Source organism: Vulpes lagopus, chromosome 12 (assembly GCF_018345385.1).
Source record: "Vulpes lagopus strain Blue_001 chromosome 12, ASM1834538v1, whole genome shotgun sequence".
NCBI classification, from domain to species: Eukaryota; Metazoa; Chordata; class Mammalia; order Carnivora; family Canidae; genus Vulpes; species Vulpes lagopus.
Window position 1 is genome coordinate 6,632,763 of NC_054835.1, and position 136,797 is coordinate 6,769,559.

A 136,797-nucleotide genomic window follows, 5' to 3' on the forward strand; every position below is an offset into this window, starting at 1 on the left:
ATAATCTCAGCCCTCCTGGCTTCCGGACTATCCAAGCGTGTAAAGGGGACCTGAGGGAATCAGTACGACCAGCCCATTGCACAGGTGCAGAGACTGAGTTCGGAGAAGGGGTCGTGGCGGGTGCATGGTCCTTAGGCCTGGGGCTCAGGCCTCCAAACGCCTGCCAGAGTCACTGCTGAGAAAGGGCAGGGAGGCAGGAGCCCCCTGGTCCTCTCTCCCCTCCTGGGGCGGGAGCCAGGGCAGCAGAGTAACCCTGCCGGTCGAAACGGTGGCCCCTGATACCTCCCCTAAGGCAGCAGGGCTGAGGCCGGCTCAGCCCCGGCCCCCCGCTCCGCTGAGTGCGGCCACTTTGGCCGGCCGCCCCGGGCTCTTCTCTCTTCTGGGCAGAGTAGCAGTAGGGGATGTGGGGAGCTAGGGTGTCCCCGCAGCGGGGAGGGCTCGGCAGCCTCGAGGGCCTTCCCCAGCGCCCCCGGCTCTACTGTAGGGGCGCTCCCGGCCCGCCCCACATCCGGGCTCCGAGAGCCGGCCGCGCGAGGCCCAGGGCGCACGGCCTCACCTGCACCGCCCGGGTGAAGAAGATGCCCGCGTCCGACGCCAGCTTCTTCATGTTGAAGTCCATGGCGCGACGTATGGCCGGCCGCGCTCACCCCGGGCGCAGCCTGGCAGCTCCCAGCCGGTCGCCGCCGCCGGCCCGCACCCCGCCCACCTGCTGCCGGTGCGCCCTCCCTCAGCGCACCCGCCGGCCCGCAGCCGCCACCGCCGAGCAAAGCGGAGCGCGCAGGGCGGGGCGCAGGCCGCAGGGGAGGAGCCAGCAGAGCGCGCAGGGCGGGGCGCGGGCGTCGGGGGAGCAGCGAGGGAGCGCGCAGGGCGGGGCGCAGGCGGCGGGGGAGGAGCCAGCGGAGCGCGCAGGGCGGGGCGCGGGCATAGGGGGAGCAGCGAGGGAGCGCGCAGGGCGGGGCGCAGGCCGCGGGGGAGGAGCCAGCGGAGCGCGCAGGGCGGGGCGTGGACTTCCGGGGCAGAGTCTTAGGGTCTCCGCGGGGCTGGAGGCCTCCGGTCTTGATGCAACTGGGTGCTGCCCCCTATGGCTTCCGCCTGCCACCTGATTGGCCTCACTCCATTCCTTGTTCCACAGCCCTTTGCCAACTTGTGCCTCTTCATGTCCCTTTGACCATTCGCACCCCACTCTTCTACTAGGCCCTCTGTCTTCCTATTCCTTTGCCTCTTTTGTTCTGGGTCTCTGTGCAGCCCACCACCACTCACCACTACCTTGACCTTTCCAGTCCCGGTCTTCTGCCATTGACTTGGTGATGCTGGACATCTGAGACAGGGCACAGGCTGGCTGGGGACTCCTCTGGTTGTTTGTTCCCTGGAAGCCCTCTGTTTCTCCAAAGTTGGGTGAGGGTGTACGTGAAGGAGGGAGGATAAGTGGGGAGGCCAAGATAGTGGAATGGGCTGCCCTTAGAGCAGGGACACTTGCTGATATTGAACTTACCTCCTCATAGCCCTGGACAGACAAGGGAATAGACTGCAGGTACATCCTCCCTTTCATGGACCTTAGAGGGGGCTTATTACCTGTCTCTACCTCTACACTTCACCTTTTAATGCAGTGGAGAGCTCTCTTCCTGAACTGGCACTGTCTCCTCCCTGGCTCCATCCTCTGGATACCTGACTTGTTTATCTCCACATACTAACCTCAGTTCCCCATCATATACCCCAGCCTGTCCCCATCATATTCCCCATCATAAATCCCAGTCATCTGGATTTTGTTCAAAATCCAGACCCCAGATCTATTCCCAGACTGGTTCTCTTAGCAGGGATGAAGCCCAGGCAGGTGGAGTTTGGGAACTTCCAGGTGACTTAATGTGCACCCATTTAAGAGTCTTTGTTTATTAGCTATTTGGAGCCATCATTATATTATGTGCTTGTATTCATCTGTACTGATCATTCATTTATTTACCAAAGTTTGCCTGTGGTGGTCTATTTCATTCATTGAGCATCCAGCCGTATCATCTTCACAGGCATATATCAATATACTTATATGTTCACTCATTCAATAACTCACATCAAGCACTGTTTAAAAAAAAAAAATGTAGGTCGACCCAAGTGGCTCAGTGGTTTAGCGCTGCCTTCAGCCCAGGACCTGACTGAATCCCACATTAGGCTCCCTGCATGGAGCCTGCTTCTCTCTCTGCCTGGGACTCTGCCTCTGTGTTGTGTGTGTGTGTGTGTGTGTGTGTGTGTGTGTGTGTCTCATAAATAAATAAATAAATAAATAAATAAATAAATAAAATCTTTAAAAAATTTTATTTGGGGCGCCTGGGTGTTTCAGTGGGTTCAGTGTCCGACTCTTAGTTTCAGCTCAGGTCTTGAGATTGAGCTGCAACCAAACTTTCATTAACATTTTGAACAGCTATTGAGAAAACCAGTGATTCAGCTCTTACTGAAACTGGTAATTTCTAAACTTAAATTGGGGCAAATGGCTAGAGTGCAGAGCAATGCCATCATTGGGCACTAAGAATTCAAGATTGAAGAATTAACAGCCACCCCTCAGACGGAGAACCAGGTGGAGAGTTGACTCTTTCTGGATGTTGTAATCAGAAAGAGTGCGGCTATCTTCCAGCTGCTTGCCTGCAAAGATGAGCCTCTGCTGGTCAGGCGGGATGCCCTCTTTATCCTGGATCTTGGCCTTCACATTTTCAATGGTGAAATTATCACATTATCACTGGGCTCCACCTCCAGGCTGATGGTCTTGCCGGTCAGGGTCTTCACGAAGATCTGCATTTTGACCTGCTAAGGAACGCAAGGACACCGAAGTCAATCACGTCCAGTCACCCCCACACCCCCACACCGACACCTAACAATGCCAGCCGCCTTTTGTGAGGCTGCGTTGGAAATAACCCACCTCTAGTGCTGTTGGTATGCAAGGCAGCGGTGCTTAAACAATATTTCCTGTGCTCACCAGAGACCAGAGACAAAAATGTACCAATTTCCTGACACCATTCTCTTCCATTTATTTCCAGTGGTTACCTTGAGTCTTGGCTCAAGAAGTGCCCACGACGGGTCTAACCTTGATTAAACAGATCGTGTATTATGATCTCGCTGCAGCGACAGTGCAGCTCCATGTTCAATCTACAGACCAAACCCTTTGCATCTGGCATCACTTACTAACACATGCCCTGCGGCTTTTTCTGCGTCACCTGCAAGGACAGTTGAGAATGTCGGTATACCGGTATAAGAGAAGGAATAGAAAATTGATACTGTTTTAAATAATCTGTAATTTCAGGTTTTTTTTTGCTGAAATACATTATATTGTATGTTTGAGATAATTCTAGTACAAAGTATAATAAAACTAGATGTATAATAAACCCTTTAAATCATTGGTAAGTATACAAGTGGAACTGAAGCATTTACTGGACAAAGTCATGTTACTCTAATGGTTACTTGCTGGTGCGTTGCCACACTGTGTTATAATTTGCTTCATTACCTTGTTCTTTGATACATAGTGTGCATTTCTTTGTCACTGTAACGATTGTAACGACAAAATTTTCATCTTACTGCACAATCAAAATGGCATTGATAGGAATGAACTCCAGAGGCCGGGCCTGAGCCGAGAGGTGGTCGCTCCAGCCTGGCGCTCAGTCGTCTGACCTGTACCTCTCAACTTTTGCCCTGTTAAATATATGCTATGTCATTAAATGCTTTTAAATCTTAAAAAAAAAAAAAAAAAAAAGGCTCTATGGTCAGTGGGAAATCTGCTTCTTCCCCTCTGCCCTTTCCGTACACTAACTAACTAACTAAATAAATAAATAAAATCTTTTTAAAAAGTATTTATGGTACTTGTTAAAGATGGTAATGAAGATTTTTATTCAAGAGGGACCACTGCAGTGGGGGATTTTGCAGTAGAGAAGGGAAATTGGGCTCAACTCTGAATAAAACGAGGACAAGTGGAGATTTATAGTGAAAGAACAGGGCAGGGTCAGTGGATGGAAAATGAAGAAGTGGAAATGTCAAGGCTAGCAGGATTCTCCTTGAAGGCAGGCCAAGATATTGAGAGTAGAGAATGAGAAATTTGTTTAAATATGGAAGGTGATCAGATACCAAGGGTGGGGAATTCTTGTTAAAACTGGATTCTACAAGGACACAGATGGAAGTCTAAGGTCGACCTCGTTGAGCAGATGGCTTCAGAGGAGCCTGAGTCAGCTTTGGTCAAGGAGAAAGTCTTTGTGACCCAGGCACTGTCTAGGTACCAGGGATGGAGAGGTAAACAAAACAAGATCCCTCCCTTGGGCAAACAAATATGTTATACAACAGTCCTGGAAAAAAAAAAACACAACAGGGACACCTGCACCCCGATGTTTATAGCAGCAATGTCCACAATAGCCAAACTGTGGAAGGAGCCTCGGTGTCCATCGAAAGATGAATGGATAAAGAAGATGTGGTTTATGTATACAATGGAATATTACTCAGCAATTAGAAATGACAAATACCCACCATTTGCTTCAACGTGGATGGAACTGGAGGGTATTATGCTGAGTGAAGTAAGTCAATCGGAGAAGGACAAACATTATATGTTCTCATTCATTTGGGGAATATAAATAATAGTGAAAGGGAATATGAGGGAAGGGAGAAGAAATGTGTAGGAAATATCAGAAAGGGAGACAGAACCTAAAGACTCCTAACTCTGGGAAACGAACTAGGGGTGGTGGAGGGGGAGGAGGGTGGGGGGTGGGGGTGAATGGGTGACGGGCACTGAGGCGGGCACTTGACGGGATGAGCACTGGGTGTTATTCTGTATGTTGGCAAATTGAACACCAATAAAAAAATAAATTTATTATAAAAAAAAAGAAAAACACAACAGGGTAAAGGGGAGAGAGAATGGGGTGCCTGGTTGGCTCAGTTGGTAGCTCATGCGATGCTTCATCTAAGGGTTGTGAGTTTGAGCCCCATGTTGGGCATAGAGCCTACTAAAAAATAAAAAATAAAAAAATAGGAGAGAGAGACAGTGGGCAGTAGTTATTACTTACACCTGTCCCAGTTTATATGCTTCATCTATTTATCTAGGTTTACAATTGGTTATTACAATTTTCTTAATAGCAATGGCCCAAATGTTCTGAGACCATGCCAGGTCCAGCATTGAGCACTTTTAAGTGAATAATCACTGAGAATGGTCATAACAGCTCAGAAAACATCCTCCTCCTCATATTAGGGGTGAGGAAGGTGGGGCTTAAAGAAGTTAAGTGAATTGTGCAAGGTCACAGGGCACAGATTGAGAGTGGGAGATTTAGCCCAGAACACAGGCAGTCCAACTGTGAAGACCACGCTTCTTTGCTCTGGCTCCCTCTTCCTTGGCTCATTGGATGCCAGATTCTCTCTTGCCTTGGGGGTCACAGTCCATGCTGCTCCTGTATGCTCTGTTGTCTCCCTTTCACCCAACTAATTCTTGTTCATCCTTCAGGTTTGCAATCTGGACATCTCTTTGTTTCCAGAGTCCCTTACCTCCCCCTGCAAGCTCTGGTGTCTCCTCAGTATCCCCACATTCCTGAGTTTCTCCCATTAGAGCAACTATCACACAAGATCGTAATTATGTATCTGCTTCCTGTGAGCTCCCTGGAGCCACCATGTATCTTGCCCACCACTGTGCATCCATGTGTCTGGCCAGCAGAAAGGCTGGCACATAGATATATTAATTGTCGAATGAATGAAGGTTGTGACCTAGCTGATAATTATATTTTAAAAATTTAGATGCCCAGCTCTTCGCAGTTATGAAAAGACTTGCCACAGTTTTCTCCAAGCCTCACCAAAGCCTTGTGACTTTGGCAAGGTAGGAATCCTACACCCATTTAACAGAGTGGTGCACCGTGTGAGCTTCAGAGCTTAACGGGCGCGAAACTTGACTCCAACCCAAGGAGACTCTATTCCAAACCCGATGTTTCGGTGTTTCATTTGAGGCACCATTGGGCACAATCACCTGACTTCAACTCTCAGGGAGACAATGTCTGCTAAGGGCAACTTGTAAACAGCCCCGAAAGAAAGTGGAGAGTGCTAGGTTTGGTGTAAGAAGATGCTGTGATGGGATCCCTGGGTGGCGCAGCGGTTTGGCGCCTGCCTTTGGCCCAGGGCACGATCCTGGAGACCCGGGATCGAATCCCACGTCGGGCTCCCGGTGCATGGAGCCTGCTTCTCCCTCTGCCTGTGTCTCTGCCTCTCTCTCTCTCTCTCTCTCTCTCTCTGTGACTATCATAAATAAAAAAAAAAAAAAAAAAAAAAGAAGATGCTGTGATGGGATCCCTGGGTGGCGCGGCGGTTTGGCGCCTGCCTTTGGCTCAGGGCGCGATCCTGAAGACCCGGGATCGAGTCCCACATCGGGCTCCCGGTGCATGGAGCCTGCTTCTCCCTCTGCCTGTGTCTCTGCCTCTCTCTCTCTCTGTGACTATCATAAATAAATAAATAAAAATTAAAAAAAAAAAAAAAAGAAGAAGATGCTGTGAGAAGTCAGAGGCAGTGACATTTAAAAACGGGGCCTTCGCCTAAAAAAAAAAAAAAAAAGACAGAAAAGAAAGAAAGAAAAAAGGAAGGAAAAAAGAAAGAAAGAAAAAAGAAAGAAAGAAAACGGGCCTTTGAAGCGCGGGCAGAATTTGTGCGGGGCCAGGCGGGAGCAGAGCAGCAGAATAGGGTTCAGGCAGTTCTCAGGTCCCTCCCAGAAGGACCCCCAGAGACCAGAGAGGTCCGCCTCAGCCCCCTTTAAGAGTGGCCTCGCTCCCCACCCCCCGCCCCAGGCCTCCCGAGTCAATCGAACCGCGACAGCCAATGGTAGGGGAGAAGAGAGCACTTCCGCGCCTCAACCGCACTTGGGGGGCGGAGCAGAAGGCGGGGAGGCCCGGCCAGGCCGTCACGTGACCCAGCCCATTGGCCAGAGGCCGGAGCGCCGAGGAGCGTTTGGGCGACGTTCATTGGGCAAAGGGCGGGGGGTTGGCCCTGCGTGAAGCCACGCCCCCGCGGTGGCCCCGGGGTTGGTTGCGCGGGCGCCGGGGAAGGAGACGCTGCCCTTCCGCAGCGATGGGATCCTGGGTGAGTGGCGCCCCGGGCTGAGCCGGTCCGGCGGGCGACGCGGCAGGCCCCGGGACCGAGGCTTGCGGCGGGCGGGAGCCGGGTCCGAGCAAGGAACTGGGAGGGGGCGCAGGTGTCCGGGCCCAGGTTGGAATAAACAGGTACCCGGGCCGTGGGAGGCGCGAGAGGTAGAACGGAAGGAGCCAGGTCAGTGAGGAGATGCCCCGACCTGGAACGTTGCAGGGGCGCGGGTACCCGAACCCGGGCTAGGAAAGTACCCGGAATGGAGGGAGCAGGTGCACCGGCCGTGTATGGTGCCAGTGGGCACCTGGACGACCCTCAAGGATATTCCGAGAGTCCGGCAAAAGAAGAGGGGGCCTGAACTGGGGCTGCACAGGGAGATGTCTGAGATGGGATGAGCGAATTGTGAAGAAGGGGCTATATTGCTGAGGTCCAGTGCAGGAGTGCCCAGTACCCAGCTTGATCAAACTGGTAAGGTGTTTAGGGTGGAATGAACAGAGACTGGGCAGAGGGCCGTTCAGTGCCTGGGCCCGGGACATTGCTGGGGTCAAGGAGGAAAGACGGGCTGCTCAGGCCAAAGTCATTAATAGGATTGCCCAGGGCAAGGGAGGAGATGAGCTCTGGAAAGTGTGGGCAGTCAGGCGGAGGATGTTGTAGGTGCCACAGCGAGGATGGAATGAAGAGGTTCCTACCCAAGGTTATAGGGTGACTTGCCCAGCGGGGAATGGCATTGGAAGTGTGCACAAGATGGGGAGCAGTGCTACAGGCTGTCACCATGGAGAAGAGGAAGCTTCTCCCCCGGTTGTGTCAGTGCCTAGGGCATGGTTGAGCTGAACCTGGATCCAGCCCTGGAGTGAAGCAGGCTTGGGGGCCAGTGTTGTCGCCTTGCACTTGCCACTCTTCCTCTTATCTGGAGCAGCAGAGGCTGCTCTTGACTCTCCTGCAGGCAAGTAACCAGACCTCCCAGCCCCGTCTCATGCCTGGAGCCTGTGTTTAGGCTCATTGTTGTGGCTCCATATGGGCTTCTCATTTGGGCCCCGAAGTCCTTCAGATGTGGCAGGGAGGGAGATGAGGCTGCTGTAGCAGACGACTCGGGAAACACCGTAGCTTTAGGATCCCTTGCAGATGAGGTCACATCTCAGCTTAGTCAGTTAGGAGGGTCAGTCAGGTCACTTAATTCTGATGGCCTCAGGTTCCCCATCATAAGTAGCGACTAGATTCCCAGCCAGAGCCTGTTCCAAGCCTGGCCTATAGTATAAGTGCTGGGGAAATAGTGGCTGCTGATCCTCCAGCGTTCTGGTATTTTTGTCTCCCCCTTTCGGAGGTCTGGACCAGATTGTGGGGAATGAGAGGGTTGGCTTAAGATATGAACCTGGGACCTGATCACTGGAGGTCACATCTCAATTTGCAGCCTCCTGGCAGGATATCTCCTATCTTTTTTCTTTCTTTCTTTCTTTCTTCTTTCTTTCTTTCTTTCTTTCTTTCTTTCTTTCTTTCTTTCTTTCTTTCTTTCTTTCTTTCTTTCTTTCTTTCTTTCTTTCTTTCTTTCTCTCTCTCTCTCTCTCTTTTTCTTTCTTTCTTTCTTTTTTTTAAGATTTTATTTATTCATGACAGACACAGAGAGAGAGGCAGAGACATAGGCAGAGGGAGAAGCAGGCTTCCTGTAAGGAGCTCAGTGGGGGACTTGATCCCAGGACCTCAGGATCACACCCTGAGCCAAAGGCAGACACTCAACCACTGAGCCATCCAGGCGCCCCAGGATGTCTCCTATCTTGACAGCATGACCATTTCCTTGGCCCTAGACTGGTTATTCCCCTGCTCGCCCCCCTCATCCACACGGCCCAGCGCTAGAGCTACACTGGTAGGATCGTCCATTCTTCCCACTCACTGGGGAGAAACTGTTTCTTGTGCTGCTCCGGTGACTTTGGCTGCCATCCCAGGTTGATAGGGTCTGTCCTGGCCTGTGTATTCCTTCTGCTTGAGGTCCCAGGAGACCTTGAAGGCATCCTTGGTCTTTGTGGTGGCAGTTGGGGAGTGCTCTGCAGGACCTTGGGGATGGGGCATTGTGTGCTCAAGCCACTTATTCTCTGGCCTTGGAATGGGGCAATGGGGTACTCTGGGGGTGGGAGTGTCTCGAAGGCCCCAGGGGAACGTTGCCCTTGTAGTTTGTGATTCATTTGGGGCTTGCTGCTTCCTGCTCCATGTCATATTTAGATGAAGGGTTGTACTGAGCACAGAGCCTAAAGTCCAGTAGACTTTGGTCCAATTCCTGATGTTACCTCACACTAGCTGTATGAGTGTGGGCTCCTGACTTAACCGCTCCGAGACTCGCTTTCCTCTTTGGAAATTGGCGGAGATGGGGCGCGGGTCTAGGTAGTATCTCCTTCACAGAGTTGTAATGATCCCATGAAATAACACATAGAAAGAACCCAGTGCTCTATGTACATAGAGCAGGGCACCTGGGTGGCTCGGTCAGTTAAGCGTCTGCCTTCAGCTTAGGTCATGATCCCGGCGTCCTGGGATCGGCGTCCTGGGATCGTGCCCCACATCCGGTTTCCTGCTCAGCGGGGAGCCTCCTGCCTCTCCTTCTACTACTCTTCCTGCTTGTGCATTTGCACGCTCTCTTTCTACCAAATAAATAAATAAAATATTTTAAAAATATATACATAGTGTAGTGGCTTTCATTATTTGAGGGAAAACACCCCGCTGCTTTCATAACACAGTCCACAGGAAATAAAAACATTCTTGGCTTTGTGGGAAATGAAGAGCATATAATGATTTCCAGTCAGGGGCCTGACCCTCTCATGGCCTGTGGTTTTTTGTAGCCAATGGAGCACGGTATTAAAAAAGATTGTGCAAGTGTGGTGTAAAGCCCTGAGTTTGAGAGTGACCTATCTATCTCCCAGGCCCTGGGTCTGTTCTTGGGCCAAAATGCCAAAGACGCTGTGTTCTGCTCCTGGGGCTCAGGGCGGGCAGAAGGTATGTGGGGCATTTGGCTGCCTTCCTGCTGGTGGTTGCAGAAGGGAGGGGGGCTGATTCCAGGCCTGCGATTCCAGAGATAGGCTTTGCTCCCACTTACCCTCAGGGCACTGTTATGGGCATTTCGCTGTGCTCACCTGAGCATATTCTGGTGCCTGACTTGGTCATCTGTCTCCTAGCTCTGTGGAAGGACCCTCTGGTATGTGTGTCCCTGTCTTTCTGAGGCGTGGACAGTGCATGGGACCCAGCCAGCGGCCAGTTGAAGACATTTTCCTTGGAAGCTCTTGGACCAGAGGGTGCTGGTCCTGCCATGGCATTCCGGAGGACTGAGGGCATGTCCATGATCCAGGCACTGGCTATGACGGTGGCCGAGATCCCTGTGTTCCTGTATACAACATTTGGGCAGGTAAAAGTTGGGGTGGGTTGTGGTCCCGCCTTTACCCCTCTGTCTCTAAGACAGTGAGCCACTCATCCCAGGGTCCCTAGCATTTGGGAAAGCTCGTCCCTCATTGTGGCCCCAGGTTTTTGGGGTGTCTTCTTTGAGCAGAGCAGGAAGGACTAGGTTAGGAGTCTGGAGCCCCAAGCCTGGTCTCTACCATAGGGCTAGGTGAACCCTTGACCTCAGTTTTTCAGTCTATAAAAGAGGTCAGTCACACCCTCCCTGCCCCAAATGTTAGTGGTTGACCGTCTTTTGACACTTCCTAAAGCTCTGCTCTGTAGGGTGCAGCCCCACCTGAGAGGCTCCAAGTTCAGCAGGCAGTGAGTGAAGTGCGGGGAATTGTACAGATGTGGCAGTTGGGTGGAGTGAATGTTACCAACTTTAAGGAGTCATTAAGAAATAGGGTCAGAAGGACACCTGCGTGACTCAGCGGTAAGCATCTGCCTTCGGGTCAGGGCATGATCCTAGGTCCAGGGATCAAGTCCCGCATCATGCTCCCTGCAAGGGGTCTGCTTCTCCCTCTACCTGTTTCTCTGCCTCTTTCTCTCTCTCTGTGTGTGTCTCTCATGAATAAATAAATAAAATCTTAACCAAAAAAAAAAAAAAAAAAGAGGGGTCAGGAGACCTAGATTCGATTTCTGACTCCCCATCATCTTGAGCATGTATCTTAACCTTTGTGAGCTTCAGAGCCTTACCTGGAAAATGATGGGCATCCAGCCAGGGAGTGCAGGTAAAATCCTAGTGCAGTGCCTGGCATAATAGGTACTCAGTCACTGTGGCTGTTAGAATCACGACTGATGGAGTTAGGGACACCTGGACCCCAGATGTGATCTCTTTGGCATTGTCATTTTGCTGTCCCCAGTCCCCTTCTTTTTTTTTTTTTTTTTAAAGATTTTATTTATTTATTCATGAGAGACACAGAGAGAGCCATAGGCAGAGGGAGACACAGACTCCCTGCAGGGAGCCTGATACAGGACTCAATCCCAGGACCTGGGGATCATGACCTGAACCAAAGGCAGATGCTCAACCACTGAGCCACCCAGGTGCCCTCTGCTAGGCCCCTTTTTGCATCTCTGTGGTCCACATTTCAGAGGTGCTGGCAAGGTTCCTTCTCGGGGGGTAGCTGCCTCTCCCAACATTCCTGGTCAGCAAATAGCCCCCAAGTGCCTGAGGCATCCTGTGCCCCTCAGGTGCTCCCCAGCACAGCTCTGCTCACCTCTTCCAGGGAGCTCTTCCAGGGAGATGTAGTCTAGCTACCTCCCTCTTTTCCTGCAGTCTGCATTCTCTCAGCTGCGATTGACACCAGGCCTACGGAAGGTCCTTTTTGCCACTGCCCTGGGGACAGTGGCCCTGGCCCTGGCTGCCCATCAGCTGAAGAGGCGACGGCGGAGGAAGAAGCAGGTCGGCCCTGAGATGGGAGGTGCACATCTGGGCACGGTGCCCCTCCCCATCCTCATGGCCAGGAAGGTCCCATCGGTGAAGAAAGGTAAGTGTGAGGAGCCCAGGGAGGGTCTGACCTGGAGTCAGGTCCCAGCTGGGCCCCTGGTCACTGTCGGATCTTGGGCTAGTGACGTCCTGTCTCCGAGCCAAGTACCCCTCCTCTGTGAAGCGAGGATGGCGTAGACCCTTCCCTCAGTCATCAGTAAAGTCAAGGATTTGGTGGGTGATGCTGTCAGAGGCACGTGTCCTGTTGGTGGTGGTCGTTCTCAGAATCGGAGGACATTTTGGGAACATCCGTGTCCAGAGGGAGCTGGTGAGACGCTCCTGTGCCCAGGGAGGGAAGTCTCCTGGTGCAGGAGCAAGAAGGGCCATGTGGTTCCTGAGCCAGATAGTGTTACCCCAGCCCCCACCCCCTGTTTTTTATTTTTTTTATTTTTATTTTTTATTTATGATAGTCACAGAGGGAGAGAGAGAGAGGCAGAGACACAGGCAGAGGGAGAAGCAGGCTCCATGCACCAGGAGCCCGACGTGGGATTCGATCCTGGGTCTCCAGGATCGCGCCCTGGGCCAAAGGCAGGCGCTAAACCGCTGCGCCACCCAAGGATCCCTACCCCCTGTTTTTTAAAGGTTAAGTTTACCCTTTTCAACCTACAATTCTTTTTTTTTTTTTTTTCAGCCTACAATTCTTTATGCGATTTTGTGTAACACCTATGGTAGTATTTAAACCACATCAAGAGGGATCCCTGGTTTTTGTTTTGTTTTGTTCTGCTTTTTGGTTTTCTCTTTTCTTTTCTTTTCTTTTTTTTTTTTCTTTAAGATTTATTTATTTATTTATTCATGAGAGACACAGAGAGAGAAAGGCAGAGACACAGGCAGAGGGAGAAGCAGGCTCCATGCAGGGAGCCCGATGTGGGACCCGATCCCAGGTCTCCAGGATCACACCCCAGGCCAAAGGCAGCACTAAACTGCTGAGCCACCCAGGCTGCCCAGATTTCTGTTTTCTTAAAGATTTTATTTATTTGAGAGAGAGAGAGAGAGCACGAGTGGGGTAAGGGGCAGAGGGAGACTCAGACTCCCCACTGAGCAAGGGGCCTGGTGCAGGGCTTGATCCTGGGACCCCTAGGTCATGACTTAGGCTGAAGGCAGATGCTTAATTGACTGAACCACCCGGGGGCTCCAGAAACCTGGTTTAAGAAACAAAAATTCCCTTTAGGGTACCTGGCTGGCTCATTTGGTAGAGTGTGCAGCTCTTGATCTCAGGGTCATGAGTTCAAGCCCCATGCTGGGCATGGAGCCTGCTTTAAAAAAAAGAAAAAAAAAAAAAAAAAGGAGAGGCACCTGATTTGTGCTTGTTCTCTCTCTCTCTCTCTCTCCCCCCGTCTGTCTCTCAAATGAATAAATAAAATCTTTTTTTTTTTTTTGAGTAAATAAAATTTAAAAAAAAATAAGAAAAATCTCACATGAAAATGAATTTTAATTATGACTTAATCATTGCAAAAGGGAAATTTTCTCGTACAACTAGAAAAAGAAGTTTTTAGACTAATCTAGAACAGGATCAGAGAAGTGCTGATGTAGCTGGGTTTCTGTTTCCATTGATTCCTGGGACACCTGGAGCCACCTCTGTGCCAGCCTCTCACTTGCCTACCCTGTACCATCACCACCACCACCTCTGGTGTTCCCTTCTTTTCCCTCCCCTACTTTTTTTACTTAAAAAAATGTTTTGTGTGTATTTATTTATTTATAAGATTATTTATTCATTCATTCATTCATTCATTCATTCATTCATTCATTCATGAGAGACCCACAGAGAGAGAGAGAGGCAGAGATATAGGCAGAGGGAGAAGCAGGCTCCATGCAGGGAGCCCAACGTGGGACTCGATCCCAGGTCTCCAGGATCACGCCCTGGGCCGAAGGTGGCGCTAAACCGCTGAGCCACCTCAGCTGCCCTCATGTGTATTTGAATAAGTCATTGTCTCAAATTCCTTTTAGAGGGAAGAGAATTTCAAATCAGTCAGTCAGCAACACAGGGGAGATTGAATGAAAAGTAGGTGGAGCAGTTGCCAGACCTCCTTCTCAGGCTTATCTGGCAGATCTGGGGCCTTCCAGGCCAGGCCTTGGACTAGATGGCAGGGATATGGTGGTGAGCAGGACGCCAGGCAGAGGCATAACACTCTGCTAAGTGCATGCGCTTAGGTGCTCTGTTATCACCTTGACTTAAAGGATAAGGGGACAGGCTTTCATATGAGGATAGGGAGGGTTTTCTGGTGGTGAGAACAGCCTCTGCAAAGGCTCAAACTCGAAGCTAGTGTGCTCTTTGCCCTCCTATTCCTCACAGGCTACTCCAGCCGAAGGATGCAGAGCCCCAGTAGCAAAAGCAATGACACTCTGAGTGGCATCTCCTCCATCGAGCCCAGCAAGCACTCGGGATCTTGCCACAGCTTGGCTTCGGTAACTCCCTGGGGGAGGGCACTAGGGGCTCTGGGCTCAGTCCCTGGTATACTGAGTAGGCTCGAGTCTCTGCCCTCAGGATGCTTGCAGACTAGTAGGAAGACCAGAGAAATTTTGTTCAGCCTCTCATTCATTCACTCATCCGTCCACACAGGCTTTCAGAGATTGTCATTGATCATTTACCAAGTGCCAGACTTCAGTAAAAGAAAGGTGGGTGGAGCAGGAGAGAGGTTGGTGGTCTCTCGGGGAGATAATTGTCTATGAAAGTTCATTCCTTGGTTCATCAGACACGGGCATCTGCTTTGTACCAAAGACTCTGCTGAAGATAAAGAGAGAAATGAGACAAAGAGAAGCAGATTTTCTCTTGCAGAGGGACTCTGGGCTCATTTGCTCACCTAGTTACCCATTCATTCCTCAAGCTTTAAGCTGGGCTCTGCCCTGTGGACTCAGCGGTGAGGAAGACATGGCTCTTGCCCTGGAGGAGCCCCCGTCCTGGCAGGGCGAGAAGTGTGGCAAGCGTGGGCCCTGTGGTGGTGGCTGCTCCGTGTCTTCCTAGTCCGACCTGTAGCAGAGCCTGAGAGCAGGGAACGGGCCCAGGACAGCTTCTGTAGGAGGCTGCTGTCTCCTGAGCTGGGCATCAGCCTCTGTTTCCTCCCAGTTCAGCGATTTCTGTAAAGTGCCATCTCGTGGTTAGAGTTGGTGGAAGCAGGCCATGCTGGAGGCTTGGCCACAGTGCCAGAGGCTCTCTTCCGGAATGGTCTTTGGAGAGGGCTTGCCACGTATGATCAGGCCGTGGGAGGGGCTTGGGTCCTGCAAAGAGTCTGGGGGGCCTTACCCCTTGCCCTTGGGTCCTTGTGCTGCTTTGTTCCCAGATGGTAGCAGTGAACTCATCCAGCCCCATGGCTGCATGTTCAGGACCATGGGACACCAGAGGGATGGAAGAATCTGTGACCGCCAGTGACGGCAACGCAGAGAGTCTCTACATGCAAGGTACTGGCCAGCCAGGGGCTCTCCTGGGGCAGAGTTGGAGGGAAGGATGGCCTCCTCCTGGGAGCCCAGGCTGGGCTCAGGACACTTTTCCAGGTGCTCTTTTGCAACCTCACTCCTGACCCCAAGACCCTCATTTGGTGGTTTCTAGCTATTTGTGGCTAGGGGACAGTCTCCAGGAACAAGTCTGGTCTGAATGGAGGCCTGTGAACTGACCCGCCTTGGAAAAGTGACTAGAACAAGGCTCACACGGTCCTGCCTTTTATGACCTTTCGTGTTCTCCTGCCCCCTTGCTTTTCTGGTGCCATCTGGAGTGTGGGGCCTGGGTGCATTCCTCTGCTGAGGCCAGACTCTCCCTTGTCCTCCTGCCCGGGCTCAGGTATGGAGCTGTTCGAGGAAGCGCTACAGAAGTGGGAGCAGGCGCTGAGCGTGGGGCAGAGAGGGGACAGCAGCCGCACCCCCACACCTGGGGACAGCCTACGGAACCCCGAGACTGCTTCGGAGGTACCATCTGAGGTAGGCGGTCGTCTCCCATAGATCCCAGCCTTGGAGGAGGCTGGTGGTGGGGCGAAGAGGCAGCCAGCCTCTGGGAGGCAGTGTGGCAGCCCCCGGCTTCTGCTGGGTGCTCTCTGGTCCTCCTGGATGGGAGCTTCCCCTTCCACAAGGATGTCATTGTGCCGAGTAGAATGCACACATGAGGTGCTTAGCACATGCTGCTTGGTAATCAGTCAGTAATCCAGGGTGATGAGCATGCCCCAGCACCAACTATGTGAGGAAAAGGTGCCATTTATGAGGGACTGGTGGGAATTGGCCTGTGTTCAGCTAAGGGACCACACAGCCTTTGCCTTGTTTTTCCTTCCGATGTTTTTTTTTTTTTTTTTTTTTTTTTTTTTTGGTACTGTAGGATTTGTTTCACTATCAGAAAAGAGAAAGTAAAAAAGCTAACATAAAAAGTGTTTGCATAAAGCATACCAAACACACATCCAGGATGGACGTTTACTGAAACTTTATCTTGTCACAATGAGAAACCAGAAAAAAATGGAAACTGTACATGTCCGTCAGTGGGGGTCTGCGATACAGACATTAAAAGGTGTAGGGAAATCCATATAGGCTGCTGGGCTGCTGTCTCCACAGTATGTCACTAAGCGAGAAAAAGCAAGATGTGGAATGCGTATAATATAACCCGTGTGTATACAGGTTCAGAAAGACATACATCCATGCCTCACATGTGCCTGTGGGTAACTGCTAGTATTTATGTGCGCTTTTACTTCCTTCTGGACTCATAACTCAGGGAATTTTTTTTTTTTTAAGATTTTTATTTATTTATTCATGAGAGACACAGAGAGAGAGGCAGAGACACAGGCAGAGGGAGGAGCAGGCTCCCTGTGGGGAGCCCGACGTGGGACTTGATCCCGGGTCTCCAGGATCACACCCTGGGCTGAAGGCGGCGCTAAACCGCTTAGCCACCCGGGCTACCCACTCAAGGAATTCTTAACTGTGATCTATGAGGGTGGGATCTACAGGGGAAGGTGGAAAAGGCTTTTATTGTGCCTTACTGTTTGGCCTTCCTGATTTTGAGTCACATTTATGGGCAGGGTTTTGTATAGGTGGTAGGATTGTGAACTGTTTCTCTTTTAGTTTTTATGCTTTTATGTATTTAAAGAAAAAAAAGGGCTGGTGGTGCCTGGTAGCTCAGTCAGTGAAGTGTCTGCCTTTGGCTCAGGTCATGATGATCCCAGGGTCCTGGGATCGAGCCCGGCGTCTGGCTCCCTGCTCAGCACGGAGTCTGCTTCTCCATCTCCCTCTCTGTCTCCCTCTGCCTCTCTCTCCCTGCTCATTTTCTCTCTAATAAATAAATAAAATCTTAAACAGAAAGCAACCCTAGGAGCCCCTGTCCTCTGCTGGAGCGAGGACAAAGTCCGGCTCTTCAGGGTGCAGTCTGACAGTATCTGGAGAGTCAGTCAAGGTAACATCAGGAGTTTAACCCAGGGAATTGGTTGCACAGGTGAAGGAGGAGTTGAGAGCCCAGGGCAAGAGGCAGTGTGCCAGAGCTTAGGAGCCACAGAACCTAGAACCCTGGTGGGGCTTACCAGCAGGGGTCATCCCGTTTTGGGTAGGATGGGGCAGCTATATGGTGTGAGGCAGGACTGGGAAGGGAATTTCTCTGCCCATTGCCCCATCCCATGCTTCTTCCAGCTATGCTTCTGTTGGCCATGAGCCAGTTGGCAGAGGAGCCTGAGAAATAGTTTGCAACACAAGGATGAGGACATGCCTGGTCACCAGTTCCTTGTACCCCAGCTGGGGACATTAGCTCAGAGCCTGCCATACAAGCAGGAGCACTATAGCTACAGGACGAGGACATTAGGAGAAATGCCTGAGGGGCAAGGGGGTAACAAAACCTCCAGGGCCCAAGGGCGCAGCTACCATCAGGTCACTGTGTCTGTGGGCAGAGAGTAGATGCCTGCAAGACTGTTAGGTCATGGAAAGGAAGTGAGGCAACTTTATTTCCAAAATGGTATTGATCGCTTATACTGCATCTTAAAATTCTAGAACTTTCATTGTTCTTATCGTGAAGGCTATGAAGTATTCCTTACAGAATAGTGAGAAATACAGAAATAGTAAGGAGTGGGGGAGAAAAGGACCCAGTCTTTGATCTTTGATCAGGCAGCTCCTGCTCTGTGCCGTGGGCCAAGGCCCTCGGCTCCCCGAGCACTGGGGCCCTTGGCAGGGGACCACTGCCAGCCCTAGGATCCTGGTGCAAAGTAGATGCTCAATAAATGATCTTTGTTGTTGGTATTATTATATTATTATTATAACCCTCCATCCAGATGCAGCCACTTAGTATCCTTCCGGACATTTTCCTGTCCTAAAAAAAAAAAAGGTTAACAGGTTTGTTGGAATATCTCTTGGATACCATGAAATTCATTTCAATTCAATCCAGTTCTGAATTGTACCATTCATTGGCTTTTAGTGTATTCAAGAGTTATGTGTTCGGGAAGCCCGGGTGGCTCAGTGGTTTAGCACCTGCCTTCGGCCCGGGGAGTGATCCTGGAGACCTGGGATCGAGTCCGACATCAGGCTCCCTGAGTGGAGCCTGCTTCTCCCTCTGCCTGTATCTCTGCCTCTCTCTTGCTCTCTGTCTCACATGAATAGATAAATAAAATCTTAAAAAAAAAAAAAAGAGTTGTGTGTTCAACACCACAGTTAATTTTAGAACATTTTCATCATGTCCCCACAGAGTCCCATACACTTCATCAGATACTCTCCATCCCTTCACACCTCCAGCCTTAGGCAAGTCCTCATCTACTTTTCATCTCTGTAGATTTGCCAGTTCTGGACATTTCTATAGATGGAGTCATGATTTGTGGCCTTTTATGACTGGCCACTTTCCTATAGTATAATGTTTTCAAGGTTCATCCTTGTAACTTGGATCACTACCTCATTTCTGTTTATTGCTGAGTAATATTCTGTTGTATGGATAGACCACATTTTATTTATTCATTCATTCATTGTTGGCCATTTGGATTATTTTTACTTTATGGTTCTTATGAGTAATGCTGCTATGACTGTTTTGTGCAGGTTTTTGCGTAGACACATTGTTTTTCACTCCCTTGGGTGTATGGCTAGGGGTGGAGTTGCTAGGTCATAGGATAATGCTACATTTGACATCTGGAGAAACCCCCAGATCATTTTCCACAGCAGCTGTGCCATTTTACATTCCCACCAGCAGTGTAGGAGGGTTCTAGTTTCTCCATATCCTGACTAACATTTGTTTTTATCTGTCTTTTTAGTTCTAGCCATTCTAGTAGGTGTAAAATGGTTATCTCATTGTGGTTTTAATTTGCATTTCCCTGAGCTAACAGTGTGGAGCTTCTTTTCATGTGCTTGTTGGCCATTTGTATGTCTTCTTTGGAGAAATGTCTGTTGAGATCCTTTATTTTTAATTTGCCTATTTTTTTTTTAATGATTTAGCTATTTTATGTATTACTTAGTATTCATCACAATAAGTGCCTCTTCATCTTCTTTGTCCATCTCCCCCTTCTGGCACCCACGAGTTTGGTCTCTATATTTAAGAGTCTGGTTTTTTTGTTTGTTTGTTTGTTTGTCTCTTTTCTGTTTGTTCGTATATTTTGTTTCTTAAATTCTACATATAGTGAAATCATATGGGATTTGTCCTTCTGACTTATTTCACTTAGCATTATACTCTAGATCCATCCATGTTGTTGCAAATGGCATGATTTCATTCTTTTTTATGGCTGAATAATATTCCATTGTGTATATGTACCAATTCTTTATCCATTCATCTGTGGATGGATACTTGCATTTACAATAGCCAAGATATGGAAGCAGCTCAAATGCCTGTCCACAGACAAGTTGTTGTGTCTTTTTATTAGTGAGTTGTAAGGGTTCTTTATATGTTCTAGATACAAGACCTGTATCAGAGATAGGATCTGCAGATACTTTCTCCCATTCTGTGGGTTATCTTTTTTCTTTCTTTCTTTCTTTCTTTCTTTCTTTCTTTCTTTCTTTCTTTCTTTCTTTCTTTCCTTCTTTCCTTCTTTCCTTCTTTCTTTTTTTTAAGATTTTATTTATTTATTCATGAGAGAGACAGAGACATAGGTAGAGAGAGAAGCAGGTTCTCTGCAAGGAGCCCTATGCAGGATTTGATACCAGGACCTCGGGATCACAACCTGAGCCAAAAGCAGACACTCAACTACTGAGCCACCCAGGTGCCCCTAAATTTTTTAAAGTAGGCTCCATAGCCAATGTGGAGCTCGAACTCACAATCCTGAGATCAAGAGTCATATACTCCTCCAACTGAGCCAGCCAGGCGCCCTGAAAAAATTTTAATTTCAATGACTTCAGTATGTCTTTTTCTTTTGTCATTTGCACTTTGGGTATGACATCAAAGAAACCAGTTCCTAACCCGAGTCTGCTTCACTGAGGAAGACTGAGGACACCTGCCAAAGCTAAGGGCTCTGCCAGCCACGCCATGCGGGGTCTGGTCCTATCAGAGAGTTAAGGAAAGCAGACAGTGGGTCCTGGATTTCCATGGGCCCTGCTGGGGCTATAGCTGCATGAGCTCAGCCACTTAACATCCTGAGTTTTCTTTGTGAATCCAGGTCACAGCCATATCTGCTTTCAAGGATTCTGTGAGGCTGAACAGCTAGGTACTGGTCCAGGGCAAGCACTCAGTGAAAGAACCGTTTCCATCATTGCCGTCCTCTGAGCTCTTCTAGCTCTGTTCCCAGTGGCCTCAGCTGGGTTTGGCCCTTGGCTCCTCCCTGGGGTCTGGTTACATACAGATACAGGATCTGGTAGCCTTGATGGAGAGCAGAGGTAGGCCTACCTGTGCCTGGCCTCTCAGCCAGGGATCAGGCCCCAGCTCCTGGGATCAAAGGTACAGCACCTTCTTCTTTCCACATACCAACCTGGAGGCCAAGGACAGGAGGAGGTTACTGAACCATAGGCTGTTGAGTTTTTGGTGCAACACCTTCCCCAGTACACATGGTTCATAGTAACAGTGGAATTTGAGAGATACCTGGATGGCTCAGTGATTGACTGCCTTTAGCTCAGGTCATGATCCGGGGTCCTGGGATCGAGTCCTGCATTGGGGTCGCCTGCTTCTTCCTCTGCCTATGTCTCTGCCTCTCTGTGTGTCTCTCATGAATAAATGAATAAAATCTTAAAAAACAAAAAAACACAGTGAAATTTGAACCCAGCTCTTTCTGGGATCCTGACTGCCCTTTTATTACAATGATATTATTATGCACGCTATGTTATATGCGAACGTTGCATGTTATATATTACATGTATTATACTTCATATGTTATACATGTTACATATTATATCATAGTGATTAATATGATACTCAACACTTCCTGGTCATCACCACAGGCCAGCCTTGTGTGAAGGGCTTTGCATAACCTCCCTCCTTCATGTTTTCCCTATATTCCTAGGAAGTAGGTACTCTTATCTCAGCTGATAGATAAGGAATTAGAATGAGAAAGTAATTTACTTGAGGTAATACCGTTTGGAACTGGTGGTACCTGGGTCAGAGCCCAAGTCATCATTGTTCAGTAGGAAGTCATATAGCTCATTTAAAATTTTATAGAGACCACACTAAAAAGTAAAAAAGAAACTGGTAAAATTGGGGTGCCTGGGTGGCTCAGTTGGTTGAGCATCTGCCTTCCGCTTGGGTCATGATCCTGGGGTCCTGGGTTTGAGCCCCACATTAGGCTCTCTGCTTGGCGGGGAATCTGCTTCTCCCTCTGCTGCTCCCCTTGCCTGTGCTCTCTCTCAAATAAATAAATTAAAAGAAAGAAACCAGTAAAGTCAATTTTAATAGTGCAATTTATTTATTTATTTACTTACTTAACTTATTTAAGTAGTCTCTACGCCCAGTGTGGAGCCCAGTGTGGGCCTTGAATTCTCGACCCGAAGATCAAGACCTGAGCTCAGATCAAGAGTTGGATGCTTAACTGACTGAGCTACCTAGGAGTCCCTTAATAATACATTTTAATGTAATCTTGTTTTTGGAGAATATTATCATATCAACGTGTTATCAACATGGAACATCATTGAGATATTTTGTTTATTTATTTAAGATTTTACTTATTTGAGAGAGAGACAGAGATAGTGACAGAGAGCATGAGCAGGGAGGAGAGAGAGAAGCAGGCTCCTGGCTGAGCAAGGCTCCCCCACCCCTGATGCAGGTCTCGATCCCAAGACCCTGAGATTATGACCTGAGCCAAAGGCAGATGCTTAACCAATTGAGCCACCCAAATCCCACTTATTTTATTTATTTGAGAGAGAGTGTGTGTGCTTGCAGTGGGGAGGGGCAGAGGGAGGGAGAAACTGAAGCAGACCTCCCTTCCTTCTAAACAAGGAGTCTGTTGCAGGGCTCGATCCAATGACCCTGAGATCATGATCTAAGCCAAAACCAAGAATCAGAAACTTAACCGACTGTGCCACCCAGACACCCATGAAATATTTTAGAGTGTTTTTGTTTGTTTGTTTGTGGTTTCTTGGTACTCAGTATTTGAATTCCTGCATGTATTTACACTTAACAGCCTATCTCTGTTGGGACAGGCCACATTTCAACTGCTCATTCGCTCTATGTGGTTGGTGGCTTCTGTTTTGGGCAGCTCATATACTCTTGCTGCTGGGCTCCAGAGCCTGCTCCCCTTTCTCCCCCCATCACTGATGAGGGGGCACCATTGGCCTGGGGAGTGTGGAGGCTCCAGGTTGATGTTCATGTTTTAATTGCAGCCAGAGTCCCAGCGGAGGGAGTTTGCAGAGAAGCTGGAATCCCTGCTACACCGGGCCTACCACTTGCAGGAGGAGTTTGGGTCCACCTTCCCGGCCGACAGCGTGTTGCTGGACCTCGGTGAGCTGGCCTGGTTGCAGGATGGGGTGGGATGGGGTGGGAGTAGGGTGAAGGTGGGAGGTGGTAAGAGAACTGGGGTGTGGCTCCCTCAGAATCCTCAGGGCCTTTGGACCTCATTCAATTAGTGCCTTGTACATCGATGGGGAAACAGGCCTTGAGGGACAGAGGTGTTTTTTTGGTTTTGTTTCCATTTTTTAATATTTTGTTTTTAAGTCCTCTCTCCACCTGACACAGGGCTCAAACTCACAAGCCTGAAATCAAGAGTCATAGGCTCTACTAACTGCACCAGCCAGGCTCCCCAAAGGTGTTCTTTTATAGGTGGTAGGCAGGAACAGGGGCTGGCAAGGCCTGGTGGAGGGGTCCCTGGCCAGTGTGCCTTGGCCCATCCTGTTGGGAGTAGGCCTTCAGGTCTGTGTGTCCACATCTTCCAAGCCTTTGGTCCAAACCCTTTGCTGTGGGCACCAGGCAGGCAGCAGGGATGGCTCATATGGAGATTAGTTGAAAACAGTTCTTGCTGTTGCCCATACTGCTGAGGTAAAGGTACTTGACATCAGCGAGAAATGTGGAGATATTTAGCCAGTGTTTTCCTGGTACCCACCATGTGCCAGGCCCCGTGCAGTGAGTGGACCCTAGGACCCTTCCCTGGGTGCTTTCAGCTCTGAGGGGGAGCATCAGACTCCTGTGTCCAGCTCCCCAGCTCTGTCAGTGGTGACCCAGGCCTGACACACCCTTCCACGGCCTGTCCCTGAATGGCTTTGCCTGAAGAGAAACCTACCTGCTCTGGTCTCCCCAGGTGGCAGAGAAGGCTGGTGGGGCCTTTTAGGCCACGGCCTTTGCTTATTTGTTTGACAGAGCTTTCTTAAGTGCCCTGAAGGTCCAGACCTCTACAGTCCTTGAGGGCCTAGGGTTAGAAATGCCAAGTCAGTGGCCGATGCATTCCCTTGTGCTCTTTGTCATCAGTGGCTAAGTGTCGGTTTGTCAGAGAGGAGAGTCCACTCGCCTGGGGCCATTTGGTACAGGAGAGGGTGTGTGTGCAGAGCTCAGGGGCTGTCAGGCCTCGGGGTGTAGCTGTGTGGCCATGGGCAGGCCTGCTCAGCAGCCCTATTCCATACCTTACTGTGCCCACCTGTAAGGGTGCCGTGGCATTTGAAAGAAGCCATTCATTTGAGGCGATGACCCCAGAACCTTCATGTGTAAGTCTTCAGGACATAGGAGCTATGTGATTGGCAGTGGCAGCCGGCCCAGAATTGGGCATTGGACGCTTTGCACGTGTGCCTTCCAGAAAGCCTGGTGACTTTGGAGTCCCAGCCCTTCTCTTCCTGCTCTTCCCAGAGAGGACCCTCATGCTGCCCCTGACCGAGGGCTCCCTACATCTACGGGTGGACGATGAGGACAGCCTGACCTCCGAGGGTTCCTTCTTCTCTGCCACCGAGGTAACACAGGGCGAGGTCAATGAGCAGGGAGGCAGGGCGGGGTAGAGTGGAGTCCTAACCCCTGGGGGACTCTCACCAGAAGCACTGGGTCATGGGAAAGTAAAAGCATTTCCTCCGACAGGAGCAGAATTTGGCAGTCAGTAAGTGCTGCTCCCCGGGGGACTCCATGCGCTTGCCCGGGATGGGTTGGCCTGAGAAGCCAGGTGTCCTAGGCCCCGTGTGGGAGGGACAGGGTCTCCACCCCCAGGGCTCCAGCCCATGCAGAGCCCTCCCTTCTTAGACTGCCTGCCCATTGCTTGGCATGTGTCTCCTGCCATGGCCACAAGTTTCAGGCCCTGACGTGAGAAGATGTGTTCCCTCTGGCATCCCCTCTGAGAGGCTGGCCTCAAGGATGTCCCCTGGGCAGGCACCCTGACCCACTTCGGCTTTTGCTGACACAGGGGGTGACTCGGCCGACTTTCCTCTTCCTATGCACCCTCCCCCAGCTCTTTGAGTCCCTGCAGGTCGGAGATGACCCCATCCTACTCTCCAGGCCGGCCGCTGCTTATGAGGAGGCCCTCCAGCTGGTGAAGGAGGGGAAAGTGCCCTGCCGGACCCTCAGGTGAGTGTGTGGGGAAGGGAGCGGGGAGCAGGGGGTAGGCAGGGTGTGCCCTGTCCCCCTTTGAGGCCGGGGAGGTCAGCAGTGCTTGGCGAGGACTCAGCTGGACAGCTCTGGCAGTGGCTCCTACCCCAGCCATGGGGGATCTAGGACAGCCTTGAATTCCCAGACAGGCAGGACTGCAACCAGCAACTGCAAATTAATATAATTAGTTCATAAAATAACAATGATTTCTACTTTTTTGAAGTTAGACCTGCCAGCTCGCCCATGGCCACCGAGGACAACACGTCCTCGGAGAGCATCCAGTCAGCCTCTTTGGTTTGGGGGTGGGGACCAAGGCCTAGAGGAGGGCAGGCACTTGCCCGAGGTCATACTGCCTGGCTGAGACAGGACCATTTAGGGCTATACTCTGACCCCAGAGGGCATCGCTGGGCAGGGCCCAGGGGGAGTCACTGACTCTGCTTCCCCCCAGGACTGAGCTGCTGGGCTGCTACAGTGACCAGGACTTTCTGGCCAAGCTGCATTGTGTGCGGCAAGCCTTCGAGGTGGGTGTTGGGGTAACCTGGAGAGGATGGCGCTGGGGCTGGGGTGCAGCCAGGCAGGCCTACCAGCCCTGCTCCCACACACACCTGGCTCCTCCACGCAGATGGGTTACCTACCTATCCCGTTAGGCTCACCTCTCTGCCAGCTTTGGAGGGCTGCCAGCCCAGCAGCTCACTCCCCTCCCTTCCTCGTTCCTTAGGGTCTTCTGGAAGACAAGAACAACCAGCTTTTCTTTGGGGAGGTCGGCCGGCAGATGGTGACAGGCCTGATGACCAAGGCTGAGAAGGTAGCTTTTTTTTAGGTTTTCTTCTCACCGTGCCTTTTTAAATTTTTGTAACTTTTATTTGGTTCTGTTTAAAAAAAAAGGAAAAAAAACGTGGTGTGCTTGAGTGGCTCAATCGGTTAAGCATCTGACTCTTGATTTCGGCTTGGGTCATGGTCTCAGGGTCGTGGGATCAAGTCCTGTGTTGGGCTCCATACTCTGTACAGAATCTGCTTGGACTTCTCTCTTCCTCTCCCTCTGTCCCTCACCAGCCCCCTGTACTCAAGCTCTCCCTTGCTCTCTTTGTCTCTCTCAAATAAATAAATACATCTTAAAAAAAAAAAAAAAAAAGCCTAATCTGAAATCAAGCTGAGGAGCTTTGACTTCATCCTGAAAGCTCTGGAGGGGCTGGGAAAGGCTTAGGGGACTTTTCCCGTGTCTGTTCTGAAAAATATGAATCTATATTGCTTTTTTATTTCTGGTGATACCATAACCATAACCTGGTTTTATAAAATTTAGTGACTTCTAAATATAAACCGTAGGTTTCCCTGAACCAGAGGGAGCCACTGCCACATGCAGCTCTGTAGCTCCTGTCTGGTTTCATGGATTAACCCTTAAACATGGTTATTTAATTTCTAAAGTTCCCTACAGACTGTTCTGCAGCTCTCTCTTGTTGTGTAAGAGTACATCTTGTCCATCTGACTACAATGGCAGAAGCAGTCACTTTGACCAATTGTGTAGGATTCCCTCGGGTAAGCTGACTGGTTCATTTTGTCCTCCAGCGGATGGACATTTGGATTGTATCTGATTGTCACACTGCTATTATAATCAGTCCATTACAGACCTCTTTAGGTGCCTCTGGTTTTCTGTGAGGCAAAGCTCAGCTGTGGCAGTACCACGTCTTGGGCACATTCAGGTCTTGCCAGTTTGCTTTTGGAGATGGCTTAACAGCCATTGTCCCTGCCAGAGGTGTAATCATGCGGATCTTTATGTTACACTAAATATAAGGTCTCAGTAATTGGATGTTAGTAACCCTTTTAACCTATTTTATCTATTCCTTCATATATTTCTTTGATTATTAATAAGGTTGAATGAATTTTCATGTGTGTTGGCCACGTGTTTGAGCAGAGCCCTTGAAAATGCTTCTCCCCTCAGTTCTTTCACCTCACATGTCCAACTAGTGGTTCTAAATTCACCTCTGGGGGCACCTGGGTGGCTCTGTCGGTGAAGCATCTGCCTTCAGCTTGGGTCATGATACTGGGGTCCTGGGATAGATCCCCGCATCAGGCTTCCTACTCAGCTGGGAGCCTGCTTCTCCCTCTCCCTCTGCCTGCAGCTCCACCTGCTTGTGCTCTCTCTTTGTCAAATAAATAAATATGTCAAATAAATAAATAAAATCTTTAAAAATATTAATAATAAAATAAATAAAACATACCTCTGGGGGCACCTGGCTGGCTCAGTTGGAGGAGCATGCGACTCTTGATCTCAGGGTCCTGAGTTCGAGCGCCACGTTGGAGGTAAAGGTGACTTAAATAAATAAACTTCTAAAAATAAATAAAATAGATAAAATAAAATGCACCTTGAGCCTCATCACCCAGTTGCCTGAAATGTCCCCTTGCTCCCACTGCCCTTGAGGTAAACATCAAACTTTGTTCCATGGCTGGCTGCCATGAGCCCTTTGTCCTGTCCAGACTGAAGGACTCAGGGTTTTTGGGTTTTGTTTTGTTTTTGTTTTTTTATTTTAAAATTTTATTGATTTGAGAGTGAGAGTACAAGTGAGGGAAGGGGCAGAAGGAGAAGCAGACTCCATTGAGCAGGGACCCCAACCTGGGGCTCCATCCCCAGACTCTGAGCCGAAGTCAGATGCTTAACTGACTGAGCCTCCCTGGTGCCCCAAGGGCTCAGGCTTTAGTGTATGCCTGTACCAGACTTTCTTCCTGATCTCGGTCTTTGCATATGCTGGTCCCTCTGCACCTGGAGCACTGTTGGCTCAGCGCTGTTGTTGTTAACTACTTTATTACAAAATACACAAGAGTATTAAATCCTATAGATACAGGATTTAATGAATGAATAGGTGAACCTCTGTGTACCCGGTACCCGGGTTAGGAAGGGGGGCTTTTACTAGTGTCTAGAAGCTCCCGGTCCCCCTTCCTTCCCCTTTTCCTTGGTTCCCCGTCTTCTAAGTTCCCGCTTAAGCCATCTCTCACCCCAGGAGGGCTTCGCCAAGAGCCATTGGACTCACCCTGCTGGCATGGCCCCATCACCCAGCATCCTGTTTACAGATTGCTCTTTCTCACTACTTGGCAAGCTCCACGAGGGCCAGGACCACAGTGCTCCCAGCACAGCAAGCGTGTGCCCCGCCTGGGGCCTGGAACAGGGCAGGTGCTCCATAAGTGTTAATAATTACTCTTCAGCAGCCGTTTACCTAGCAATGAACCTGGTGCTTTATTCACGTTGCCAGTAGCTCATTTGGTCCTGACCATAGTCTGCACTCAGTGGATAAGGAAACCAAGCCTGGGGAAGGACAGGGGCTCGCTCGGGAAGGGCAGAGTTGGCATTTGAACCCAGGTTGGCCTGACCGCAGCTGTGCCCTTGGCCTGTTCTCTGTGGCCTCCCAAGACAGCGAAGGAATTAACAGGTAAAGGAAGGGGAGGTGAGGCTAACGTAGGTGCCAGGAGCTTAGCAGATTGACCTGTTCTCTGTGGCTGCTGAGGGGCCTGGAGGTGTGGCCTCCCTCTTTCTGCCTCCACCCCAGTGTGGGATGTATTTTTTCGAATGGCTGGTTAGCAGCTCTGGAGAGCAGAGCCAGCACTCAGCCCTGGGACTGGGGCAGGAACCAATTCCCTGTCTGATCGTTGCAGGCAGGTGGAGCAGGGACACGCCCCCTGGGAGGCTGCTTGCTCTGTGGGCAGCATCTAGTCTCTGGACTTGTGAAATCAGTCCACTTTGTGACTGCGTGTCCATGAGCCAGCATGTGCCCTCTCCAAGCCTCATCTCCTCCTGTGTGAGTGGGCATGTCCCGGGGGCCTCGTGTGATGGTGTCACGCGTGCTTGGCTGCCAGCCCTTATCTTCATTGTCCTCCTTTACATGTGAAGAAACTGAGACTTGGGGAGGTAAAGGTGTGGTCTAGGGTCATCTTAGCAAATTCTCTTTATTTTTTAAATTAAAAATATTTTTTAAAGATTTTATTTATTTAAGAGAGAGAGAACACAAGCAGAGGGGACAGCAGAAGGAGAGGGAGAAGCAGGCTCCCTGCTCAGCAGGGAGCCCAACACAGTGCTTGACCCTGGGGTCCTGGGATCATGACCCAAGCCAAAGGTAGACATTTAACCGATGGAGCCAACCAGGTGCCCCTAGTAAATTCTCTTTGAAAGTTAATGAAAGTCGTTTTTTTTTTAAATGATTATAAAAATACTCATGCTCATTTTATTTTATTTTAAAGATTTTATTTATTTATTCATGAGAGACAGAGAGAGAGAGAGAGAGAGCGCGGCAGAGACACAGGCAGAGGGAGAAGCAGGCTCCATGCAGGGAGCCCAATGTGGGACTCGATCCCTGGACTCCAGGATCACTCCCTCGGCCGAACGCAGGCGCTAAACCGCTGAGCCACCCAGGGATCTCCTCATGCTCATTTTTTAAAATTTTTTTAAATTTTTATTTATTTATGATAGTCACACACAGAGAGAGAGAGAGAGAGAGAGGCAGAGACACAGGCAGAGGGAGAAGCAGGCTCCATGCACCGGGAGCCTGACGTGGGATTCGATCCCGGGTCTCCAGGATCGCGCCCTGGGCCAAAGGCAGGCGCCAAACCGCTGCGCCACCCAGGGATCCCCCGTACTATTATTCTGTGTCCGCTCCACCCTGCCTGGCTCTTGGGTACCACTGATCTCTCAAAGCCTCAGTATTCCCATCTATAAGGTGGGTGTCCTACTAGATCATCCCTCTTAGAACCATGTGAGTTAGAGAAGTTGATCCCTATTAGAACAGATCCTGGCACATCCCAGCTTCCCATTTCCATCAGTGCACATCAGTGTGTGCACACCGTGTCCCAAGTCCAGCTCAACCTCATGGCCCCAGAGAGTGCAGGATCTGTCCTGTGTCCTGATAGCAGTGGCAGGTCTAATGCACTATTCATCATTTAAGTCCAGGCACCGGGCCGATTGTGTTACATGCATGAGCTCACTGACTTCCCCAGAATAGGCCTAGGAGTGTGGGCTGTAGCTTCTCCCATTTCAGCAGTGACACCCAGGGTCATGGAGATTTGAATCTTTGGCTGCTTGACTCAACCTCCTGTCCTCATGCCTCTTTGCAAAGTAAGCAGATGCTGTAGTGTGTGTGCATCTCCTGGGACATGTTTGGTACTTGGTTGTGAGTTGGTCTGAGACATTGCGGGGTGTGCTGTTGTTGGATCTCTCCCAGATGTGCCCTAGTCTCTGAGGGGCATATTGTGGTGGGCAGGGGACACTTCTTGCCTGGTTTTCTCTGTGGCTGCTGCTAAGAAATAGACCTCAGCCCTGCCTTGGCTTGTCCATCCATGGGCCTGTTCCTGTGGATCTAGTTCAAGTAAATCTTTGAGCCTCTCTCATGACCAGAACAGGCTGTGTTTCTCCCCACAGAGCCCCAAAGGCTTCCTGGAGAGTTATGAGGAGATGATGGGCTATGCCCTGCGGCCTGAGACCTGGGCCACCACTCGACTGGAATTGGAGGGCCGTGGGGTGAGTTGGTTTGTGCTGAGCTCCAGTACCATGGGGTCCCTTGTACTAGAGGTCCTCGAGGAGGGAGGGGTACCTGCGCCAAGCTTTGCTTTGATTCTGAGGCCTGAGATGGGCCCATCGTGGCTGCCAGCCCTTGGTTCCTCCCCTGCTGCGGGCCCGGGCCATGGGGTAGATGGCCCCAGCTGTACCCCACTGCAGCCCAAAGATGTGCCCACTCACCTGTGTGTTCCCACCCAGGCCCCCACACACCTGTGCCTCTTTGGACTTGGTCTTCCCATCTGGACAGTGGGCCTGCAGCCTTCAGAGCATCCCTGCCTTCTCACAGGTGGTGTGCATGAGCTTCTTCGATATTGTGCTGGACTTCATACTCATGGACGCTTTCGAGGACTTGGAGAACCCCCCGTCCTCAGTGCTCGCTGTCCTGAGGAACCGCTGGCTGTCAGACAGCTTCAAGGAGACGGTAGGTGGCTGCCCTCCGGATCTAACACACACACACTTTGCCCCACGGCATTGGCTCAGACTCTGCTTTCCTCCATCCCCAGCTTTGGGCACCAAGCCTGGGTCCCCCACCTGTCAGGCAACAGCCACCCCTCCCCCGCGAGCTGTGCAGCCCCTGGACCCGGCACCTGCCCTGGAGTAACCTCCCCAGGGGACCCCGTTGTTCCCTGCGCCCATTCAGAACCTGCATTTTCCTTTTGCATCATGGTTCCCGTTAACTCTACTCAGATTTAATGCATCTTACTAAGCTAAAACATAGGAAAAAGAAAGGAATAGCAGAAGTTGAGTGCAAGACCCCGTGAAGCAGGCGTGACCCTGGGCTGGTCTTCAGGCAGTTTGCAGGCAGTGACTGTGGACCCCCACAATCTCTGAATGAGGAGAGGGTGCCAGGTCACGGCCATCTTACAGAGAAGGAAACCGAGGCCCAGAGATTAGTTCAGCGGCTAATGCCCTGCAGCAGGAGGGGTTAGAATCAAGGTTCACATGTAGGTGTGGCTGGCTCCAAATTGAAGGGAAGGAAGAGCAAAACTTAGGCACCAAGCCGCATCTTCCTGCTTGGGGTGGTGTGAGCTGGGGAACAGGTAGAGGCTGCAGGCCTGGCCCGTCACTCTGAAACCTGGGTGGGTTCCTGTCTTTGGTTTAGGCCCTGGCCACTGCTTGCTGGTCAGTCTTGAAAGCCAAGAGGAGACTGCTGATGGTGAGTGACCCCCTCGGGGCCCTGGAGCGTGGTGCGCCCCTCAGCTGACCGGTCGGCATGCACTGGCCCCTGGGCTGGGGGCAGGGTGGGGAGAGGTGGGATGGGCAGAGGAATGAGGCTGGCACGGGGAGGTCTCGCAGAGCCCCCAGCACCGTGAGCCGCAGCTCCGGCCCCCTGTCCTGCCATTCCGTCTCTCCCAGAGCAGGAGGACCTTAAAGGCACATGTAGGTCTGCTCCAACTCCTCCCAGCACAGCATAGGCCAGCACAACATAGGCCATCGGGAGATGTCGAAGGATGCAGAGGGAAAGGGCATCCTTGAGGGAGGAGGGGCCTGTGCAAAGGGGTGGTGGCTGGCTTGGTAGAGGCATCTGGGTGGGAGCAGGGGGCCCCCCCGGGAGCAGGCAGCGCAGCCTCCCTCCCACCCACAGGCTGCTGTTATCTGCGCTCCCAGGCGGCGACTGGCCGCTCTATCTGGGCTGCGATCCATTGCTCCCTTCTGCCAGCCAGGCTCTGCTGCCCGGCTGATACCTGCTGCCACTGCCAAGTACTCTGGGCACTTCCTTTGCTGAGCCCACCCCGCCCCCTCCCCATGCAGTCCTCACAGCAGCCTCGAGTTTACCCCCATTCTGCAGAAAGCCCCCATCGCTTCCCTGGGGTCACCCAACAAGCAGGTGACTGAGCCAGGCCTCCCTGCAAAGCCCCACTCTCTTGCTAGGCCCCCAGGGCCCGGCACTTGCCCCTGCCCCCGACCCTGCCCTCAGCCTTGCCACCTTTGCAGGTGCCCGATGGCTTCATCTCCCATTTCTACTCCGTATCGGAGCATGTTAGCCCTGTCCTAGCCTTTGGCTTCCTTGGACCCAAGCCCCAGCTCTCTGAAGTCTGTGCTTTCTTCAAGGTAAACTGAGTGCGCGGCCTGCCTAGGCTGTTCCCCAAGAGGGGGTGCACAGGGGTGCCTGGAGGGAGCCTGGACCACAGGGGTCCGGAGGAAGCACTGGGGAGGGCAGGGCGGGAGCCTGTGCACAGGTCAGGGCTCCGGTAGCTGGGGGGGGGGGGGGGGGGGGAGCTTTGGGTGGTCTGGAGGGCGTCAGTGCAGGGGACTGGGGCGGAGAGCCAAAGCTGGGGCCTGATGCCAGCCCTGCCCCCAGCACCAGATCGTGCAGTACCTGAGGGACATGTTTGACCTGGACAACGTGCGCTACACCTCCGTGCCGGCACTGGCGGACGACATCCTACAGCTGTCCCGGCGCCGCAGCGAAATCCTGCTTGGCTACTTGGGGGTGCCAGCGGCCAACAGCATGGGCCTGAACGGGGTGCTGCCCCGAGAGAACGGGCCTCTGGAGGAGCTGCAGTAGCGGTGGGCACAGGCTCAGGGAGGGGTGCTGCCTGGGCCTTGTCCACGTGGATAATGGCCATAAGAAGGCCGCCTCCTCCCCTCCTTTGGGTTGGCTTGGAAGGGCTCGGGGATCCGTGGCCATCGGCAGCGGCAGAGCCTGGGCCTTTGTGGCCAAGCGTGTTTGCCCCTGACCTTGTCCCTCCTCACCATTTCGGAATCCCCACAGACTGCCTTGGAGAGGGTTGGAGGCCCTGGGAGCCCGCCTGACTGTCCTCTGCTATCCCCAGGGGAAGCAGCGGTCAGACCAGTGACCTGTGGGGCCAGAGGGAGAGGAAGGTGGTGGGAGAGGGGATGGTATTGTGAGGAGAGGTGGACAGGCAGAGCCGGGAAGCACTGAATGTGGGACCCCAACACCCCAAGGCTGCTGACAACAGGGGCGGGGACGGGAGACGAGACAGAGAAGCTGGGGGAGGCTGGGCTCTGTGGTAAAGGCCACAGGTGGCCTGAGCTAGAAGGAAAACCCAGGCTAGGTGGTCCCTGGCTACCACCGCCCTAGAGAGCTTGCAGCTCCAGTGAGGGAGGGTGGGGTCACAGAGCACCTGGGGAGCACCTCGGTGGGGTGGCAGGCCTGGACTATCCAAGGGTGGAATAGAGGCGGGTCTGCTTTCTGTGTGCTCACATCTGGGCAGGGTCTGGGCCCTTGGCAGACCCAAGCATGAAACCAGAATTCCTCTGACATCCCCTCATTCTGCCAGAGGCTGTCATTTCTCTTTCCCCTTTGCCACCAAAGATGGAGGAGGAGGGGCTGGTCCTCCCACCCCACCCACCTGCCTCTGTGAGCCTGAACCCCCTGGGTGGTGCTAGGGCTGAGCTGGAGGCTCTGACCAGGGCTCATCTCAGGCTGGTCGCCTTGTGCTGTCGTTGGTGGCGGGCCCAGGGACCACATCGGGGAGGTCAGAGGACCCACAGGGTTGGACCGAATCCCCTGCCCTCATTAGGACAAGAACCTTTGCCGGGCTCTTTGCCTTTGGCTCGACGCACAAATGCTCTAGCTGTGTAGCAGCTGGTCCTACAGTCGTCCCCACATTGTCCCCACATCTGGAGGGTGCCGTCAGCCCTGCAGACTCACTTCTTTCACAGTGTTTTCACTGGAGGTGGGATGTTTTATTTATTGCCTTAACACTTTATTTTGAGGTTTGGCTCCTTTTAGGCCAAGAAGCCTCCCAGAGAAACTGAGTCCTCCTTGGTCTCCGTACTTCAGACGACTGGCTCCTCAGACCAGGGCCCTTCTCCCCTGAATGGCTAAGGGGTCCCAGGAGAGAAAGAGAAGCAGCAGAGAAGGGTGGTGTGGGCCTGGCCCACCAGCTCTGAGCCCACCCCCCTGCCTGCATGCTCCCACCTACTCCCCAGACTGGAGGACCCTGTGTCCTCCACACTCTCTGACCTTGGTGCCCAGGAAGGAGCAGCCTTCTGGGTGGGAAGGCCTGGGGTGGCCCTCCTCCCCTTTAGTCCCACATTCCATTCATTTGCACTTACCCTACGCTGTGAATGTCATCTTGGGCCTGGGCCCTCAGCCACTCTGATTTGCTCCTGAATCGCTCAGAGTGGCATTTTCATTTTGTCTTTGTTTACACGTCCATGCACTGCCTCAGGCACTTGGATTTGTTGCAGCTTCCACCTTTTTATGGTAGAGTGTGTGTGCATCAACTTCCAAATAAATGATTTAAACATTGTCCTTCCACATGGCCATGCTGGTGGGTACATGTGTGGCCATTTGCTTCCTGGGCCATCACTGGGGACTTGCTCTTTGGGGTGTGGTGGGTGGAGTTTCCAGGAGGGCAAAGGTTGAGGGAAACCTGGTGGGCGCCTAGAGCCCCTTTGGGGCCACTTGGCAGCCTGGCAGGGTCAATGGGTCCCAATGTAGGTTTCCCCCCAGGATGGGGGGTGAAGTGGGGGAGTGGTCAGCGCAGTGCTTAAGGGCACAGATCGGGGCGGGGGGCAGCCTGGGTGTGGATCCAGCTCAGGCAGCATCTAGGTAAGACCGCTTCTTACCTCAGTGTCCACATCTGTGAGACCCAGGGTTGAGCCAGCTCTGGGGGCGGGGTGCAGACTCAGGTTCAGTCACTGTAGCGGCTCAGCCTGGGAGATCCGGGGCAAAAGGCTGGGACGAGTAGGAAAGGACCAGATCAAAGCTGGCCACACCTGGAAATGTTTTCACAGGCAGTCAGATTTTGGGAGGTTTTTTTAGAAAGGTACTCAAAAAAACCCTTCTTTTGAAAATTGAATTTAAGGGGATCCCCAGGTGGCACAGCGGTTTGGCGCCTGCCTTTGGCCCAGGGCGCGATCCTGGAGACCCGGGATTGAATCCCATGTCGGGCTCCTGGTGCATGGAGCCTGCTTCTCCCTCTGCCTGTGTCTCTGTCTCTCTCTCTGTGTGTGACTATCATAAATAAATAAAAATTTTAAAAAACTATTCTTTAAAAATAAAAGTCAGACATTCAACTGCCTGAGCCACCCAGGCACCCCAACTTTGATGATTTTTTTTAAAAGTAAATTTACAGAGGTGGGCAACTGTAAGCACAGTATCATTTTAGAAAGAGTCTCGTCACCCTAGAAAGACCCCATGTGCCCATTTCCAGTAAATTCCCCAGCCCCCAGGGCCTCATTTATTTTCTCTCTCAACCTACCTTTTCTGGACATCTCCTATAAATGGAATCATAAATATGTGGTCTTTTGTGCTTAGCTTCTTTATATAGAAAAAATATATTTTTAAAGATTTTATTTATTCATAAGAGACACAGAGAGAAGGCAGAGACATAGGCAGAGGGAGAAGCAGGCTCCTCAAAGGGAGCCAGATGTGGGACTCAATCCTGGAACTCTGGGATCATGCCCTGAGCTGGAGGCAGATGCTCAACCGCTGAGCCTCCCAGGTACCCCTAGAAAAGTATTTTTGAGATCACATCCATTTTATGGCATGTCTTGGTATTTTATTTTCCAGTTGCTGAATTGCATTCTGCAGTGAGTTTTCCACCTTCTTTTTTGAACACCAGAATGGATTCACTCATTTTGATTTATTTGATAATTTACAGTTGCTTGCAGTCATTCTGATGCTCAAACGGTCACAAAATTGACCAGCGGGAGGCCCTTTGAGCTGGCTCCTAGGTCTTTTTGACACCCCCCCCCCCCGCCCCCGTGGCCCCAGCCCCAATCAGTTTTTGGGCACTTCCTTCCCAGTGTAAGATGTCCCAGGAAGCTCAGAATCCCAGAGGCCAGAGGTGGGAAGGCCGAGGGGAATCCTGGCCCATTCTGTGGCAGATGGTGGACTGTCAGAATCATGGCCCCCACAAACCATGCCTCTTGGAATCTGTGTCCTTGTATGGGCCTCGCCCATATCAGCTCTGGGCTTGGCTGCATGATCTGCTTTGGCCAGTGGGACAAGAGTAACGTGATGCAAGCAGAGGCTTGAGCCCTGTAGCTTTGGGACTTCCCTCTTGGAACGTAGCTGCTGCCATGAAGGAAACGGGTCTGTGGCTTGGGAGGCCATATGGAGGAGAGTGTGGGCACCCTGACCAACAGCCCTAGCTAACTTTCAGACTTGGAGGAGACTGCTTGGACCATACAGGCCCAGAGTGACCCAGAAGAACTGCCCAGCTAAATTTGCCAACCTTGAGCCATAAAATGGTGATGGTTTTAAGGCACTACGTTTGGGCTGGCTTGTTACACAGCAGTAGCTGATTCCAACCCCCTTGTTGATCAAAGGGGAGATTGCAAGGGGAGGGGTGACCACCTTAGTGTGTGCAGTGAGTCCATGGCAGCCCAGGTCTCTTGAACCCATCCTGACATCCATATCCACACCTTCTGTTCACCTCAGAGTCCTCTGTATTTACATCATGTCATGATGAGCCTCAGGGCTTCTATTACATGAGATCCATCCTCACACAGCCTGAGGAGGGTTGTGGAGGGTCAGATCTTAAAGTCCTTTCTGGTTCACACCAAGTGCTCAATAAACAGTAGTTTGAATTACAATATAAATAGCTCCTAGGATGTTCCTACAAATGTGACAGAACATTAATTTGTTCACCAAGGATCTATTGTGCACCTGCTGTGTACCAAGCACTGCTCCAGGCACAGCACCAGCAGTGGCAGGTGTGAGAGCTGCCTGTGTAGCTCTTCTCCACTCTGTTCAGGAACATTACAATGGTAGCTTGAAAGGGGCCACAGGAGAGAGAATTTCCACCATGGAAATAAAAAAATGCCACCAGCACAAGGGATGAGCCAGACAATTTGTCTTGAGGACTTGACACCATGGTGCTTATAACTCCAGACCCTGGCTTCTAGAATCTTCTGTTCTAGGAGATAGACAATAAATGGCTCTTCTCAGAGGGTTTTTTTTTTTTTAAGATTTTATTTATTAATGAGAGGGGCCGAGACATAGGTAGAGGGAGAAGCAGGCTCCCTGTGGGGAGCCTGATGTGGGACTCGATCCCAGAACCCCAGGATCATGACACGAGCCAAAGGCAGATGCTCAACCACTGAGCCACCCAGGCACCCTCTCCCAGAGATTTTGTTATCTTTTGTTTTTAAAATTTTATTATTTATTCATGAGACACACACACACACACACACACACACAGGCAGAGACACAGGCAGAGGGAGAAGCAGACTCCATGCAGGGAGCCTGACGTGGGACTCGATCCCAGGTCTCCAGGATCAGGCCCTGGGCTGAAGGCGGCGCTAAACCGCTGAGCCACCCGAGCTGCCCTCTTCCAGAGATTTCGAAACCAAAATGTCACTTCTAGTTTGAAGCCATTGTTTTTGTTTTTGTTTTTTTTTAATTTTAGTTATCTCTACACCACACATGGGGCTTGAACTCATGACCCCAAGATCAAGAGTCACATGCTCTACCAACTAAGCCAGCCGGGTGCCTCAAGACAATTTGTGTTTCTAACCTGGCATCTAAAGGGGCAGCCCTGGTGGCTCAGCGGTTTAGCACCGCCTTCAGCCCAGGGCCTGATCCTGGAGACCCAGGATCGAATCCGACTATGGGCTCCCTGCATGGAGCCTGCTTCTCCCTCTGCCTGTGTCTCTGCCTCTCTCTGTGTGTGTGTGTGTGTATGTGTGTCTCATGAATAAATAAAATCTTAAAAAATAATAAACTGGCATCTTCAGGATGCCATAGCCTCCATTGAAATGAGTTCCTTGAGGGTGGCACACCACTGGTCATGTTCGCTCTTCAGCCCTGACTCCCCTTCCTGGGCCTGCACTACCTGGGAACTCAGTTTCAAAAGTAAACGAATGAATCTCATGTAAAGGGCAGCAGCACACATGTTTTGGGGAAACAGGCCCAGAGACAGGGAGTTTCCTAAAGGACTCTGAGCACAAACGAGTCCAGGTGAGGGCTGCCCTGTCTGTGAACTCCCCACTGGAGGAAAGGCCACAGTGAGTAAAAGGCCAGCCTTGCCTGGCACAGCTGGGGGCTCTGGAAAAGCCTGGAGCTCAGGACTTATCCCAGGACTCCTTGGGGCAAGTGGGAAGAGGAAGGCAGCAGTTGGGCTCACGGGATGCAGGCTGGCTCAGAACCTGCACCTGCCCATCAGGCAGACTTGGATTTGAATCCTGCCTCCGCCACACACTAGCCCAGTGGCCTGGCAAATGGGGGTGGGGGGACAGTCAAGAGCCTCACTGTCCTCAGATATAAACTGAAAGCATTCAGGGCTGCCTTGCAGGGTGTAGTGATTGATGATAGTGCAAGTGACTAAGACTGGAGCACTTCCTAGTTTGCTCAGAGCGATACCAGGGAACTTCTGGTCTACCTCTCAGCTCAGGGAGGCAGATGGCTCCCACAGCCTCCTGGGGGTCTCCTTGCAGCGTGCACATCTGCAGTCCCCAGCCCCTCATTCACTTGGCAGTTTGGACCTGTCATCTCTGCCACCTCTGGGACCCTGCCATGATTCCAGGCACATCTCCATCAGAAATGGCCTAACTGGTACACCCAAGGTATGCGCGAGGGTGTTCTGAGCAGCACTCTTCATAGCCCCCGAACTCTAGAGACACCCCAAATGTCCATCGAGAGTCGAATGGAAAATAAAGTGCAGGGTGTGATGTGTTCACACCATGGAATGCTGCACAGTGAGAGTGAACAAATGAGAACAAGGGGCCACAGCATGGATAAATCTCGTAAACCAATGCTTGTGGAAGAAGCTCCATTCAATAAAGTACCTATGGTAGGATTCTGCTTACAGAAAGTATGAAATTCAGACCAATCCAATGGATGGTGTTAGAAATTGGGATGGTGGTCACCCTGGGGTGACTCAGGGTATGGGGCTCCTGGGCCCCTGGTTCTTGGTCTGAGGGCTGCTTACACAGATGTGTTTAGTTTGTGAAACTTCATCAAGTTGTATACATCTGATTTCTGGAATTTCCTATGTGAATGTTATTTCTTATTTTATTTGTTTAATAAGTAAAGCCCTGGGTGCTTAGGTGGCTTGGTCAGTTAAGTGTCTGCCTTTGGCTCAGGTCATGATCCCAGAGTCCTGGAATTGAGCCCCAGGTTGGGGCTCAGAAGGGAGCCTGCCTTTCCCTCTCCCTCTGCCCCTCTCCCCTGCTTGTGCTCATTCTCTTTCTCTCTCTCTGTCAAATAAATAAATAAATAAATAAATAAATAAATAAATAAATAAATAAAATCTTACCCTCCCTTCAGAGCTCTGCTCTGTCCCCACCACTGCTGGTGACCCTCAAAGTTTGGGGTGGATAGGCCTCTGCCAGCCCCCTTCCCCAGCAGCTGTCCCCTCCTTCTCTCTTGCCCTTTCCACTCAGCCACACAGGACACTTGCTTATGCTGTTCCCTTTGTCAGGAAAATGCCAGTCTGGATAACACCCTCTCGTGTTTTTTTTTGTTTTTTTTTTTAAGGTTTTATTTATTTATTCATGAGAGACACAGAGAGGGAGAAGCAGGCTCCATGCAGGGAGCCTGACGCGGGACTGCATCCTGGGACTGCAGGATCATGCCCTGGACTGAAGGTGGCGCTAAACTGCTGAGCCACCCAGGAGTCCCTCACCCTCTCATTTTATAGTTCCTTGTCCCTGTCTCTTCCTCCAGAACACTCTCCCTGGGGTGAGAGGACTCTGGAGTCAGGCCTGGGTTTCAGGGCTCTGCATCTCTAGGCCTATTTGCTCATCAGTAAAATGGTTGCCAACCAAGGAGGGGCAAAGCAGACCGGGTCAGGATGGCTGCCCTGTGCCAGGGAATTATTCTGGGAAACTCACAGCCCACTCCTCACACCTCCTGCTTCTCACAGGCTAATAATGGCAGTGCCTGAGGGAGCTGAGGGCAGGTGACAATGAGATGGGATCAGCTGATCCAGACAAGTCCAGGCTGGGCTGGGTGGTAGCTGAGTACAGTTGGGAGGGCCTGGGGCCCTCCTGGCTTGCTGGTGGGTTGAGTCACCACCATCTGTACTGCCCCCCACCCCCCCACCCCGACTCCTCAGCTCAAGCCATGGTTGTGGCTCCCATGGTTGTGGCAGAGTGAGCATCTCTGGTCGGTGAAACCCTCTGCTTTATTCTCACTTCTCAAAAGAACTTATGCTGTTTATCAGGTATGTGTGCTAGCACTGGTCTGGGCCAGACTCAAATATGTAACAGGCCCTGTCTTCATGTTGCCCAGGCTTCTCCGCATGGCTGGACCTACTTTCGTCACAACCCCCAGAGCACGTAGGAATGCAGACTCCACGGCTCCAACCCAGATCTACTGGATCAAGCTAGGCCACAGTGGGGCCCAGGAACCTGCACTTCTACAAGCTGCTCTTGGTGCTGCATGGGAGACTGCTTATTGGGAGACAGATAAGGAACCAGTAATGGTCTGCTGTGGCCAGTGCAGAGGTAGAAGAGGAGATGCAGGGGATCCCTGGGTGGCTCGGCAGTTTGGCGCCTGCCTTTGGCCCAGGGCGCGATCCTGGAGTCCCAGGATCGAGTCCCACGTCGGGCTCCTGGCATGGAGCCTGCTTCTCCCTCTGCCTGTGTCTCTGCCTCTCTCCCTCTCTATGTCTATCATGAATAAATAAATAAATTTAAAAAAAAGAAGAAGAAAAGGAAGAAGAAGAAGAAGAGAAGAAGAAGAAGAAGAGAAGAAGGAAGAAGAAGAAAAGAAGAAAGAAGAAGAAAGAAGAAAGGAAGAAGAAAGAATGAAGAAAGAAGAAAGAAGAAAGAAAAGAAAGAAGAAGAAAAAGAAAAGAAAGAAGAAGGAGAAAGAAGAAGAAAGAAAGGAAGGAAGAAGAAGGAGAAGGAGAAGGAAGAAGGAAGAGGAAGAAGGAAGAAGAAGAGGAGATGCAGAGGCACCTGGGTGGCTCAGTGGTTCAGCACCTGCCTTTGCCTCAGGTGGTGATCCCGGGGTTCTGGGAGGGAGTCTCACATCCAGAGCCTGCTTCTCCCTCTGCCTCTGTCTCTGCCTCTCTCTGCGTCTGTCACGAATAAAAAAGTTTTAAAAAAGAGAAGAAGAAGAGATGCAACTGGGAACCCAGGGGAGGCCTCTCACCTGGCCATGGAAACAGATTCTAGGTGAGAAAAGACACTCGAGCTAGACTTGGCGAGGCCAAGTGGGACAGGAGCGGAGAGGCGTTGCAGGCAGGGCCTCCTGGCTGGACTGAGTAATTCAATCTAGCCGCAGGGACAGCGGCGGCAGGAGGCGGGGAGGGGGGTGGGAAGGTGTGGCTGTTTACGCAGGGCCCTGCGGCCACTGGGAGGAATGTTTCCGGGAAACTGAGGTGTAGGTGGCAAACAGGCTTCTCCTTTAAAACACTCCCAAGATGCCAAGATCCCAAGAAGCAAAATAAACGTGACTGAATCAAAACATCTGAATGAGTGAATTGAAGGAAAGAAGGAGGGAGTCTGTCCCAACTTCAGTCAGGCCGCCCTCCACTCCGCAAAGCACTTAGGGCGCCGACTGTCCTCACCCCCGCCCCTCCGGGGGTCCCTCCTCCACCCCACACACTTTAACACAAGGGTCGGTCTTTGGCCGCAGTTTACTCATAACTAAAAGTGGGTCGGCTCAGACCCGAACGTGCGTTCTGACTAGCGCCCAACTCCCGCCGACCGCGGCCAGGCTGGGGGCACCGCAGAGGCCGCGTCCACTCTGCGCAGGTCCCAGGCAAACCGAAGCTCCCACCAAACTTCAACACGCCCCCCAAGCTAGCGCCTGATTGGCCTGTGCCGCTCACTCTGTGAGCCCGCTTCACCTTGTGACTGGCTGCTCTGTTCTCTGTTGTGCGCTGGAACCCTCCTCTCCTCTGATTGGCCAGGCTCCTACCTGTGCTCGCCCCGGATTGGACGCCGGCGCGGTCGGCTCGCATGCTCCGGGGCCCCGCTCTCTGATTCGCCGCTCGGGTCAGCCTCAGGGCCCGCACGCTAAATGGCTGCGCCGCTACCTGTATCGGCCTCCGATTGGGCACGCGGCGCCTCCCCGGCGTGATAGGTCAGGACCACCGCCCCCCTGGCTCCCCATTGGCTACTCGGCGAAGCCCGGTCTCCGGGTAAGATGGCAGCGGACGGACAGTGCTCGCTCCCCGCTTCATGGCGGCCGGTGACCCTCACCCACGTCGAATATCCTACAGGTAAAAGGCGGCCCCGTCTCGGAGGACGCCTTCCTGGGGCTGGCCTGTCATCCCCGGGCGCTCCGGCCCGCGCCAGCCCGCGGCGGGGGCGCCGGGGGGCCGGGGTGGGAACTGTCAAATAGTGAGCCTTGGAGGGGCTCGGCCGGCGCGCGCGCCGCGCAGGCGCAATGGTGCGGCGATGAGCTGGGCGAAATTGTGAGCGGCTCGCTCGCGCACTCTGCGGCTGCGCGGCCGGGCCGCCTCCCGGGTCCGGGAACGCGGGTGGGCTGTAATGGGGCTGGGGTCTGCGTGAGGCGGCAAGGGATGACTGGCCTGGACCCGAGCCCTTCTTCTCTGGGGCCCTGGAGGCCGAGAGGCCAGGCTCCCTCCTAGGCATGCAGGGAGTGCCTCTTTCCTTCAGACAGCGTCTTTGGGCTGCAAAGAGCTCCCCACTGCTGGGAGTGTGCAAACCGAGGCCGGGCAGCTATTCGTTGTTAGAGTACTTGTGCCACGCCCTGAGCAGGGAACTGCTCCACAACAGAGGGGGCCGGGTCAGGTGACTGGCAGCCCCTAGCATCTGACTTTTGGAGTTTCCCAATCAGACCCATCTCTAGAAGTGCAGGTTTTTCCGGCTGAGAAGTCCTTTAGCAACCGTTCTGGAGGCTAGTAGAGTGGTGAGAGCTCGGGCCTTAGGGTCAGAGGTGCCTGGGCTCCAGTTGAGGCTGAGGCCTGGTGCAAGTGACTTCACCTCTCTGTTCCTCAGTTGGTTCATCTCTAAAGTGGGATGATCACAGTGCCTTCCTTGTAGTGTTGATGTGAGAAACAGATTACAGGTGGTATGAGAAATGCTGAGTGCGATGCCTGGCACACAGTAAGCATTCAGTATGTAACTGCAGTGAATATTAGCTCACCTTTCAAGAACCATCTCAGGCCCACCTCACCCTCCCAGGGTAGGATGGTTGAGTGTTGGGTGAGCCTGGAGGCCCCTCACCGAGCCCTGGTTGCCCCAGAACTGGCCTGTTCACGCTGCTTTCTGGCACAGAGATGCCAGGGAACTTTGACCCTAGGTGTTCTGGGTTATGCAGGGGGTGGGGCAGCCCTGCCAGGCCTTCACCCTGCCTGCCCGCCTCATTTATGCCTCATTTATGCCTCATTTGTTCAGCCAGTATTCAATGAGCACCTCCTGAGTGCTAGGCCCTGGGCTAGCTCAGGGTTTAGAATGGTGAACAGGCCCGTACACTCCCTGCCTTATGGACTATAAAAAAAACCAAAACAAACAAAATACCCCACTTTACAGGAGGGAAACCAAGGGCTGAAGAGGGGAAGGGATTGGAAGGCCTCAGCATTTTCAGACTTCCTCTCCCTGGCCTCAGAGTAGCTTAGTTTCTCTGAGTGCTCACAAACCAGAAGAAGGAACCTGGCATTTGTGAGCAGCATGACACAGGGTGTGACAAGGGGCTCTTTGCAGGGATTGTGAGTACCTGGAGGAGGAGCCTGGGTGAGCCTGGGGGCCTTGTTCAAGGTCAAGTCACCTGCTAACTCTTCTGTGGCCCCTTTTGTACCCCTCACTACACCAATCCTTGCTTCTTCCCTTCTTTACTCATGTAGCATTGTTTTGGTTTTTTTTTAGCATTTTTTAAAAAAATTTTATTTATTTATGATAGTCACAGAGAGAGAGAGAGGGGGGCAGAGACATAGGCAGAGGGAGAAGCAGGCTCCATGCACCGGGAGCCCGACGTGGGATTCGATCCCAGGTCTCCAGGATCGCGCCCTGCGCCCAAAGGCAGGCGCCAAACCGCTGCGCCACCCAGGGATCCCCTAGCATTGTTTTTAAGCCTAGTTGAGTGCCAGGTGTTGGGCTGGGCTTGGGAGATTGAGCAGGGTGTAGGGACCCCGTCCCAGCTCTCCTGGAGCCTGCTGTGTAGAGGGAGAGAAAGATACCGGCCCCATAGCCACATATGAGTGCATCATTAGTGATGCCCTGGTTATAGATTCCACCACAGACTGAGAGCTCTGCAATGCTAGGAATATGTCTTTTTTTTTTTTTTTTTTTTGCCACTGTGGTGGCTACTTAATTTATGTTGCATTAACCCAGACAGCATCTCAGTTGGGGAAGCCTGTGTGTGCAAAGTCCAGAAGTGGGACAGGGCAGGGAGCATTCAGGGAACTAGAGTTCTGTTCCTGGGGACTGGAGCAAAGGTGGGAAGGAAGCAGGGCCAGGACTGTGCAGGACCTGATGAGCTGGCCTGGGGTAGGACTCATCCCAAGGGCAGAGGGAGCCATGGAGGGACTTAGATTATTAGAGAGTGGAGAGGCCAGAGCCTCTACAGCATCTGCAGGAAGGCCCAAGGGTAGCGCTGGTTATGGGACAGGCCATGGAGATGGCCCAAGGTTTGGGGGCACCAGCTTCTCCCTGTCCTCACAACCCAGTGCTCGGAACATTAGCTGGGCAGCCAAAAGCCCCAGAATCTTAGAGCTGAAAGGGGCCAGGCCATCATGTGGATGAGGAGACAGAGGACTAGGAAAGGGAAAGGTCTCACCCAGTGTCACCTAGCCAGTGGGCCTGGGGCAGCAGTGGCACTTGAACCTAGGTTGCTGGCTCCTTCCCCCATGCAGGTTCTCAGCCAGTCCTACTGTGGGTAGATGTGAGTAAGGCCAGGTATGTGACCATCTCTTCAGCCTGGAATCTGGGCTTAGCCCTGCGTGGGCACCTTCCTGCTGCCTGTGTGAGGCCAGGCTGGTGTTGTGGGCCATTTCCCATGCTGAGTTCTCCCAACGTGGAAGCGTCCTGGGTGCCAGGAGCTGAGCTGGCCTTGCCGCATCCAAGCTCCCACAGTTGTAGGACTTGAGTGCTAATAGCCCCTTTTCCCTGGCACAGGAGCTGAACCATGAGCCATGCATGCCCTCTGACCCTAGAGCGGCCACACAGCTGCCCTGTCTCTTAAGGGTGGAGGCAGTCTTTGGACTTAGTGTCAGCCCTGCCCTTAACCAAGAGGGAACGTGTCCTTACTGAAGAGGCTTCAGGGTCCTCAGCTCTCAGAGGGGCTCCTGGTGCCTGCACAGCCTCCTTTCCGGGCCTGTTAGGAGGGTAAAAAGCAGGTAGTAGGTAGCCAATTTCTTGCCAATGAGAGGCTGCCTGTTGGGCAAAGCAGCCTCCCCTCACTTGGTCGCTGTCAGACTCTGTGGTCTCCAGAGACACCTGGGTTCTGTTGGAGGCCCAGAGCTTGGCTGGGGCAGCCTCAGCACAGCACTGTGCTCCAGAGGCACCCATGTGCCCCGGGATGCCTCCTGGCACAGGGCCTGGCCTCTAAAGTCAGACCAAGCCAGATTCAAATTCCTGCTTTGGCAGGGTTATGGGTTTACTATCTGGACTAGGCCAGAGTGGGCCACTTGGATTTTAGGCCAGACTTCACTTCTTCTAGCTGTGTGACTTCAGACAAGTCACACAGCCCCTGTGGGACTCTTTCTTCATTTATAGAATGAGGCCAGTGAAGGCAGCTTAAAACTTATGATCTATGAAAACAAAAAACAAAAAACAAGCAAACAAAAAAACCCTTATGATCCATGAATATTAGGGCTCAGCCCATGGCTGAATTGGTATGGTCACCTGTAGACTAAGGCATCCACAGCTGTCTGGTCTGCCCTCTGGGCCTTCCTTTCTGGCTCAGGCCCCACTTGACCTGCTAGGTGCTAGCCCCTCTTCTGATTGCTGTGCTCTGTCCTTATCTTGTTTCCCTGTGCCCCCCTGCCCCCCTACTCACCCCAGGTGATCTCTCTGGCCACCTCCTTGCCTACCTGAGCCTCAGCCCTGTATTCGTCATTGTTGGTTTCGTGACCCTCATCATATTCAAGCGGGAGCTACATACGGTGAGTGAATACATCCCTGGCTGTCCCTCCTCTGCTCCTCCAATTCCCCCCACCGGGAGGGGGCATTGCACCATTTCGTCCTGGATGCTTTCCTTTCCCTGCCCTGTCTCCACCTTTCTTGAAGTTTGTGGTGCTTCCTGACTGGTTCCAGGGTGTTTACTGGTTGGGCTGGGAAGTTCAGTCAGATGCTACAGTCTTTGGGCGTGGGTGGCAGCCAGCAGGCACACAGAGGCCCAGCTGACCGCACATCTTCCTGGCAGATTTCATTCCTCGGGGGCCTGGCACTGAACGAGGGGGTCAACTGGCTGATCAAACACGTCATCCAGGAGCCACGGCCCTGTGGAGGTAGGTCCTGGGCTGCAGGGTCCGGGGGGGTGCCCCTGGTCGGGATGTCACTGGGAGGCCTGCATCCTCCCATCTTGCTCTGTTCTCTCTCCTAGGCCCCCACATGGCAGTGGGCACCAAGTACGGAATGCCCTCCAGCCATTCCCAGTTTATGTGGTTCTTCTCCGTCTATTCCTTCCTTTTCCTGTATTTAAGGTGAGCTTCTCCCCTGATCTGGGTGACCCTGACTTGGCCCAGGCTGGCCTCTGCCAGGGACTCACTCTCAGCTCTTTGGACACCCTTGGGGCTTGGCCTCCCTCAGGGTTGGGAGGAGCTGCAGCCAAGGAGAAGTTGCCCAGGCAGCATTTGGATGGGACCAGGGGCTGCTTGGGAGGCCTGGGCTCCAGGCTGTGGGCTGAGGCCGTCTGACAGGCCTGTTTTCCCAGAATGCACCAAACAAACAACGCCAGGTTCCTGGACTTGCTGTGGAGGCACGTGCTCTCCCTGGGTCTCCTCACCGCGGCCTTTCTAGTCTCCTATAGCAGGTATGGAGGGAGGGAGAGCCCTACCCCCACCCTGCCCATGGGGTCTTGCTGGATTTGTGGTCCCTGTTTGGACCTCTGTATGGACCCGAGTCCCAGAGCGTATAGAGCAGAGCTGGGAAGGGGGTCCTAGGCCTCTCATGTTAAAGGGCTAGAGGTCCGCTCCCCCTTCCAGCCTGGTCCTTGCTCTCTCCTCCTGGCCAAGCCCAAGGTTCTGGGGACACCTGCACACATCAGCCATCTGTTCCCAGTGTCCTGGAGGAGCTTCTTGCAGACAGACTCAGCTGAAGGCTGGACAGAAGGGAGGCAAATCCCAGCCGAACCATCCTTTCACTTCTGTGTTTGGAAGGAGCAGCTCCTTCTGGAAGTAGATCGGAGGCTATGTGTTCACAGGAATTTGTCCTCTCTGCATGTGTCTCCCCATGTGCACCCACAGGTCCCTGGGAAGCCAGTGCTTGGGCACGGGGGGATCGTGCAGGCCTGTGCCCACTGGGTCTCATGAACCTTCCTCTATCCTTGGCCCAGGGTCTACCTGCTGTACCACACCTGGAGCCAGGTGCTCTATGGGGGCATTGCTGGGAGCCTCATGGCCGTCGCCTGGTTCGCCTTCACCCAGGAGGTCCTCACCCCGCTGTTCCCTAGGATAGCAGCCTGGTAACCGCCTCCTGGCCCTGTGGCTGCCCCACCCATCTCTGCCCCCAGCCTCCAGCTTCCTGGGAGGGCGCTGGTGTCCCAGCCTCCAGCGGGCATGAGCTGAAGGCCCTGCTTGCTCGGCGTCCTCCTCCCCCAGGGGTTTCTTCAGGCCCAGAAGCCAAGGGGCCAGCCTCTCCACACCTAGGCTTTCAGGGACTTAGGAAGCAGCCTAAGGCCTGCTGAGCTGTACATACCATGGGGCAGTGCCCCTGCCTGGGTGTTGCACAGGTGACATGTCTGGGTTTCTCAGTGGCTCCTGGGTCACAAGCCAGGCAAAGGCTCTCTGAACAATGGGGGGAGGGTGCATTGCCAGCCCTGGGCACTGGTGGGGGAATCTGGCTTGGTGACAGGCTCATGCCCTGATGTGGTCCTGGCTTTCCGGATGTCTGTTTCTTCAGGCCTATCTCTGAGTTCTTCCTAATCCGAGACACGAGCCTCATTCCCAACGTACTCTGGTTTGAGTACACAGTAACCCGGGCAGAAGCCAGGTGAGTTAGGGGCCAGGAGACACTGGGGCCTGGCTCAGTGAGGGAGAACCCCACGGCGGCCACTGTACCCCTTTTTGGAGGGCTCCCCAATAGCCAGCCACTTGCCTAAGCATTTTTCTTGCACTACCTCATTGAACCTTCCCTGGGCCCCATTTTACAGTTGAGAAACAAGGTCAGAGAAGAGAGGAGTAATCACTTGACTGGGACTTGCCAATGGTGGATGTGGGAGCCGGGTAGGGAACCTGGCTGTCTGGCCCAGAGCTGTGTTTTAGCCCCTGTGGCCCAACACCAGAAAGCTGGGCAGCCGAGATTCTCAGGGTGTCTGTATGTGGACCCCCCTTGGGGTTGTTTCGTCCAGATGTTTTCCTACAGATGGGAAAACTGAGGCACAGGGAGTTGGGGCTGCCCAGGGATGCAGAGCAAGTCGGGACAAAGCTGAGCTTTGGAGCCTTCTGACTCAGCTCTCCCTTTCTACTCACCCCAAATCCTGGGTGCAGTGCCAACTGGGCTGGGGAAGGCCAGCTTTCTCCGCAGGTTCTGAGGCGGAGCTGAGTTGAGGTCAGGCTCCAGAGCAAGCCTGGGAGGTTTCCTGACATGCTGATGAGAAGAATGCTGGGGCCAGGTGTCGCAGCATCGGGGAAATGTGTCTGCATCATGGTCCAAATTATCCTAATGAGCTTACGAGTAAAGCCCTGGATCCATGAGGAAAGGGGATTTGAGGAGGTTAGGGCAGGCAATCCCATTACTGAAGAAAGGGCCCCAGCTGGCCCAGGCGCCCTGCCCCACCTGGCCCCACCTGGCTGGCCACCAGTTGCCTTCATCTACCAAAATTTCCACATGCAGGTGCTCTGTGCCAGGCTTGCGGGTAGCACAGAGAGAGACGGTCATGGCAGGCAGGGGAGACATGAGGAATGAAGCACCTGTCTGTGTGATCAGTGTCCTGGGCCTGAGAGCTGTGACAGGATCCTGATGGGGGCAGGGGGTGGTGGTTTTGCTAGCTGCCCTGTGGGCCGTGGACCTGAGCCTGGAGAAAGAGTGGGTCTGTTGAGGTTGGGTTGGGCAGGGAGAGAGCTCTCCACAGAGAGAACAGCACCCACAGAGCATCTAAGACAGAGGTTGGTGAGTCCACCAGACAGACAGAAGCTGCTATGATTGGAGCCCAGGGAACAAGGGGACAGAGCAGGGGATGAGGCAGAGGCCACATCCCGTGGGACCTGTGGGCTTAGTTTTCTACTTGTTAAATGGGACTCTAGACAAGTCCATTCATTCTTCTTTCTGAAACTTAGCCAGCCCCTCTAGAAAATGGGGGAGATTATACCTGCTTGCCTCAGGTTTCTGGGCCCATCGTGGATATAGCCATACCCCCAACCAGATACTCAGATCCTCTGTATAACCTCCGTCAGCAGTTCTGGCTTTGCATGCATACCTCCAGGTGGAGAACTGTCCTGTCCGTTGTCACATTAATGATAACAGAACCCTGCTCATGCTGGGCAGGTAATCCCCATAATCTGTAATCCCCATAATTAGCTGGATTCCAACTGGGTCCCTCTGGTCTCAGGTCTCTCATCCTGAGCCCTCCTCTTCCCCAGTCTCATGGCTGTGTTCCTGAACTCCAGGACTGAGACGTGGTGGGTTACAGGCCCAGCTGGAGACCTTGATCCTCTCTGGGTCTCAAATCCCAGGTCCCAGGGCAGGGAGCTCTAGTTGGCCCCATTTGAGCCAATCACTGGGGCTACTGGGGTAGGCAGTCACCCATTTTGATGGCACTGTGGCTAGGGCAGGGACAGCTGAGTGCCTGGATCACTGCATGCCAGGAGTTCCTCATTTGATACCCCCTCCCCCACTTTGTAGGAACAGACAGCGTAAGCTGGGGACGAAATTGCAGTGACTGATGAGTCCAGACCTGGCCTGCGTGATGTCTTGCAGGATGGACAGAATGACAGTCAGAGGGACGAAGCAGAGACCTCTACAGACCCAAGTCACCAAGTGGAGCCTTTTTTTTCTTATTTTAATTTTAACGAACAAGGTGGACCAAAGGGCCGAGCCAGCCCCTCAGCCCAGGACCCTGGAGGGCCTGCTGCCAGGGGGCCACACGGCCAGAGACCCTCGCTGTGCTGCTGCCCACCCCTAGCTGGGCGGAAAGTGCCCTTGGCGTAGGCACCGGGGCGTGGTGTAGAGGAGGAGGGCTCACACCTCTGGTCACAGGGCCAGGAAATCCAGGTGGCGTGAAAAATACACACTATTTATTTTTTGATTTTGTCAAGGCGGACGGGCTTTTGGAGATGGGGCCAGGAGGGCCTGCCTGCTCGGCCGTGGTTGCCCTACGTACAGAGGAGGGGCCAAGGTCAGCTTCCCAGGCCCTTTGCCCTGGGCCCAGGGGACAGACTGCCTTTCCCTGGGCTAGAGAGGTGGCCTGGGGGCCCAGGAGGAGGGGAGCGCCCTCCCAGCCACCAATGCCATTCCAGAACCTTGTTCAGTGTTTCCTTGTCTGGGGGGCAGAGCCCCGAGAGAGTGCGCATCTGGCGGCTGCTATCATTGTGCTCTACCCCGAATCGACCCTGCACCACAAGGGCTTTCTCTGGTCCCCTGTCCCCAAGACAATGGTCCCCTTCTGACAAAAGAGCCTGCACATGTGGGTGAGCAAACCCAGGCTGTTTACAGCTCTTTTTTTGTCCTGCCATCCAGTAGCAGTTAGCTGTCAACTCCACCCAAACAAAGTGCAGAGGAACCAGGAGCCAGTGAGGGGAGCAGAGCTGTGGGTACCTAATGTCTCTGCCCTCCCCTCCCTCCCCTCTCCTTCTCTCCCCAACCCCTCCCCTTCTTTCCCCTCGCTCTGAACACTCCCTTGTCCTCTCGACACCCTCCCAGAGCCTGGGCACTTGCTGAGGCATCCTTAAGCCTGTGTCCGGGGTATGGGTGCACAGATCCCCACTGTCCAGTGTGGAGGGCGGCTACTCCTGAAGGAGCCCAATCTCTTAAGTCACTCTCAAATGGAGTAAGAGATGCTTCCAGACTCCTTGGAAGTTTTAGAACTGAACCAGGCTGCTTGGGACCTGTATTCCCTCCCCCCTCAACCCTTTTTCTTTGTGGAGGTTCCTAATCTGCTGCTGAAGCACAATATTTTGGTGCTTTCTTTTCTCATTTGTTAAAGACAGTCTCCAAAAGCCATTCCAGATGCCAGGACCAGGGGCCTATTTCTGGGGAAGGTTGGTCAGTCCCTACATTTTCCTCCCCTTCCTTTCTTATTTTTATTTTGTACTTTTTGCCTGAGACAAGCCAAGTGTGAGGTGGTTTGATTTAAGAAAAATCAATGAAATTGTTTACTATTGTTTTAAAATAAAATCTTGAACTCTGGCAGCTTGAGCACCTGTTGCCTGAGCTCATGAGGAGACTGGTGGGGGAGGGGTGGCCATGGGGGACCTGTGACCCTGAGGGGCAGGGATGTGGTTAACACCATAAAAGCATAAGCATCTCCAAGACATCTAGTACTTTCCAACCCGCACACCTGGGGTTTAAACAACCTGTGTGACATTTCCTACCAGTGTCTGAGGGGACCTCATGGCCTATAGTTCAGTTACAGGTCCCTCTGACCCTGGTATGGTCCTGGCTGGCTCTGGTTCTGCCCTCAGCCCTTGAGAATAGGCCAGTGTGCCCTTCCTAAGCCTCCGTCGCCTCCACTCCCTGTTGAATCAGACAGTGTCTTGCTTTGAAAGATAGAGCTGCAGACTGAGCTGGGTGTTTGGCGGCCTTGTGGGAATGAGATGGGCACAGGTCACCGCCAAGGACTGACTGGCCCAGGGTAGGGAGTTGACTTCCTTGGTTCACAAAGTGGAGATGCAGAATGGCCACGTCCTCAGGGTCAGGGTGAATCAGAACTCTCTGTCCTCCCATGAGCTTGAGCTTGGGTTTGGATCCCTGCCCTGGGTCCGCAGAACCTTGACATTCAGTTACGTTGACTTCACCCCAGGTATGTGGTAAGAGCAAACAAATGTCTGGAGGAAACTTCCTCTGAGACTTCAGTTACTTGTGTACATTTTCTTTGACGGTTTTATTTATTTGATAGCACACAAGCAAGGGAGAGGGAGAAGCAGACTCCCTGCCGAGCAGGGAGCCCAATGCAGGGCTCAGTCCCAGGACCCTGAGATCATGACCTGAGCCGAAGGCAGATGCTTAGCAACTGAGCCACCCAGGGGGCCCTGTGTAAGTAGTTTTTAAATTACTGTGCATAAAATACAGACCGAGATGGCCCGGTGCAGAAGGCACCATGACTGAGAACCATCAGAAAGAAAGCAGGCAGTGGAGCAGACCCATGCATACTGGACGATACTGGAATGATCAGGCACAGAGTAAATTGTTTTACTGTTTAAAGGAAATAAAAGACAAACTTGAAAGTATCTGTAGGAGGCAGGAAACTCAAGTGAGATCTGGAAGATTTTAAAATAAATCAACAGTGAAAAATAGAATAGCTAAGAAACGAGAACCCAACAGGTAGGTATGAAGTCGACTAGATGCAGCTGAAGGGAACAAGCAAGCTGGACAGAATCCAGCAGGGATTTTCCAGGGAGGAGAGAGGAAAGGGGCTGTCTGGTGAGCCCTGGGGGTTCCCTGGGCCCCAAGTGGACTTGATGTCTTCACCCCTGTTGACAGCACCCCCCACCCATTCCCACCTTCAGGCAGCCTGACCTGTCCCATTCAGTCTGCTCCCCAATCCTAGCTGACTCTACTTCATACTTGATAAACATCTTTGAAATATCTATCTTCTCCCACCTGCCAGGTGGCTCTGAGTCCAGGGCACACCAGTTCCTCCCAGGAGGCAGCGAAGCCTCCACATGTGGCTCCCTCATCCATAGCCCAGCCTGGCCCCCTTCAGCCCATTCCTCAGCATCTTCCAAAGCACCGGTCTTGGGAGAGTCCCCCTGTTTGGGGCTCCAGGTGGTCTGGTTCTTCCCTCACTTGGCAGGCTCCAGGCCCTGCACTTTCCCAGTGAAGAGAGCTCAAAGCAAGCTCATGCTAACCTGGATAAGCCTTTAGGGGATCTAGGTAAACAATTTTCACCCATTCATTGGGTCACAGTTTCAAATTTTTTTATTTTTTAGATTTTATTTGTTCATGAGACACACACACAGAGGCAGAGACATAGGCAAAAGGAGAAGCAGGCTCCATGCAGGGAGCCTGATGTGGGGCTTGATTCCAGCACCCTGGGATCACTACCTGAGCCAAAGGCAGATACTCAACTACTGAGCCACCCAGGCGTCCCAACAGTTTCGAATTTAATAACATATTGCACAGGATCTATTTTTTTTTAAATATTTTTATTTATTTTTAATTTTTATTTATTTTTTATTTATTTTTGATAGTCACACAGAGAGAGAGAGAGAGAGAGGCAGAGACATAGGCAGAGGGAGAAGCAGGCTCCATGCACCGGGAGCCCGACGTGGGATTCGATCCGGGGTCTCCAGGATCGCGCCCTGGGCCAAAGGCAGGCGCCAAACCGCTGCGCCACCCAGGGATCCCCACAGGATCTATTTAGAGCCATTCTTTTTCACTCATACTTTGCAAAACCCCCCACAAAAACCAAGTTCTTCATCTGCATCTTTGACGTCAGGGTCTGCTCGCTCTCAGGGCCAACTGTTCTCTGGGTCCATTGGCTAAGTGCATGATGCTATCCTTAGAAATTTTATTCTAAGACAGAAGTGTCCATTGGCATAACATTCAGACAGTTGGTTTATTTTTCTTTTGTATTTATTTTTAAAAGATAATGAGATAGAAGGCACAAGTGGGACTTGACCCCAGGACCCTGAGACCGTGACCTAAGCCAACATTAGATGCTTAACTGACTGAGCCACCCAGGCGCTCCGACAGTTGGATTGAAAAACTTGATCTTGTAGGAGTGTGAGTGTGAGTGTCCCCAACACTTACCTCCTGGAGTGTCCAGAAACCAAAGAACACTTGCTTGTCCCCATCCAACACTTGCAGATTGTGAGGTCACACATCATGCCCTCAGGAGTAATGACTAAATCTGCGTTTCTTTGCCTCCCCCCGCCCCAGCATTCTGTATAACACTGATTGGGGTCCTCTGTGCTAAGTGTGTCTATTTCAAACAGTACTTTTTGGTCCTAGAATACAGAGTGAGCCCTGTAGCAGCAGACCTGTAACAACTCAAGCGCAGTGGGCCACCCTCACTCCCAAAGGATTGGTCTTTTGGGGGAAGAATCTTGCCTCATGATCAGACCCTATGCAGTCTTAGAACCCGAGCCTCCGGGAGTCTTGGGCATCTGTCCAGGCAATGTCCTCAGCCTGGATCACTCTCCCTGCTCCCCTGCTGCCTCAGGCTAGGTTGGGGTGTGCCTACCCAACTCCTGCAGTGGGCCCTGCTCCTGAGATCCCAGAAGCCTCCCCCCACCGCCCCCCAAGGGAGCAGCACCACCTCCACTGTACAGATAAGGACACCCAGGCACAGGGAAGCCAAGGGCCAGCCCAAGCTCTCCAATGGCAGAGCAGAGCCTGTATGCTGTGGAATCCTCTTGCAGGCCTTCTGTCACGGCCCCCGAGGGGAGGACGCTCCTGTACCCCTTCCCTTGGCATTAGCCCACCCCACTGGCTGTGCTGGGGTCCTGAGGAGTGGCCAGGCCTCGCAACACCCCTCCCCTCCCCATTATCCAGGCTCTACCTCTTGCTCCCTGGGATTTGGGGCAAAGGGGCATGTCCTCTGTTAGCCCCATCAGAGAATGAGGATGCAGAGTCCCCACCCTTGTGTGGCTGTGAGGAGGCGCAGTCAGGCCTCCCGGTGCCCAGTGCCCAGCACAGGTTAGTACCATCTGGTCAGTGCCTTGGTCAAGCTGGCACTTTCCGACTTCCCAGCTGGGGCCCTCTGTCCTCCTCCATCAGAGCCCTGGCTCCTTTATTCTCCACCCGCTGCCCTGGGCTGTCTGAGTGGGTGTGTTGTTGGGGCTGGGTGCTTGGCTACAGGGGCTTCTCTGGAAATCTGTCTCTGCCCTTTAGTGGCCTGGTGACCTTAACTTCTCTAAGCTTATTTCTGCATCTGAAAAAAGTAGAAAACTATAGGATCTACCCTCACATGATGGTCACAAGTCAGCCTGGTCACTCACAAGCTCAGTGACCTCTACCCCCTCCTCCCCTTTGGCACCTGCTCTTGGGGGGTTCGTGGGTGACTTCCTTAGGGCCAGTGTCACCTTTGAGGGAAAGGCTCTTCTCTCCGTAAGCAGCCTACTTGATTTTGGCAGAACGCCCTGCCCCTGAGAGGTTGTGGGGGTGGCTGGGCGGGGGGGCATGTATAGGGTTCTGATCAACTAGCCACGTGATCCGGTGTCTGGTAGCTCCTGACAGCACCCGGGGTGAGGCTGGGCTGAGCAAGGCTGCTTGGCCACCACTGCTGTTGGCTCGTTGTGGGGGCAGCAGGGTGAGGCCTTGAGTGTCAACTGCACACTGCCCAGCCCACCACCGCTGAGGTTACGAGGCCCCACAGCCCCCCGGGAGCCTCGTTCCCACCCACAGCCCATAGGACAGGGAGGCTCAGGTCTGTAGAGGCCGCAGCCTTGGGTCTGGTGCCACTCCTGGCTAAGTGCCCTGAGGTTGGCGTTGGCCTGTGGCTCCCTAGCCTAAGCCCAAGAACCCTCCCCTTGGCTGCTCTGGGAGCCTTTGTGGCCCCTGTCTGTTTGGACACTGGGTCCCAGATGCAGAACAAGTTGAGAGAAAGCAAACCCAGGTGTCCACCCCACATTGCCTGCCCCTTGGCTGAAACACCTCTTCACTGACAAATTTCTCCTTTATTAATCACCTTGTACATTACTGTTATATAACCTTGAACATGGTTCAGGAATCAAGCTGAGTGGAAGCGAGCAAGTTTGGGCCTTTGGGCCACATCATCCAAAAAAACGTAGCAGCCCCCAGGAAAGATGGTTCCACCATGTGAGGTGGGCTGGATCAAGGTCTTGAGTTTCCCTTACCGGTACACGTCACACCCTGGCCTCAACCTTGGGGGGGGGGGGTAGCTGGAGCCCCTGGCTCTAGATAGTCCTGTGTCTAGGTCCTCGGGAGCCTGGGGATTGGGGTACAGACACTGGCCCAGCAGCACAGGAGGCAGTGGACTGAGCTAGCCAGAAAAGGACTTCCCAGTCTGTTGCCCTGGCAAGGGAGGGGCTCCTCTGGTTCCTTTCCCTGTAGGAGGGCTCACAGGTGACGCGCTGGGTGCCTGGGCCTGATGCCTTACTCAGCCTCTGAACTCAGCCCAGGACTCGGGCCCCAGCAGTGCTGGGGCTGACCAATGGAAGGCACTGGTTCAGGCCTGCAGGCCCTGCTGGGGGATGCCTCCCCATATCAGTCAGATCTGCAGGGTCCAGGTGGGGGAGGGAGTAAAGGAGTAGAAGTCTGGTGGGTGGCCCATCCCCTCGGGTGGCTTGGCTGTGACACTGGCAGGCCTGAGCATGGGAGGTAGCTCACAGCTTGGCCCGAGGGTGACTCTGCAGCAGAGCGCGCATGTCCAGGAGTGCCTTCTCCAGGTAGTGCGCCAGGCGGGCTGCATTGGTCTCGGCACAGCTGTTGTAGGCCGACACAGAGAAGTTGATGTGCGTCTCCATGGGGTTGTAGCACACACCATAGCCGTCTGGGACCACGGGCCCAAAGAACATGACGCAATCTGTCTTGGCAGGGACCTGGAAATGGCACAGGACTGAGGCTCTTGTCCTACCCCACTGGCTCCCCTCCAGCCCCGTGGTGGCACCAGCCTGCCTTTCTGTATCTCTGCCTGATATGTCCCTTCCTCTTCTCCAGTGGATGGACAACTTTTTCTCATCCTTTGGGCTGTAGTTTTGCAGTCAACCATCTATAGAGCCTTCCTAGTCATTCCTCAGGCAGCTTGAAGTGTTCCCTCCTTGAGAACCCCCTAACCCCCAGCACTTCCCAGGGGGCCGCCACTGCCTCTGTCTCTGTGCTTCTAGCCTACACTGTGAGCCCCCAGGGACAGGGGTGGTGGTCTGTCCCTGCTGTGTCCTAGTGCCCAGCACCAGGTGGCATGGCTCAGATGTTCCTTCATGTTGGACCAGTGAATGAATGAAGCTGATTTTCCCATGAGGTGAGGGCAGGGGCGGGGGGTGGGGTACTCCGACTCCTCAGCCTTCCTAAGCTGCAGTGAAGCCCTCTGACCCTGGCTCTTCCATCAGAACTCAGTTGCTTCAGCAGTGGACATGGGTGTGCCTCTATGGGTTACGCCATCACCAAGGAGGTCTGATCATGTTCTGGACCTTGGCTCTATTCAGTGTAGCCTTTGTCCCACTCCAGCAGGGTCTGTTCCATCCCACCCCAGGGTGCCCAGGGCAGTGGCAGGGCCTGGAGGGCAGGAAAACCCAGAGGGCTCTGGGGCAGTGGCCCACCTGGCTGGTGGAGAGGTTGAAGTGCATAGCAATGGCGTAAGAGGTGTCCATGAAGATGTCAGGCATGCTCACCAGGTCCTCAATGGCCTGCATCTTCAGACCAAGCAGGTGCCGGTCGAAGGCCTCCCCTCGGATGGCCTGTGAGAGGAGGAGCTGTCAGGTGCAGGCCCTGCAGTCCTAGGGGGGTGCCCCTGACCTTCCTCAAAAGCCTATGGCAGCAATGCCTCTTCCATGCAGTGGTCCCTTAGACTCACGAGACCAGAGGGTCCAGGCAGGAGAGCCCTCACTTTATAGATGGGGAGACTGACCTCAGGGACCTTCCCAGGGTGGGGAGTCCCTCTTCCCATTTAAGAACAGGCCTAGAGCTGGGTGGCCTGGCTCTACCCTGGCCATGGGGCCTTCGCAGGTCACTTGTATCTTGGAGCCTCAGTGCCTTCATCTATAAAATGGGGCTGGTTACTGGATTTCCTTTCACAGGGTAGCAGTGAGATCGAAATGGACAACTGCGTGTAACGTGGGCAGAGCCTGGCATACACCGGTGCTCAGAGCCAGACGGGAACCCAGGCCTTAGCCCAAGCTATCAGAGGGCAGGAGTGCTGCTGTTGGCCAGACCCCACATACTCTCAGCATCCTGGAGTCTGGGGCTGTTGAGGAGAGCATGACATAAGATCCAGAGGTTCACCCAGGACCCACAACGTCACTGGTCTAAGCCTCAGTTTCTCCAACTTTAAAAGGGGGCTATTCAGCCTCACTCAGATGCCCCAAGGTTTGGGAAGGACTAGTATAGCCACCCTCACTAAGGGTGGGCAGCCTTTTGCTGCAGGGATGGACAGCTGGGAGATGACGCGTCAGTCAGTCACCTGGTCAGCGTAGGCTCTGTGGGCTTGCACGGCCTTCCGCAGCAGCTCCACCTTCTGGTGCTCCTAGGGGGTGAGGGAGTTGAAGTCTGTTCTGGCATCCACCCCAGCAGCCCACTTCCCAGCCAGCCCTAGGATCTGCACTCCCCAAGAGCAGGAACTGCAGCTGCCGACTCTCATCCATCCTCCCCTGAGGCCTGATGCACAGAGCAGATGCTCACTGCTGATGAGTGAATGAACAGTTCCTTTTTGTCTTTGGCTACCAGGAAGGTCAGGACCAAACTCATGACTCCACCTTCTGTTAAGATTTCCAGCACCCACCAGAGGGTAGGAAGATAGTAGGGGCTCAATTGATGTGTGATGACAGAAAGTATAGGAAGGGGAGGTGGCTCACGGCCGGCTTGCCCACCCTTACCCTGGCCCTCTCACCGACACACTGGGGTCATCCATGGCTTTGACGAAGGTCAGCGAGTCCATGGAGGCGGAGCGGATGGTGTCGGTGCGGCCCAAGTGAAACATGCGCAAAGAGGCACTCTCATATGTGGCGCATGCCTGTTTGTAGATCCTGGGTGGGACAGGGGGCTGAGTACACCCCAGCGGGCTGCCCCACCTCCACCCCCAGGTCCCATCCCTCCTCCATGGGCACGTGGGGTAGGGTGAACCTGTAGTAGGCCAGCTGTAGGGCCATCTGGACGAAGGCATCTGGGCTCAGCTTCTCTGACTTGGGGAAGTCTTTCCCAAAGTGGTGGAACACCATCACCATGATGTCCAGGTCCTGGATCATGCTGGGAGGCAGGAGAGAAGTGGGTGAGGAGCAGGAGCCCGGCAGCCCCTGCCAACCCAGGGAAGGCCCAGGAGTGTTCTGATCCTTTAACTTGACTTCACCCACCCATGCCCACTACTTACATGCTGAGATTCTGCTTCGCCTTTTCAATGTCACTCTTAATCTCGGGTGTGATGTTGAACCGCAGCTTCTTGGGCATGGGCAGGGGTACCATGGGGGACCGCACAAGCTCAGGCTTCTTCCTGCGTGGGACACAGGAGCTCTGGGAGCCTGGGTCCATTGGGACTAGATTGGGGGCATGGGTCCCTGAGGCTGGAGGGAGCCAGCCTAGGGAGACTCTGGGTTTGCTCTTTAGAAAATTGCCTTCAGGGGCAGCCCGGGTGGCCCAGAGGTTTAGTGCCGCCTTCGGCCCACGGTGTGATCCTGGAGACCCGGGATCGAGTCCCACGTCGGGCTCCCTGCGTGGAGCCTGCTTCTCCCTCTGCCTGTGCCTGTGTCTCTGCTACTCTCTCTGTGTCTCTCATGAGTAAGTCAATTAAAAAAAAATTTAAAAAAAGAAAAAATAAAATTGCCTTTACTCCAGCTTTCAAGTGGCTACATGGAGGAGGCCTGGAGAGTGAAGGGACTTGTCCAAAGTAACAGAGCTGGGAAGTGGCAGAGCCAGAACTCAAACCCGGGTCTCAAGACTCCAAGCCCATGCCTTCCTCTGGATTCCTTTGAAGAGACAGATTCCCAGGCACAGGGGAGGATGGCATTCCCCTATGTGTGTCACCCATCACCAGGAGCTAGGGAACTGGGTAGAGGGTGGGACAACCACACTCACGTGAACTCAATGACGTGGTCCACGAGGGCAATGATGGGGGGCCCCTCCGCTGCTGCGTGCTCATACACAAGCCCACAGGAGCCGTCTTCTGCTACAATGAACTAGGGGTGGGGAGTGGGTACCCATCAGGCCCAGGTCCCTGGGGCCACTCTGTGCTGGTTGGGTCTCATGGGAAGCGCCTCTCTGAAGCCATCTCAGGGGTTATGCACGCTTAATATTGTTATTAATAACAGCTAACGCTCACCAGGGGCCCCAGGCCCATTCCAGGCCACAGCAAGCATGTACCTTATGCATGTACCTCACTGAGTCCATGCAATACCCTCCCGGGGAATCAATTTACAGGTGCAGAGAGGGAAGGTCACAGCCAAGACTGTGCCGCTCTGCCTGGCCCCACAGTCCAGTTTCTCTCTGATGTGCTAAAGGAGTGACAGCGGTTTCTGGGACAGGCCCAGTAATGACAGGCTGACTGCTAGGTAATTACAGCCACATCCACCTGCTGGCTTCCCACCTGCTTTACTAGCTGGGAGGCCAGGGACACCCGGGCGCCGGGCAGGAAGTCCTGAGGCTGCAATGGGCCAGGTTTGGGTGTGAGTCCTGGGGTGGGGGTGGGGGTAGTCCTGGCCCCACCGAGTCCTCACCTGCAGCGTCTTGTCAAACCAGCGGTTGCCACTGTTGAGCTTGCCCCCACCCCCATGCAGCATCTGGCCAGCCACGTGGCTGCGGTACACGTCGTCTGAGACACGAGGCATGGGTGCGTCCAGGCACAAGGTGAAGATGCTCTTCTGGATGGAACGTACCGACTCCCTATTCAGCTTGTCTGGGGAAGAAGGTGGGAGAGGTGCAAGATGGGGGTGCATGTCAGGCCTGGAGAGGCCTCAGAGGCTTCCAGAATGTTTATGTGCAGCCCCTGGCACCCCATGAAGTAGGGCCCAATACCAGACCCACATTAGAAAAGAGGAAAGAATAAAAAAAAAAAAAAAAAAAAAGAGGAAAGAGAGGGGCGCCTGGCTGGCTCGTCGGAAGAGCCTGTGACTCCTGATCTCAGATTTTCGAGTTTGAGCCCCACGGTGTGGGTAGAAATGACCAAAAAAAAAATAATAATAATAATAAACTTAAAAAAAGCGGAGGGGGCACCTGGGTGGCTGGGTCAGTTAAGCGTTCAACTCTTGATTTTTGGCTCAGGCCACGATCTCAGGGTCATGAGATCTGAGATCAAGCCCTGTGGCTCGGTGGGGAGTCTACTTGTCCCTCCACTCCCCCCGCCCTTCACCCCACTCTTGTGCATAAATAAAATCTTTTTAAAAAGGGGAAAAAAAAAAAAGAAATGAGGACACAGAAGCCCCAGGTCACATGGAGAGCCAGTGTGGCTCAGGGGACTAACACAGGGGTCTGGGTCTGGGGACAATGCCTCTGACCCAAACAGGATTTGCCAGGAACATGGAGACTGAGGTGGGGTCTGCAGCCAGAGGACTTGGACTCTTAAGAGAGGAAAACTAAACCCAACCAAGCCTCAGTTTCCCCCTCTGTGAAATGGGACAACATCATACATTCTGAGTTGAGAGGATTCGGTGAGAAATGTGGCCACCCAGGGCCTGGTGTGGGCCTCTCTCCCTTCATCCACCCCCACCCCCGTGGCACCTTTGATGAGGGTGTTGTATGCCTTTGCCCAGGAGTTGCGGTGGTTGGAGGTGAGGATGCCCACGGGCTCTTTGTTGGTCTGCAGCGATGAGTTCCAGATCTTCTCCAGCTGCATGAAGATCTGATCAGATGTCAGCGGTGTCCCATCGCTGTGGTACACGTCCAGCTCAAAAAACTATCCGGGCACAGGCAAGTGAAGAGAAGGGAGGCGGGTAGGGGTCTCAGACTGGCAGCAGTTACCTCCCACCCTCCACCTCCTCCTGGCCTCGGAAGCCCAGAAGTCACAGCCAGTGCCAGCTTGGGTCCTGCCCAGGGGGATGAAGCCAGGCCACAGGTGTGAGATGGGAGGAGGTCCTCGAATTGCTCTCCCCAGGCTGGGCAGGCCCTTGGCCCTCCTGGCTGTCCTCAGGCTGGGGCCGAGCAAGGCACCTGGTAGAGATGCCCAGGGCATGCTTGTTCCTGGGGACACATGGGTGTGTGTGTTGGAGAAGCTGACTTTTGGCCCTGCCCACCCCCACCCCCTCCCCGCAGAAGGGCAGGAGCCCACCCACTTGGTAGTTGTGCACCACAGTGATGTGCATGGGCGGCTTCTTGGTCTTGCTGAAGCTGATGACCGTGTCCTGCTTGGGGCCCGGCACACGGCAGGAGGACAGGATCTGATAGTACTGGTTCATGCACAGCGGCTTACCCCCCAGGTACTCCACAGGCAGGGTCTCGCTGCGGGGGCAGAGGGACAGTGAGGGGGCCACCAAGCAAGTAGGCGGGGAAGAGGATAAAACCGACAGAGAGCTGCTGCTGGGCACAGCTGAGGAGGGTCCCTAATCCCCCTCAGCATGAGCTGGGGGTGTGTCAGGGCCTGGCCTGGGGTCAGGAGGACAGTATTCCACTCTGGGGCAGGGGTGCTGCTTGTGTCACCCTGGAAACTCCCTTCCCCCGTGTGCTTCAGTTTGCCAGAAGAGATGAAGCAGTGAGTCAACCTCTGGGGTCCTCTTTGGCTTGGACACCAATTCCAGGGGTCTTTTAGACACGGTCACCAGGTGGCCACACAGTCTCAGAAGCCAGAGCAGAGGACCTAGGTGTCCCAATCCCCACTCTGTCTCCCCAACCCCAGCAGAAGCTGGGCCAAGGAAGTGAAAGCAGCTGAACTCTGGGCCAGCCCAGCATGTGGCTGAGGCGACTGCACTTGCAGGCCCAGGCTGTAGTGGCTATGGCAATTAGGAGGGCAGGGCGGGGGCAGGCTGCTCACTTGTCAACCATGGCCTTGAAATCCAACACGCCCTCGATGAATTTGGCAGCGAACCTGGGGGTACCAATTAGAAATTAGAAGCCGCACGGACACCCCACGCGGACACCCCACAGGAGGTCCCTGGTCAGGTAAGGGAAGGGCCTCGCTGAAGGAGGATACAGATTGCATCACTCCTGACTCACTGCCTGCAGAAAGCCTGAAGGAATTCAAGTGCAGGACCTGTGTTTGGATCCCGGCTTGCCCTTCTAAGCCAGCTTTCTCTTATCTCTAGAGGGAGGGCTCTTAGAGGGCCCAGGGAGATGCTTTTGGCCAAGCCCTGGCAGGACGTAGGTGTAATGAATGAATGGCAGTACGATTACACCTGGGTTACTGGTAGGTGCTGGCTGATTCTACCCACAAAGGGCCTGAAGCCTGGAGCCTGGAAGGAGGTCACCCTTCTTTGAAGCATCAGTTATAAAGGGACCTGGGACCTTGGGGGACAGGGAGTATGAATGGGAGGGCAGTAGCTCAGAGTGTCCCCTCTGATAGGTGCCTTCCTGTTTTGGGGCCTCTGTCTCTCTCAATCTGACCTTCCTCCTGGGATTGTCTGGGCCATACCAATCATGCCTGATACCTGGGCTGCCCCTGGGTCCTAACATTGGGATGACGGGCTAGAGTCTGAGCCCGAATTCTTGGGGCGCCCTGGTCCCTTTAAGAGAAACAGGTGGTAGGCCTGAGTGGCTGGTCCTCAGGCAGGAGATCCTGTCACTGGTATTTTTAACTCTGGTAGCACTGGTACAGAAGCCAGGGCAAGTGTCATGGCCGAATGACATGGTAAAGAGGACTGTGTACAAAGGTCACCCCTGTGGCCAGCTGGAGCGAGAGGGGTGGGGGTGAAGGGTGAGAACTGAGGTGAGGGATAGCCTCAGGTTTATAGGGAGAGAGGTGACATGGGCCACGGTGTGGTTAACAGTTATGAAGCTTTAGAGCCAGGGAGACCTTGCTTTCTGGCCCAGATCAGCCAATCCTGAAAGGTGCTTTTGGGGAAGTCCTTTCATTGTTCTGAGTCTCAGTTTCCCCATCTGTAAAATAGGGATGATACTCCCTACTTCATAAGGCTATATGTGGGGATGAAACATAAGGAACAGGACTGGGGGCCCTATAGTCTCCTGGGGGATTGGACGTTAGGGTCCTGGATGTGCCTGGAGCCCTGTCCCAGCTGCACTCACCGGAGCTGTCCCTGCAGGTCCACAAAGTCCTGTTTGGGCAGTGCCACAGCAGGGCTGGAGTAGATGACCAGGGGCTGGCGGTACTGGAGGTAGGCTGTTTTGAGCCACCATTCGGACAGCTGGGGAAAAGGACCAGAGCCTGTGAGCAGTGAGTGGGGACCTGGCTGGGCCCCTCCATGGAGTACAGATTCTCAGAATGAATGCTCAGATCCAGAACCGTCCACCCCACTTAAACCCACCAGCAGCACCCCATCATTTCCCCTTTGCCTGAGGCAATCAGCATTAGCAAGAGGAATCAGACAAGACCACCAAGCCAAAGATTCCAGAGAGAAAGACTGGCAGGAAACCTGCAGGTGGGGATAGGTTGAGGGGAAGAGGCAGAGATGGTAATCATTTCACTTTTTCTTATACACTTTTGGTCAATGCTTTTATGCTTTTAGAAAGAAAAAAAAAAAAAAAACCACCCCGGATAGACAGAAAAGGGAAAAATGGAAAAAGATATAAAAAGAAAGTCTGATGAATGTGTTTCTGACTGTTCCAGGTAGACATTCTCCCAGGGAGCCAGGAGTGCAGGGTTCAGTGCAGCCCTCAGACCCGGGTCCTTCCTGTTGGTGTCAGACTGGGGAGCAGACACCCAGTGGGATCACAAGGTCAGGGCCACCTGGAGAAAGCTCGCTGAGAGGGTAAATCACTCCCCTAGTGACAAGATCTAGGTACCACATCCTGTGTCCCCATTTGGTGGTCTGTCCTCTACATAAGCGGGGCTCTTTCCATTGGGTGAGCAGTCTCTCTGGGGACCAGCCATGGACAGGTTTTTGAAGGCTCCTGTGTCTGGGCTGTGCAGATTCCCAAGAGACTGTCATCCCTGAGCCTTACATGGTGACTGGGACATGCCCCTCAACTCTGCCCCTTTACACACACGCCTGCAACATCTCCCTGGCAGGTCTCTCAATCCCAGGGGCACACACCCCCACTGTGTTTCCTATCCCCTCTCAGACAGCAGTGGGACATGCCTATTCATCATACAGGTTCTACTTGGGGAACTGCTGGCCTGTGGCACCAGGGCACCAGCCATGGGCCCTTTGCAAGGGCTGAGGGAAGATGACGCGCCCAGGTTGTACAGCAGGCTAGTAAGCAACTGCTGTCTGCTGACTTGTGGCCTGAGGACAGGGCTCCTGGTCAGCCAGACCATCCTGTGTAGCTCAGGACCTCCCTGAGAGCAGCTGTGTGGCTCTGGGCTTTCAGTCTACCTCTCTGAGCTTCAGCTGCCTCTTCTGTGAATCAGGGAGGGGCAGAAAGGAATTCCCTCCTGTCTGGGAACAGCTGGGTGCCCTTCAGCCAGCACCCCCACCCCCACCCCACTGGAGATCTCAGGGCCTCCAGCCAGAGCTGGGAAATAAGTGGAGTTCCTGCAGATGTGGGCATTCCCCCATTAAGAATCTGCTGGGCACTAGGGCCCTGTGAGTGGAGAATGGGATATCCTTGCCCCTTAGCTGGAAAGTTTCTGTTGGAAGGAGTTCTGAGCTAAAAATACTGGTAAGCTGCTGGACCACAGACTCTAAATGCCTGCTGAAGCTCAGTACGTGCTGCCTATCATTTGATGACTCCCACCTCCCGTGTGTGGCCCCCACCCTACCACCTGTCCCACTCAAAGCATCTCCCACCTTACAGGGCCAGAACCTGACTCTGGTTCTCTCTGCCAAAGCAGCTCCCTTCTGGGCCATCTCCAGCTTGGCAAGTCTCCCTCTTCCTTCGCCCCACACAGTTGCTTTAGGTCAGGACTACTTCCCACACAGCCACTGTATGAGCCACTGGTGCTCCCTCCAGAACATAAAATGAAAGGAATGACTTGCCACCCCTCCTGCGGCATCTCCTGGTATCTCCTTTGGGGTACCGGCGCCAGCCTAATCACATGCCTCCCACCCCCACTCCCACTTCCCTCCCAGCAGTCAGGGTGGTCCTTTTCAATTATGTTGAGGTGTAAGATGCATACAGAAAATTGCATGGAGCATCAGTATGGACCCGTTTTCATGAGCTGAACACACCTCATGTGTTACAGAGAACCAGGGCAATCTGATCTGTCACTGAACAACACAAATGCCCTGCCTGGAGCCATCCTGTGATCCCCTCCCTCAGCTCCCACTGAGCTCAAGTCCAGATGCCTTCCTCTGATGCTACCCCGCCCCCAAGCTCTAGGCCATGGTGCTACATTCCAGGCTCTGCTGATGAACACGGTAGGCTGTTGCCACGTTTGCCTGTGTTGTTCCTCTCTCGCAGATCCAACACTACCTCCTCTCTGCCCACTCAGAACAAAGACACTGCCATTCTCCCTTTTTCTCCCGGCCAACTTCACTGCCAGCAACACCTGCCTGCAGTTTAATCAGCTCGCTTCCCACCCTGAGTGAATGTCAGCCCCGAAGGACCACAGTGTGTCCTTCTTGCTCACCCAGGGACCTGACCTAGTGCTAGGCACACAGTAAGCACTCCAGAAACTCCATGGCACAAATAAGTGTGCCAGAGCAGCTGGTATTGGAAAATTCAGCGTGAGGCCAGCAACAGGCCACAGCAAGGGGTCCTTTCACGACCTGAGCCTCTGTGAGGGACTCGGGCCCCCCAACCTGTGTGGAAACAGGGAGCTCCACTCACCCAGTTCTCAGTCTTCCTGGCCCTGCGCTCCAGCCCCTTCTGCAGCCGCTCCCCGACACCCCCCGAGGTCTGAAACTCTTCCACCAGCTGCTTGGTTTGGGTCCACTCCTCCTCGCTCACAATGGGCTGCAGTGCCTTGAGGTAGCGGTCCAAGGACTGCTGAAGCGCAGGCACGGGCAGTCGAGGCAGCGAATCCTGGTGTGCCTTGAAGCGGCTGGAGACCTTCATCAAGGAGGAGGGCTTGAGGAAGCCCAGGGGCTTCACCTGCAGGCAGCAGAACATCTTGCTCATTGTCTCACTGGCCCTGGAAGGCCCTGGCAATCCTAAAGCTCCAGTCCTGGGCACTTATGTGCCAATCCTTGGGGTCAGAGACAGCCTCTTGGGTGGTGCCTGCCTGGCTTCCCAGCCCTCAAACTTTAGGTGTCTCCACCTCTCTGGGGCCTGGAGACGCAGGGAGGGAGAGGGTAGGGGGGTGTGGCCACCCATCCTGGTAAGGCTCTGGGGAACCAAGTCAGGATGAATAGCACCTGTTGGGGGTGGCAGAGCTGAGAGTGACCTCTCACCTGTCTGGAAGCAACAAGGCCCCACCTTCTTCACCCTGGTACAATGAGCCAGCCAGGAGGTAGTGAGGTGACTGCTCCCGCCCAGGGGCCCATACCTCCATTACTCCCACCCCTGCCAAGCTGAGAAATAAGAGGCAAAAAGAGAAAGTCAGAAAGAGCCAGATGATGACAGCATCTTTGGGTGAGGGCCAGGCCTTGGTTTTTATCTGTCTGTGGGATGGGGACAGAGGTGGCATAGGGGCAGCGCTGTGGCAAGCAAGAGCTGAATGGCTTGGTAGGTAGGTGAGAGGTGGCAAAGAGAGAAAGTCTGGGAGACTCCGGAGGTGGACAGAAAGAGAGCTAGGAGATCCAAGGCTGCCGACAGCAGTGGGTAGGTGAGTGGCAGAGGATTGTTCCATACCTTCTCTTTCTGCTGCCCGTCCTCCATGGCAGGACTGAAGTTCTGAGCCCTGTCTGTCTGCCTTGGGCTGGACCTCTAAGCCTAACTGTGCTACCCAGTGGGTGAGCAGAACCTAGCAAGAGACAGCCACTTGCCCGGGCTGGAAAGAGAAGACAAGAGCCAAGATTCAGGGTGGGGGAGGCAGCAGTGGCAGTGGCAATGGCTACAGTGGCTACGGTGGCATCTAAGGTTGTGGCTGTGGCAGGCACCCTCCCTGTCAGAGGTGGAGGATTGGGGAGCAGGTGAAGAGGCTGGTAGTAGGCATTGGAGTGGGAGGAAATGTGGAATATGTTCTCCTTTCTTCTCTGGGTGGGCCTGGTGCCAGGGCCAGGAGGGATTAAAAAAATCCACCTGTTGGAATCTGCGTAGGTCTGTTGAATGATGGAAAACTTGGCTGGAGGCAGAAGCTGCCTGGCCGCTGAGGTTACACCATAATCCTGAAATCCTGGGGTTGGTGCAAGAGAGCAGACACTAGGAAAGGGCCATAAGTGGCCATAAGTGGCAGCTAAGAGCTCATCTTGTTTTCCTCCAGGAGGACTCTTGGAGCCCTTCTGGGCTTCCCTTCCACCAAAGCCCGGTTCTCTTGAGCTATAGCTCATTCAGTGGGGAGCCAAGAGTGGACTTTGGGCGCTAAAAAATAAACTGGAGGAGGCTGGTTTCAGGATTCTTCTCCATTTGAGTTACCAGGTCTGGGGGATTCCGGCCAAGTCTCTCCTTGCCTTAGTTTTCCCAGCAGTAAACTGATCAGGCCACCCAGTGGTTCCTGGGGGATGACCTAGAAGCTGTCTGTGAGACTGGGGCACCACCCTTGCCGGGTCAGGGGCAAGGGTGATGTGGAGTCCTGGGCTCTGGGAGAGCTGGAAGAGCCTCTGGGCCAAGTAGTGTCTGTTTGGACACCCTTCTTGGCACAGACAGAAGGAAATGCAGGCAGAGATATGCTTGGAGTAGAGAGGAAAGGAACTCAAATCAGAGCGGCAGCACTGCTTGCTGTCCTGTGGGGAGGACTGTGGGGTAGACTTGGACAAGCTGGGGGAGGGACTGGCGGGTAAGAAGGGTGTGGGGCTGCCACCTGCTGCCTCCTGCCAGTTCGGAGGACCTTCAGAGCAGCCCAGCTTGAGGCCTCCACGTGAGTTTCTCTGGCCACACGAGATTCCCCAAGGGCCATTTGATAAGCTCAAGGAGACTGACCAACTGGATGAGGCTGGAGAAGTGGCTCTAGCCTGGGCACAGATGGCTCGGACTGAGCGTGCGACAGGTGTGCGAGAGAGACTGCTGGTCTCCGGGATCCTTGGCTCTGGGTGTCAGGGAAGGCAGCGTCCCCACTATCCTTTCCGGGTGATCGGGATTTAGGGCCACACGATGTAGGTTCGGTGCGATCGCTGACCTTGAGCGTCAGTCTCCTCCTCTGCCAAGCAGGGTGAGTCCACCTGCCGGTCCCACCTCAGCAGCTAAGAGCTCATCTTGTTTGGCTGGCGGGGCAGGGCAGTGGCCCCTCGGCCTTGTCGCCCCGACGGCCCGCGGCCCCCTTCCGGTGCCGCTGTGGGTCTGGCCCGACTCGCGGCCGCCCGCCCCGCGCAGCCAGCCCGCCCGGTCCAGGGCCCGCCCGGCCGGTTCCCCGCCGCACTCACCACCGTCCTGGCCGCGAAAGCCAACATCGCTGCGGCCCGCCCGCTCACACACAGTCCGCTCGGTCCTCCGCACCGGCCAAAGTCCGCGCCGCCGTCGCCGCCGCCGCCGCCGCCGCCGCCGCCGCCGCCGCCGGCGGTGGGTCGCCGCTAGAGCCTTGGGGCCAAGGTCGCCGAGTCAGCGCCGCGGGCCGGTCCAGGCGGCCCGGCGCCCACCCACCGGGCCGGGCGGGCGGCGGGCGGCGGCTGGGGGCCCCCGGGAGGAGGACTCTTGGGGCGGGGCCGCCAGCCGGTTGCAGGCTTCGGCCGCTAGCTGCGAGCGCGGGGCGGGACCAGGGTGCGGGAAGGGACGGGGCGGGGCCGAGGGCTCAGTTTGTGGTCGCCAGATCCTCTCCGGACTGTGGAATCCAGGAGGAGGGGCCGAGCCCAGGCCGCTGTCCAGCTCGCCGTCTCCCACCTCCAAACGCTGTCTAAGCCGTTGGAGGCAGTAGTGTGCCCCCCTCTCAGCCCCTTTGGTGTCCTTGAGCGCTACTCTCAGAGCGGCAGGAAAACACAGCCATGTCAACAAGGGAATGTCCTCTAATGTGCCTCGGGATAGGGCCAGAGATGACAGGTGGGGAGCGCCCCGCACAAGCATGGCTGCCGCCCTCCCCACCGGCCGGCGGGCCGTTGGCTGCTAGGGAGACGAGCCGGCCGTTGGTGCGCATGCTCCCAGCTGCCCCGCACCAATATGGCCGCCGCCCTCCGGTGAGCGCCGCAGCCGCGAGCCGGCAGTTGCTGGGCATGCTCCTTGAGTGCCCCGCACCAGCATGGCGGCCGTCTTCACGGGGGTGACTTTAATTCTCGGTTTTCGGTTATAGCCGGCCGGTGCTTCTTTTTCTTCAGAAAGCTCTGAGCGCCTGGTGGAACCGGGGAAAGGGAGGGTGTCCGGGGGTGAAAGGTGAGACCCCCCTCAGGCATCCGGACCGGCTCCTGGCGGGAGGAAGATGGCTGAGGGTGAGCGGCAGTCGCCGCCAGGTAGGACGGGCCGGGCCGGGGTGGGGTAGGGGCGCGGGGGCGGGGAGGGGGTGTGGTACTGGGGGGCGGCGAGGTGGCGGCGGGGTCGGGAGGTGGAGGTGCCCGAGCGGCAGAAGCTGCTGGACCCCGGGGAGGACGTGTTGGGGGGATCGGGGGGCCGGGCTAGATCACGGGGCTGCGAAGGGGTGGTGGGTGGGGCGCAACATCCGGACTTGGGGAGCCCCGGCTGCCCAAGGGCCAGGTGCGCAGTGCTGTGGCCAAAGGGCGAGGCCTCTTCCACATTTGGGCTGCGCGTGCTGCGGTGAGCTCTGGAGCTGGTGGGGAATCTGCCAGGGATGGGGGCGAAGGTGATTCTGGGGCTGCCCTTGCCCTGGTGGTGAGGGGTGGTGCTCTGTGGGCCGGGCCCGCCCCCACCCCCTTTCCGGACTCCTCTGCACCGTGCCCACCTACGCTCTTTCCCTCTTGGAGGCGGGGCAGTGCAGTTTTCTTTCCGTGGCTGAAAATTTATTGAGAGAAACGGCCTTTAGTTGTGTAAACCACTAATTTAAAAAAGCTGGTTGTGCAAGAGGAGTCTCTCCCTGGCATCACCGTCTGTAACTTTTCTTTGCACTGTGACCTCACTTTGGTTCATCTCCAATAACTGGGATGGAAGTACCAGAGAAAGGATCTTCCTATATAGAGCCCTGTTTCCTGGAGAAGGGGAAGGCTGTTTGCTGACATCACTGAGCCCACACCGAGCTAGGAAGGACTGACCCTAGATAATTTAAAGTCCTGATAGGGCGAGTAAGTTGACCAAACACAGCTAATGTTTTGAAAGCATTGGATATTCCTTCTAACTGTCTTGCTTTTTGGGGTCTCTGGAAAGGCCTCAGGAACGAGAAATTATGAAGACCAAAAAAGGCATCCACCCCCCCCCCCCCTTCCCAAATAGATTAACAAAGAACTGGGTATGGACTCTTAGGGCCTTTGAAACCAGGCATTTACTTCATTTAATACAAAACTTATGTGCCTATGCCCTTGGAAGTTCTGGTAATGCCTGTGAGAGATATAAGCCAACCAGAATTCTCAGTGAGATGAATATTTCTCCAAAGTTGGGTGGTTGAGGAGACAGCCCATGCACTAAAAGAGATGAAAGCTCGAGGAAGATATCTATGGCTGGAAAGAGCCAGGTCCCTGGAGGTGGTCCTTCTTTGCAGTTTGAAACAGGACATTTTGGAACAAGTAGAAAGAACCACTTCACTCAGTGTGGTGGTGATAACCTTGGATTTTAGAGTTGTACAGACCTGGCTCTGCCTGGCAGATCACATTCTCTGTGAGCCCTTTCTTATCTCTGAAAATGGGTATGTTATACTTTCCCCACAGAGTTGTAGTATGTGTTCCATAGATTACGAGGGCAAAACATAGGGCATGAGGGGTAGTCAGGAAATGTTGATTGCTCTTGTCCTTTTAAAAGGTGGTACAGGTTGAACCTGTAGGCTGGTTCTCAAATGATAGATGATATTACATTATACATTTGGGGAGTTTTAGGAAACATCTCTAAAACTCTAAATATTTCCATCTTACACTGTGAGCTTGTAGGGTATCCACCTGTCCCATGGCACCTTGTCAGAGATAGAATCTGAGGCTGGAGGGGCTCAGTTATCACAGTCTCAGGTTTGAAGGCTTGGTTCTTTGATTTGAGGATCGCATATTCTGGTAACAACATGTGTATGTTCATTAGTGGTTGTTGCAGTGCTTCCTACAAGGTAGCCATTCCCTTGACACTAGGCCTGGCTTGGAGGGCTTCCCACCTGTGAAATAACTTCAGAAGGGCTGTCTCTTGACAGGGAACTTACTTACAGAAGGGCTGTCTGTTCCTAAAGATCATTTGCAAGTTGATTATTTGGAACATGGAACATATTTTCCCATAAAAACAATGAGGTTAGGGGTATGTGGGTGGCTTAGTAGGTTAAGCATCTGCCTTCAGCTCAGGTCATGATCTCAGGGTCCTGGAATCGAGACTGAGTCAGGACTCCGCACTCAGCAGGGAGCCTGCTTCTCCCTCTCCTCCCTGTTCCTGCTCTCTCTCAAATAAATAAATAATCTTAAAAAACAAACCCCAATGAGGTAGGTTAACAGCCTGACCTATATAAAACTTTTTATTTAATAGCATTTTAAGAAAATATTTTATTTATTTATTTGAGAGACAGAGACAGAGCGTGAGCAAGGGGGAGGAGGCAGAGGGAAAGAAAGAAGCGGACATCCTGCTGAGCAGGGAACCCTGTAGGCTGGATCTCCACAGATCATGACTTGAACCAAAGGCAGATGCTTAACCAGCTAAGCCACCCAGGTGGTCCTAATTAATAGTGTCTTAAAGTAATTTACTAATAGTAAGGGCCTTAATTTTGGGTTCTGGGAACAGAGCTTGTAGAACAGGTGGGAGGAGGAAGAGAGTTTCTGATTTGGTTTTTGGGCTCTGGTTTGAATTTTGAATTAGTCAGAGGTTTGCCTTGCTCTCCTCCCAGATTCTCTGTTCTCTTCCATAGGTCTCCAGGTATCATAGCACTTTCTGCTTCCTTAGGGCCTCTTCAGGAATGCTTCAATCTCCCAATTGTCACAAGTTCCAGAACCATCTTAGGCACCTGTCCCCTTTCTCCGTGCAGCCAAGTCAGCTAGGTTTTAGGAGGATAGCAGGGGGACAGATTTATTATATGTCATGAGTGACTCTCTTTGGAGAGTTTGTGTGTGTGTGTGTGTTTTAAGAGATTTGATTTATCTATTCATAAGAGACACACAGAGAGGCAGAGACACACAGACAGAGGGAGAAGCAGGCTCCCTGCAAGGTGCCTGATGTGGAACTCGATCCCGGATCTTGGGATCACATCTGGAGCCTAAGGCAGACGCTAAATTGCTGAGCCACCCAGGCATCCTGAGAGGTTTTTTTTTTTTTTTTTTTTTTTTTTTAAGATTTATTTATGAGAGAGAGAGAGAGAGAGAGAGAGGCAGAGACACAGGAGGAGGGAGAAGCAGGCTCCATGCCAGGAACCTGAAGCAGGACTTGATCCCGGGACTCCAGGATTGTGCCCTAGGCCAAAGGCAGATGCTAAACCGCTGAGCCACCCAGGGATCCCCGAGTTTGTGTTTTTAAAGGAAGGCGTTAACTACTACAACAGAACTTCATTTTTTAAAAAAATATTTATTTATTTATGATAGACAGAGAGAGAGAGAGAGAGGCAGAGACACAGGTAGAGGGAGAAGCAGGCTCCATGCAGGAAGCCCGATGTAGGACTCGATCCCGGGTCTCCAGGATCACACCCCGGGCTGCAGGCGGCGCTAAACTGCTGCGCCACCGGGGCTGCCCCAACAGAACTTCAATAGTAGATTCAGGCACAGCCCCTATCCAAGACTCTTGGGGTCAGGTGTATTTTAGAATTCAGATTTTCTCAGATTTCAGAAAGCAGCACCCCACAATCTTTTTTTTTTTTTAATTTTTATTTATGATAGTCACAGAGAGAGAGAGAGAGAGAGAGAGAGAGAGAGAGAGGCAGAGAGGCAGAGACACAGGCAGAGGGAGAAGCAGGCTCCATGCAAAGGGAGCCCGATGTGGGATTCGATCCCGGGTCTCCAGGATCGTGCCCTGGGCCAAAGGCAGGCACCCAACCGCTGCGCCACCCAGGGATCCCAGCACCCCACAGTCAAACAAAAATACTTCTGCAAAAAACAAAAACAAAACAAAAAAAAACCATATCTGCAACAAAACCTAAATTCCTAATGAGGGATCTGCAAAGCCTGTAAATGTCCTCATGTTGGTTTAGGTTTAACTTTTGTATCAAATGAATTTGTGCCAAGCTTATTTTAAGAACTTTGACTTTTTAGAAGTTTCTGGATTTTGGAATTACAGAGAAGAGACTGAGGGCTTGTATTTCCAGTGTCAGAGTAAAGGGAATCCTGCAGTGTGGACCAGATATTTTTGGCTAGAGAGGCCGCTCATACTAAGCAGTCTGCTTTGGTGTGAAGTTTGCCTGTAGGTCAGCACATGAGACTACCCTGTGTTTTCCTTTCCTCAACTTCTGAATACAGAAAATAGTTGGTTTTTTTTTTTCTGATTACAAAAGTACTGAATGCTAATTTTTTTTTTTTTTTTTTTTTTAAGAGAGAGAGCTCAAAGTGGGAGGAGGGGAGAGGGAGAGAGAATCTTAGGCAGGCTCCACATTTTCAGTGCAGAGCCTGACGTGGGGCTCCATCTCATGACCCTGAGATTATGAGATCATGACCTGAGCTGAAATCAAGAGTTGGGTGCTCAACTGACTGAGCCACCCAGCACCCCATACTGTATGCTAGTTTTTAATAGCAATTTGTAGCTTAGAAATGGAAGTCCCTTATAAATCTTACCTCCTCAAGATAACTATTAACTAACTTTGGGGTTAATCCTTCAGATTTTTCCAATGTACGTGCTATTAGATACATACGTTATTTATACAGTATGTATAGCTATTTTCGCAGTAATGAGATTATATTGTATATAACATAGCTTAATTTTCTCTCTTCGTTTACTAATATCTGGGCTGTTTTCTTATGTCAATAGTTTAGGTTTTATTCTTTTAAAAAGCTGAAGATTTCCATTATATGGGCCATATTATTATTTACCCATTGCCTTATCAATTGATATATGGGCTGTTTCCTTTTTCCATGCAGTGAGTGCCCTTATATGCATCTTTGTGTATTTCTGTGAGCACGTGAAGGCTTGATGCCTACAAGTAGAACTGTTGGCTCAATGGGTCTGTGTGGTTTTTGCTTCAAAAGTCAGTGCTGAATTGCCTCAGCAGATTCTACCAAGACTTCCACCAGCAGTGCTGGAGAATTCCTGCTTCCTCTTCACCAGTCCATGCCAGATGGTTTTTTTTTTTTTTTTTTTTCATGCCAGATGGTTTTAATCTGCCACCCTGATTTGGAAGAGCCGTCTCATTTACATTTCTTTGCTTATTCAGAGGTTGGCAATCTTTTTCAAATGTTTGTTGGTGGTGGCCATTTGTATTTTCTTCCCCCTTCTTTGAATTGCCTGCTTCTGTCTAAAAGGTCAAATTGGTTTTATTTTTCTGACCATTCTCTGGTGAGGGACCAGGAGGTGAGGGCACGTGGCACCACTGAACCTCTAGTTGTTGAGGGGATCATGAGTATGGGCAGGCTCTGTGCTGCTGAAGGAAAGACAGGAGGCTGGTGGGCTTGGCTTTAACAAGCCATTACTCTGTCCTGGGAGTACGTGTCTGGTTTACCCTAGGGACTGGGGATTAGAGTCTTGGTTTAAACGTGTGTGTGTGTGTGTGTGTGTGTGTGTGTGTGTGTGTGTGTGTGTGAGAGAGAGAGAGAGAGAGAGAGAGAGAGAGAGAGAGGAAGGGAGGAAGTTGGGTTGAGGGGAAGATTCTATTTATCTGTTTGCTTTTTCACTTTCTTTGTCAAGATTCCTCGGAGGATATCCCTCCAGCCACTCAGAACTTCATCATTCCGAAAAAGGAGATCCACACGGTTCCAGACATGGGCAAATGGAAGCGTTCTCAGGTACCCGTGGTGTCTGCAGTATTGAGCCAGAGCTGGGATGAAGAACTTGGGCTTTTTCAGAGACCATGAGCTCCTGACCTTTCTTGCTCTTGGAACCAGAGCTGTTAGAAGCTGGGGGGAGAGATGACGGGGGAGCCAGCTGTTCTCTCTCACGGGGAGAAGTTACAGCCAGTCTGGGAGTCAGCATATCTAAGTGAGAGGAGGTTATCCATCTCATTGAAACCTAGGCCAGGAAGGTGGCTGGGCCTAAAAACACCTAGGAACTGGGACCTGGAGCAAGAGGAAGTGCTGACCACCTTTCTGTGCTGTTCAGTCCAATGGTGGGCAGAAATGAACAGCTTCTACCTCCCAGGCTTCTGGCACAGGCTGTGGAAAGATTGGGACTAAGAAAAAGAAAGCCAATTTCAAATCCCCAGGGAAAGCCTTGGTCCCAGCTACAGCCAGGTGCCCACCCCTGGTCTGCTCAGCTGGGGTGGGGAGAGTCACTGGTACAGAAGGGCTCATTCTCTGTGGGGGGAGTCTGTTGTGCTTACACTGAGCCCACACCCTGCATTTGCCGTGGCTTGTCCTTCTTGGGGCCATGTAAGCTTTTCTGGCTCCTCTTTCATAAGCCTGCCTTCTAAATATTTGCCGATGGTTATCATGACTTTTCTGAGTTATATTCTCCCCCTAGATCTTCACCAGGATAAACACCTTAGTCCCCACAGCTGCTCAGAGGACACGGTTTGACTCCTTTCATCATCTTGGTTGCTCTACCTCAGGGTTTCTAAACCTTAGCACTGTTGACATTTGGGAGTAGATAATTCTTTGTGGTAGGGGGCTGTCCTGTGTATTGTAGGATGTTTAGTAACTTCTGTGTCTTCTACCTGCTAGATGCCAACAGCACCCCTCCCCCCAGTTATTAACAACCAAAAGTGTCTCCAGACACTGTCAGAAGTCACCTGGGAGCTAAATCACTTGGGTTGAGAACCCTGAGTCTGCCTTGAACCTACAGTATTGCTGAATCCAAATATGGCTTTAGTTCTTTGCTTTCCCCTTGGGTGTTTTCCAAAGAGGATGTGTTTATGATGTGCCAGGTATATTTTAGCTCATTTAATCCTCACAAAAACTCTGGGAAGTAGACTCAGTGTTCATCTCCATTTTGAAGGTGAGAAAAGTGAGACCAGGAGATAAAGAAATTTAGCAAGATGGTAGCATTAGCAAGTGGTTGGGATGAGTTTCAAGATTCACGCCCAGGTCCTCTGTCTCTAGATAGACATGGGTTGAGCCACCATGCTCTAGGCCATAGGTCAGCAAATTACTGCCTTCTTACCTAATCTGGACCTCTGTCTGTTTTTGTAAATAAAGTTTTATTGGAACACAGCAAGGTTCATTTGTTTATGTATTGTCCATGGCTGCTTTCGCACTCACTGGCAGTGTTGAGAATTTGTAAACCAGACTTTATGGTCTGCTGAGCCTAAAATAGTTACTATCTGGCCCTTCGTAGGTGCCAACACTTTTTGGGAAACGTTGGTTAGTTCTTCTAATGGAGTATTGTTGAACAATCTTGGGTAGAAGCCTTTCGCTTGCTCTAAAGCTCACCACTCAAGTGTGTGACTTCACAAGTGACTCTGTGCCATGGTTCACACAGTTTGATTAGGCAGCAGAGTGCAGCAAGAGGATGGACTTAGGGTCAGAGAGATCAAAGCTTGAATTATTATGGGACCTGAGGGTTGCCATTTCCTCTTCTTGTGACTTAGGTAATGTGCCTAAGCTAGCCAAGACTGTTTCTTCTACGAAAAATGAGTTGTTTGGAGGCTTAAAGGACTCAAAGTCCAAAAAGCACCTGACCCAGCGCTAAGCATTCATGAGGGGTACTGACCTGGAGGCATGGTTGTTACTGTTACAGGGATGAGGATGGTGGCGTTGGTGGAGACAGGTATGTTTATAAGAATGCCCTGAGCTTTAGTCACCAAGAGACTCGGGCCTGTGTGGGAGCAAGGACACTGCCCCTTGCTGCTTTCTGTCTTTGCATCCGGTGTAATTTGTAAGAATGACTGTGATCACTGGCCGCAGGCAGGACGAGGGCTCAGACCTGCCCTGTGACCCCTCATTTCCATTCCACAGGCTGTAGGAAGGTCCTGGTACAGGAAATGTTCCTTTCTAGATGCTGGATGGTCAGTTGTCAGGGCTTGCTGTGGCTGCTGCTGCCATCTCTAAAGCTTGGATAAGGAGAGGAGGGAAGAGATTGAGAGGCAGCCGAGATGGAAAAGAAATGAGACCAAACAGAAGTCATTTGCTCCTGGGACTACTTCTCCAGAGGCCTGCACCTCACTATTTTCTTACCCATGTGCTGGCTGTAACCCTAGCCCAGCAGGGAAGACAGTGCCCAATTGGAAGCCAGGGATGGGTGTGCTGGCATACCTGACTGTAGGCAGAAAACTGTTTCTTCTCTAGGAAGCAGACGGGCTGCACTACAGTCTGACATCGTGGCCTGTCTGGTGGGGGGAAACATCTGGAAGCCTACTAGGGGAGGAACCCTTGTGGAATTCCTTGAACTCCTGGTGGTGTAGTATAATTGTAGGACTTGTGGGGTCCTAGCTCCATATCTAATGAGAGCTTGGTCTTAGGAGACCTTGGGCAAGTCACCTCTCCTGAAGTGAAGCCTTGGTTTCCTCATCTATAAAATGAGGACAGTGAGTGTTTACCTTGTGGGGTTGTGTAAAGGAGCTCCTGGTGGTAGTAATGAGCATGTTCTGGCTGAGGATCCAGGTGTAATCATGGTCATTGACTTGCCAGCTGTTAAGGATGGAGGGTCCGGGGGGGTGGTGGGTGGAATTTGGCATTATCATTCTGCTTCCCTTGCTGGCAGGCTGGGGACCAGGGGACAGCTTGGAGCTCTTTGGCAACTGGATGGAGCTGGGGGCTGGGTAGGGGGGTGGAGGGTCAGGGGTCTGACATTCCTCTCCCTCCCTGCTCCCCACTTTATTTGGTAGGCATACGCTGACTACATCGGATTCATCCTCACCCTCAATGAAGGTGTGAAGGGAAAGAAGCTGACCTTTGAGTACAAAGTCTCTGAGGTAGGCACAGGCAGGGAACCTGCCACCGAAGAGCCTTTCCCAGAATAGCTATGGAGAATCACATGTGCTTGTTGCCCACAACACGCCAGGGCAGAAAATAAGACTGCCCAAGGACATGTGCAGTTGACATTTTGGTGTTTGTATTTCTTTTCTTTATTTAAAAATATTTATTATTTGAAGTGGGGGGAGCCTGCATGAGTAAGGGGAGGGAGAGGGACAAGCAGACTCCACACTGAGCAGAGTCTGATATAGTAGTGCGATCCTGGCGGGGCTCAATCCCAGGACCCAAAGACCATGACTGGAGCCGAAACCAAAAGTCAGACGCTCAACCTACTGAGCCACCCAGGTGCCTCTTGGTGTTTGTATTTTCTTTCTTTCTTTCTTTCTTTCTTTCTTTCTTTCTTTCTTTCTTTCTTTCTTTCTTTCTTTCTTTAATATTTTATTTATTTATTTATTTATTTATTCATTCATTCATTCATTCATTCATTCATTCATGAGAGCACAGACAGAGAGGCAGAGACACAGGCAGAGGGAGAAGCAGGCTCCATGCAGGGAGCCCGATGTGGGACTTGTTCCCAGGATTCCAGGATCACATCCTGGGCTGAAGGCAGCGCTAAAACGCTGAGCCACCCAGGGATCTCCAGTGTTTGTATTTCTAATCTTTTCCTTTTCCTCAATCTGTGAATAGATAGAGATTTATAAAATTGGGATCAAGGGAAGTACACATCTTACAGCCTGCATTTTTGCTAACTGGTGTTTTTATGTAACTTTTTAGATGAAAAAAAGATCGTAAACGAAGTAAGTGTGCTCACCAAAGGGAACAGTAATAGAAGTGTATTTACAAAAAGCTGACCTCTCCCGATTTTCTCCCTCCTACCCGCCTCCCTGGGGTGTCCCTAGGAACAGTTTTGGGAATGCCAGCCAGACCTGCCATGTGAGCCCCTCCTCTCCTGTTGCCCCTCCACTATATAAATGGCTGTCTCATTGAGCCCACCCTCATTGTTTAAGCAGCCCCTGACTGTGGACTTTGAGATTGTGTCCCTAAATATTGGTGCTCTGAACAACCTTACATATAGATCTGTGGATGCACTTTCCTTTTTTAAATACATTTTTTTTAAAGGTTCTATTTATTCATGAGAGATACAGAGAGAGGCAGAGACATGGGCAGAGGAAGAAGCAGACTCCCTGTGGGGAACCCGAAGTGGGACTCCATCCCAGGACTCCAGGATCGCCCTGAGCTGAAGGCAGATGCTCAACCACTGGCCACCCAGGCATCCCTGTGGATGCTCTTTCCTAAGGAATCATTCCTGGAAGTGGGAATACTGAGTTTAGGGCATGCACTGCAGGGTGTGCACTCTCTGGCTGCTGTTTCAGAGACAGGTGGTTTGTGGAGAGGACAAGAGCTGTGGGGGGTGGTGTGGGCTTGCAGGCTGTTTGCTCTTACTGGATGCCACCTCCTAGGGCTAGGTCCCAGGCCTCCAGTGGCTCTTGGGTTCTTATCCTAGTTGGCCCACAGTCATCTTGAGACTCTTATCTCAGACACCAGGGCCTGAGCTGCCTCTCAGTGCCTTATCTCACCCTGTCGGGTAAGGCCTGACCCTGTTGTGGCTTGGTCTTTCCACCTGTCCTGAGGCTAGCAGGGCAATGCTCATATCAAAGCCCCTGCCCCGCTGCCTTCCCTCCCCCCTCCCACCCACCCCCATCCCCTGCCCCGCCCCAGAGAGCTGCCTCTTCCTGGGCCCTAACTGGCTGGTGGGAGGCTGATGTCTTGTTCTGTCACCAGAGGGGAGCCAGGCCTGTGCTGGGGATAGACCTCCTTCTCTTGGGAGCTGGTCCATCACTGAGTTTGTGGTTTGAGAGAGGAGAGGGCTTGTCCTTGAGTGTGTGATGAGGGAAGCTGGGCTGTGCTCAGGGAGCAGGGAGTGTGGTGGGGGTAGGCTAATTATAGGGGGATGTTCTAATTACCCCAGCAGATCCTGAGCCTCCAAATCCCTCTCAGGTCCCATAATTGACCCTCACGCTTTGATGGTAAGACTCCACGCCAGCCAGGTGTTGTCTTAGCTCAGGAGTTGTTCTTCTGGCAGGATTGTAGCATGGTTAAGTGCTTGGGTTCTGGAGTCAGGCTGACTGGGTTTTGATAACCTCTCCCTTCCATGCTGAGTGGCTTTGTCCCTTCTGACCTTCTATCTCTTCATCTATGAGTGGAAGAGCCAACAGACCGACTCATGGCCCCTGGGGAGGATTCAGTGGGAATCCCACACATAGGGATGTTAGCACAGTGCCTGGCACATTAGCTCTTATCATTAGCTATTTTTCAGTTCTAACCTCTAGTAGTGGTGTGATTGCTTCACCTGGGGGCTCTTCCTGAACTAGGCTTCATCCCAGTGCCAGGGCAATCACTTGGTGGTCAGAGGTGACTAATTTGGTCTCCAGAGGTCTTCCAGCTTCTGCCCACAGCTGGCAGGGCAGCAGAAGGCACGACTGACAGCATGTGGTCTCAGCCCACGGATGTGAGGGGGGCCCCCTTGGCACAGCTGCTGGGGGCACCTATTTCCTCTTAGTCCTTCCTCCTCCCACAGGGTTGGCAGCTGGGGAGAGGGCAGATGGAGCTGCCTTAGGTGGCAGCTTCCAGACCAGCAGCATCGAAGGGAGCAAGCAAGGGCAATCTGGTGAGACTGTCTAGACCCATGTTTAGAAGGCTCTCCTTCAGTTTGAGATTATGTCTGTCCTAATCTTCAGGGTTTTTTTGAGTTTTGCAAAATGTGAGTAGAAAAGAGGATTAGGGACGCCTCGGTGGTTCAGTGGTGGTTGAGTATCTGCCTTTGGCTCAGGGCGTGATCCCTGAGTCCTGGGATCGAGTTCCGCATCAGGGTCCCTGCATGGAGCTCTCTGCCTGTGTCTCTGCCTCTCTCTATGTCTCTCAAGAATAAATAAATAAAGTCATTAAAGAAAAAAGGATTATTATTATTTTTTATTCTTGTTTGATATTTAAGTTGGGAGCAAAGAAAAAAAAAAACACTGGCAAGTAATGTTTTAGAGAAAATTTTATTGGTCCATGAAATCCAAGAGGAAGCCCTGGGTGAGGAAGCAGGAGGGTAGTTCAAATTATTATTTGTGCTTCCTGAGGGTTCTGGCTCACAGCCCCTCTGGCCCAGCCAGTCAGACAATAGTGGCAGCCCCTGCATTCTGAAAGCCCTCTCCAGAAAGAGGAGCGAGGAGCCTTTTAATTATTCATTGCCCCAGCTGAGCTGGCAGCTGGGGCCTGGCTTCCACAGCCTTCCAGCACCTTCTTTATCCCCTTCAGCCCTGGCCCAGGACTGAGATGGCCCGGGAGTCGGGCCTGGCTGGTACTTCTTGGGGCCAGATTACCACCTCATCACTCCCGAGTCCTGGTTGCAGCATGGGGTCAGGTTTGCTCTGTCCTTATCAGGTCCTGGTGACCTAATTCTTCACAAAGCTGGGCTCTGGAAGCACTTTCTCACACATTACAGCTGGGCAGCTTTATGTCACCCTGGCCTTCTGCCTCAGCCAGGTATAAAGGGAGTTTCCCCTCTTACAGGTAACTTTTCCTGAGAGGGGAGGTGGGGGATGGCATCCTTCAGGCCACTGTCACGTTGTCTAATGCCAGGGGGTGCTGTTTACTTGGCCTGCAGTGATTTGTACCTCCTGGAGCTGTGTGGGGGTGGAGGGGTGTTGAGGGGGACTGGGGAGGATGGGCACTGGCTGACAGATACTCCATTAGCTCAAGTCCATGTTCCCTCTCCCAGAGCTCTCTGACTGCCCCTCTGCAGAGCCTGCGCAATGCAGCAGTGGACCTGACTGAGCCTTGCCTTCCTCCTCAGAACTTTTCATGTGGGCACTACCCTGCTAGGTCCTACCCAGTATCAGGGGTTTCTGGAAGTCTCTCTCTGTGCTCGTGGTGCCCGGTGGACACAAGCAAGACCTGCTTCCTGGCAAGGTCTTCTTTCCCAGGGCTGCCTGCCTCTAAACACCCTCTGCTTTGTGCCCTCTGCTAGCCTTTCGTCCTGGCCTTTTTTTTTTTTTTTTTTTTACAAGCCACACCCAGAAGGAGCCCTTTTCTAGCTGCCCTTCTAGACCTGTGTTTTGGATAGTCAGCTTCACCTGATCTCCTCATTGAGTAACATTCTGTGTGCTAATGCTGCCCTGGCCTGTGGCACCAATTCCATGTCTTGGTTTCTGCCTGCTGTGGGAAAGGTGTAGGGAGACAGGCTCCCTGAAACTGCAGCCCAGCAAAGCATTACAGAGGTTTGGACCTCTGACCCAGTGGTTCTGCTGAAGGAGACTTCCCAGATTGTTTGTAGAAGTGGACAATTGGAAATAAGCCAAATATGTAACAGTGAGAGATTCAATAAATCATAGTATGTTGGCACAATGAAATACTATTGACTTACTAAAGGCTGTCATAAAATTATGTTTACATGTTGATGTGGGATAAGGCTTATGAGGAAATCAGGCAGGCTACCAGGCAGCATGTGCCCTGGAACCCGTGTTTTAAATATTTTATTTATTTGAGAGAGAGAGTAAGCATGGATGAGGGAGAGGGGTAAAAGGAGAGGGACAAGCAGACTCCTCGCTGTGCAGGGAGCCCGACGCAGGGTTCTGTCCTAGGGCCCTGGGATCATGACTTGAGTTGAAGGCAGACGCTTAACCGCCTGAACCACCCAGGCGCCACCCCCCCCACCCACCACCAGACAGTTGGATTTAATATTTTATTTATTTATTTATTCATGAGACACACACACACACACACACACAGGCACAGGCTCCCATGTGGGGAGCCTGATGTAGGACTTGATCCCGGGACCCCAGGATCATGCCCTGGGCTGAAGGTGGCGTTAAACTGCTGAGCCACCCAGGGATCCCTTTTTTTTTAAAAAATATTTTATTTATTTATTTATTTATTTATTCATAAGACACACACACACAGAGAGAGAGGCAGAGACACAGACAGAGGCTCCCATGCAGGGCAGACAGTTGGATTTTAAAACTCCATCCTGTAGGAGTGTGTGATCTCCCCAACACTTACCACTTAATGCCATGCCTAGGGGTCGTTGTCCAGCAGCAGGTGAGACTTCCCTTTGTGGCTCTAGCTGGGGGCCACTCGTCATTGTGGCTTGTCCCCTCTACTTTACCTATTATAGGCCATTGAGAAACTGGTCGCCCTCCTCAACACACTGGACAGGTGGATTGATGAGATCCCTCCGGTGGACCAGCCCTCTCGATTTGGGAACAAGGCCTACAGGACCTGGTATGCCAAACTCGACGAGGTGAGGCTGTCACAGGACATACTTGGGGACTGGGCCAGGGGTGCAGGAACTTTCAGGTATCTCAGCATCTCTGGGGCGTTTGTTAAATTCCACTTACCAAAAGTACCAATGTATTTACCCTCTGCCCCCGTCATCTTCTGGGAACCACCACTGTGGATGCCCAATCCTCTGCACAGGGCTGTTAATTAGGTCATCGTTTGCATTAGCTACAGATTCAAATGTCCCAAGTGTCCATGTGTAGGGGGTCAGTTGGATAAACTAGTAGAGCTAGCCTGGAGTGCTATGCAGCTATGAGAAAGACTAGGAGACCTACTTGGAGCCTGGGGTGAGGCAGTCTGGGATTTATCATTCAGTTGAAGAAGAACCTGGGGTCGGTCTGACACATATGGTGAGCTACTTCTTGGTAGGAAGGAGGAAAAAATGAAAAGATCTGGTTGCGTAAAGAAACATCAGTTCCTGGTGACCTAGTTTACGCAAACTGCTCAGTTTGTGTAAAGAAACACCATTAGAAGGATATACAAGAGGCTAATAAAGCTGTGGTTTCTCTCAGGGCAGGAGAGAGTGGGAAGGGGGATAGAAACTTCTCAATGCATCCCTTTTGTAATATGTGTAATTATTTGCTTTTTTACTTTTTGATGTTTTCTTGGCAAATCCCAAAGAATTTAGTATTGTACTTCTTTTTCTTGATTTTTCAAATTATTAATTTTTATTTCAATTTCAGGTAGTTAGCATTTAGTGCAATATAGGTTTCTTAAGTAGAATTCAGTGCGTTTTAATTTTGTTAATGTGTTTATTTTTGAATCCTATCACAGTGATACCTGTTCAAAGCAAACAAAAAATAAAAATGCAGGATCAGAGTCCTGTAGGTCTAGGGTAAGGCCTGGGAATCCAGATTTTCCTCAGGTCTCTAGGAGATTTTCCTGCCAGGTGTCCATAGACTGAACCTAAAGCAACTTGAGTCCTCATTTCTCTGACCTCGTGTTTTTGCCTGGAGCAGAGGGGAGTCTCAAGGACCCAGCAAAATGCTGCCCTGCAATCTGGGGCTGCCCCTGGAATCTTAAGAGGGTACATGGTTTTTTTTTGTTGTTTGTTTGTTTTCTTTTTAAGATTTTTATTGAGTTCTAACTTACAGGAAAGTGAACACAACATAGCTATACAGCTTGATGGACCTTAACGTAGGTTTTGACCCTTGTACCACCACCTGTATCAAGCTCTAAAACACTCCAGCACTCTAGCGGGACCCTTGTGCCCCTTTTGAGGTGATATCCACCTCCAGACTCTTCTAAGTTCTATCCCATAGATAAGTGCTACCTGTTTTTGAATTTCTTATAAATGTCTGACTTCTTTTGCTCAGTGTTCTGTCTCTGCGAGTCACCCATGTTGTGTGGAGCAGCTGAGCTTTTTCATTGTGGTGTGGTGTTTCAGCACCTAACCACACCATGGTCTGTTGCTGATGGACATTTCAGTTGAGGGCTACTATGGATAATGCTGCTATGAACATTCTCGTATGTTTTTTGGTGGACATATGGCACAGATTCTTGCTACCCTGGGAGTATGAAGAAAGATGGTGCCTATAAGGACATCAGTGAGTTACAGGATAAGGGAGTCGAATGGCTTCTTTGCAATTCCCTCCTATCTTGTCCCAGATCCTTGTCCCCTGGAGGAAGGGTCCGCAGACTAGAAACCACCCCAGGGTAGTTGCTGTATGGTGTAAGAGTAAATGTTTCCCTCTTCTTTCTGTAGCCAGTCAGAGCAGGGAGCCAGGCCAGCCTGGCATGGCCCGCTGGGCCCCAGCCAAATGCTGCTCCTGGGTGCCTGCCTACCAGGATGCTGCCTAATCTGCTGCCACCACTTTGTGTCTCTTGTGTTATCAGGAAGCAGAAAACTTGGTGGCCACAGTGGTCCCCACCTGTCTGGCAGCTGCTGTGCCTGAGGTGGCCGTTTACCTAAAGGAGTCAGTGGGGAACTCCACACGCATCGACTATGGCACAGGTACCTGCTGCTCTCTGTGTTTACTTGGCTTCACCGCAGCCTCTTCTTGGGCTCCTTCCTCTTTGCTCCGGATTGTCTCAGGGCCCTCTGAGCAAGAGCCTTTGGGGCCAGGTAGGCTGCAGTTGTCCTGGGTGCAGGGAGGCCTGGTGCTGCTCCTGCTGCTCCGTCTTGGTCCACCAGAGGGAGCTGATGCCACAGACTTGGTGTCTGTGCAGCCACGATTTCCATTCCTTATAAAGATGGTCTCTGAGCTTATCACCAGCAGCAAAGTAATTTATTGAGCACTTACTATATCTTAGGGTGACCCCTTACCAGAACCTTGAGAAATGAGAGCATTCTGTAGCCTCTGGAAGCCTTGTGGTACACGCTGTGGTACACGGACATGCCAGTGTCTGTGTGCTATGGAGTTCTGCAGAAGAGGGCGCATGCTGTCTGGTTGTGCAGTGGGTGGTAGCTGAGGAGGACCTTGTTCTGGTAGGCGCACCCTCCTGACCTGTCCTGAAGCGGCAAGTGCAAGACCGGCTGCTCTTTCTGGCCTTCACCTTGCCTGGGCCTTGGGTTCCTCGAGAGAAACACAGGCCACTGAGGCAGGCCTGGAAAAGGGTCCCCTTGAACCTGGGTCCTGGGGAGGCTTTGTCTTCTGCTTCCCCTGTTGCTGGGGAGCAGGTTTATCGGGTGTTTGAGACTTCCAGGACTTGGCCTAAAATGGACAGGGAGGGACTCTGAAGGGACACTGGCCAGGTCAACTGGGGTTTTCCTTCTGGTATCAGGTGTGTGAGAGCCCCTGAGCCATGGCTGCCTGGCCTCTGGCTGGTGGAGATCAGGAACCATGCAGGTGAGAGGAACAGCTCACAAGCTTCCCAGGCCCTGGAAGCAACCTTGATTCTATAGAGATGGGACAGGAAGTCGCTGAAATATTCTTTCTCTACCTCCCTCCCTATCTATACCCAGTGTGGGGCTTGAACTCACAACTCCAAGATCAAGAGTCACAGTTCCACTGACTGAGCCAGCCAGGGGCCCTGTGGAAGGCATTGTCTTTTTTTTTTGTTTTGTTTTTTTGTTTTTTGTTTTGTTTTTATTTTTTTTTGTATTTACTTATGATAGTCACAGAGAGAGAGAGAGAGGCAGAGACACAGGCAGAGGGAGAAGCAGGCTCCATGCACCGGGAGCCCGACGTGGGATTCGATCCCGAGTCTCCAGGATCGCGCCCTGGGCCAAAGGCAGGCGCTAAACCGCTGCGCCACTCAGGGATCCCGGCATTGTCTTTTTTTTTTTTTTTTCCGGCATTGTCTTTTGACCCTGTAATGTGACCATGTGTTCTCTGCTTAGAAGCCTTCGTGGCTCCCATTGCTCTTAGGATACTGAGTCTAAACTTCTTACGTGGCAGTTAAGTCTTGTTATCCTTTCACCCTTGTCCTCTCTGCTTTAGCCATACCGGCCTTCTTAGTGTTCTTCAAACATACCCATTTTTTTTTCACCTCAGGACCTTTGCACATGCTATTTCTTCTAGCTAGATTGGTCTTCCTGCTTCCCTCACATGCAGTGTCTTACCAACTCTTACTCATCTTTCAGATTAAATATTACTTCCTTAGGGAAACCTTCTTGAACCCTAATGTCAGGGTCCCCCTGTGATATCCTCCAGGTATCACCCTGTCCTTCTCCTTCAGAGCTAGAATTATAGAAGTGATTGTCTATATTTATTGTTTGTCATCCTGAAGATCATAAACTATCAAGCAAAGGCATGGACTTAGTCTCCCTAGTGCCTGATACAGACAGTGGCTGCCCTTGTAGTATGTGCTCACTTGATAGTGTGGAATTGACCAGTGAGTTAAACCTACAAAACAAAATGCAAATGTCTGTTTAAGAAGTCCACAGCCTTGGCCTTTTAGGAGTTGAATTATAGTAGCAGTAGTTACCAAAAGGGCCTGGGTCTTTCTAGAAGGGGCAGAGGCCCCATCATCTCCATGTTGACCTTCCTCTGTAGAGGGGCAGTTCTCAGTGATGTGGACTCTGGTGAGACCAAGAATAGTACCACTCCTTTTCCTGGAAGACTGTCGACCTCAGCTGTTTTTTCTCCTCTAGGACATGAAGCAGCCTTTGCTGCTTTCCTCTGCTGCCTCTGTAAGATTGGGGTGCTCCGGGTAGATGACCAAATAGCTATTGTCTTCAAGGTGTTCAATCGGTGAGTGAGAAGAAGAGTGGCAAGGGTCTTCCCTCCTCATCACTGCCAGGCTGGAGACAGGATGCTGGCAGGTTCTCCTGAGTGGCCAATGCTTCTTTCAGCCTGTCCTAACCAAGCTCTGTCTGTGGATGGGGTGTCCAGGAAGCCTTCTGAGAGGTTCAGATTCAAATAAGAACAAGTGAAGGAAACGGGTCACTTGCCAACTACTAATGCCTCTGTGGCATTTTCCCTGGCCAGCCTTGTCCTAAGCACTCTGCATGCAACTCCCTCCCTAGATTCCCCCAACAGCTCTAGGTAGAGTTATTTCCAATTTATAGATGAAGAAACAGAGGCACAGAGAAACCATCTTCTGATCCCTAAGGTCGCACAGCCAGCTGAACTGCGTTCAGGCTCTGAGCTGCTCCTTGTCCCCAGACCACCTGCCTGGCAACACAGGTGCACTGCAGCTGCCAGAGGCCTCTGACACACCCATCCCAGGCCCCACTCTGGCGATGCTGATGCCAGAGCTCCCAGGTGACACTGATGCAGCCCCTGAGAACAGGGAAGGCAGGAGCTGGGAGGTTCCAGGAGATGATCTGCTCTGTCCCCCACCAGCTTGCCGATGGGCAGGCCAGAGTTAGACAGCTTGAGGCTCTTGTCCAGGAGCTCATGTTATGAGTTGATGGTGCTAAAACCCCCTTTCCTGGGCCAAAAGAAGGCTGAGTGTGGGAGAAAAAAATCGACATTATTTTGAGAATACCAGCTGATGCATAACTTACGTGTGTAGGTTTTAATTGAAATAGAGACCAGTTACACTCTTAGGTGGTTATTTCTGGCCTCAGTGAGCTCCTGATGGCAGAAGGGTGGAGACTGCTTTTTGCTACTTTTTTCTTCCCTGCCCTCCTGTGCAGGTACCTCGAGGTTATGCGGAAACTCCAGAAAACATACAGGATGGAGCCAGCGGGCAGCCAGGGAGTGTGGGGCCTGGACGACTTTCAGTTTCTGCCCTTCATCTGGGGCAGTTCACAGCTGATAGGTACTGAAGGGGCATCTGCTGCTCCTCCCCCTGGGGTGTCTGCTCTATACACCTCCCTCCCTTCTCGCCTTACTTCTGCTGCTGGGGAAGACAGTGACAGCTTGTAAAGCAGGCATTAGTCTGGCTATTGACTGAGGCTGTTTGCTGTTGACCTTGTGCTGAGCGCTGGCTCTTGTGCTGAGAGCTGGCTGTGGCTCGGCAGGGCAGGCCAGGGGAGGCCGGGGAGGCTGAGGGAGGATGGGGGAGGTGGAGGCAGAGTGTGCCGAGATAATGGAAAGTGACACAGGCTGGAGCAGGGGCACTCGCCTGGCACATAATGGACTGGTGTGAAATGCACCCCCACTCCTGGCAGCAGCTGTGGGGTTTTATGTTGAAAATGAGGGGCTCTTTTGACTTGGTGACTGGTGTCATCCACTGTTATTATCAAGCTGTGCACAAGGGGGCCCATCAGGGAGTAGCCACCCATGGGAGGCAGTGAGCTGCTTCCTGTGGGCCCACTTTGCCTGCTCCCCCCACTTTGCAACTGCTCCCCAGGCTTGGGTGGCTCACTGGATCTATGGTGGGTGAGGGCCGGGGAGTGACTTCTTCTTCCATATAACATTAACTGCCTAAAAAATAATATGAATAGAAAAAAAAAAAATAATAATATGAATAGGTATTTTGAGTATTTGCTCTGTGCCAGGCACTGTTTGAAACATTTTAGGTCACTTCTCAGTGACCCTGGGAAGGGTCTTGGCCAGGATGAGACGAGCCGCCATCGACTAGCACTTAATCTGTGCAGGTACCATGTCGGAGGCTTGACTCCGGTCCCTATCACCAGGCGGCATGAGAGAGGTGCAGTTCATCCCCACTGCACAGATGAGGAAATAGCCTCAGAAGGCTGAAATCACTGGTTCAAGGTCACATGGCTAGAAAATGGCAAAGCCACAGCTTGTTCCATGAGAGCAAGTTCGTGTACACACACACACACACACACACACACACACACACATGCACGCACACACTCATCATTTATTGCTCCTGCAAGGTCAAGTGTTGAGAGCACATGGGCAGGACAGTGGCCCCCGGGGTGGGTGTGGACAACCCTGGGCTGAGGTGCTTGGCGGTGTGAGTGTCTGGTTCTGAACCCTGGGGCTCTTTGCTGTTCCTAGACCACCCGTTTTTGGAGCCAAGGCACTTTGTTGATGAGAAGGCTGTGAATGAGAACCACAAGGACTACATGTTCCTGGAATGTATCCTGTTTATCACTGAGGTGAGGGGAAGGGGGTGAGGGCCACCCATGGTGGCCTCCAGGCTGAGATCAACTGAGGTTGGTGGCTTTGGAGTGGGTCAGAGGAGCCAGAGTTTTCACCCAAAGATGGCAGGGCTGGTCCCTAGGAGGTGGGTTACTGACAAGGTAGCCCCACTAGGCCTGTGGAAGGTTAAGCCAATGTCTGACTGTCCAGGATCTCCTTTCCCAAATCAGTGGTCTGGGGTTACTACTGAACCTCGTGGGACACTTGAGCTGACGGACTGAGCTTTGATCACTAGTGGGCTTGGTAACCAATGCGGCAGGTCTGAAGGGGTGGGCGGGGCCCACAGGGTCTCTCTCTAGCCACTGGCATGTGGCTGTGTGGGATGAAACTATGGCAGGAGGTGGAGAGGCTCAGTGGACAACAGGACAGATTTCTGCTGAAGGGACACATCTCTGTCAGTGCCTGAGGACTTGAGCCAGATGAAGTCCTGGAGGTGAACCAAGCAGGCTGGGCTACAAGCCTCCCTGGCAGGGGGTGTTTATTAACTGGCTGCTATTGCCCACTAAGGCCAGGTCTCCCACTTCCTCAAGGTCACTCATGGAGCTTGTTAAAACCCACGTTCCTTTGCCCAACCCCAGCTTTCTGAGTCAAGAATCTTGGGGGATAAGACCCAGGAACCCGTATTTAAATACACTTGCCAGGTGACTTTACACAGAATTTGGGGACTCACTGTTCTTAGGATCTCTCTCTCAGGAGGTGTTAGGACCTTTTGTCTTCCCTGCTGCATACCTGTCGCCCCCCTGCCCCCAAACTTTGAAAGGGTGCCCTGGTTGTAGTGTCTGGAGATGGTCTTGCCATCATTCTCTTTCCGATGCCCACATGCATATCTGGGTCCCCTCCCCACCAGGGCTGCTCTTTGGCTCTGGTTCTGAGCCCCCTGAACAGAGAAGCCTGGTTAAGTAGCCATAGCCCCAGGTTCCTCATGGTCAGCATTCGGCTCAGGCCTCTGCCAAACTCCAGAGGCCAGAGGGAAATGACATGTTTTTCCAAGTCAGCAAATGGAGCCAGGACTGACGGCTGGGCAGCCACTGCTTCAGTCTCAGATTTGCTGCCTTCAGCATGTAGCAGGCCCAAGGTCAGAAGGACTTGGGGCAGCCTGGCTCACTGCCTCAAGAGCCAGTCACGTGCTACTGTTTCCAGAGTGGAATGCGAGGGTCTGGGAGTCGCAGGAGACCCTGGAGGGAACAGGAGGAACAGGGTGGGGAGAAGGAGTGCACATTCTAGACTGAGCCATGCTTTGCTTGCTTGGGGGTAAAGGGCTAGGCTGTTCTGGCTCCCTGTGGTGGCTAGCCAAGCCCCTGGGTCCGTCAGTGCCTAACAAGGAAGGCAGCCAGGCCGGGCCTCAAGGAATATGGGAATTGATTCCAGGTTAAAATGTTGTATTTTTATTTGTTTGGGTGGTTATACTGGTATAAAAACCCAAAAGGTTTCTAAAGTTTGGGACTCGGTTCCTTTGCTGGAAAATCCTACAGTGACCACTAGGTGGCGCTAACGGCACACCGAACTTTGAGAAGGTTTTAAGTAACTTAATTGGGGGGAGAGGCAGAAAGGCAAACCCTAGAGTTTCTGCTTCTTCGGCACCCTATCTGCAAGGCCTGGTTTTTCCTTTGGGTCTAGGTGGTTGGGCATGGTGGTAAACGCCGGTGCTAGCAGCTCTGAGGGCTCCCTGGCCACCTGGCTAAGCTGAGGCCTGGTCAGCGAGGGTGCTGACTGCCGCTGTGCTGTGCTAGTTCTCCGGAGCTCTGTCCAGGCTACACCCACCCCAGTCCCCTTCCACCCTGCACCAGTGTTTCACTGCCCCTGGTTCATGAACGAGCTCCCACTGGGACACAGGGCACCTGAAGCCCTGTGCAGAATTCTGTGTGCTTCAGTCTGGAAGGGGGCGGTGTTGCCTCCAGAGACCTGGGGATCAGGATGGCTGGTGCAACTAGGAGGAAAAAACAAAACAAGAAGTTGGAAATGGACCTGGGCATCTCCTCCCTGTCTCCCAGGACTTGCCCTGGTAGCTCTGCGCATCCTGGATGAGGGGGCCCCACCTTGCAGGGCTTCTGCTGTCTCAGGAAATGCAGCCCTGGCGCCTTTAAGAGCCCAGGGCCGGCAGGAAAAGAATTTCAGTTTCAATCTGGCTTCTAAATTTGGAGTTTTGGGAAGGGAGGGATCAGATTTCAGCTGGAAGGGAAGGAGCTGACAGGAAGGCGCTGTGCAGAGCCTCCCCCCATCCCCCCTCAGTTACTGACAGAGGAACCATTTACAAAAGGCCGATTCTCTTGGGAGTGGAGAGGCAGGAACGCAGCGTCTGTGAGTAATTTCCTGCTCAATATGGCTGCTCTGACTCACACGATTCCCCTGGGGTCACTGCGGGACTGCAGCTTGCTTGCTCGTTCTCGCTCTTTCTCTTCTCCCTTTGTGGCTAGAATGAGCTAGTTTTTTTTTGTTGTTGTTGTTTTGTTTTCTCGCTCCTGATTCCTTTTTTTCCCCCCTCATCTGTTTTCCTTTCTCAGAGTTGCAAAGTCTCCTTCTGAAGGACTTGGGGAGACCTGGGGACACTGAAGGCCTGGGGGTGGTGGGGCAGCCCCTCTAGATAAATAACGTCTCTGGCCTTTCCATGGGGAGGGGCAGGGCCATTGGGGCTTTTCCAGCAGGCCCGAGAGGCCTTTTGGGGTCCCCTCCCGTGCCCCTAGTGGGTGAGGCTGGCCTGGCCCACAAGGCAAAGCCTCTGGTTTCCCAGCATCATCTGCTGGCCTAGCCTTGGAGCCCTTGCTGAGCAGGCTTCTGGAGCGATGCTGTGGGATGAAGCCAGCAGGGTGCCTCCGGGGTGGTTTGTTCACAAGGCCTTGTCCAGAGTGAAACCGATTACACATCTCCGGTGATTTCTGAACTTCTCAGGGCCTGGAAGTGTGCAGGAGATGACTGGAACCTGGCACTGGTCCCCAAGGGGCAGAGAGTTTTGGGGGAAGGGGTGGGACAAGAGGGAGGGCGGGTAACTGAGGGTGGAGCCTGCTCGAGTAGGATGGTTGGAACAAAGCTCCTTGAAGGCCAGACCCCCTAGTCTGTAGGTACCGGCAGCTATCCCTAAGAGGGAGCCTTAGAGAGAGAGAGAGAGAGGTGGGGGAAGGTACTAGGTATAGGCACTGACCCAGGAAAAGCTCTGCGGCCACCAGCCACCTCGGGGAGGGGGATCTGGTCTCCATCTGCCACCTCTGCCACGTGGGGCTGTGGCCTCCCTACTGGAGGAAGGATCTGTTGTCTTTGCCACTGAACCTGGGGGTTGAGACAGGCTTTGGGGGAACTTCGGCCAGGGGAGGATGGTGACAGCAGTAAATGGCAGCTTTTTGGACTTAGATCTTGCAGTTTGGTACGAGGCTTTACTGGACAAGTGAGAAGTGTGTAGGAGTGGGTTCCCTGGGGAGTCCACAGCCAAACAGTGGGGCTGTTATAAGCTCTTGGGCCCTTACCCTTATGCCCAATATGGAGAAGGAGTTTTGGGCCCATCCTTTCTCTCCGGAACAGCTCTCCCCTAGCCCAGCCTCCATTCAGCCTCTTCTGGAACCTTCCACCCTCTCAGGGTCCAAGTCTCTGCTTACTTGCCAGCTCAGCCTCTTTGCTTTTCAAACTGATTCTTCTGAAGCCTGGGGATTGGGGTGCTGAACCCCATTCCCTCAACAAGCATCCGTGCTGTTTCTAACCTGGGGGGGGCGGTGTGGAAGGGGATTGGAGTGCCTGCTAAACAGATGTGTGGCCTTGTGCAGAGGGCTGCCTGCAGGCGCACACGCCTCCCTGTCTCAGTGCCATGGTTTCTCCTGTCATGGGAACTTCACTGGGCTTGCTGCAGAATCTCTTTCCTTCCTGGAGGGTCAAACTCTTGGCAAGAGGAGGGACAGGAATGGAGCTGTCCTTGCTCCTGCCTGTCCCTTGGTGCTATCGATGCCACCCCTAATTTACCTCCCAGCCAGGTCGGGCTGGCTTTCTAAACAGACCTTCCTCCCCTTTTGCCTGCTATGCACAGGCAGTTAGGTTTACTCTTCCCCACCTTGGCTTTCCCCCAAACACCCCTCCCCAGGGTCTTCCGGCTCTACCTGTGACAGGTAGAGCCCACCCTGTGTATGGGGCTGGGGAGGGTCGGGAAGGCTGCTACCACTGTTTATCTGAAGGGGAGCAGGTTCCTGTGCTAGTGGGGCACTCTGTGGCTGGGGCGGTGGGGGGGGAGTTGGTGGGAGTCCCAGCAGGGGCTTGGGTTGAGATTTTATTTTTCTGAGGCTGCTGAATGTGGTGGGTGGTGGGAATCAGGCCCCATTTTTTTGGCTGTGGAAGAAAGGGGATGACTCTAGGGGTTGTATTTTCCTAGGGAGTCTTGTAGACCAAGAGAGACCCTGTCTCTGGTACTTGCGTGCGCCTCTGTGTGTGTGTGTGTGCGTGCATGTGTGCACAAGCACGTGCACACACCCTCTCCACCCCAGATGATGCAGTCAGGTCCTCAAGCATGTATGTGTATGTATGTATATATATGTGTGCGTATATATATATATATATATATATATACGCACATGTGTGCTGTAGTGCGTGCATGTTTGCATGTCCTGGTGTGTGTGTACACACATATGTGTACAACCTTGCTGTGGGAATACAGGTGAGCTCCCAGGTGGCCTGCCTTTTCAGCTGTGGATTCTCTTTTCCAGATGAAGACAGGCCCCTTTGCAGAGCACTCCAACCAGCTATGGAACATCAGTGCTGTCCCCTCCTGGTCCAAAGTGAACCAGGGTCTGATCCGCATGTATAAGGCCGAGGTGAGTGGGGCTGGCCAGCACTCAGATCAGAGGGGGCTGCTGATCCCCTCACCCCCACTCTGCTGCTTTGCTCTGAATCTTGGGCCAGCCATTCTGACACTGGAGGCCTTAGAGTCTCTGTCTGTGAGATGGGCAGTCAGAGAATCACTAGGCTGAAGCCCAGCTTTGCCGTGACTGAGCCATAGCCCTGACACACAGGGGTCTGTCAAATGGCCAGAGGTGGATATGCTTTGTAGGCTCCATGTACATTGGTGCTTCTCAAACTTTGGTGGGCCTGATCCCTGGGCAGGTGAGAGGTCTCTGGGGAGGCCCAGAGTTGATGTTTCTAGCAACCACTTCAGGTGGTCTTTCTGCTCTCAGATGGGAGAGGCAGGGCAAGGAGGTGGTTTCCCTCAGCTCCCCCTGCTGGGAGTTGGCTGCCCAGCTCCTGTGGGTGTCCCCTGACCTCTCTCCTTTTTGGCACCTTTTCCCAACCAAGGAGGTGGGTTTTTTTCCTTGCAGGTAAGGAAGAGACATTTTGTTTCCATCCTGTCTGCTAGCTCCTTTCACATCTGTGCGTACCAATGCCAGAACTGCATGACCTTGGCCAGGGAGGGCCTGGATGTGAAGTCCCTCACCTAGAGTAATGAGTCCCCAAAGTCCCCTCTTTCTGCCCTCAGGCTGGTGGTCTTATATGTTGTCCTGTGGGTGCCCATTTCTTGGCCCTTAGCCATCCCCTCTCCCATGGAGGGAGGGAGGGAGGTTGGATCTCTGGGTCTACTTCATCATACTTGGAGCTTACTCAGATCCCATCAATAGGGGCAGGGGGAGCAGGGAGGAGAGGGTATTAGAGGCTTGGGTGTGTTTGGGAGTGTAGATGCTTCCAGTTTGTCCTGTTCCCTCTGCATGGCTCTGAAGGGGTTAATGGTGCTGGAACTGACCAGGCCTGGCTCTCTCTCTCCCTTCCGCCCCCTCCCCCTCTGGTCCCCTTCCTCTGGACTTCACATCCTGTGTTTAGGTTCCAACCCACATACCTCTCTAATCTGAGAAGAGCGTTTGCTGGGGCTGCACAGGCTTCTTCCGGGCTACAGCCTGTTGGGCCCTCCAGTCTGGCTGTCCCCTGCCTGGAGAGCACCTGGGTCACTGCCCTCTGGATGTCCTGTCATTCCTGACACCCACCCCCCCTTCCCCCACCAGTCCCACAATGGGTGCTGATAAGGAACTCCTGTGCAGCGTGTGAGGAGCGTGTAGCCCCTCCAGCCTCCCACCTCCACTCCTGACACCGCAAGCAGGACTCTTGTGCCTTTCCTGCTTAGGATCTGAAGTGCTGTCCTTCCTGCGTGGCTCTTATTTGAATGACTCTAATCTTACCTTGATCTGGGCGCCCTCAGAGCAGAGCAGGAGCCCCTGTCCCCTTCCTCTCCCTGCCCTTTCCAGAGGAGGAGCTCCAAGCTGACATGGGATGAGGGAGGAGCAAGCTGAGATTCTAAATGGAGCAGCGGCAGGAACAGAACAGTTGTAACCGATGGCGGATTTCTGCGGGTGTGGGTACGGGAGGACAGCCACTGCAGCTTAGGCCAGACAGGGAACACCAGAGGATCACAAAGCATCCTTCTTGAAAGCGGGAGGACTCAGCCCTGCATGCATGTGGGCACAGTACGAGCTGGCAGCCTTGCCAGACTCCCTGTAGGACAGTGCTGGAGCCCGCTGACTCTGTCTCCATGATGGTCGGTGCTCGTTTATAAGTTGCTAGCAGTTACCCTTGGTCTTCTGGTCCCTGAGAGCCTGTGGGATCACACACTCCCTTCCCAGAGGTCCGAGGAAAAGGACTTGTTATGTTTTGTTTTGTTTTCAGGTCAGTTCTCGGTCCATGGGGGGGACCTGTGAGGCCCACCAGTCTTGAAGGCCAGGGCCACCAGTCAGAGTTGGTCCCCTGAGCAGCCATAGAGGCCTCAGCAGGCCTGGCATTAGGTGGCCTCAGGATTTGGGACCACCTGTGTGCATCTCCACACTCTGACCCTGCTTTTCTGAGCTGAGGAACCAGATGCATTCTGTGCCCTTGTGGGTGGCCCGAGGGCTGTCACTGCTGATGCTCCCTTCAGAAGGGCCTCGTCAGGGCCTGGGGAACCCCTTCTCCCCCTTGAGGCACCGGGCACTGGAAGGGTCTCCAGATCTGTGTGGCACAGGCCACTCTGCCCAGGACACTGGTGGGCTCCGGGCACAGCAAGCTGAGAGGAGGCCTGACCCAGGCTCCCTTCTGCTGCTCTCCTGAAGCCTTGTACTTCCTTTGCCCCAGTAGCCCCTCGCCTTCAGCCTAGCCCCTCTCCTGTCCTGTGACCCTGGGGAAACTTGTTCTGGGTCCCTGCCCCCTCCTGCTGAGCTTCCCTTGAATGAAAGCTAGGAGCAGGTGGACCTCTGACCCTTTCTGGAATTCCAGGGCCCTGGGGGCCCCCTTTTACAAACTCCCACCACTTCCTTGATGACATAAGCACAATGGCAGCTGCCTTTGCCTCTGGCCTGGAGCTGCTGCTGTTTCTCCTCCCCCTGAGGGACCACCCCCTCCCGCCTGCTCCCCACTTTCTCTGCCCTAGGCCCAGGACCTGTCTGTGGCCTGGAGCTCTGCTCCCACACTGAGCTGTGGTCCCCATCCTTCTTCCATTGCAGGATGGAAGAGAGAGATTTCTCTCTTCCTGCTCACCTCCTGGGCTGCCTTTAGGCCTGCCCATCCCCCCCACCTGACATACACACGGTGGGTCAGGGTGGGTCAAGACCTCCTCGGCTCTGTGCCTGGTTGTTGAGATGAGGGGCCCTGGGCCAGCCGTGGCACACCATTGTCCCCCTAAGTTAAGCAGAGGTTGAGACCACAGTCACAGAGCAGGCCTTGCCTTATCTGAAGCTGCAAATCATGTTCCCCCGCAGCCATCGTGGTGGTTTTCTGTGGTCAAAGGTATGAGAGAAGGCAGATCCTCACTTGCCCGGAGCTGCTGCCTGAGAGAGCTAGCCAGTGGCCGGTGTTAGGTGCAGCGGGACTGGTATGGGGGGAGGTGGGAGCTGGGATCCATCTCCCTTTCCTGGTCCTGTGTGACGCTAAGCAGTGCCTGGGCCAGAGGTGTGTGGCCTGGGACCTGGCTGCCCGTGCACTGGGCCAGCTTCTGTGTAGGCCCTGCCAATCTCCCCATCTCCCCCAGGCACCCTGGGCTGAGGCTGGGCTGAGGCTGGGCTGGGCTGGATTCAGGGAGTAGGGCCATCTCCCAGTCAGAGTTCTTGTCCTCTGCCCTACACACAGGGCTGCTGGGAAGTGCCCTGGGGGTGGGGGCGCGTTAACTGGTTCTTACGGTCTCACTGCGAAGTGCCAGGGTACCTTCTTCAGTCCAGAGAACTGAAAATTGCAGAAAAATGAGTCTTGAACTCTTCTCAAGTGTGGGTCCCAGTGTCCCCACACCTCTTCTCTAAGACCAGGGCCTGGGCTGGGGCCTCCCCTCTGATCTGGAGGGTTCTTTTCATCTCACATCCCCAACTCTCTGCCCGCTCCCCCCACCCTGTGTGAGGTTGGGCTGCCTTTTCTTTTTCCCTTCCTTTCTCCTCCCTCATTATTTGGTGGGGTCTGATTGTCATGGAGTTGGGGTCTTTGGATGGGAGGGGGTGGTGGGAAACAGGTAGGAAGCGTGCCTTTCCCTGAAGGCCTGGAAGCTCCTCTGAGCTGGACACTTTCCGGGAACCATGCTGGGCTGAGGCTTCAGAGTTGTGCCCGGGTCTCTTGGAGGCCCGACAGGCCAAATGGGCCCTAACAGGGGTGCAGGTGAGCCATCCTCACCTCTCTTCTCCCCTTCCCCTTCCCCTTCACAGTGCCTGGAGAAGTTTCCTGTGATCCAGCACTTCAAGTTTGGGAGCCTGCTGCCCATCCATCCAGTCACCTCATGCTAGGGACTGAGAAGCCAGGGCCACCCAGGCCACAATGCCTGTGCCTGCCCTCCCTTGCCCCAGCTCCAGTTATTCCCTGCCCCCTCCCTCTGTTCTTTCTGTTTGCTGAGAGGCTGTCTGCTGGCGTCGGTGGTGAGCTTGGGGTTGAGGGAGGCTCAGGGCATAAGGCTGAAGGACCCAAAGTGAAGGGAGAAGTGACCAAAGTGGGGCCCGTTTCCCCTGGCTGGCGGATGTGCTCGGGCCCCAGTCCTGCACTTGGCCTTCCTCTCCTCTCTCCTGTCTAGTCCCACCTGAGACCTGAGCTGGTCTGCACCCCTGGGAGGGGGAGGGTTTTGCGGTTTCCATTGCTTTCCTTTCCTGGGTCCTGTTGCCTTTTTAGGGGTTGGAGCAGTTGCTTCCATGGGGTGGGTCAGTTTCCTAAGCCACGTGTGGGTGGGTATCTGGGGGTTCTGAAGTCTGGGATTGAGGCTGGTGGCCAGCCTGGGGTGGGATCGGGGACCGAGAAGCATTGGCTATTCTGGCCTGTGACCCTCCCAGCTTCTTTACATGGCTGCCCCCCCCAGACCTGCTGGCCCCTGTGTCCAGTGCCTCATCCTGGCTTTTCTGTTCTTTGGCCTTTGGCTTTGCTGGGTTTCCTGGCCGTAGCCTCTCCTGTCCTCCTCTACAAGGGTAGCCTCTGGAAGCTGCCCTTTGGATAGGCACTCAGTACAGGGCTTACCCCCTAGCTGATTGGGTGAGGCCTGCCTTTCCAAAGTTTCTCAGGCTGGCAGGGGGTGGCAGAGACTTGGGGCCCTGCTGTGGTTGTAGGGAACCTAGATTCCTCTAAAATCTTATGGTTCTGTTCCCCCCCCACCCCCACCCTGGTGCTTGCTTCTCCAGGGCCCTTTACCCCTATTGCCCTGCTCTTCAGGGCAGTGGTTCAGGGGCCGCTGGAGCACTCAGCAAGCCCCTCCTTGTCTTCCCTTCTCCCTGAACTCACCCACTGGCTCTCTAAGATTAGGCAGTGATACCCCCCACCTCCCGCCCCGAAAATGGGCAGGGGCTGAGCTGGGGGTGGGGTTGCAGGTGTGCCAGCTCCTGAGTTTCCTTCTAGGGCTGCCTTTGGGCCAAGCTCTTGCCAGCTTTCCCTGGCCCAAACCCAGGCCTGCCCTCCTCCACTACCCCTACCCTCTATCTGGGTCCACATCCCCTTTGGGAAGGGGGAGCTCCCGAGAAGCACAATTCAGGGGCTTGACCCTCATACCTGGGCTGATGGCCTGGGCAGAAGCCAGGAGAGGAACCACTAGAATCACAGAAATCGTTTTCCTAGGAGAGGCCCAGTGCTGGCCTCCCTTGCAGGGTCCAGACCACCACCTTCTTGGCTTCTCTTGCCCTGCCCCCCCCCCCCGAGTCCCCCCAGCCCCATGCACCTTCATTGCTGTTTGGATTAAAGCCTCTGTTTTGCACCTGTCACTTGTGTGAGGTATGTCTTTTCATGCCATGTGTTTATTCCTCCTCCACATGCCTGTTTGTCTCTCCCATCAGATCCCCTTCCCTCAGGCCATGGAGTCTGGGGCTGGGGCTGGCTCAGCTGCTGTCTGGGCTGAGCCTTTTCTGGGCAGCCAGTGACTACATAGCGGTTGCCTAGTTGCCTGAGCAGGCTTTGGTGCATCCTGACTGTCCCCACCCCCAACTATAAGATAAGAGTCTTGGGTAAGTTAGAGAATCTCTCTGAGCCCTGGCTTCCTCATCTGCAAAACGAGGACCATCACAGAGTGACTGACAGGACTGAGTGAAGGATGTGAAGTCCTTGGCTTGGAGCCTGGCACAGAGCAAATACCCGTGGTCACCACGTGTCTTCTAGATGAAGGCAGCCCCTCTGGACTCCAGGCTTGACAGGGGAGTCTTTGGACTGGACTTAGCTGCAAGCCATGCACTACAGCTTTTAGGGGCATGACTTTTTTTTTTTTTTTTTTTAAGATTTTATTTGACACAGAGTTCAAGCACAAGGGGGAAGGGCAGGGGCCGAGGGGCAGGGACATGGGCTCACCACTGAGCAGACAGCCTGATGTGAGGCTCCATCCCAGAATCCTGAGATCATGACTTGAGCCCAAGGCAGACTTAACAATCTGAGAGCCACCCAGGTGCCCCATGGGGCTCATCTATATTGTGTTTCCCCCACTCCTTCTGTTCCTGTCGTGCTAGAGTTGGCAGTCAGGGGGCTGCAGTACCTGTGGCTTCTTGGACACTACCTGTTCCTGGGCTTGTGTCTGCAGACAAGTATCCTCAGAGGATGAGCTCTTGGCCCTTCTCCTGGCCTCAGAGGCCTCGCCCAGGAGAGCCTGGTGGCCAGGAGCCCTGCCTCAAGTCAGGCCCCCTGAGCCGCCCTAAGGTCCGCTGCGCTGCTTACAGGCTAGGAGACCCTCAGGGTTGACTTCATCTCTGAGCCTGGCTTCCTAATTGGGAAAGTGAGCATAACTTGACTTTGGCCATGGGTTGTGAGGACCCAGTCATTTCACAATGGTTAGTGGCTGCGTATTCTTCATTCTCATGCAAATGACAGCAGCCAACCCCAAAATACTGGAATGTTAGGTGTTGGTGAGTATTAGGAAGGAAATACCAGCAGTTAATTAGGGCGGCAGGCAGGGTTTGCTTGAGCGACAGGGTTGGGAAGGACACCTTAGAGGACCATGAGTCTTGGAGAGAGCTGGGGGCAGGGGGGCAGCCCAGCGCTGCAGGGGGGTCGGGAGGGCAGAGGCCTCAACAGGTCATTACCGCCAGCTTTGGGATTTAGTCTCTGAATGTCCTTTGGGAAGCTGCTGGAGGGTTTGGCGGTGACGAGGGCCTGGAGTATGTGGGGCCAGAGGGGAGGTGGGCACCATGTGGGTGGTGTGATTGTGGGATTGTGGCCTGGACTAGGGTTCAGTGAGGACGAGGTGAGAGGTGGTCCCATTTGGCTGTGTTGAGAGCTTTCACTAACAGGAAGGTGTGAGAGAGCAAAGAGAAGCCCAGAGTAGCCCCAATTCTTGGCTTGTGCAGCTGAATTGATGCCATTTACTGAGCTGGGGCAGATGTGGGAACGGGGATTTGTTGTTGGGGGGTACCAACAAGGGTACCCCCAACAGCAAATTTTTTTTTCTTTTTTAAGAAAGAAAAGGGTACCTGTTTGCTTCTAAGAAGGGGTGTGGAGTAGGCATCTGGGTCTGCTGAGCTAGAGCCAAGGATGGGGCTGGGCTGCTAGATTAGGGAGTGGTCAGTGAGCAGCAGGTCCCTGGGGTCACCAAGGCAGCAATGGGGATGAAGGTGAGAGGAGGGCTGGCTGGTTCTGGGCAGACTGGCAGGAGAGGTGGGTGGAGGGAGACCCTAAGGTCAGAGCCCTGGACACGTGGCTAAGAGGATGGAATGGGCCCTGGGTCTTTGTGCCTTGCTCAGGACTGCTTCGGTGGAATGGGTGGCAGGGTGGCAGAGGGCTGGGGAGGGAATGGGAGTCAGACATGGAGGTACACATGCTTATGCTTCCTGCATCCTCACAAGGTCCCATGAGGAGCTCATGGGAGCACAGAGGTGAGGTCCCTGGTCCAAGGCCAACAGTCTGGAAGAAGGCACACGGAGCTGGGACAGTCTGGTTGCCGAGCCATCCTCTACCACAGCACCTCACCTCTCTCTTACAGAGCTCTGCTGTAGAGGGAGCAGAGATGGGGAGGATGGGTGGGGGGCTCAAGGTCAAGGAAGGTTTGAAGGGGGTGGTGATCAGGCCCATTGTGTGCTGAGGAGGGAGGCTGATGGCAGCGAGGCCTGGAAAATGGGCCAGGCTGCTTGTCCCTGCTCAGTGGAGGGAAGACAGACCCTTGCATCAACGTGGACCTTGTGCATTGTTCTGGATTCACTTCTGCCAGGAAGTGTGAGCAGGGCCACCGATCACCTGTGAAGTACAGGGAACAGTCAGACACCAAGCCCACGGGCAAGGACTTCAGTGCAGGGTGGGAAGCCCGCCCAGGACCTGGGTATGGGACTGGCAGGCGCTCACACCTCCCGCCCATGCCACGCTCAGCAGAGGGTGGCCACATTGCTGTCACTCCCTGGGGGTCTAAAGTAACCCGAGTGGGGCTGGCTCCCAGAGCTGCAGGAGGGAGCATCGGCTTCCCAGGCTTCCCACCGTCCTGGACTAGAGAGGCCCAGAGGACAAGTTGAGCTCCACACCTGTGTTCCCTGCTCAAGGGGGGGGACGAGGCTGGGCCCTGCTCCCTGGGGCAGGTGGGGGTGGGAGCAAAGAGACCCTTCCTAGCAGAACCCCTGATAGGAGCTGGGCTTGGGAGGAGAGCAAAGGGGAGGGCTTGGTGTGCCCAAGACTTGCACCCAAGTTGAGTGACACATTCTTTTTGAGTCTAACAAGCAGTAAGCTTGTGTTACACACATGGCATTTGCAGGCATTTGGAGATGAAAAAGGTGAGAATCCTTCCTTTAAGAGACTTCTAACCTGCAGCGCCTGGCTGGCTCGGTCAGTGGAGCACGCAACTCTTGATCTCCGCGTTGTGAGTTTGAGCTCCACATTGCGTGTAGAGATGACTTTAAAAAATCCTAAAAAAACAAAAACAAAAAAACCCCAAAACTTTCCAACCTAGAGGGGGAAATGGGGATCTTGGACCAGCTGTGGGGCAAGCGGAATGATGGGCTCTGGGGGGAAGCTTGGGGAAGGCTCTAGGGAGCAGGTGGCATTTGAGTGGGGCTTTGAATGATGGGCAGAGACAAAGGGCATTCTAGTGGGGGCCAGTTTTGAGCAGAGGTGTGGAGGTGTGTGTCACAGGAGGCAGGGCTGGAAAAGTAGATGGGGGGCTAGTCTGTAGAGGGCTCTGAGTGACCTCTGGAAGAGACTCCCATATCTACACATCCCGTTGACATGACACAATTACATTGAATTATATGCAAAATGTATGCATTTCGTGTCTGTCTTCCCTGTCAGTGGGCTGCAGGAAGATGGGCCCACTGGGTGCTGTACCCCAGTGCCCGCCAGACTGGCACACAGCAGGCACCAGTAAATAAATGTAGTATCAGTGGCCAGGAAAGATGTTTAATTGGTGCCTGTGTGTGTGTGTGTGTGTGTGTGTGTGTGTGTGTATGTGAGAGAGAGAGAGACAGACAGAGACAGAGACAAAAACACCCCCTGGGTTTTAGGACCCCTGTCAGCTGTTTGGGAGCAGGGTTAAAAGCTGGGTGCCAGTGATGGGGCTGGGGCCTTGGCCCAGGTAAGACATTTTGAAGGTTCAGTGCAGGGCAGAGAGCGGGCCCTGGGCTGGGAAGGGGGAGATTGAGGTAGGATTTGGTGCCAAGGGAAGGGGATGAGTTCTCAGTGGCCCAGGGGACTGCCCCTCTGTGCCTGGGGTAGGGCTGGCCATGCTCAGCTGTGGCTGCTGAGTTGGATGAGCTCTGTTGGGTAGATGTTTGGACCTGGCTGATGGCGAGGCGGGCAGGGCTGTTGAGACCCCAAGCCTGGTGGTGGGGGTGGGGAGAGCCCAGGCTGTAGGGACCTCCAGGAATCCTTGTCCCTGGGCTCTGCTAGTGCTCCAGCTCCCTTCCTTCCCTGCTGTCTGGGTCCCAGCTGCACTGGCCTCTGTTCCGTTCCTCAGACTCCCTGGACCATGGAACCCAGAAGCCTGTTCCTGACTGGAAACCCCTGGTCATCTTTTCAGCGTGCCACCGAGGCCTCACCACTTCCTCTGAGAGTCCTCACCTGGCCCCTAGACCTCCCGTGTCCACGCGCCGGTCCCCCTCTCTGACCACTCCATATCCTGGCTGTGGGGGCTGCATATATGGCAGTGGCAGCCCCAGGATGTGTAGTAAGGGATGCTGGAGGCACAGCCACTTAACTGCAAGGTGGGGTGTGGTAAGGAACTGTTTGCAGACATAGCTTCTCTTTACTTAGGACTCCTACACTCAGCACCCACCATTGCTGTTCCTTACATGCCTGTCCTGTCTCCTGCCACCCCCAGGAGGGTGCTGCACGCTACGGGGCTTGGGGCATCTCTGTGAATGGCAGTGATGAGCTGGGGCCTTCCCTGTGGAGGAATGGTGGAGATGCAGAAGCGGGCCATGTCTCCCAGGAGAGCCCAGCGGGGAGGCTGGAGGGCCAGCACTGAAGTTGGGGTATGTGGGGACCGCAGGGCAGTTTTGAGGGTGTGGGGGCTGAGGCAGAAGTGTGGGGGCTGGGAAGAGGTGAGGGAAGTGTGGGTAGAGCGGCTGGGGAGAGAGGGAGAAAGGAAAGCTCTGAGGAACCTGAAGGCAACTTGCCGCTCAGGACCTGGAGTCCTCAAGGGGCCAGATGGGGCCCAAGAGGCCCAGGTCAGGGCCAACCTGTCAGGTGCTCACTGGGGCTGGCGTTGGCTCGCTCACTTGGCAGACATCCCTGGAACCTTCTCTGCCCCAAGCCTTGTGCTGGGTGCTCGGATGCTACAGTGAGTGAGACAGGTGGGCCCTTCCTCCTGGGGCCTATTCTAGCATGACTCATCCTAATGAAACATTCGAAATGCCCTGTGTGTCCAACAGTTGGGGATTATTAGAAGCAGGATGGAACAGTCATACAATGAGCCATCAGAGGATGCGCTTTATTTATTTATTTGTTTGTTTGTTTGTTTATTTATTTATTCTTCTGCAAAGATGCTTAGGACTTTGTTGCTGAGCAGGTAAAACGGCTCCAATGACTAGAGGTAAAGTAGAACTCTTTTTTATAAAACAACAAAATCTACAGTTTTGCCCCATCTGTCTTTCTCCATCTACATGGACAAAGGGCTGCGTAGCTCTGGGTGTGGGGATGTGAGGGTTTTTGGGAAATCTTCATTGCTTTTCCTGCTCCCCAAAAAAGATTTATTTTTTTTTTATATAATTTTTATTTATTTATGATAGTCACACAGAGAGAGAGAGAGAGAGAGAGGCAGAGACACAGGCAGAGGGAGAAGCAGGCTCCATGCACCGGAAGCCCGACGTGGGATTCGATCCCGGGTCTCCAGGATCGCGCCCTGGGCCAAAGGAAGGCGCCAAACCGCTGCGCCACCCAGGGATCCCCCCAAAAAAGATTTATGAAAATGTTAAACACTAGTGAGCCACAAAAGAGAGAAACCTCAAGTTTTAACTTTGCCTGTTGGTTTTCATAGTGGATTTTTAAATCTTTCCACAATGCCTGCATGTTATTTTGTAATAATAATAATAAAAAAATACGGATACAAAAGTTTTTCCTAAAGAGCGCCAAGTCTGGTGTACCTCTGGCAGGGAGGCAGGAGGGAGAGGAGGGAGACCTACTCAGATGGGCAGGCTTCCTGGAGGAGGAGAGCTTTCGGAGGACTGATGATGAGAACTCCAGCGGGCTGGACTCAGCAAGGGAGGGCTCCCTGGTGGGCATCTGGGCATCTGCAGCCTCTCCCCGGGCTGGTGGTGACCGCTGGAGCCAGCCCCTGCTTTCAGGATCCCAGCGAATGTGGGCTGAGTCGAGAAGTCAACCCCAGACTTGAGGTACACTTTCTCCCCTGCCGCCAGCCTGGAATGGGGGTGACGATGGTGATAAACCAAGGGAGGGATGGTTCCGTTTTCTAATGCTTGTGATACTGCAGAAGGTGGCTTCCCTACTCAGCAAAGGGACAGAGCCCGGAGTCCTAGCTTCATCCACCACTCTCCTCTGAGCAGGGGGCATTGAGGGCCCTGTGCCCAGCTGGAGATGTCCCGCGCAGGATGATGTCTCTAGGGAGCACAGTGGTAGAGAGGACTCGGGAATCGGGCAGATCCGTGTGACCTGGGACAAGGGTCTTCACCTCTCCGGGTCTCTCATTTCTCTCATCTGTGCATGGGGATGGCAAGCAGTCTTGAGCCATGGCCCGGAGATAGTGTCTACAGCGCCTGGCATGAGGTCGGCGCCCCATGGTGTCCCTCTCACAGGGCAGACCAGCTGGTTCTGGTCCCAGTGCTTTTCCCTCTGTCCACTGCCACTGCTCTGGGACACTTAGTCCCCTCTCCGGGCAGACCTTTGCCGACCTCTACATGTAGGTGTCGACAGATCCCTCTTCCCTCCTTATTTGCTTAGGACTAGGTGAGGGCTTTTCCCAAGGGGCACTGCAAAGGCAGGCAGAGTGCAGGTGCCCCATCCCCAGATAACCAGAGCCCAGCCTCAGTTGGACCAGACTCCTCAGACCTCCACATGGGGACTTTGGGATTGGTCTGTTCTCTAGGCAGACTCTTCTAGAACCTGCTCCCTAACCTCTGCAAGGGGTGGGGAGTGGGCTGGTCAAAGGGTGCGTGGGCTCTACTTCTCACTGTGTGGCCTTGAGCCAGTTACTTAACCTCTCTGAGCCTCAGTTTCCTTAGGTATTAATTGGAGACAAATAAACATGGTCTAACAGGAGTGACCGCACAATCCTTTGTAGGGGAAACACTTATGCAGGGTTTTGCATTATCTCTCTCTCTCTCTTTTTGCATTATCTCATGTAATCTTTACCAGCCTACACGGGTGGGTGTGCAGGGGCAGAAGCACAAGGAAAGGACAGCTCTGGGGAGAAGGATGCACACCCGGGCTCTTGGGCTCCAACACAGCCATCCTCACTGCTGGGCTCAGTGATGCCCTTCGGTTCTTCATAGAGGTTTTAGAATGATACAGGAAAGCCTTTAGGGGACAATGGGCCTGAAGAGGACAGGGCAGGGGAGGCTTCCCTGCAGGTGGACAAGGACTCCAAGTAGCGAGAACCCTTGGGAAATCTCCGAAGTATAGCCGGTGGAGCTCGTCCCATTGCTGCCTCCAGCCCCAGGCCCAGGCTCCAGCCTGGACCACACTGGCCTGGTGAGTCCTCCTTGCACATTCTTGACCCTGCCATGTCCTCATCTGCCACTGCTGCTCTAGGCTCCAGAAGCTGCCTGTAGCCTGACTTTGGGGTATCCCTAGGAGACCTTGGAGCTGGTGGTTCCTGAGCCCAGCCTTTGTGTCTGGCACTGTGTGAAGTGCTTAAAAGCACATCTCCCTTTGTCCTACTATGGGTCAACTATGTCCCCATTTCACAGAGGATGAAACTGAGGTCCTGGCGAATGAAGTCACTGGCTGGCCAGGGAGGTGCTGGGTCTATTTCCTGCTCAGGTGCACATTCCTGTGGCCTCTCCCCGGAGCCTTAACTGAAACATCAAGGTGGCCCTGGCTGGCTTGTGCTGTCTCCACTCAGGTGGCCCCAGAACCCTCCTCCTCCTCCTGTGTCAGAGCCCATCTCTCCAGAACCGGCCCCACATCCTTATCCTGTGTGAGAGGCACCTACTTCTAGAGCCCCATTCCCTTCTGGGAGGCAGGGCCAGTCACACAAAGACAAGGAAGAGGAGGCAGGATTGCAAGGACCGTGATGACCATTGTGGCTGGTAGCCATGTGCCAGCCTACAAGATATGCTTTCCTTGAGCCCTCATGGAGTCCCCGTGGTGAGCTGAGAAAGTCACGTCACCTTCCTGCTCAGGGAGGAGGAAACCAGGGGGAGAGGGGGATGGCACAAGGACTCCAGCTCCCGTGAGTCAGGATGGAACCTGAGTTTGTCTGATGTGGGTCCTACATCATCAGCATGATGGGGCACTTCCAGCCGGGCAGGAGGAAGACTCTTCTGTTCCAGTGAAAATTGCTTATTGGCCTAGGTGCTCCCAGCAGTCCTCCAATCTGGGCAGCCCAGCTAGTGGACAGCATCCAGCAGGCCCCAAATCCTTGCACTAGCCTCTCTTTCATCCCCCAAATTCAACCCGCAAGCAGGTGCTATTGGAGCCTTCTTCAAATTATAACCCTAATCTGTCCACTTCTCCCTCACCTGCACTGTGGCCACCTCGATCTCAGCCCCTGTCAGTTCTTACAGGACCAGCGTGGCAGCCTCCTCTCAGGTCTCCTGGCTCCACTCTGCCCTCCAAACCCTGGTTCCACATTGAGCAGCTCGAAGGTAAGTCCCATCATATTCTTCAAGTGGCTTCTCACTGCGGGCAGAACAGTCCACCACATGATCCAACTCCTCTGATCCCTTGTACTCTTCCCCACTTCCTGCCCCTCCAGTCACACTGCTCTCTTCCTGGCCCTCTAAGACGCCAAGCTCATTCCTGCTCCAGAGCCTTTGTACCTGCTGTTTCCTCTGCTTGGACAGCTTAGGTCTCACGGTGAGCAGTGGTTCTGTCTGGTTGTTCAGGGCTCAGCTCAGATGCTGCTACCTCCAAGGGGCCCTCCCTGCTTTCTCTGAGAAGCTGCTGAGGGGGCCTCCACCAGGCCAGCTCTTCTCCATCCTGCCCTCTGTTCTAGTTGCCTATATGACTCTCATGATGATCTGAATTTATCTATTGATTTGCTTACTTGGTCATCATCTTCTCTCTCAATAGAATGTAAGCTCGGTTGGAGGGCAGGGAGCAAGTTTACCGTGGTCACCACTGACTCTCCAGTGCCTGGAACAGTGACTGCTACACAGTGCACAGGTGCCCAACACCTGAGTGAATGCATGAAGTAGACTCCCCGTGCCTGGAGTCATCCTAGAAAAAGCTGGAAAACAGGTGCTGGATGGAGCCCCGGCTGCCAGGCCGTCTATCCCCCAACTCCAGTACAGGAGCTCTGGGGCCCTGTGGAGAGCCACCCTGGCAGGTGGCCTAGGTGGACAACTCCCCAGTGTCCCAGGCACTGAGCTTTCGTGGTTCTGTGGTTCACTACCAAGCTTGGGCAGCACCCATCGAGCCCGACTGTGTGGACTTAGCCTTGGTAGGCTGGGTTTAAAGGAGATTCCCATCCCCACCCCAAGAGTGGAGGGGCAGAGCAGGAAGGAGAGACACTAAGCAGGAACTGCCCTGCTTTGGATGACCCAGAGATGCCCCCTGACATAGCAGGTCAAGTGTCCATCCTGGTTCTGAAGCTCCCCCCCCGCAAACCACCAGGCCCCCTTTGCTGGCTTCCTCTCTGCCTCACAGCCTCCCCGCACCGGGGCCTCCCTCCTCTCACTGATGGGGGCTCTTTCACAGCCACCTTCCCATGCTTTCCTGGCCCACAGGAGGTTGGGTCTTTCAGCCAACAACTTTATCAAGCACCCACTGTGTGCCAGGTGCTGTTCTCCAGATGCAGCGGCCTGTGAACTCCCTGCCCTGTGGAATCTACACCCCAGCGAGGAGACAGCTGAGTGCGAGAGAATGAATGCACGCTGGAACATCAGCCCGCTGTAAGGGTGACGAGAAAAATGTGGGCCAGGGTGGTAGAGGAGTACCGTTTAGGGGGGTGTCGGGGCGACACTAGAGCACAGACCCAATGGGGAGAGAGTTAGCCAGCAAAGGGCCAAGAGAAGAACCCCGCCCCCTGGGCCCAGGGCCTAGCCAGGGTGGGAAAAGCCTGGCCACAGGAGGCAGGAGCACCCCAACTCGCACAGAGTGGGCACTCTGCCGGGCTGGGGTGGGGGCGCCCAGCAGGCTAGAGCAGGCACTCTGTATTCGCTCCCTGCGGGGCAGGAACAGTGGCGGCTGGGCCTCCTCAGGCTGGCTTCCGGGGTGCAAGTGTATGCGGTGATGATACGGGGACAGCTGGAATTGCCAAGGTGGCCCGTTCCCACCACAGGGGTCAGATGTCGGCCAGGGAGGTACCGCTGAGCTCTGCCCCCTCCCCAACGGGCTTTCAGCGATTACACCCCCGGGGAAGGTTGGGAGTTGGGCAGGCAGGCCGGGATCTGACTTCATGGTTCTCAATTGGAAGAGGGACAGTAGGAGAGCAAGAGGGAGGGGAGGGAGAACAGCAAGCAGGGGAGCTCAGCACCATCATCCAGGCGCCAGGCCTGGGGCCCTGCAGCAGAGCAGCTTCCTGAGGAGAGGGAGAGGGCATGTGGGAACCTCTTCTGAAGGAGGGCTGCCAGGGGTTGATGGGGGTGGGGGGCAGGGACTGGAAGTGCATTTATGGGAAACAGAGTCCAGACATTCTGGGACTTGGGGCCTGAATGGGTTGACGATGGGTGGCACCATGGACTGGATGGGAAAGGCTGAGGAAGAAGCAGGAGTGGGCTCTCAGGCGTGTGGGTGGAGACAGGGGAGCTCTGAGATGCCTGGGACCCCAAGAGGAGAGGTCACGTGGGGTTGGGACCCCTAAGCCACGTTCAGCATAGAGGTCCCAACTGGGGACAGGAGTCAGGGGGTTGGTGGGACTGCATGAGCTTGTCCAGGAAAAGGTGGCAGGAAAAGAGAAGGGAACTAAGGCCAGAGCCCAGGACTTCCCTGGCATTTCCAGGAAGGGGAGAAGGACCCAGCAAAGGAGATTGGGAAGATAAGAGCCAGGAGAGTGGAACCAAATTGTTCTTTACCCAGCTGGGTTGTTGTTTTTTTTTTTCGTTTGTTTTGTTTTCAAGATCTTATTTTTTTTTTAAGTAATGTCTACACCCAAAGTGGGTCTTGAACTCAGAACCCTGAGATCAAGAGTTGCATGCTTTATGGGCTGAGCCAACCAGGTGTCCCTATTTTTTATTTAATTTTTTTCAGATTTTATTTATTTGTTCCTGAGAGACACAGAGAAGCAGAGACACAGGCAGAGGGAGAAACAGGCTCCCTGCAGGGAGCTCAATGTGGGACTCTGTCCCAGGACCCGAGGATCACCTGAGCCAAAGGCAGACGCTCAACCACTGACTGAGTCACCCAGGTGTCCCTGTTTTTTTATTTTTAAAAATTTTTTATTTTATTTTATTTTATTTATTCATGATAGTCACAGAGAGAGCGAGAGAGAGGCAGAGACATAGGCAGACGGAGAAGCAGGCTCCATGCACCGGGAGCCCGACGTGGGATTCGATCCCGGGTCTCCAGGATCGCGCCCTGGGCCAAAGGCAGGCGCTAAACCACTGCGCCACCCAGGGATCCCCTGTTTTTTTATTTTTTAAACTGAGTTTGAGGAGTGTGTAGAGGAAGGACACTGGGGTTGGTGACCAAGCAGCCCCCATTCCTCTGGGAATAGGATCCCTTCTTCCCTCATGGAGAACCCACTGGAAGGGACTGAGGTGGGGCTACCAACCCCCCAGTCTTAGGGATAGACACAGGCCCAGACCTGGCCAATCAGAGGGCCCCTGCCTCCCATCTGCTGTGATTGGTTCGGGAATGAGCATGTGACCCAGGCTGTGCCTGTGAGCTTAATGACTGGTACTTCTGTTGGGAGCTGTTGGGTAGGTGCCCCTGCTGCCAGGGTTGCTAAGCTGAGACAGTGTTGTCCTGGGGATGCTAAGACCAGCTGCGGCATTGTGGGGCCCAGCGTCAAAAAACAAATGCAGGGCCCCTTGCTCAAAAAGCAGGAAAAAGTACCATTAAAAGTACCTAGAATGCTTTTACTTCCTTTCGTAGGCTTGTACTCAACTTGTCATGGTGTTTTTTTATTTGCTGTTTAATGTCATTCTAGTAAAGAAAAATAAAAAAAAAATTAAATGATTAACATGGATTTTACCATTCAACTCTATGTTGTGCAATACCAGTTTTAAATGCAAATGTCAGATCATTTAATTCCTGTGCAGAATCACCAAAATTGTATAATTTTTATATTGTGGCTTGTCCCTGAGGGTGCCTTGAGCTGGCCAGAAAAGACAAACACAAAGCAGACTCAGGAAGGTTATAGGAGGAGGAGTGGCTCCTTAGCCACACACAGCCGGCCAAGGGAGTGCTCTTGGGCTTGGGGATACTGCAGAACTTCCCAGACCCCAACCCTGCCCTGGGTGCCCAGATGCATTCTCCCTTGCTCCCTTGGGCCTGACGGTTGCTGAATTACCCCTCCCACCAACCACCAGACTGTGTCTAGCCCCTGGCCTAGAGGTGGGGCCTGGAGAGGTTGACCAGGCCCCCACCTCAACCTGCAGCAGAGGTGATCCAAGGATCTCAGGCCTTGGACGAGGGTAGGTGGCAGGCTCGTCCCTGCCTAGACAGGGGCTCCAGTTGCATGCCAGACGAGCAGTGGTGTTGCCAATCAGGGCAATGATGGCTGCTGGCACACCTTGTGATACCTGCCCCAACCCTCCCTGTGCCTGTGCCCAGGGTGGAGAGTGGCATGGTCACAAAGAGGGGGAGGCCAGGCAGGGCCAGGGTGCCAAGGGGTAAGGGGGCAGCTGAGAACGTGTCCCATGGAGACAGAATAGTACATGGCCTGAAGCTCCAAGTCCTTGGCGCGTGCTCCATTGTACCATCAGATTTCACTTACAAAACACAGATTCAAAGACAAATGGTTATGGATTTCCAGACAGCAGCTGCGGAGCGTTAAACCCCAAGCATGGGGTCCTTTGAATGTGAAGCCCTGTGTGATCGCCCTGGTCACAGGCCTGTGAAGCTGCGCCTGGCCGGTGGCCATCTTGCTCATGCCTCTGAGCAAACCTAGGAGAGGCCAAGGAGAGCCAGGAAGCATGAAGGGACGGTGAGCAAGCCCTGGTGACGTCACATGAGCCTCTGAGTCCAGCTGTGCCCTCAGCTGAATACCCAAGAACTTCCCAGTTCCTGTGCTCCAGCCAGCCGAGGCCTGAGTGCTCAGGACCCACAGAGGTGAGGATCCAGGCTTGCCAGTCTGGATACCTGGATTCCTTTCTTGACTTAAAAGAGTTTCATACCTGTCCATCCAGTTGGAATGCCTGTAGGTCAGAGATCTCCCCACGTGGACCTGTTCTGTTCTCAGCCAGGTCTATTATCTGTCTCAGACCTCCAGTTCTTTCTCGGGAGAAAGGAAAGCTTTATTCCTTGGCTTTCCCAGTGCTCCCCAGGCTGGGTAACGTGGATGTTGAAGAAGAACCTCAAATTCCACCCTGGAGTGTGTGCATGCGTCTGTGTGTGTGTGTGTGTGTGTGTGTGTGTGTGTGTGTAGTGCCCTGGAGATCAACTGGGGGCTTGGGGGTGGGTAATAAATGTGGAAGGTACATGAGAATGTTCAAGAAGCTTCCAGAAAGAGGGGAGAGGAGTTAGAGATGGAGGAGGAAGGGGTGGGAATGGTCTGACTAGGGGAAGACAGGCAAACAATCCTATACCAACTGTTTCATCTTTAAACTACTCCTTGGTGGAAATAAATAAATAAGTAAATAATAAATAAACTACTCCTTGGTGGGACACCTGGATGGCTCAGCGGTTGAGCATCTGCCTTTAGCTCAGGGCGTGATCCCAGCATCTGGGATCGAGTCCCACATCGGGCTCCCTGCGAGGAACCCGCTTCTCTCTCTGCCTCTCTCTCTCTCTGTCTCTCTGTCTCTCATGAATAAATAAATAAAATCTTTAAAAAAAATAAAGAAAAAAAAAAAACTACTCCTTGGTGGGATGCCTGGGTGGCTCAGTGGTTGAGCATCTGCCTTTGGCTCAGAGCATTATCCCCGAGTCATGGGATGAAGTCCTGCATTGGTTTCCTTGCTGAGAGCCTGCTTCTCCCTCTGCCTGCATCTCTGTCTTTCTCTCTATCATTAATAAATAAATAAACAAAATTAAAAACAATAAACCACTCCTTGGAATGGACAGATAGCCCATTCACTCAGCCATCCATCTGTCCATCCGTTCATTCAATCTCTAAGCATATGTCCTGAGTGAAAAACTGTTAAACACACGCTGAGTACATGTTGACTGTCAGGCATAGCCAGGCCCTAAAGATACCCAGACACCTTCCTGAGATTAACCTTTTTGAAAACATGAGTGCCAACTATGGAAAGAAAAAAAAAAAATTTCTACAAAGTTTATAGGGCACCTCCTCTGCCCTCCGTCCCCAGCCCCAGAGTAAAAAGATCTGGATTGGATCTCTCTGAAGGAAGTTGCCATCTTCTTACTTCTTTGGTCCTCAGTTTTGCTCAATAGGAGAGAGTCTGTAGAAAAACAGCCCTTATTTCTGCAGCGAAGATTTATTATCTGGGCAGAGCCGACTGATGACAATATCAGAACTCTCATGTATTGGGTGTCTACTATATGCCAGGTGTGGTGCCGTAGGAGACCCACTGTGCAGGTGAGTACTCACGGGCAACCTCATTTTGTAGACAAGGGACTGGGGAGGGCTGCAGAGGGTAAGTGAAGAGCCCGTTGTTACCTAGAAAGCGGCAGCGTCCAGTTCGCGCTCAGGTCTGTGTGCTTGGAAGCACAAGGCTGGGCTTTGGACAGGCACACCCAGTGGGGGTGGCCACCCGGAGCCCCCTGTTGCTTGGCCTCACATGTGCTGGTCCGCCTTTGCTCATTCGATATTACAACTTCCAGGGAGGGGATGCCACCCAACCCATTATGCGGCACTGGGACCACCGCCCACCCGCCTCCCTCTTTGCTGAGGGTCCCTTGGATGGGTGCGTCCATGGGGCCCAATCCATTACCAAGAGGGTCAGAGCTCCAACTGGCCTGGAGCCTTGGCCTGCCCAGTGTGACTAGGGAAACTGGTTGGGGCAGCTGACCCACACTGTGGTTGTACTGGCCTATCTCCTCCCTCTGCACCCCAGACACGCTCCCCCTGCTGACCTGGGGAAAGAACAGAAATTCCCAGAACGCCAGTAAGGGCTCTCCTGTTTCTTGAGTGCTTGCTGTATGCCAGGCACGGCTCAGCATTCCTCTGTAGGTTACAGCCGCATCCTCAGTCCCTGCCTTCCCCCTGGTCCCATCTCTTGCCACTGTCCGCTGTGCCCTCTGCCTCAGCCCCACAAGCCACCTTCCCGGTCCTCCGACCTGCCCAGTGAGGCCCTGTGTTCAGCCTCTGTCCTTGCTGCTGCTCCTGCCTGGACTGCTCTGTCACTGTGTCCCCAGAGGCTGGTGGTAGAGATTTCTAGTGCCCCACCACCTGCCCTTCACCTCCCCTTCCCAGGCCCTCCTGCCTGCCCCCAGCCCTGCTCCTGCTGGACCCCTGCAATTAGGAAAGGTCAGGAGTTAGGCCAGGTCAGGAGACTAACTGGGGCCAATGGCCCATGAGGAGAGGCGAGGGGACTCGCTTCCTGACCACGAGACTCTGCACCCCTGAATCACTGAGTCATTTTGTGGAGCATGGCAGCCTCGGAGAGTTGCCAGTTTGGCTGGACATTGCTTTGTCAAGAACTCCATCTTCGCTGTGTTACACCTCTGAGATTTGGGGGTCAATTTGTGATGACAGCATAGCCTATCCTATCCTGACCAATACAGCTGACCCATCCAGGTCTCAGCTGACACGTCACTTGCTGTGACCACTGCATCTGAGCGGCACCACCCTCTTCTCCTGAGCCCTGTCTAGCCCTGTTTTTATTCTCCTGTAACACATAACTTAATGTTTATTTCTTCCTTTGCTTCTCGTCTGTCTCCTCTGCTGGAATGTAAGCTCCATGGGGGCAGGGCCCTTGGCTGTCTTGTTCACGGCTGCATCTTTGGTGCCTAGCACAGTGCTTTGCGCTCCATAAATATTTGAATGGCTGGAATGCATAGGTTTCTTTCTTTCTTTCTTTTTTTTAAGATTTACTTATTTATTTTATTTTTAAAAACATTTTATTTGTTTATTTGAGAGAGGGAACACAGAGTGAGAGAGAGCGAGCACAAGTGGGGATGAGGGGCAGAAGGTTGGAGGGACAAGCGGACTCCTCACTAAGCAGGGAACCTGAGCAGAGCTCGATCTCAGGACCCTGAGATCATGACCTGAGCCGAAGGCCAACTCTTTTTTTTTTCCCAAGCCAAACTGTATCCAGCTTTATTAAAGATACTTTTCATAAACAATCATGGTATTTCAGGTAGGACATGGGCGGACAATCGTTAACAGTATACAACAACTTTCAAACTCCCTTCTTCAATGGACTACAGAAAGCCACTATAAAACCCAATGAAGTCTTCATGTGATGCTCTGAACAGGGAAAGTTTAGAGTGAGGGTTGACAGTTCACATTTAGCATGTTGTTTAACAACTTTTCACAAGCCGACCCTGATTTTCAGGAAATGAAATGAAAATGGCAGAATTATCAATCTGAAGATCCACAAGCTAAAAAAAGGAACTCTTTTGAGGGATGCCATCTCAGTGGTGACACCGTAAAGTCCAGATTGCCTGACATACTGGGAACCATTTCATGGGGTCAGGTTCCAGCAGGTCTCTGGGTTTAAGGGAGTCAAGTCTATGTTGAAGGCAGAGAGGGAGAAGAGGACATAAAAAAATGAATTTTAGTTTTTCCACACCACCAAGGTGGCTCATGTGTGTCAACATCAAGGAATCCTTCCTCCTGGGAGCCAAGAGGAGGTTTCTCAAAACTAGAAGGGGAAGGTGTTTTTCCCTCTTGTTATCAATCTAGCTTTGGAGATATTCTATTAGTGACATATGCCCTTCCCCCAAAACAACAATGAAGTGTTCTGTGTGCTAACAACATAGCTTAAAAAAAAAAAAGTAAAACAAAATTCTGCATTTTTATAAATCTTGATAAAAAATAGTATTTCAAACTGTACAGTCACCAGAAGTACACAGTTATCAAAAATGCACACACTTCACTTGGCATCTCCAGCACCTTCAGCTTTCTGTGCCTGGTCTGTTTTGGCATCTCCATTTTCTGCAGTGTTATTTCCATCCTTGCCAGCATCAGCTTTCCCCTTTATCCCTTTGGGTACCTTCTCTCCCTTCTTTGCAGGGGCCTTTTTAGACTTGGGCTCTGGCTTTGGAGGAGCAGGTTTAGCAGATAACCTTGCAGATCTTCTCTGTGGCTCATCCTTCACCTTGGCTTTATCTCCTTTAGCATCCCCTTCAGCCTTTCTCTTGGGCATGGTGGCTACGGCGGCGGGACGTAAACGCTGGACGCGGGGATGTGGCGGCACGCGGGCTTTGGCCAGTCCGGGGGTTGTTCTCGCCTCTTCTTCTTCACACTGCTCCCGAAGGCCAACTCTTAACCTACTGAGCCACCCAGGTGCCCCCAGATATACCTATTTATGTTAGAGGGAGAGAGAGAGGGAGAGAGAGGGAGAGAGAGAGAGAGAGAAAGAGAGAGAGAGAGAGAGAATGAGCAGGAGGGGCAGAGGGAGAGGGAGAGAGAATTTTAAGCAGACTCCATGCTGGGCATGGAACCCAATGTGGGGCTTGATCTCACCACCCAGGGATCAGGACCTGAACTGAAACCAGGAGTCAGACGCTTAACTGACTGTGCCACTCAGGTGCCCCCGAATGCATGGATATCTTGAGTGAGTGAGATAGGCAGATGACCATTGCTCATGGGTAGTTGTGGAATCTGATAAATGCCTCCTGCATTTTCCTTGCTGTGATTGGACATAAAGCCTCAGATCATCAGAAGGCTGGAAGCAATGGCTGCTTTTTTCCACTTTGGGGGCTTGATTTCTCTCCTCTTACCGGGTCTCCACAGGTGAGGGAATGTGGGCCTGATAGGAGAGGGACTCAGCCCAGGTGTCAAGGTAGGCCTGAGCCAGAACCTCCCCTCTGTCTCCAGACTCCTGATCCAGTGCTCTCTAGGCCGAGCTTTGCCAATTGCTCTTTGGTTTCAGCCTCGGTTGCTGAAAACATTTACCAAGCACATTTGCCTCTTCCTCCCCACCTTGCCAGGTTATCTAGCAACTCGGAGCAAATCATTCGGGTGATGATTGATGGGTAGGACTGGGTGGAGCTGGGCCAGGGATCAGAGGTGAGAATGAACAAGGCTCCCTCCAGAATGCCTCCTCAACAACATCCTCAAGATGAGCTGTTGTTTTGTCTCACGCCTCTTTTAACAAAGACAGAGTGCAGGAGGGTGAATTCTGGTGAATCAAGGCTTTTTGGTGTGTATTCTGTTTCTCAGGGGGTGAGCCTGCCCCAGACAGGCTGAATATAGCGGCTCCCCCTCTCTGCTCTGTAGCAGGCTGTACATCGATTACAGCACCTGTCACGTCACATTTTTCTCTGAAAAATGTCTTGTTCATTTTTTCTTCTGCATAAAAAGCAATACGTGCTCATTGCAGAAAATTTGGAAAATATGGAAATGTATTAATGATCAAGCAAAGGTCATCTGTAAAGTCCCCACCTAGTAATAATCACTAGCATTTCAGAGCTCGTAGTCAGCCTTTTTTCACCTGCACATGAGAAGAGATGTTACCTGTACCCCAGATGTCCCCAGACTGCACCAGCTGGGGGTATGATTCACCTAGGCATGGCCCCTCCCTCTCCATCCCGCTGGCCAGCACCCCTTGATCACCCTGGCCTCTCCCCAAAGCCTTTGCTGTTGTATCTGGGAGTGCTTGGAGGGGGCACATATGAGCTCCAGGCAAGTCCTTCCAGTTTGGCCTCCCTGCAGCTTGCCCACAGCTCTTAGCTCCTCAAGGGTGGCCCTTGTCACTGTCTCTGTCACGGAGCCCACTGGCTCCCCCAAGACCCTGCCCCCTGCCCCGGGGGGCTGCAGGCTCCCCTCTCTGGGTGATTCCTGAGTGGCAAATCTGGGAGGCACCAGATGGCCCTTGGAGCCTCATTACTTTGGCTAGGAGCTAGGAGAATGTTCCTTCCTCAGGGGCAAGCCTTGAAGCAGCCATGCCTGTGCCCTGGGTCTCCCTATGTCTCACGTCTAAATGCTTCCTTTAGCTTGGCTTGCAGCCCCCTCTCTCTGGAGGACATCTTTGGTCTGCCACCCTGTGCCACCCACTTCTGAGAAGAGCACCCCTTTTCTGCCCAGGAGTTTCCAGTGGGGGCTACCAACCGCCCTCCAACCTTAGCCACAGGTCTGGCACAGGACACAGGCTTGGGACATGATAGGATCCTTTCTTTTTTTTTTTTAAACTATTTTTTAATATTATTTATTTATGATAGTCATACAGAGAGAGAGAGAGAGAGAGAGGCAGAGACAAGGCAGAGACATAGGCAGAGGGAGAAGCAGGCTCCATGCACCCGGAGCCTGACGTGGGATTCGATCCCGGGTCTCCAGGATCGCGCCCTGGACCAAAGGCAGGCGCCAAACCGCTGCGCCACCCAGGGATCCCTGATAGGATCCTTTCTTGAGATTTTCTGAATTAAAAATAAGAGGACAGTCCCTGTTGGGTGGCAAAGCTTTGTGATGGGAAGCCAGGAACTGCCGTCTACAGCCATGTTGACAGACCCCCCAAGAAGTGGGTCTGCAGTCGGGGAGTGCTAATCTTAGTGCAGAGAAGGAAGTCACAGGACACACACACACACAGAAAGAGAGAGAGAGAGAGACAGAAGGGAGGCCATCCTAATGATTTGTCCCTGGATCCGGTTGTACCTGAAGCCAGATGTACCCCTGTCCACTGCGCAGTTTAGTTCCATGAGCCAAGAAATCCCACCTTTTGCCCAAGCTGGTTCCAGTAAGGTTGCTGTCCTCTACCATAAGCGTCCTGAAAAGTACCAGAAATAGGTCAGTCTTTGTCCTGGGCAGGGTGGGATACAGATACCATGGTCCTGTGTGTCCCTCTGTCTATTGCCCAGGGTCCCAGAGCATGAAGCAATAAAGCAGTGGGAGGGCGGTGCTCCCAACCTGCTAGTTGAGGTTCAGCTGGAGCTTATCAATATTACCATTTAGACGAGACTATTGCTGGCTCACATTGTCATATGTTACAAATTCCTCCCCACTAGACTCTGCATTCCAGTAGGAAGCCTGGCCACTTCTTAACTGTGTGACTTTGGGCAAGTTTTCTCATTTCTAAAACAAGGATGCTAATAGTATCTATCTCAGAGAAAACCATATGAATGAATCCATAAAAAGGGACTTGCTGTTCTTTTATTTGCTGTATTTTTTGCGGTGCTTAGCTCAGTGCTCTGCACAGGCTAGGCGCCAAGTGGGTGCTCTGTAAATGTGTGACCAGCGAGTGGTGATACAGAAAGACGCAGCTCCTGGTGGGCATGCCCTGCACCGGAGGAATACCATGGACACTTACACACCCTACACCACAGGTCAAGGGCAATAAGACCTGCAGTGTTCTAGGAGCACAGGGAAGTGTGTGTGTGTGTGTGTGTGTGTGTGTGTGTGTGTGTGAGGGGTGGTGGTAGTGGCGATGATGCTGGTTAACCTGGGGGGGCTTGCAGGAGTTTTGGCTTCCTACTGCTCTCTGGAAACTCCCCCTCATCACTTCTTGGGTCCCCCAATCTCTTCTATTCTACTTCCAGCACCCCAACTCCTGCCTGGGGCCGCTTGTGGGGTGTGGCTTGGTCTTTTTACTGGAGAAAGAGGGCATTATCTGCAGATTTGGATCTATGGACTCCTACATGGACGGAGGGCCTGCCCCCTTCCCCCTTTCCAAGGACTGTCATGGCCAGGCATCATCTGCCACCCCAGCCTTTCAGTTGTGCTATGCATCAGAGTATTAGTCTCTCAGGATGTTTGGGCCAACTGCGTGCTGTGCGGTACCCTGGGGGACTGAGTGGAATGAAGATGCCACTTAGACCGTCCGGTGTTGGGGACCGTGTGGCTGGGTGTGGCCCCCCAGCGTGTTGTGCAGCATAGCAGCAAGTGCTTGTGTTACTGTTTTCTATGGAATGTCTTAGGGTGAGGTGTAGATGGCCAGTGGGTTGTGTTTTAGGTCACTGTGTATTATGGTCTGGGCATTAACCCTTTGCGTGGATGTCTGGGCCCTGAAAAATAACGGGGGTAGAAGGGTGCCTCCCTTCTGGGTGCTGTCAGAGTCTTCCGTTTCCATCCCTCTGCCAGTTAGATCCTAATGTGCCTGAGTCTCCTGGTGTTGCTGAAGCTCATAAAATCTGGCAAAAGGGAAGGGAACACAGGTCCAGGGTCCTGCTGGGTTCCGAGCTCTTATTTGGCAGCTTACCACCCACATTCCTCTGCCGTAGGGAGCCGGGCGTCGTAAGGCGGGGACGCCGAGCCCCTGGGCCGGTCCCTTCCCGTGCCCAGGTCCGCGCTCCCAACAAAGGCGACAGGCCACGTGCCCCCTCCTCGAAGCGGGCCTGGAATGGGGACGCACGTGGCCCCGGGCTCCCGCTCCAGCCGGGAGTGATAGGGACACTGCGCTGCGACCCAGGTGGGCGCTGAGCCGCCCCCCAGCAGCAGTCCCGCCGCCCCGGGCTGTGCCTCGCCCACTCCCAGTAGCAGCCGCCGCAGCGCCCGGGAAGTGGCGCTAGGGGGAGCTCTGGCAACTGGCTTGGTGGATCCGAGCAGAACCGTGCATCAAACAGCTATTCCCCGTACTTGCAGGGAAAAAATGGGGAGCGGGGAGACACACTGGTCCCCCTCCCCAGCAGCTCCAGACTCTTCCCGTGGGAGGCCGAGGAAACAGCCCTCGGGGGTGAAGGTGCCGCTCCTCCCGCTCACTCACGCCTCAGTGCTCTCTCTTCCCCCACCCCCATCGCGGACCTTCGCGGCCCCCCGCCCGCGCTCTGGAGTGTCCCCGAGTACTAAGCCTGGAGCCACCCGGGGACCGGAGCCGAGCGGGCCCCTGGGACTAGCGTGCGACCTCTTCTCAGCGCTTGGGGTGGGGCCTCTCGGCGGCGGCCCCTCCTGTCGCTGCTGGAGGCGTGGAGGCTGAGCCGGGGGCGCGAGTGGTCCTGCCGGGTGGCTCGCGCCGGAAAAGGGGAGAGCTGGGGTGAGAACACTGGGGAGACGGCCGGGGATGGAGGGACACCGAGAGCCACTGTCAAACAAACAGGAGCAAGCTGCCACTTTGCTTGTTTTTTTGTTTTTTGTTTTTTTCATTTTTTTCTTTTCTTTCTTTTTTCCCCCAGTCTTTCTTTCCTATCCCCTATTTGCAAAGCTGGAACCACCCCGCGCGCCCCCGGGCTTGAGCCGCGGCTCCAGATGTGAATTTGGTTCCAGTGGGGAGAATGCGAGCTTCCTCGGGGCCTTGGCACATTCTCCCACTCTGAGGTCATTCCGTAGGTGGTCAGAGGGGAGAGCGCGCCTGGAGCCTTCCTGCCTCCATCCACTGGGGAGGGAAGAGAGGCGGGCGGGAGGGAGGAGGGAGGGAGAGGGGAGGGGCCCGAGGAGGGAGGGAGACGCCGCCAGCACACCACCAAGTGGCACCGAGCAGTGATAACAAACTCAACTTAAAAAAAAAAAAAAAAAAAAAAAGGAAAAGGAAAAAACTTCCCCAAGTTGCAGCCCGAGACGTGCGGACTAGCGGGCGGAGGCGCGGGGCGGGGAGCGTGGGTGGCCCAGAAGCCCCCCGGCGTCCCTCGGCTGCTTTCCCCGGCCGCAGAGAGCTCAGACTCGAGGCCGCTCAGGCCCTGCGCCCCTGGCTGCGCAGGAAATGTGCTGAAGGCAGGCTCGGCTTCCTGCTGGGGTCCCCGGGCGGAGGGGGGGGGGCGGCTGTTCCCGGAGGGGGGGGCAGGCCCCTCTGCGGAGGGCGGCCCGGGAGGCGCACAGCACTGGCTTCATCCCCAACATCCAACACCCTCCCCCCTACATAACTACCAATCCCGCTCCCACCCCCCGGCCCTGCGGATGTGGGCAGGTCCAGTCCGCCCAGGCCCCCGGGGAGCTGGGATTTGCACGGGGGTAGGGGTCTCTCCCCACCTCCCCCAGTTCTCCCCATCACCTCCAGGCCTGTCTGAAAACAAGACACCACCATCCTCTATAGGCGACTTTTTATTAAGATTATAAATTTAAACAAATCATCTGAACAGTTTTACCCGGTGATATACAATTCAGTATGCACAAAAATACAGAAGGACGAGGGAGAAGGAAGGGTTGGCAACTTGTTTGGGAGTCCACATGGGCCGCCGCCGAACCCCACCTTTTTACAACAAAAGGCTTTAAATTAAACAAAATCTATCGAGCTGAAGACACAGGACAGGGTTCTCACAGCCTCGAACAATGCTGGTTTCATGGAACGCAACCGAAGCCTCAAGCAGGACAGTGCAACTTAGAAGCACACACACAAACACATCTGACCGGGAACTTCGTGAAAAGTCTCCAACGCAGTCGGCGGCCCCGGCCCCTCCCTCCCTCGGGGCCGCGGGGGATCCAGGTGAAGGAATCGACTTCCTTTTTTGTTTAGTGAGGACCGCAGTGCTGGGCATGATGGGAAATGTAGTCCGCCGTGCCCGCCCCCCACCCCTTCCCCAAACGGCGTCCGGGAGTGTCGGGGTGTCGGGCGCCACCCCCGAGTCCGGGAGACGGGTGGAGGAGGGGAAGAGGGCCAAGCCAGAGGGGCGGGGAGAGGAGGGGTTCAAGACACCCGCCCCGGGAAAGAAAAAAAAAAAAAAAAGTTGAAGTGTTTTCATTTCTGCCTTCTCATTTTGAGAACTTTGGAGGCCGCCCCCAGAGAGGAAATGTGACCCAAACGTCCCTTTCGGAGATAGAGAGTTTGCCTTTGTTTTTGCTCGGGATTTCACAAGACCCATTCCTCACCCCACGGAGGGGCTCGGGAGAGCCGAGCGCCGGGCTTTCCGGGTCTGACAACTGATTGGAATCGGCGTCCCGGGCCCCGCGCCCTCCTGCGCTGCTCCCCCGGCGCGCCCCGGCCGCCCGGGCGCCCTGCCTCGCCCCCCGCTGCCCGGCATCTCCTCCGGGCAGCAGCCCTCCCTCACGTGGCTGGCTCCTCGCTAAACACCACTGCAATCACTACAATAAAAAGAAAAAAAAAGAGTAGGAGAAACACAAAGCATACTTAAATAGGCGCTTTTTCTCTCTGCAAAAATAAAGTCCAACATCTTAGATTTCTTTCTTTCTTTTTTTTTTTTTTTTATTTTACAATTTATAAAACATCAGCCGCCTCCCCCGGCTCACCCCCAGCTCAGCCCCGGGTGGCCAGGCGCCCGTTCACTCCCTCCTCTCGCCCCTTGGCCGAGTCTTTGTCTGGCCCCAGCCCCGCGGGGCCCCGGGTCCCCGTGCCCTCGGGGGTCCCTAGAAGGCGACAATGGCTCGAGTCCAGGCGCCGAGGCTGGCGAGCGCCTGCTTGGCGCACAGCTGCCCGTTGAGCGGCGGCGGCTGCTCCGAGGAGTCCGGCTGTCGGCTCACCAGCCCGGAGAAGCCCGAGCCAAAGATGGAGATCAAGTTTGAGATGTTGGACGCGTCCGGGGACGAGTCCGGGCAGAAGTCCTCGAAGCGGGCGCGCTTGCAGGGGGCGAACGGGGCGCCCCCGGGGGGTTCGGCTCCCAGGTCGCCCGCGTCCTCCTCGTCGTCTTCGTCCTCCTCCTGGCCAGGGTAGTACTTGCGCTTGCAGCCGGCGGCGGACGCCAGGCCGGGTCCTGGGGCGCCCTGGCCACAGCAGGGGCAGTGGGCGGAGGCGCAGCAGTCCTGGTGCAAGTAGCCGTTCTCCACCGTGGTCACCACGTGAGTGTCCAGGTCCAGCACGGTGGTCTGGCTGCTGCAGTGCACGCCGAAGTCCGAGGGGGCCGGGTACGCGCCCCGGTAGAAGCCTGGGGAGGAGGCGGGGGCCGGGGAGGCGGGCGGGGAGGCGCCAGCAGCGGCCTGAGGGGCGGCCGCTGGGGGCGCGGAGGGCGCGGAGCAGGCGGCGGAGGCGCGAGGGTCCCGCGGGCAAAGCGCGGCGGGCGCGGGCGGCGGCAGCGGCGCAGGACCCGGCTGCAGCGGCTCCAAGGGCTGCCCGCGGTGGGGCGCGCCGTGCGGCGGCTGGAGCGCGGCGCACCCGGGCAGCTCCGCGAGCGCCCCCGCGCCGCCCGCGGGCGCCCCGGCCGCCGCCGCCGCGCAGCCCCTGGGCGCCGGGTGCTGGTGCTGGTGCAGCTGCTGCTGGAGGTGCAGCTGGTGGAGCTGGTGGAGCTGGTGCAGCTGGTGCCGGGCGGCCGGCTCGCGCGCCTCCGCGTCCCCGCCACCGCCAAGTTGGAGCGGGCCGAAGTCGGCCGCGCTGGCCGGCATGCCGGGCGCCGCGTACGCGAGGTGCTGGTGCTGGTGGTGGGGCGGCTGCTGCTGTTGCTGCTGCTGCTGCTGCTGGCGCCGGTAGAGCTCGGCGTAGCGCTCGCTCAGGTAGAGCTGGCGCGCGTTGCGGAGCACGTAGGACACCAGGAGGTTCTTGTGCAGCTTGATGCCGCCGCGCTGGGTCCGGGAGCTGTGGATCTTGCGCAGGGAGATGCTGATCAGGCTCTGGGCGTCCAGGGCGCACTCCATGCTCCCGCGGAGACGGTGGCGGCGGAGCAGCCGCGGCCGCTGCTGCCGTTAGGGCTGCTGCTGTATCGGCCTCCAGCCGGTCGCCGGGGCGCGCCGGGCAGGGGAAACGGAGCCCGGGTCAGCGGGTCGGCTGCGCTCCGAGAGGAGCCGCCACCATGCGCTGCGCGCCACCCGCGAGGCCGCACTCCCCAGTCGGCGCCAAAGCAATGAGCCTCGGCCGGCCCCGGCCCCAGCTATTTAGCCGAGCGTCCGGGCCCCGCCCCACACCTCATGAGCCAATGGGAGTGCCCGAAGCCTCCCGAGTGACAGGCGCTGCCCGCCCCGGGGCCACTCGGCTGGCCAATCAGACCAAGGCGGTTCCTTTGTGCTATTCAAATACCGAACGGACCCGGGGCCTCCAACGCTGCCGCTGCCTCGAATGTTCTCCTGGGGCTGCCGTGCCGCGCGGGACTCGCAGCCGCTGGGGCCGCTGTGTGCAGCCCGGGTCGCCTCGTAACCGCCACGTTGGAGCCCGCTGCCGCCCTCGGCTTAGCTCCTAGGAGCCGGGGGTCGGCTCACCTGGGTGCTGCAGCCACGGCTCCTCCCCCTTCCGCACGGCTGGGCCTCACCTGCAGCAGGTGCGCGCAACTCTCCGCTCCCGGCCACGCGGCACCTCCTCTCTCACCTGCCGGCCCCGGGTGACCCAGGCCTTGGCAGGAGACGAGTGGGGCCACCGGGCTGACTTTGGGCACCCCCAAGGGAGAAAGGTTTGGAGGTGCCTCAACCGCAGAGAATATTGGGCCTGACACCCTTGACTTTTTTGACCGAGGGGTCTCAGGAAATACTCAGGGAAGCGCTGTCCTCCCCATTCGTCTGACGGGAAGACCCAAAACGGGGTGAATTTTGGTCTTCAAGGCATGCCCCAGAGCAGAGAGCCTACGGCCTCGAAACCAGCTGAGGTCCGAAGAGGAAGGCGCTCTGAGCCTGTGCCCTAATCACCGGTTCTGTAACCTTTCCCATCCTTCCTAATAATAATGACAATGAGGACTATTATTGTGTGTCTCATGTGGGACAGACCCTCGCCAGAAACAGCCTGAATCCCTCACGGTGACTGCCTGCAGAGCAGGGACCTGAGTCTCAGAGGAGTGGGGTGATGTGTGGAATCATACAGCTCCCAGTGTGCAGAGCTAGGATTCGTGCCAGGACTGTGAGCTCCGGACGGGAGGCGAATACCAAGGGCCCAGGAACTCACCAACTTAACTTTTGTGAACACCGTTTCCCTTTGGCGCTGCACCATCCACTGGCCAGCTCCTCCCAGCTGGGGATTGAGAGATGGGAGAACAGAGGGATAGGATTGGGGGTTCTCCGTCTGGTTGGGGGGTGACTGCTGCTTGAATGTGGGGTCCAGAGGTTTGTCTGAGGAAGACGTCCTTGGGTTGGCCCGGTGAAGGAGGACTGGGTTTCACAGAGACTGTGAGAACTAGGCAGGCCTTGTGGGGGCAGGGGTGGGAGTGGGGGCCCAGGAGCAAACTTTTCCTGGGTGCCCTCTTTCCTTGGGCCCATTGTCCTCAGCACCTATTTTTGTCCCTTGGTGGGAGTGAGGAGACCCAGCTGGTCCATCCTCCAGCATCTGGATCTCTCTTCACTCTTAGGGATTCTTCAGATTTGTTTCCACAGACACTTTTCAGCATCTACTCAATGCCAGGCATCAAGGGTGAAAACAAAGTTAGGGAGCATTTACCCTATTTTTCAGGCAAGGGAACTTGGTGCTGACAGCAGACCCTGACTTGCCTGAGGTCCCACAGCTCCTGGTGAAGACTCTGTCCTTTCTGGGCTGTCTCTGTCTGCTCTGAGCCCTTTGGCTGGTAGCATCTCTCCCCACCCCCATCCAGAGAAACCAGAACTGACATTTTAGGGTGACTGCGGAAAAAGGGCATTTTACTTCCATTCTATGGAAGAGGTGGTCTGGTGATGGGGACACACAAGAGTGGAACTTGCCCATGAGATAATATGTGCCAGAATAAAAAATCCATTGCCCCTTACTTCCTTAGGGTCTGTCTTCCAGATACACACAAGTTTCATTCGTTTACTTTTGAGACATCACTAGCATATGAAGGAAGGAGGTTCTGTCTGGTTTTATGGATGTGAGGACTCCATATGCAACAGTCATATCTGGGATCCCTGGTGTCTGGCCAGTTGCAAGAGTCCAAGAATGGATTATTAATGCTGATTTCAGGCCTTCCTTCTGTCCTCACTCAGAATTTATTAGAGGAAACTAAGAGAGTTCATGGTTCTTGCCCAAGGTCATATCACACAGCCAAGCAGGGGTAGAGGCAGGATTTGAACCCAGGTCTGTTCGTAGGCCTGGAACTTCCTCTGGGTTCTTCGAAATCAGTGGCTTACTTCTGTCCTCGGTGGATCCAAGTCCAATTCCCAGGCCTCAGCCCAGGGCGACACATGACCTTGATGTCATCAACATCCACTACTTCCCTGCCAGCTGCTCAGAGACCAGCGTCTCCAGGAGTCACAGAGAAGTAAGTAAGTATCTGTTCCACCCTCAGCTCATCATTCACAGCCAGGCTCAGAGCTGCACCCCAAAGCACGCCTCTGGGGGGGGGGGCGCCCAGTTGGGGAATCAGGTTAGGGATGGAGGTGGGTTCTCTAGCCACAGGAGGGGGTGGGGGCTAGGCCCCTCACTGGGGCAGCTCCCCTTGACACTTCCCAGTCCCCTACTCACCCCTGCCCCAAGGCAAGTTTGAGTTCTCCTAAGGCTTTTTCACTTCTGGGGATCAGCTAAGAGGAGGTCAGCCCATCCATGTGACCCTATTCTTTGGGCCTTCTTGTCTGGGGCCCACACTAACTTTGTTTCCTCTCCTTCTCAAAAATTGAGAAGGGCTAGTGGGGAGAGTGAAGCAGTTGTCTAGCTTAATAAAAACCCTTGATCTTTTTTGGGGTGGCCTGGGAGGGGGGAGTTGCCGCAGCTGTTGTCACCAAACAGTTGCTGAAGGAAGCAATGGGACAGCTGAGGTCTTTGGCGCCCCTGGGAGCAGTGGAGCTTGGGGCACACAGTAGGAATTCACAAATGTTTGTGGAATGGGCAGATCCCACCCAAAGCTTCTGTTCAGTTGCACCAGGGATGGCTCAAAGCAGAGTACCAGAGACTGCGAGGGCAGTGAGTGTGTACCTGTGTGTGTGAGCATCCATGTGCATCCAGGTGGGGATGAGGGGCCTTCAGACCTGCACGCCGTGCAGGAGGGCAGCAATGAGTGATATGAGGCTTCTTTGGATGGAGAGCTGGCCTTATTTGTCTGGGCACCTGAAAAAGGTTCAAGTACTCACCTTTTCCCATGGAGCTGGGGGATTACCTCTGGCACTGAGTCACTGCTCCCTGGAGGAAGTTAATTAATGCCTAAATATTTACTGAGTGTCTGCTGGGACAGCACAGAGCATGGCACAGAACCCCCATTGGGACCTGGGCTCCCATCAAACCCCCAGTGGTGTCAGCCCCATGCCAGGGCAGTTAACACCTTGTAAGTGCCACATATGCCTTGTGAGTCTTTTTGGTTACCCAGATCGCAGGAGGGAGACATGGCTAGGAAGGTTGCTGGTCAGCAGTGGGATTGTGGGATTTGTCTGGTGGGTTCCTAGTGATTGGCTTAGGAAAAAGGGATGCAGAGGCAAAAAGCTTAATGAAGGGTGTTGTGTTAGGGTGATGGGTGGGGAGATTTAGAATTTATGCCTTTGTGTTCATTTGCCCAAGAGGATTGTCCTCTGGAATCCCTATGAATGGGTCAGGGGACAAGATGTGGTCCTGTAAGAACAGGAGGCCACAATTCAGAGGGAGGCAGACAAGATAAACAGAGTGATTAGTCTGTGATAGGAAGAGGGACAGGGCTGCAGGAGGGCGAGGGACGGCCCCCAAAGCTGGTCTGGGAGGGCCTCCTGCAGGAAGCTGAGCTTTGGAAGCCAAAGATGGGGAGGGGCCTTCTAGCAGAGAATAGCTCAGAGTCTATCTAGTGTAGGGTCTGGTACCCAGTAGGCACTCAGTAAATGCTTGTGGACTAAATCAGTCAATGAACGTGAATATGCAGGGACCCTAGAGACCAGGATCTCCCCACACACACCCCACGCTTCTAATTTCCATATGGATAAACTGAGGTCCTGCAAGGAGGAGAGATGTACTGAGAGTGGCAGACTGGAGCTAGGGTTGGAACTCAGCTGTCCCACCTCCTGGTCCAGCGCCTGGCTGCCACAGCTCACTGTCTCTGAGACTCGGAGTGTTGCTCCATGGGGACTGAGACTGGGGACTGCAGACAGTGGCAGAGAAGGCAGGAGGGGGGTTGCTGCTGACCTCAGGGATCACTGCTGAGTCCTCTCTGATGCTGAGAGGCTAGTGACACTTGGAGGTGAGAGCCCTGTACTGCATCTCTGGGCGGGGGGGGGGGGGGGGGGGGGGGTACTGGGGAGCTCAGCTGGGGTCCTGGACCCCAGATAACCCCCACTTCCTGCCCCACAGAACCTCTATCCTGTCACTGTCCCTAGTGGATGCTAATGATCCACCAATGTCCGTGTTTGCCCAGCATGGTCCTGCGCATCAGGCCTGGTGCCCAGCAAGCCATCATAGTTCCTGGCTTCAAGGTCCTTAGGTGCGATGAGAAAGACTGATGGAAACTTGGCTTTTCAGAGCTCTTGCTTTGTGCCAGGCACCAGTCCCAGTGCTTTCCGTGGTGATATTCTTGTGTCCGGACCCCAGCCTGGGAGGCAGATTCAGGTAAAATCCCCATTTTATGGATGGAGCCATTGAGGTGCAGAGAGGTTGGATGACTCGCCTGGGGTCACATACCTGAAAGAAGAAGTGGCTCCAATCCCAGGGCTCTGAGGAAGTGGGAGCACCATGAGCAGAGCAGCAGGAGAGGAATGGAGACCCCCGCTATTCCTCTTGGATTTATAGGCCTTTCCAACAAATTCTGTCCTTATTAATGGGATGTGTAGAGAGACGTGATTGGATCTCTCAACCAGGGTCTCTGCCCGAGCGCCTGGGACAGGCCGGATGTCTATTTGTTCATGCATCCATCCATCCATCCATCCATTCATTCATTCACTCAATAACTATGGAGTTTTAAAATGCTGGCCAGTGTGCAGGCGCTGTGCTAAGCCCCTGGGAGAACACCAGGCAGCTCGCACAGCCTGGAGCGGAGCTGAGGATCCTCTTAATCTCCCAGGCCAATTCCAATTGATTGGTAGTGTCTGCCTGGAGCTCTGGGTGGGAAGGGATTTGGCATGTGCCCCAATTGATTAGTGATGTCTGCCAAGGGCTCAGCTGGGAGCCTCTATGGCAGACCTGCTGGGTAGCTGCTCTTGGGATGAGGAAGGAGACTGTGCGTTCAGTTCTGGACATCTGAGGTGGTCTAGCTGGCCGGGTGGCGGCTGGGGGGAGGTCAGGAGAAATGGGAGCGAGCCCCAGACTGGCCTGTATCGCCTCTTTTTGGGGCTCAGTCTCCTCACTCATCACCTTCCTCCAGGAGGTCCTGTAAGCAGCAAGGGACTGCAAAGTGCTTTGAAGAGTGGAAGGGATTAGTACTGAAATGAAACGCGAGACGTCCCCCTTTCCCTCTTTTCTTTTTTCTCAAAATCCTGCCAGAAGCTGAGCATGCTGGGCAGGCCAGAGTTAATCCTGGGCCAGCCCTGGGTGGGTGTGAGAGTGGGTGGGTGGGTGGGGGGCTGCTCAGGGGTTCCTGGCTAGGAGTTGTTTTTATAACTCACTTAGTACAGACCTTTGTCCCCTCACCCGACTCAGCTGGGAGTTTCTAAGGAGTGAGAAGCTCCTTGGATCTCAGGAACTGAATCTTCGAATTCTTTTTCATTTGAGTGGTGGGAGCTAGTGAATATGCTGCCTGCCTCCTCCACCTACTTCCCCACTCGGTGGATAAAGCTATAGATCATTGTGCTAGACACAGAATCATGTTTAACACGGATGTTTTTCTTCATTCATCTCTGAGCAGTCGAATGAGGTAGGTATATCATCTCCAATTATCATCTCTAATTTACAGTTGAGGAAACTGAGGCTCTGAAAGTTGTTCTGGGGCCACACATATTCCCACGCCACTGCGTGGGTACTGGCCCTGGTCCAAGCTAGGGAAGGGCTGTCATCATCCATTCTTGATGCCCTGTGCCTCGCCGTTGCTCTCTTGTCCATTCATCCGTTTGCTTATTTATGGACTCTTGCCCTTTGGTTCTTTCACAAATATTAAGTGCCTACTATGTGCCTGGCTCTGCATCAGCTCCTAGAACCACCACAGTCCCCGTCCAGTCCATGTTACTTACATTCCAGACCAGATGGTAAGCAAACAAGAAACAAACAAGCAGAGAAATAAACAAGATTGCAATGAGGGTGATAAAGGAAGTAAACAAGGCTTTGTGATGGGGACTAGCAGGAGGGGAAAGTGAGCAGCCTCACAAGGCCTCCTGGGCAGAGGGTCCCCAAGACCCCAATGCTCTCCCTTGGGGGTCTCCCCAAAGCCTGAGTCCCTGAATCACTGGTCCAAACTCTGGCAATCTGTGCCGAGCTCAGGCTGCACTCCTGTCCCTCTCGCTCCCCACAACTGGTGAATTTTTAATGCTGCTTACACGGAACAAAGCAGAGTTTTTGTTTTGTTTTGAGAGCATTTCTCAAAAAAAAAAAAATCATTTCTCAAGTGTGTGTGTGAGTGTGTGAGTGTGAAGAGAGTGTGGGAGGGAGAGACAGCCCAGTGAGTACCGATCATCTGTCCTCAATTCATCTCGCAAGCTCCTTTTTATTTTTTTAAACATGGGGCTAAAAAGGATTTTAGTTCTGGACCTTGTGCTGGAGAACAGGCACCTGGCAGGACCCTGGACATCCATGTCGTCAGTGAACCCATCCAACTTCTTGGGGACCCAGGTGGTATCATCAACTTTGTCATACAGTTGAGGACACCAAGGCACAGAGACAAGGAGCTTCTGAGCAGCGTCCTCCTAATGAGCGGAGGAATAGGGGGCAGGATGCACACTTGGTCCTCTGAAACCCAGCTCCTTCCTCCCTTCCACCTGCTTTCCCCCACCCCCTCCCAGACACACACACACACACACACACACACACACACACACACACAGGGCTCTGGCTGCAGGAGGAGTGGAAATGTGAGCAGGAGCCCTGCCCATGACCTCAGAGGAGCTGGATTAATTTGGCTGAGAGGGACAGGAAGGGGAGAGACTTCCAGGTAGGAGAGTGGAGCCTTGTGGTCGGTGCTGGGGGCAGAAGCCTTTCTCCAGAACTGACCTCCCAGGGATGGGGGTGCAGCAAAATGGGTCTCTGCTTTTGTGTTCTTGGTGGTGGCTCCCAGTGGCTCTTCTTAGCCTATTTATTGAGTACTTACTATGTACCGGCCAGTAAGTTCTTTACACAAATCATCTTGTTGAATCTTCATGATAGCATCTATGACGGACGAACATTTATTATCATGCCCATTTTAGAGATGAGGAGGCTGGGGCACAGAGAGGTTAAGTGACTGAAATCTAGACTGGTTTGCCTCCAGGGTCGGCTCTTTTAACTCAACACTTGGGGAGGCACTTGGCAGGAAGATGGTGGCGCCCAAGTTTTGAGAGCTGAGGCTCGTGATCGTCCGTGTGGACCCGTGAACCTTCCATGCTGCTTCGGTTCATATATTCAACTTGATTTCACTGGTTTTCAGCGTTCAGGGTTGGGCTATGCTCCGCTGCAGGAAAAATCGTTCCTGAAATCTTAGAGGCTAGACCCAATATAAGTTTCTTTCTTTCTCCCGTTGCAATCCAGCACAGACAGGTCAGACAGCTTTCCTCCAGGTTCCAGGCTCCTCCGATTATGCGGTTCCACCATCCAAGAAGTTTTCTTTGCTGGCAGCATCGCAGACAGAGGCGGTAGGACCGAGTGTGAGGACTCAGCAGGATGTTTTAGAGCAAAACCCAAATTATCGTGCCTCCCGGTTTCTTTGGCCAGAATTGAGTCTCGTGACACCTAGCTGCAAGGGAGGCTGGGAAATGTAGTCCTTAGGTGAGCTCAGCAGGTGAATAGACCAGTTCAGTAAACACACAGCTTTGTCACTGACAAATAGTCCTTGATGAAAGATAAAGGGGAGGTTTGGCCAATTCATGGATCACACATCCCACACTACCAAGAAAATGTTTGTTTACTTACTTTTTTTTTTTAATTTTTATTTATTTATGATAGGAACACAGTGTGAGAGAGAGGCAGAGACACAGGCAGAGGGAGAAGCAGGCTCCATGCACCGGGAGCCCGACGTGGGATTCGATCCCGGATCTCCAGGATCGCGCCCTGGGCCAAAGGCAGGCGCCAAACCGCTGCGCCACCCAGGGATCCCCTTTTTTTTTTTTTTTTTTTTTACATGTGTATGTGTCTCTGCCTCCGGGCTGTAAACTGAGGGCAGGGACAGAAGTTTCTGTGCTTGACAGCTCAGTGTCCAGCAAATAATGGATGTCCAATTAGTGTTTGTTCAATGAACAAATATTGCCTGTGTGAAAGGATCCTGATGAACAAGTGTTTTAGCTTCACAGATGTGAATAAAAATATATTAAATATCAGTGTAGCCGAGAAGTCTCTCTTGAAAAGAAAAAGGTTTTAACCAGTCTTACCCTTCCCCTAGTAGTGAACACAGTTCTTAAATCAACAAGCAGTCCTGTTGATTCATCCGTTGGTTCTGTGATGAATGGATGAATGGAGGGATAGACTGATTTACATTTTCAACAGATATTTGTTGAGTATTGACTATGTGCTAAACTCTTTATGGGACAAAAGAGAAGGGGGAAAGGACAGTGTGTTCTCCAATGGTATGCACATTTTTGGGGAGACATGGCTACTCCAAGGTAATGAAATCAGACATTATTCAACACGTTGATTTCTTACTGTACTATCAGATGCTGAACTAATTTTGTTTAAAAGATTTTTATTATTAAAAAAAGTTTTTTATTTATTTACTCATGAGACATATGGAGAGAGGCAGAGACACAGGCACAGGGAGAACAAGCTTCCCACGGGGAGCCCCATGTGGGACTTGTTCCCAGGACCCTGGGATCACTACCTGAGCCAAAGGCCGATGCACAACCACTAAGCCACCCAGGTGCCCCTGAACTAATCTTTTCTAAGACACTCCCCATCCTATATCTTATATCTCTGAAACCTGGATATATGTTAAATTTTGACAAATCTGGATATTTTACTCATTGGACTAGTTAACATTTATAAAGCACATTATATGACATATCCCATCATTACATGTTTAGTGACAAGTTCTGTTCCATATTGATTAGGGCAAACAACTTGATATTTTGGGGGGTCATGAGAAGGGAGGGGAACCATTCTTTGTTGAGGACTGAGTGTGCACTAGGCATTGCACTCAGTGGTTGACAGCATGGGATCTCACGTCCCATTGGGCAGCTAGTATCTTCCTGTTTTACAGATGAAAAGACCAAAGCCTTTCAGGAATTCTTCATCAGAAGAACTGAGATTCTAACCCCATGCCGCCCCATTCCAGAGCCTGTGTTCTGAATCATCCTTCCACCCTCCCATGCAGATGCCCACATCATAGTCAGGAGCCCCTTTTCCCAGATGAGGAAGCTGAGCTTCCCAGAGCTTACTTGCTTTGCTTAAATTTAGTCAGAAAGGGGCAGAGTGGAGTTTGCACCTGAGTTTTTTTCTTCCCCAGAATCCAGATGTTTCACCACTCTACTCTCCTGCCTTTGGCTTCCTCATGATTTTGAAGATAAGGCTGCACTGACTGGGGGAATTGTCCTGAGACCAGATGGTGAAGAGAGTCTGCATGAGTCTCTTTATCTTCTTGTCTCTGGGCAAGGACACCCACCAGGCTAGTCTTAGGCCAGAGGCACTCAGATACCATTGAAGCCGAAAAGGCAGCTGGGAAAATTAATGCTGCCAGCCTTGCTTGGAGCACCAGAAGGGACCTGAGGATGGGAGGGGATCCCTGTTGTGGACGTGTTAGTAAGACTCAAGCAATTTGGGAAACTCAGCAATGAGATTTGACCGTCAACAAGAACATGTGTGGCACTGCTAGTGGGCTCTGTGGTGAACTTCCCAATATAGGCTCCAGCTCTTCTCCATCAAGAGACAATGTTGTGGTTTGGGTGGCATTGGCTCCAAGCCCAGCTTCAGGATTTGCAGCCCCATCCTCCCACTGGGCAGCAGTGGGACATAACCCAAGTCCAGTGCCAACCAGTGCAGGGTTCAGGTATGGTGAGCTTAGAACAGAGCTCAAGAGTTTTGTCCCTACAAAGAGGTAGGAATTTT

At 53.3% G+C, this 136,797-nt stretch overlaps 7 protein-coding genes and 1 pseudogene across 21 annotated transcripts in view; 3 read left to right on the top strand and 5 right to left on the bottom strand.

Moving 5' to 3' along the window:
• Positions 1-760, bottom strand: part of SH3GLB2 (SH3 domain containing GRB2 like, endophilin B2) — a 19,505-nt gene extending 18,745 nt beyond the window's left edge. For all 7 annotated transcript variants that reach the window (XM_041725794.1, XM_041725793.1, XM_041725792.1 and 4 more), the window contains exon 1: positions 557-760. In XM_041725794.1, the coding sequence (XP_041581728.1) occupies positions 557-619 (63 nt within the window). In that variant the 5' untranslated portion in view covers positions 620-760. The remainder of the gene's footprint in view (positions 1-556) is intronic.
• Positions 761-2,386: 1,626 nt separating this feature from the next.
• Positions 2,387-2,781, bottom strand: LOC121473428 (annotated as a pseudogene).
• Positions 2,782-6,953: 4,172 nt separating this feature from the next.
• MIGA2 (mitoguardin 2) lies at positions 6,954-34,573 on the top strand. Of its 6 annotated transcripts, none has more exons than XM_041725451.1 (16): positions 6,954-7,068; positions 10,227-10,453; positions 11,762-11,972; positions 14,262-14,374; positions 15,247-15,364; positions 15,741-15,877; positions 22,634-22,751; positions 24,084-24,184; positions 24,670-24,785; positions 25,255-25,327; positions 25,525-25,611; positions 30,205-30,303; positions 30,629-30,763; positions 31,445-31,498; positions 32,278-32,394; positions 32,645-34,573. In XM_041725451.1, the coding sequence occupies exons 2-16, from the start codon at positions 10,358-10,360 to the stop codon at positions 32,849-32,851; spliced, it is 1,782 nt and encodes a 593-aa protein (XP_041581385.1). In that variant the 5' UTR covers positions 6,954-7,068; positions 10,227-10,357; the 3' UTR covers positions 32,852-34,573. The 6 variants fall into 6 exon arrangements, 5 of the variants coding, with proteins under 5 accessions (XP_041581385.1, XP_041581387.1, XP_041581386.1 ...); XM_041725453.1 differs by lacking the exon at positions 6,954-7,068 and adding an exon at positions 7,090-7,208; XR_005983134.1 differs by lacking the exon at positions 6,954-7,068 and adding an exon at positions 9,903-10,047 and having other exon boundaries at positions 30,541-30,763; positions 32,645-32,786.
• Positions 34,574-42,264: 7,691 nt separating this feature from the next.
• Positions 42,265-51,687, top strand: DOLPP1 (dolichyldiphosphatase 1). The gene is made up of 8 exons (XM_041727097.1): positions 42,265-42,440; positions 46,186-46,286; positions 46,547-46,631; positions 46,727-46,826; positions 47,057-47,155; positions 47,678-47,806; positions 48,244-48,333; positions 50,185-51,687. Exons 1-8 carry the CDS (start codon positions 42,365-42,367, stop codon positions 50,219-50,221), a joined length of 717 nt encoding a protein of 238 aa, XP_041583031.1. The 5' UTR covers positions 42,265-42,364; the 3' UTR covers positions 50,222-51,687.
• Positions 51,688-56,100: 4,413 nt separating this feature from the next.
• Positions 56,101-69,703, bottom strand: CRAT (carnitine O-acetyltransferase). Of its 3 annotated transcripts, XM_041723720.1 has the most exons (15): positions 69,555-69,688; positions 67,888-68,026; positions 66,925-67,188; positions 64,279-64,397; positions 63,071-63,124; positions 62,376-62,541; positions 61,825-61,999; positions 60,825-61,003; positions 60,187-60,287; positions 59,486-59,605; positions 59,242-59,364; positions 59,009-59,144; positions 58,583-58,645; positions 57,723-57,860; positions 56,101-57,005 (listed from the first exon to the last, which is right to left on the bottom strand). In XM_041723720.1, the coding sequence occupies exons 2-15, from the start codon at positions 67,912-67,914 to the stop codon at positions 56,790-56,792; spliced, it is 1,881 nt and encodes a 626-aa protein (XP_041579654.1). In that variant the 5' UTR covers positions 67,915-68,026; positions 69,555-69,688; the 3' UTR covers positions 56,101-56,789. The 3 variants fall into 3 exon arrangements, with proteins under 3 accessions (XP_041579654.1, XP_041579653.1, XP_041579655.1); XM_041723719.1 differs by lacking the exon at positions 67,888-68,026 and having other exon boundaries at positions 69,555-69,703; XM_041723721.1 differs by lacking the exons at positions 66,925-67,188; positions 67,888-68,026 and having other exon boundaries at positions 69,555-69,703.
• A 597-nt stretch (positions 69,704-70,300) lies between these two features.
• Positions 70,301-105,754, top strand: PTPA (protein phosphatase 2 phosphatase activator). Of its 2 annotated transcripts, none has more exons than XM_041723722.1 (10): positions 70,301-70,568; positions 76,006-76,103; positions 79,079-79,165; positions 84,328-84,453; positions 86,328-86,445; positions 88,528-88,627; positions 89,518-89,642; positions 90,794-90,894; positions 95,614-95,721; positions 105,225-105,754. In XM_041723722.1, exons 1-10 carry the CDS (start codon positions 70,538-70,540, stop codon positions 105,372-105,374), a joined length of 1,044 nt encoding a protein of 347 aa, XP_041579656.1. In that variant the 5' UTR covers positions 70,301-70,537; the 3' UTR covers positions 105,375-105,754. The 2 variants fall into 2 exon arrangements, with proteins under 2 accessions (XP_041579656.1, XP_041579658.1); XM_041723724.1 differs by lacking the exon at positions 105,225-105,754 and adding an exon at positions 99,547-101,071 and having other exon boundaries at positions 70,332-70,568.
• A 12,142-nt stretch (positions 105,755-117,896) lies between these two features.
• Positions 117,897-118,297, bottom strand: LOC121473636 (non-histone chromosomal protein HMG-17-like). The gene has a single exon (XM_041726185.1). The coding sequence runs from the start codon at positions 118,264-118,266 to the stop codon at positions 117,994-117,996; it is 273 nt and encodes a 90-aa protein (XP_041582119.1). The 5' UTR covers positions 118,267-118,297; the 3' UTR covers positions 117,897-117,993.
• A 6,801-nt stretch (positions 118,298-125,098) lies between these two features.
• Positions 125,099-126,736, bottom strand: IER5L (immediate early response 5 like). The gene has a single exon (XM_041723714.1). The coding sequence runs from the start codon at positions 126,501-126,503 to the stop codon at positions 125,286-125,288; it is 1,218 nt and encodes a 405-aa protein (XP_041579648.1). The 5' UTR covers positions 126,504-126,736; the 3' UTR covers positions 125,099-125,285.
• Between the last annotated feature and the right edge of the window lie 10,061 nt (positions 126,737-136,797).

What these genes read in the sequence shown, in the direction of transcription:
- MIGA2 (XM_041725451.1), top strand. Translation starts at nt 10,358, where the DNA reads ATGGCATTCCGGAGGACTGAGGGCATGTCCATGATCCAGGCACTGGCT. An exon ending in CTTGCCACAGCTTGGCTTCG is followed by an intron (nt 14,375 to 15,246) that starts GTAACTCCCTGG and finishes CTTTGTTCCCAG; the next exon opens with ATGGTAGCAGTGAACTCATC. An exon ending in CCTTCTTCTCTGCCACCGAG is followed by an intron (nt 24,185 to 24,669) that starts GTAACACAGGGC and finishes ACCCTCCCCCAG; the next exon opens with CTCTTTGAGTCCCTGCAGGT.
- DOLPP1 (XM_041727097.1), top strand. Translation starts at nt 42,365, where the DNA reads ATGGCAGCGGACGGACAGTGCTCGCTCCCCGCTTCATGGCGGCCGGTG. An exon ending in TTTCTAGTCTCCTATAGCAG is followed by an intron (nt 47,156 to 47,677) that starts GTATGGAGGGAG and finishes TCCTTGGCCCAG; the next exon opens with GGTCTACCTGCTGTACCACA. An exon ending in GTAACCCGGGCAGAAGCCAG is followed by an intron (nt 48,334 to 50,184) that starts GTGAGTTAGGGG and finishes CCCACTTTGTAG; the next exon opens with GAACAGACAGCGTAAGCTGG.
- CRAT (XM_041723719.1), bottom strand. Translation starts at nt 69,581, where the DNA reads ATGTTGGCTTTCGCGGCCAGGACGGTG. An exon ending in CTTTCGCGGCCAGGACGGTG is followed by an intron (nt 67,189 to 69,554) that starts GTGAGTGCGGCG and finishes TGCTGCCTGCAG; the next exon opens with GTGAAGCCCCTGGGCTTCCT. An exon ending in CTACAGCTGGCCTACTACAG is followed by an intron (nt 59,145 to 59,241) that starts GTTCACCCTACC and finishes TGTCCCACCCAG; the next exon opens with GATCTACAAACAGGCATGCG.
- PTPA (XM_041723722.1), top strand. Translation starts at nt 70,538, where the DNA reads ATGGCTGAGGGTGAGCGGCAGTCGCCGCCAG. An exon ending in TGAGCGGCAGTCGCCGCCAG is followed by an intron (nt 70,569 to 76,005) that starts GTAGGACGGGCC and finishes TTCTTTGTCAAG; the next exon opens with ATTCCTCGGAGGATATCCCT. An exon ending in ACGCATCGACTATGGCACAG is followed by an intron (nt 86,446 to 88,527) that starts GTACCTGCTGCT and finishes TTTCTCCTCTAG; the next exon opens with GACATGAAGCAGCCTTTGCT.
- LOC121473636 (XM_041726185.1), bottom strand. Translation starts at nt 118,266, where the DNA reads ATGCCCAAGAGAAAGGCTGAAGGGGATGCTAAAGGAGATAAAGCCAAG.
- IER5L (XM_041723714.1), bottom strand. Translation starts at nt 126,503, where the DNA reads ATGGAGTGCGCCCTGGACGCCCAGAGCCTGATCAGCATCTCCCTGCGC.